This window comes from Convolutriloba macropyga, chromosome 10 (genome assembly GCF_964194025.1).
Source record: "Convolutriloba macropyga chromosome 10, txConMacr16.3, whole genome shotgun sequence".
Classification (NCBI taxonomy): Eukaryota; Metazoa; Xenacoelomorpha; order Acoela; family Convolutidae; genus Convolutriloba; species Convolutriloba macropyga.
Window position 1 is genome coordinate 10,731,262 of NC_134477.1, and position 143,420 is coordinate 10,874,681.

Here is a 143,420-nt window from a genome sequence, read left to right on the forward strand (position 1 = left end):
GGAAAAAAGTTAGTTTTTCGTACGGAAATTTGCGAATTTCGCGAATAACGAATTTTAAAAATAGGTCTTTTTCGCATGGTCAAAAACTTTATGAAATTGAACAAAACTTGGTATGGAGTATCTCTTGTGTGTCTAAAGTGTAGAACAAAAAGAATTTTTGCTATAGCTTGCGTGGGAAAAAGTTAGTTTTTCATACGGAAATATCGACTTTTTCGCTTATTATTAGCGTATTCTATTTTCAAAAATATAGAAGTTTCATTGGGTCAAGTAGTTGTCCAAATCGAACCATACTCGGTATGGAGTATCTCATGTGTGTCTTAAGTGTAGAACGAAAAGAATTTTTGCTATAGCTTGCGTAGGAAAAAAGTTAATTTTTCGTACGGAAATTTGCGATCTTCGCGAATAACGAATTTTAAAAATAGGTATTTTTCGCATGGTCAAAAACTTTATGAAATTGAACCAAACTTGGTATGGAGTATCTCATGTGTGTCTAAAGTGTAGAACAAAAAGAATTTTTGCTATAGCTTGCGTAGGAAAAAAGTTAGTTTTTCGTACGGAAATTTGCTAATTTTGCGAATAACGAATTTTAAAAACAGGTCTTTTTCGCATGGTCAAAAACTTTATGAAATTGAACCAAACTTGGTATGGAGTATCTCATGTGTGTTTAAAGTGTAGAACAAAAAGAATTTTTGCTATAGCTTGCGTAGGAAAAAAGTTAGTTTTTCATACGGAAATATCGACTTTTTCGCTTATTATTAGCGTATTCTATTTTCAAAAATATATAAGTTTCATTGGGTCAAGGAGTTGTCCAAATCGAACCATACTCGGTGTGAAGTATCTCATGTGTGTCTAAAGTGTAGAACAAAAAGAATTTTTGCTATAGCTTGCAAAGGAAAAAAGTTAGTTTTTCGTACGGAAATTTGCTAATTTCACGAATAACGAATTTTAAAAATAGGTCTTTTTTTACCATGGTCAAAAACTTTATGAAATTGAACCAAACTTGCTATGGAGTATCTCATGTGTGTCTAAAGTGTAGAACTAAAAGAATTTTTGCTATAGCTTGCGTAGGAAAAAAGTTAGTTTTTCGTACGGAAATTTGCGAATTTCGCGAATAACGAATTTTAAAAAAAGGGCTTTTTCGCATGGTCAAAAACTTTATGAAATTGAACCAAACTTGGTATGGAGTATCTCTTGTGTGTCTAAAGTGTAGAACAAAAAGAATTTTTGCTATAGCTTGCGTAGGAAAAAAGTTAGTTTTTCATACGGAAATATCGACTTTTTCGCTTATTATTAGCGTATTCTATTTTCAAAAATATAGAAGTTTCATTGGGTCAACGAGTTGTCCAAATCAAACCATACTCGGTATGGAGTATCTCATGTGTGTCTAAAGTGCAGAACAAAAAGAATTTTTGCTATAGCTTGCGTAGGAAAAAAGTTAGTTTTTCGTACGGAAATTTGCTAATTTTGCGAATAACGAATTTTAAAAATAGGTCTTTTCGCATGGTCAAAAACTTTATGAAATTGAACCAAACTTGGTATGGAGTATCTCATGTGTGTCTAAAGTGTAGAACAAAAAGAATTTTTGCTATAGCTTGCGTAAGAAAAAGTTAGTTTTTCATACGGAAATATCGAATTTTTCGCTTATTATTCGCGTATTCTATTTTCAAAAATATATAAGTTTCATTGGGTCAAGGAGTTGTCCAAATCGAACCATACTCGGTATGAAGTATCCCATGTGTGTCTAAAGTGTAGAACAAAAAGAATTTTTGCTATAGCTTGCAAAGGAAAAAAGTTAATTTTTCGTACGGAAATTTGCTAATTTCGCGAATAACGAATTTTAAAAATAGGTCTTTTTCGCATGGTCAAAAACTTTATGAAATTGAACCAAACTTGCTATGGAGTATCTCATGTGTGTCTAAAGTGTAGAACAAAAAGAATTTTTGCTATAGCTTGCGTAGGAAAAAAGTTAGTTTTTCGTACGGAAATTTGCGAATTTCGCGGATAACGAATTTTAAAAAAAGGGCTTTTTCGCATGGTCAAAAACTTTATGAAATTGAACCAAACTTGGTATGGAGTATCTCTTATGTGTCTAAAGTGTAGAACAAAAAGAATTTTTGCTATAGCTTGCGTGGGAAAAAGTTAGTTTTTCATACGGAAATATCGACTTTTTCGCTTATTATTCGCGTATTCTATTTTCAAAAATATAGAAGTTTCATTGGGTCAAGTAGTTGTCCAAATCAAACCATACTCGGAATGGAGTATCTCATGTGTGTCTAAAGTGTAGAACGAAAAGAATTTTTGCTATAGCTTGCGTAGGAAAAAAGTTAATTTTTTGTGCGGAAATTTGCGAACTTCGCGAATAACGAATTTTAAAAATAGGTCTTTTTCGCATGGTCAAAAACTTTATGAAATTGAACCAAACTTGGTATGGAGTATCTCATGTGTGTCTAAAGTGTAGAACAAAAAGAATTTTTGCTATAGCTTGCGTAGGAAAAAAGTTAGTTTTTCGTACGCAAATTTGCTAATTTTGCGAATAACGAATTTTAAAAATAGGTCTTTTTCGCTTGGTCAAAAACTTTTTGAAATTGAACCAAACTTGGTATGGAGTATCTCATGTGTGTCTAAAGTGTAGAACAAAAAGAATTTTTGCTATAGCTTGCGTAGGAAAAAGTTAGTTTCTCATACGGAAATATCGACTTTTTCGCTTATTATTCGCGTATTCTATTTTCAAAAATATATAAGTTTCATTGGGTCAAGGAGTTGTCCAAATCGAACCATACTCGGTATGAAGTATCTCATGTGTGTCTAAAGTGTAGAACAAAAAGAATTTTTGCTATAGCTTGCAAAGGAAAAAAGTTAGTTTTTCGTACGGAAATTTGCTAATTTCGCGAATAACGAATTTTAAAAATAGGTCTTTTTCGCATGGTCAAAAACTTTATGAAATTGAACCAAACTTGCAATGGAGAGTCTCATGTGTGCCTAAAGTGTAGAACAAAAAGAATTTTTGCTATAGCTTGCGTAGGAAAAAAGTTAGTTTTTCATACGGAAATATCGACTTTTTCGCTTATTATTCGCGTATTCTATTTTCAAAAATATAGAAGTTTCATTGGGTCAAGGAGTTGTCCAAATCAAACCATACTCGGTATGGAGTATCTCATGTGTGTCTAAAGTGTAGAACAAAAAGAATTTTTGCTATAGCTTGCGTAAGAAAAAAGTTAGTTTTTCGTACGGAAATTTGCGAATTTCGCGAATAACGAATTTTAAAAATAGGTCTTTTTCGCATGGTCAAAAACTTTATGCAATTGAAACAAACTTGGTATGGAGTATCTCATGTGTGTCTAAAGTGTAGAACAAAAAGAATTTTTGCTATAGCTTGCGTAGGAAAAAAGTTAGTTTTTCATACGGAAATATCGACTTTTTCGCTTATTATTCGCGTATTCTATTTTCAAAAATATAGAAGTTTCATTGGGTCAAGGAGTTGTCCAAATCAAACCATACTCGGTATGGAGTATCTCATGTGTGTCTAAAGTGTAGAACAAAAAGAATTTTTGCTATAGCTTGCGTAAGAAAAAAGTTAGTTTTTCGTACGGAAATTTGCGAATTTCGCGAATAACGAATTTTAAAAATAGGTCTTTTTCGCGTGGTCAAAAACTTTATGAAATTGAACCAAACTTGATATGGAGTATTTCATGTGTGTCTAAAGTGTAGAACAAAAAGAATTTTTGCTATAGCTTGCGTAGGAAAAAAGTTAGTTTTTCGTACGCAAATTTGCTAATTTTGCGAATAACGAATTTTAAAAATAGGTCTTTTTCGCTTGGTCAAAAACTTTTTGAAATTGAACCAAACTTGGTATGGAGTATCTCATGTGTGTCTAAAGTGTAGAACAAAAAGAATTTTTGCTATAGCTTGCGTAGGAAAAAGTTAGTTTCTCATACGGAAATATCGACTTTTTCGCTTATTATTCGCGTATTCTATTTTCAAAAATATATAAGTTTCATTGGGTCAAGGAGTTGTCCAAATCGAACCATACTCGGTATGAAGTATCTCATGTGTGTCTAAAGTGTAGAACAAAAAGAATTTTTGCTATAGCTTGCAAAGGAAAAAAGTTAGTTTTTCGTACGGAAATTTGCTAATTTCGCGAATAACGAATTTTAAAAATAGTTCTTTTTCGCATGGTCAAAAACTTTATGAAATTGAACCAAACTTGCAATGGAGAGTCTCATGTGTGCCTAAAGTGTAGAACAAAAAGAATTTTTGCTATAGCTTGCGTAGGAAAAAAGTTAGTTTTTCATACGGAAATATCGACTTTTTCGCTTATTATTCGCGTATTCTATTTTCAAAAATATAGAAGTTTCATTGGGTCAAGGAGTTGTCCAAATCAAACCATACTCGGTATGGAGTATCTCATGTGTGTCTAAAGTGTAGAACAAAAAGAATTTTTGCTATAGCTTGCGTAAGAAAAAAGTTAGTTTTTCGTACGGAAATTTGCGAATTTCGCGAATAACGAATTTTAAAAATAGGTCTTTTTCGCATGGTCAAAAACTTTATGCAATTGAAACAAACTTGGTATGGAGTATCTCATGTGTGTCTAAAGTGTAGAACAAAAAGAATTTTTGCTATAGCTTGCGTAGGAAAAAAGTTAGTTTTTCATACGGAAATATCGACTTTTTCGCTTATTATTCGCGTATTCTATTTTCAAAAATATAGAAGTTTCATTGGGTCAAGGAGTTGTCCAAATCAAACCATACTCGGTATGGAGTATCTCATGTGTGTCTAAAGTGTAGAACAAAAAGAATTTTTGCTATAGCTTGCGTAAGAAAAAAGTTAGTTTTTCGTACGGAAATTTGCGAATTTCGCGAATAACGAATTTTAAAAATAGGTCTTTTTCGCATGGTCAAAAACTTTATGCAATTGAAACAAACTTGGTATGGAGTATCTCATGTGTGTCTAAAGTGTAGAACAAAAAGAATTTTTGCTATAGCTTGCGTGGGAAAAAAGTTAGTTTTTCATACGGAAATTTGCGAATTTCGCGAATAACGAATTTTAAAAATAGGTCTTTTTCGCATGGTCAAAAACTTTATGCAATTGAAACAAACTTGGTATGGAGTATCTCATGTGTGTCTAAAGTGTAGAACAAAAAGAATTTTTGCTATAGCTTGCGTGGGAAAAAAGTTAGTTTTTCATACGGAAATATCGACTTTTTCGCTTATTATTCGCATATTCTATTTTCAAAAATATAGAAGTTTCATTGGGTCAAGGAGTTGTCCAAATCGAACCATACTCGGTATGGAGTATCTAATGTGTGTCTAAAGTGTAGAACAAAAAGAATTTTTGCTATAGCTTGCGTAAGAAAAAAGTTAGTTTTTCGTACGGAAATTTGCGAATTTCGCGAATAACGAATTTTAAAAATAGGTCTTTTTCGCATGGTCAAAAACTTTATGCAATTGAAACAAACTTGGTATGGAGTATCTCATGTGTGTCTAAAGTGTAGAACAAAAAGAATTTTTGCTATAGCTTGCGTAGGAAAAAAGTTAGTTTTTCATACGGAAATATCGACTTTTTCGCTTATTATTCGCGTATTCTATTTTCAAAAATATAGAAGTTTCATTGGGTCAAGGAGTTGTCCAAATCAAACCATACTCGGTATGGAGTATCTCATGTGTGTCTAAAGTGTAGAACAAAAAGAATTTTTGCTATAGCTTGCGTAAGAAAAAAGTTAGTTTTTCGTACGGAAATTTGCGAATTTCGCGAATAACGAATTTTAAAAATAGGTCTTTTTCGCATGGTCAAAAACTTTATGCAATTGAAACAAACTTGGTATGGAGTATCTCATGTGTGTCTAAAGTGTAGAACAAAAAGAATTTTTGCTATAGCTTGCGTGGGAAAAAAGTTAGTTTTTCATACGGAAATATCGACTTTTTCGCTTATTATTCGCATATTCTATTTTCAAAAATATAGAAGTTTCATTGGGTCAAGGAGTTGTCCAAATCGAACCATACTCGGTATGGAGTATCTCATGTGTGTCTAAAGTGTAGAACGAAAAGAATTTTTGCTATAGCTTGCGTAGGAAAAAAGTTAATTTTTCGTACGGAAATTTGCGAACTTCGCGGATAACGAATTTTAAAAATAGGTCTTTTTCGCATGGTCAAAAATTTTATGAAATTGAACCAAACTTGGTATGGAGTATCTCATGTGTGTCTAAAGTGTAGAACAAAAAAAATTTGCTATAGCTTGCGTAGGAAAAAAGTTAGTTTTTCATACGGAAATATCGACTTTTTCGCTTATTATTAGCGTATTCTATTTTCAAAGATATAGAAGTTTCATTGGGTCAAAGAGTTGTCCAAATCGAACCATACTCGGTATGAAGTATCTAATGTGTGTCTAAAGTGTAGAACAAAAAGAATTTTTGCTATAGCTTGCGTAGGAAGAAAGTTAGTTTTTCGTACGGAAATTTGCGAATTTCGCGAATAACGAATTTTAAAAATAGGTCTTTTTCGCATGGTCAAAAACTTTATGCAATTGAAACAAACTTGGTATGGAGTATCTCATGTGTGTCTAAAGTGTAGAACAAAAAGAATTTTTGCTATAGCTTGCGTGGGAAAAAAGTTAGTTTTTCATACGGAAATATCGACTTTTTCGCTTATTATTCGCATATTCTATTTTCAAAAATATAGAAGTTTCATTGGGTCAAGGAGTTGTCCAAATCGAACCATACTCGGTATGGAGTATCTCATGTGTGTCTAAAGTGTAGAACAAAAAGAATTTTTGCTATAGCTTGCGTAGGAAAAAAGTTAATTTTTCGTACGGAAATTTGCGAACTTCGCGGATAACGAATTTTAAAAACAGGTCTTTTTCGCATGGTCAAAAATTTTATGAAATTGAACCAAACTTGGTATGGAGTATCTCATGTGTGTCTAAAGTGTAGAACAAAAAAAATTTTGCTATAGCTTGCGTAGGAAAAAAGTTAGTTTTTCATACGGAAATATCGACTTTTTCGCTTATTATTAGCGTATTCTATTTTCAAAGATATAGAAGTTTCATTGGGTCAAAGAGTTGTCCAAATCGAACCATACTCGGTATGAAGTATCTCATGTGTGTCTAAAGTGTAGAACAAAAAGAATTTTTGCTATAGCTTGCGTAGGAAAAAAGTTAGTTTTTCGTACGGAAATTTGCTAATTTCGCGAATAACGAATTTTAAAAATAGGTCTTTTTCGCATGGTCAAAAACTTTATGAAATTGAACCAAACTTGGCATGGAGTATCTCATGTGTGTCTAAAGTGTAGAACAAAAAGAATTTTCGCTATAGCTTGCGTAGAAAAAAGTTAGTTTTTCATACGGAAATATCGCTTTTTTCGCTTATTATTAGCGTATTCTATTTTCAAAAATATAGAAGTTTCATTGGGTCAAGGAGTTGTCCAAATCGAACCATACTCGGTATGAAGTATCTCAAGTGTTTCTAAAGTGTAGAACAAAAAGACTTTTTGCTATAGCTTGCGTAGGAAAAAATTAGTTTTTCGTACGGAAATTTGCTAATTTCGCGAATAACGAATTTTAAAAATAGGTCTTTTTCGCATGGTCAAAAATTTTATGAAATTGAACCAAACTTGGTATGGAGTATCTCATGTGTGTCTAAAGTGTAGAACAAAAAAAATTTTGCTATAGCTTGCGTAGGAAAAAAGTTACTTTTTCATACGGAAATATCGCTTTTTTCGCTTATTATTAGCGTATTCTATTTTCAAAAATATAGAAGTTTCATTGGGTCAAGGAGTTGTCCAAATCAAACCATACTCGGTATGAAGTATCTCATGTGTGTCTAAAGTGTAGAACAAAAAGAATTTTTGCTATAGCTTGCGTAGGAAAAAAGTTAGTTTTTCGTACGGAAATTTGCTAATTTCGCGAATAACGAATTTTAAAAATAGGTCTTTTTCGCATGGTCAAAAATTTAATGAAATTGAACCAAACTTGGTATGGAGTATCTCATGTGTGTCTAAAGTGTAGAACAAAAAGAATTTTTGCTATAGCTTGCTTAGGAAAAAAGTTAGTTTTTCATACGGAAATATCGACTTTTTCGCTTATTAATCGCGTATTCTATTTTCAAAAATATAGAAGTTTCATTGGGTCAAGGAGTTGTCCAAATCAAACCATACTCGGTATGGAGTATCTCATGTTTGTCTGAAGTGTAGAACGAAAAGCATTTTTGCTATAGCTTGCGTAGGAAAAAATTAATTTTTCGTACGGAAATTTGCGAACTTCGCGAATAACGAATTTTAAAAATAGGTCTTTTTTGTATGGTCAAAAACTTCATGAAATTGAACCAAACTTGGTATGGAGTATTCCCAGTGTACCTAGAGTGTAAGGCAAAAAGAATATTCGATGTAGCTGGTATTGGTGCAGAAGTTATGTGTTTTAAGTGTTGCTTGGTTTTTTTTTTAAAAATCATAAATATAGACTTAAAAATGGGTGGGACGCCTTTCGAGCGTCAAGATTTTTCGGTGCTCTCCCCACCTCCTCCCCTCGTTTTCTCGCCCGTGTTTTCGTCTCGCATTCTTTCGCTCGTGTCTCGCGTTCTCTCGCTCGCCTCTAGCTCGTCTCGCGTTCTCTCGCGTTGTCTCGCTCGTCTCTCGCGTTGTCTCGCTCGTCTCTCGCGTTGTCTCGCTCGTCTCTCGATTCGGTCTTTTGGTTTGAGTCTATGATGTGTGTTTATGATGTATGATTTGTTTATGTTGACTTTAGTTTTTTTGAATGAGTGTCAAAAAAAAGTCAAAAAGTCTTATTAGAGGTTCATTTTATTCTTAATACTCATAGATAGACACCTTGAATTTTGCTCACAATAGCAAAAAAAGCACTGTCTCCTATTAGTATAAAGATGTTCATGTACCTCACGTAAAAAAGACTTTATGCGGATATGTGGACTCGTGGAACACTCTGGCGTCTTCATCTTCAATGGGCATGTACAAGCATAAAAGTTTAGTTTTTTAGTCTGGACATATGCAACTTTGAACGCACGATAGTCTGGACATAGGCTTTTTTAAACGCACGATAGTCTGATCATGAACGCACGAAAATTCTTCGTGCGTTCATGATCAGACTATCGTGCGTTCAAAACGGCCTATGACCAGACTATCGTGCGTTCAAAGTTACATATGTCCAGACTATCGTGCGTTCAAAATTGCATATGTCCAGACTATCGTGCGTTCAAAATTTCATATGTCCAGACTATCGTGCGTTCAAAATTGCATATGTCCAGACTATCGTGCGTTCAAAATTGCATATGTCCAGACTATCGTGCGTTCAAAATTGCATATGTCCAGACTATCGTGCGTTCAAAATTGCATATGTCCAGACTATCGTGCGTTCAGAATGGCATATGTCCAGACTATCGTGCGTTCAAAATTGCATATGTCCAGACTATCGTGCGTTCAAAATTGCATATGTCCAGACTATCCTGCGTTCAAAATTGCATATGTCCAGACTATCGTGCGTTCATTTTTTTCCAGACCGTGTAATTTTGAACGCACGACGCCACCATGTGCGTTCAATTCGGATACTTTTTTTGGAAATAGGTAAAAACATGTCCAAAATGGTTCTTTCAGTTCAATTTTTTAATTTCATCGCCGATTATGGTTGAAGTAGACTATTGTACTATTGTACTAAAATTGACGACTTGATGACCAAAACAATTTTCGGTGATCGGAAATGTTCGGATACTTTTTTTGGAAATAGGTAAAATCTAGTCCAAAATGGTTTCGGTCAGTCCAATTTTTTCAAAATCATCACCAAGTATGGCTAAAATGGAGCATACCCACCAAAAGTGAGCAGAATTGGACAAAAAATGACAATTTGGTCACCAAAACAATGCTCAGTGATCGAAAAAGTTTAGATTTTTTTTGGAAATAGGTAAGAACTTGTTCAAAACGGTTCGCTCAGTCCAATTTTTTAGTCTCATCGCGTTTATGCTATAGCTAAAAAGGAGCCTACCCACCACAAATGAGCACAATTGGACCAAAATTGACGATTTGGTGTCCAAAACAATGTTCGGTGATCGAAAATGTTAAGCCTGATCGAGCGCGGATAATTTTGGGAAATAGGTAAAAACATGTCCAAAATGGTTCGTTCAGTTCAATTTTTAATTTCATTGCCAATTATGGCTAAAATAGAGCATACTAATCAAAAATGAGCACTATTGTACTAAAATTGACGACTTGATGACCAAAACAATTTTCGTTGATCGGAAATGTTCGAATACTTTTTTTGGAAATAGGTAAAAACTAGTCCAAAATGGTTCGGTCAGTCCAATTTTTTAATCTCATTGCCATTTATAGCTAAAAAAGAGCCTACCCACTAAAATGAGCACAATTGGACTGAAATTGACGATTTGGTGTCCAAAACAATGTTCGGTGATCGAAAAAGTTAAGCCTCATCGAGCGCGGATACTTTTTTGGAAATAATTGAAAAATTGTGCAAAATAGTTCGCTCAGTCCCATTTTTTTCTATTCATCCCCAATAATGGCTAAAGTGGAGCCTGCCCACCAAAAATAAGCACAATTGGACTAAAATTTACGGTTTGGTCACCAAAACAATGTTCGGTGATCGAAAAATTTCGGATACTTTTTTTGGAAATAGGTAAGAACTTGTTCAAAACGGTTCGCTCAGTCCAATTTTTTAGTCTCATCGCGTTTATGCTATAGCTAAAAAGGAGCCTACCCACCAAAAATGAGCACAATTGGACCAAAATTGACGATTTGGTGTCCAAAACAATGTTCGGTGATCGAAAATGTTAAGCCTGATCGAGCGCGGATAATTTTGGGAAATAGGTAAAAACATGTCCAAAGTGGTTCGTTCAGTTCAATTTTTAATTTCATTGCCAATTATGGCTAAAATAGAGCATACTAATCAAAAATGAGCACTATTGTACTAAAATTGACGACTTGATGACCAAAACAATTTTCGTTGATCGGAAATGTTCGAATACTTTTTTTGGAAATAGGTAAAAACTAGTCCAAAATGGTTCGGTCAGTCCAATTTTTTAATCTCATTGCCATTTATAGCTAAAAAAGAGCCTACCCACTAAAATGAGCACAATTGGACTGAAATTGACGATTTGGTGTCCAAAACAATGTTCGGTGATCGAAAAAGTTAAGCCTCATCGAGCGCGGATACTTTTTTGGAAATAATTGAAAAATTGTGCAAAATAGTTCGCTCAGTCCCATTTTTTTCTATTCATCCCCAATAATGGCTAAAGTGGAGCCTGCCCACCAAAAATAAGCACAATTGGACTAAAATTTACGGTTTGGTCACCAAAACAATGTTCGGTGATCGAAAAATTTCGGATACTTTTTTAGGAAATAGGTAATAACTTGTCCAAAACGGATCGCTCAGTCCAATTTTTTCATTTCATTGCCACTTATAGCTAACAAGGAGCATAGCCACCAAAAATGAGCACAATTGGACTAAAATTGACGATTTGGTGTCAAAACAATATCGGTGATCGAAAAAGTTAAGACTCATCGAGCGCGGATACTTTTTTGGAAATAATTGAAAACTTGTCCAAAATAGTTCGCTGAGTCCAATTTTTTTAGTTCATCCCCAATAATGGCTAAAGTGGAGCCTGCACACTAGAAATGAGCAGAATTGGACTAAAATTGACGATTTGGTCACCAAAACAATGTTTAGTGATCGAAAAAGTTCGGATACTTTTTTTGGAAATAGGTAAGAACTTGTCCAAAACGGTTCGCTCAGTCCAATTTTTTAATCTCATTACCATTTGTAGCTAAAAAAACCTACCCACCAAAAATGAGCACAATTGGACTAAAATTAACGATTTGGTGTCCAAAGCAATGTTCGGTGATAGAAAAAGTTAAGACTCATCGAGCGCGGATACTTTTTGGAAACAATTGAAAACTTGTCCAAAATAGTTCGCTCAGTCCAATTTTTTCATTTCATCCCCCATAATGGCCAAAGTGGAGCCTGTCCAACAAAAATGAGCACAATTGGACTAAAATTGACGATTCGGTCACCAAAACAATGTTCGGTGATGGAAAAAGTTCGGATACTTTTTTCGGAAATAGGTAAGAACTTGTCCAAAACGGTTCGCTCGGTCCAATTTTTTCATTTCATAGCCAATTATAGCTATAATAGAGCATAGCCACGAAAAATGAGCACAATTCGACTAAAATTGACGATTTGGTGTCAAAACAATATCGGTGATCGAAAAAGTTAAGACTCATCGAGCGCGGATACTTTTTTGGAAATAATTGAAAACTTGTCCAAAATAGTTCGCTCAGTCCACTTTTTTTCTATTCACCCCCAATAATGGCTAAAGTGGAGCCTACCCACTAAAAATGAGCACAATTGGACTAAAATTCACGATTTGGTGTCCAAAACAATGTTCGGTGATCGAAAAAGTTAAGCCTCATCGAGCGCGGATACTTTTTTTTGGAAATAATTGAAAAATTGTCCAAAAAAGTTCGCTCAGTCCAATTTTTTTCTATTCATCCCCAAAAATGGCTAAAGTGGAGCCTGTACACCAAAAATGAGCACAATTGGACTAAAATTGACGATTTGGTCACCAAAACAATGTTCGGTGATCGAAAAAGTTCGGATACTTTTTTCGGAAATAAGTAATAACTTGTCCAAAACGGTTCGCTCAGTCCAATTTTTTCATTTCATAGCCAATTTTAGCTAAATAGGAGCATAGTCACCAAAAAAGAGCACAATTGGACTAAAATTGACGATTTGGTGTCAAAACAATATCGGTGATCGAAAAAGTTAAGACTCATCGAGCGCGGATACTTTTTTGGAAATAATTGAAAACTTGTCCAAAATAGTTCGCTCAGTCCAAGTTTTTATTTCATCCCCAATAATGGCTAAAGTGGAGCCTGCACACCAGAAATGAGCAGAGTTGGACTAAAATTGACGATTTGGTCACCAAAACAATGTTCGGTGATCGAGAAAGTTCGGACACTTTTTTCGGAAATAGATAAGAACTTGTCCAAAACGGTTCTTTCGGTCCAATTTTTTCAATTCATAGCCAATTTTAGCTAAAAAAGAGCATAGCCACCAAAAATGAGCACAATTGGACTAAAATTGACGATTTGGTGTCAAAACAATATCGGTGATCGAAAAAGTTAAGACTCATCGAGCGCGGATACTTTTTTTGAAATAATTGAAAACTTGTCCAAAATAGTTCGTTCAGTCCATTTTTTTATTTAATCCACAATAATGGCAAAAGTGGAGCCTGCACACCAAAAATGAGCAGTTTAGACAAAAATTGACGATTTGGTCACCAAAACAATGTTCGGTGATCGAAAAAGTTCAGATACTTTTTCCGGAAATAGGTAAGAACTTGTCCAAAACGGTTCTTTCGGTCCAATTTTTTCAATTCATAGCCAATTGTAGCTAAAAAACAGCATAGCCACCAAAAATAAGCACAATTGGACTAAAATTGACGATTTGGTGTCAAAACAATGTTCGGTGATCGAAAAATTAAGCCTCATCGAGCGCGGATACTTTTTTGGAAATAATTGAAAACTTGTCCAAAACGGTTCGCTCGGTCCAATTTATTTCATAGCCAACTATAGCTAAAAAGGAGCATAGCCACCAAAAATGAGCACAATTGGACTAAAATTGACGATTTGGTGTCCAAAACAATGGTCGGTGATCGAAAAAGTTAAGCCTCATCGAGCGCGGATACTTTTTTGGGAATAATTGAAAACTTGTCCAAAATAGTTCGCTCAATGCAATTTTTTTATTTAATCCGCACTAATGGCTAAAGTGGAGCCTGCACACCAAAAATGAGCAGAATTGGACTAAAATTGCCGATTTGGTCACCAAAACAATGTTCGGTGATCGAAAAAGTTCGGATACTTTTTTTGGAAATAGGTAAGAACTTGTCCAAAACGGTTCTTTCGGTCTAATTTTTTCAATTCATAGCCAATTATAGCTAAAAAAGAGCATAGCCACCAAAAATGAGCACAATTGGACTAAAATTGACGATTTGGTGTCAAAACAATGTTCGGTGATCGAAAAATTAAGCCTCATCGAGCGCGGATACTTTTTTGGAAATAATTGAAAACTTGTCCAAAACGGTTCGCTCGGTCCAATTTATTTCATAGCCAACTATAGCTAAAAAGGAGCATAGCCACCAAAAATGAGCACAATTGGACTAAAATTGACGATTTGTGTCCAAAACAATGTTCGGTGATCGAAAAAGTTAAGCCTCATCGAGCGCGGATACTTTTTTGGGAATAATTGAAAACTTGTCCAAAATAGTTCGCTCAATGCAATTTTTTTATTTAATCCGCACTAATGGCTAAAGTGGAGCCTGCACACCAAAAATGAGCAGAATTGGACTAAAATTGACGATTTGGTCACCAAAACAATGTTCGGTGATCGAAAAAGTTCGGATACTTTTTTCGGAAATAGGTAAGAACTTGTCCGAAACGGTTCGCTCAGTTCAATTTTTTAATCTCATTGCCATTTATAGCTAAAAAAGAGCCTACTCACCAAAAATGAGCACAATTGCACTAAAATTGACGATTTGGTGTCCAAAACAATGTTCGGTGATCGAAAAAGTTAAGCCTCATCGAGCGCGGATACTTTTTTTGGAAATAAATGAAAACTTGTCCAAAAAAGTCCGCTCAGTCCAATTTTTTTATTTAATCCCCATTGATGGCTAAAGTGGAGCCTGCACACCAAAAATGAGCAGAGTTGGACTAAAATTGACGATTTGGTCACCAAAACAATGTTCGGTGATCGAAAAAGTTCGGATAATTTCTTCGGAAATAGTTAAGAACTTGTCCAAAACGGTTCGCTCAGTCCAATTTTTTCATTTCATAGCCAATTATAGCTAAAAAGGAGCATAGCCACTAAAAATGAGCACAATTGGACTAAAATTGACGATTTGGTGTCAAAACAATGTTCGGTGATCGAAAAAGTTAAGCCTCATCGAGCGCGGATACTTTTTTGGAAATAATTGAAAACTTGTCCAAAAAAGTTCGCTCAGTCCAATTTTTTTTATTTAATCCCCAATAATGGCTAAAGTGGAGCCTGCACACCAAAAATGTGCAGAATTGGACTATAATTGACGATTTGGTCACCAAAACAATGTTCGGTGACCGAAAAAGTTCGGATACTTTTTTGGAAATAGGTGAAAACTTGTCCGAAATGGTTCGTTTAGTCCAATGTTTTTAATTCATACCCAATTATGGCTAAAGTGGAGCCTGTCCACGAAAAATGAGCACAATTGGACTACAATTGACGATTTGGTCACCAAAACAATGTTCGGTGATCGAAAAAATTCGGATACTTTTTTTGGAAATAGGTAAGAACTTGTCCAAAACGGTTCGCTCAGTCCAATTTTTTAATCTCAACGCCAATTATAGCTAAAAAGGAGCATAGCCACTAAAAATGAGCACAATTGGACTAAAATTGACGATTTGGTGTCAAAACAATGTTCGGTGATCGAAAAAGTTAAGCCTCATCGAGCGCGGATACTTTTTTGGAAATTATTGAAAACTTGTCCAAAATAGTTCGCTCAGTCCAAATTTTTTTATTTAATCCCCAATAATGGCTAAAGTGGAGCCTGCACACCAAAAATGAGCAGAATTGGACTAAAATTTACGATTTGGTCACCAAAACAATGTTCGTTGATCGAAAAAGTTCGGGTACTTTTTAGGAAATTGGTAAAAACTTGTCCAAAATGATTCGTTTAGTCCAATGTTTTTACTTCATCCCCAATAATGGCTAAAGTGAAGCCTGTCCAACAAAAATAAGCACAATTGGACTAAAATTGACGATTTGGTCACCAAAACAATGTTCGGTGATCGAAAAATTTCGGATACTTTTTTCGGAAATAGGTAATAACTTGTCCAAAACGGATCGCTCAGTCCAATTTTTTCATTTCATAGCCAATTATAGCTAACAAGGAGCATAGCCACCAAAAATGAGCACAATTGGACTAAAATTGACGATTTGGTGTCAAAACAATATCGGTGATCGAAAAAGTTAAGACTCATCGAGCGCGGATTTTTTGGAAATAATTGAAAACTTGTCCAAAATAGTTCGCTCAGTCCAATTTTTTTATTTCATCCCCAATAATGGCTAAAGTGGAGCCTGCAAACTAAAAATGAGCAGAATTGGACTAAAATTGACGATTTGGTCACCAAAACAATGTTTGGTGATCGAAAAAGTTCGGATACTTTTTTTGGAAATAGGTAAGAACTTGTCCAAAACGGTTCGCTCAGTCCAATTTTTTAATCTCATTACCATTTGTAGCTAAAAAAAACTTACCCACCAAAAATGAGCACAATTGGACTAAAATTAACGATTTGGTGTCCAAAGCAATGTTCGGTGATAGAAAAAGTTAAGACTCATCGAGCGCGGATACTTTTTGGAAATAATTGAAAACTTGTCCAAAATAGTTCGCTCAGTCCAATTTTTTTCATTTCATCCCCCATAATGGCCAAAGTGGAGCCTGTCCAAAAAAAATGAGCACAATTGGACTAAAATTGACGATTCGGTCACCAAAACAATGTTCGGTGTTGGAAAAAGTTCGGATACTTTTTTCGGAAATAAGTAATAACTTGTCCAAAACGGTTCGCTCAGTCCAATTTTTTCATTTCATAGCCAATTTTAGCTAAAAAGGAGCATAGTCACCAAAAATGAGCACAATTGGACTAAAATTGACGATTTGGTCACCAAAACAATGTTTGGTGATCGAAAAAGTTCGGATACTTTTTTTGGAAATAGGTAAGAACTTGTCCAAAACGGTTCGCTCAGTTCAATTTTTTAATCTCATTGCCATTTATAGCTAAAAAAGAGCCTACTCACCAAAAATGAGCACAATTGCACTAAAATTGACGATTTGGTGTCCAAAGCAATGTTCGGTGATAGAAAAAGTTAAGACTCATCGAGCGCGGATACTTTTTGGAAATAATTGAAAACTTGTCCAAAATAGTTCGCTCAGTCCAATTTTTTTCTATTCATCCCCAAAAATGGCTAAAGTGGAGCCTGTACACCAAAAATGAGCACAATTGGACTAAAATTGACGATTTGGTCACCAAAACAATGTTCGGTGATCGAAAAAGTTCGGATACTTTTTTCGGAAATAAGTAATAACTTGTCCAAAACGGTTCGATCAGTCCAATTTTTCCATTTCATAGCCAATTTTAGCTAAAAAGGAGCATAGTCACCAAAAATGAGCACAATTGGACTAAAATTGACGATTTGGTGTCATAACAATATCGGTGATCGAAAAAGTTAAGACTCATCGAGAGCGGATACTTTTTTGGAAATAATTGAAAACTTGTCCAAAATAGTTCGCTCAGTTCAAATTTTTATTTCATCCCCAATAATGGCTAAAGTGGAGCCTGCACACCAGAAATGAGCAGAATTGGACTAAAATTGACGATTTGGTCACCAAAACAATGTTCGGTGATCGAAAAAGTTCGGACACTTTTTTCGGAAATAGGTAAGAACTTGTCCAAAACGGTTCTTTCGGTCCAATTTTTTCAATTCATAACACTTTATAGCTAAAAAAGAGCATAGCCACTAAAAATGAGCACAATTGGACTAAAATTGACGATTTGGTGTCAAAACAATGTTCGGTGATCGAAAAAGTTAAGCCTCATCGAGCGCGGATACTTTTTTGGAAATTATTGAAAACTTGTCCAAATTAGTTCGCTCAGTCCAATTTTTTTTATTTAATCCCCAATAATGGCTAAAGTGGAGCCTGCACACCAAAAATGAGCAGAATTGGACTAAAATTTACGATTTGGTCACCAGAACAATGTTCGTTGATCGAAAAAGTTCGGCTACTTTTTAGCAAATTGGTAAAAACTTGTCCAAAATGATTCGTTTAGTCCAATATTTTTACTTCATCCCCAATAATGACTAAAGTGGAGCCTGTCCACCAAAAATAAGCACAATTGGACTAAAATTGACGATTTGGTCACCAAAACAATGTTCGGTGATCGAAAAATTTCGGATACTTTTTTCGGAAATAGGTAATAACTTGTCCAAAACGGATCGCTCAGTCCAATTTTTTCATTTCATAGCCAATTATAGCTAACAAGGAGCATAGCCACCAAAAATGAGCACAATTGGACTAAAATTGACGATTTGGTGTCAAAACAATATCGGTGATCGAAAAAGTTAAGACTCATCGAGCGCGGATACTTTTTTGGAAATAATTGAAAACTTGTCCAAAATAGTTCGCTCAGTCCAATTTTTTTATTTCATCCCCAATAATGGCTAAAGTGGAGCCTGCACACCAGAAATGAGCAGAATTGGACTAAAATTGACGATTTGGTGTCCAAAACAATGTTCGGTGATCGAAAAAGTTAAGCCTCATCGAGCGCGGATACTTTTTTGGAAATAATTGAAAAATTGTCCAAAATAGTTCGCTCAGTCCAATTTTTTTCTATTCATCCCCAATAATGGCTAAAGTGGAGCCTGTACACCAAAAATGAGCACAATTGGACTAAAATTGACGATTTGGTCACCAAAACAATGTTCGGTGATCGAAAAAGTTCGGACACTTTTTTCGGAAATAGGTAAGAACTTGTCCAAAACGGTTCTTTCGGTCCAATTTTTTCAATTCATAGCCAATTATAGCTAAAAAAGAGCATAGCCACCAAAAATGAGCACAATTGGACTAAAATTGACGATTTGGTGTCAAAACAATATCGGTGATCGAAAAAGTTAAGACTCATCGAGCGCGGATACTTTTTTGGAAATAATTGAAAACTTGTCCAAAATAGTTCGTTCAGTCCATTTTTTTTATTTAATCCACAATAATGGCTAAAGTGGAGCCTGCACACTAAAAATGAGCAGAATTAGACAAAAATTGACGATTTGGTCACCAAAACAATGTTCGGTGATCGAAAAAGTTCAGATACTTTTTTCGGAAATAGGTAAGAACTTGTCCAAAACGGTTCTTTCGGTCCAATTTTTTCAATTCATAGCCAATTATAGCTAAAAAAGAGCATAGCTACCAAAAATGAGCACAATTGGACTAAAATTGACGATTTGGTGTCAAAACAATGTTCGGTGATCGAAAAATTAAGCCTCATCGAGCGCGGATACTTTTTTGGAAATAATTGAAAACTTGTCCAAAACGGTTCGCTCGGTCCAATTTATTTCATAGCCAACTATAGCTAAAAAGGAGCATAGCCACCAAAAATGAGCACAATTGGACTAAAATTGACGATTTGGTGTCCAAAACAATGTTCGGTGATCGAAAAAGTTAAGCCTCATCGAGCGCGGATACTTTTTGGGAATAATTGAAAACTTGTCCAAAATAGTTCGCTCAATGCAATTTTTTTATTTAATCCGCACTAATGGCTAAAGTGGAGCCTGCACACCAAAAATGAGCAGAATTGGACTAAAATTGACAATTTGGTCACCAAAACAATGTTCGGTGATCGAAAAAGTTCGGATACTTTTTTCGGAAATAGGTAAGAACTTGTCCGAAACGGTTCGTTCAGTTCAATTTTTTAATCTCATTGCCATTTATAGCTAAAAAAGAGCCTACTCACCAAAAATGAGCACAATTGCGCTAAAATTGACGATTTGGTGTCCAAAACAATGTTCGGTGATCGAAACAGTTAAGCCTCATCGAGCGCGGATACTTTTTTTGGAAATAAATGAAAACTTGTCCAAAATAGTTCGCTCAGTCCAATTTTTTTACTTAATCCCCATTGATGGCTAAAGTGGAGCCTGCACACCAAAAATGAGCAGAGTTGGACTAAAAATGACGATTTGGTCACAAAACAATGTTCGGTGATCGAAAAAGTTCGGATAATTTCTTCGGAAATAGTTAAGAACTTGTCCAAAACGGTTCGCTCAGTCCAATTTTTTCATTTCATAGCCAATTATAGCTAAAAAGGAGCATAGCCACTATAAATGAGCACAATTGGACTAAAATTGACGATTTGGTGTCAAAACAATGTTCGGTGACCGAAAAAGTTAAGCCTCATCGAGCGCGGATACTTTTTTGGAAATTATTGAAAACTTGTCCAAAATAGTTCGCTCAGTCCAATTTTTTTTATTTAATCCCCAATAATGGCTAATGTGGAGCATGCACACCAAAAATGAGCAGAATTGGACTAAAATTTACGATTTGGTCACCAAAACAATGTTCGTTGATCGAAAAAGTTCGGGTACTTTTTAGGAAATTGGTAAAAACTTGTCCAAAATGATTCGTTTAGTCCAATGTTTTTACTTCATACCCAAAGATGGCTAAAGTGGAGCCTGTCCACTAAAAATGAGCAAAATTGGACTAAAATTGACGATTTGGTCACCAAAACAATGTTAGTTGATCGAAAAAGCTCGGAAAATTTTTTGTGTTTAGGTAAGAACTTGTCCAAAATGGTTCGCTCAGTCCAATTTTTTAATGGAATTGCCAATTAAAGCTAAAAAGAAGCATACCCACCAAAACTGAGCACAATTGGATTTAAATTGACGATTTGGTGTCCAAAACAATGTTCGGTGATCGAAAAAGTTAAGCCTCATCGAACGCGGATACTTTTTTGGAAATAGGTAAAAACATGTCCAAAATGGTTCGTTCAGTTCAATTTTTTAATCTCAACGCCAATTATAGCTAAAAAAGAGCATAGCCACTAAAAATGAGCAGAATTGGACTAAAATTGACGATTTGGTCACCAAAACAATGTTCGGTGATCGAAAAAATTCGGATACTTTTTTTGGAAATAGGTAAGAACTTGTCCAAAACGGTTCGCTCAGTCCAATTTTTTAATCTCAACGCCAATTATAGCTAAAAAGGAGCATAGCCACTAAAAATGAGCACAATTGGACTAAAATTGACGATTTGGTGTCAAAACAATGTTCGGTGATCGAAAAAGTTAAGCCTCATCGAGCGCGGATACTTTTTTGGAAATTATTGAAAACTTGTCCAAAATAGTTCGCTCAGTCCAATTTTTTTCTATTCATCCCCAAAAATGGCTAAAGTGGAGCCTGTACACCAAAAATGAGCACAATTGGACTAAAATTTACGATTTGGTCACCAAAACAATGTTCGTTGACCGAAAAAGTTCGGGTACTTTTTAGGAAATTGGTAAAAACTTGTCCAAAATGATTCGTTTAGTCCAATGTTTTTACTTCATACCCAAAGATGGCTAAAGTGGAGCCTGTCCACTAAAAATGAGCAAAATTGGACTAAAATTGACGATTTGGTCAGCAAAACAATGTTAGTTGATCGAAAAAGTTCGGAAAATTTTTTGTGTTTAGGTATGAACTTGTCCAAAATGGTTCGCTCAGTCCAATTTTTTAGTGGAATTGCCAATTAAAGCTAAAAAGAAGCATACCCACCAAAACTGAGCACAATTGGATTTAAATTGACGATTTGGTGTCCAAAACAATGTTCGGTGATCGAAAAAGTTAAGCCTCATCGAACGCGGATACTTTTTTTGGAAATAGGTAAAAACATGTCCAAAATGGTTCGTTCAGTTCAATTTTTTAATTTCATCGCCGATTATGGCTAAGGTAGAGCATACTCATCAAAAATGAGCACTATTGGACTAAAATTGACTACTTGATGACCAAAACAATATTCGGTGATCGGAAATGTTCGGATACTTTTTTTGGAAATAAGTAAAAACTAGTCCAAAATGGTTCGGTCAGTCCAATTTTTTAAAATCATCACCAATTATGGCTAAAATGGAGCATACCCACCACTTTTTAGCTCATTTTAACGTTGACCCCTCAACTCAGGCAACCCTGACTTCAAAATGAAGTGCGGGTGGACTGAAAATTTTCATAAACCAATAAGGTATCCTGCAACCAAACTGGATAGCCGAAATTTGAAGATTTAAAAAATCTCACTGATTGCTATTGTGTCACTTTAAGCTTCTTGTTTTGATGGTTATGGTAATTCCTTTCAAGCAAAATACGCGAAATTTATTTTTAAATCATTAAATACGCGGTGCGAATCCAAATATTACATAGTATCTAATTGGTTTGAGTACTGGTAGGAGTCGCATGAAACACGACCAAGCAAAAGAAAAAATGGTTCTTAATAAGTATTTATTATGAACAACTGAACACATGCTCCTTGAGACAGCGTAAGAGCGACTAGTTTAAGAACAACGAGTAGCGTTTGCAGGGAAAAAGGCTATTATAGTTTAATTGAAGAGCAACTTAATAAAACAATTTTTACTGTGGCGGCTGAGCTTACTAACTCAATTACCAAATTGAATAGCGCTTCAATGCCATTTCAAGCCTCAAAGCTAGAATAGCATGACCAGCAAAATTTAATGCTATATTCTATCGAAGCTAAAAGGATTTGTTCACTTTGTTCAACATTTTTATTTAGCAACTATTATTAGTACAGAATCGTCAATCATGAAGTTAAACTATAACTCAAACTAGAACTACCTCAACCACCAGCAAAACCATACTACGACCAGAGCAGCCGTTACATTTGGTCCACCGACCCGGACAGTGGAAGTCAAACTGCTGTCCAATCTGATGAAGAGAGTGCCGAAGGCACCCCTCAAAGAAAATCAAACGATTCAACAACGCAACACCAGTGAGGCAGAGCGAAAGGTGCGAGTGCATTTCACAAAACACGTTAAAGATTTGACCTCGCTTAAAAGGAAAGAGCAAAGCAAAAGGCAACCAGGCAATCCAAGCACAACCAGCAGAGACGAGCTTCAATCAACAGCTCAAAGGTACGACAAGAAGTTCCAAGATTTATTGGAAGAAGTCAATACTAAAACAGAGATTGGCTACAAAATAATTGAAGATTCAGATCGACCCAACAAACTAAAGGTCATCTACCAACAGACTAATAACCTTCTAGAGGAAGAAATACCCAAGCAACTGCAGCGTCGAAGCTCGCTTGTGCCCTATCGAGCTAAATTCGTTGGAGAGCATCTGAAAGAAGCAAGGAAGTGCAAAGCAAGTTTGGACTATCATTGGCTTGCATATATAAGCAAAGGCATGCAACCGGCAATGAATGAAGAACAAAGCAACGCAACCCAAGCAGCGAACGACAACGAGAGTAATAACAACTACCTAACGGACAACCCAGTCGCTCAAACAGTGCAAAATGGAGCAGCAGCAAGTGGCCAAGAGACAAAGAATGTTTCGGAAACATCTTCAGCAAAGCAAGGACGCGAGAAAGGATGAATAAATTCGATGTTGAATTCGAAACCAAGATGCAACTAGAACAATCACGGTTTGAGCGGAGGAAGCTAGAGGTGGAAATGCAAATGAAGGAACTGGAAACCAAGCACCAACTACTGGAGGAAGAGCGCGAGCTAGAGCGCAAAGTCACAAGAACAGCATTAGAGAACGATGATGGTCGTTCCCAATCAACCAGTGCTCGAGACGAATCACCCTTCAACTGGACCCCCAAGAAGAGAGATGTCTTTGACTGGGCCAGAAGGATCGACAACCTTCTAACACCAGATCGATTAACAGCTCGCTTCGAAGAAACCCCTGAAGTGAATAGGCACAGTCACTTCTCACGATATCGCAGTTCACGAGACCGGTTCTCAATTGTTGAAGACTGAGACGTTTCTCCAGGGCTGGTCTACTACAATACAACAGTGGGTACGCAGGTAGTAGTAGCCTACCAAAGCTGAAGTTGAACAACTTTGATAGAAACCCCCTCGAATGGCCGGAGTGGTCTAGTATGTTCATTGCTACAGTGGATCAACGACCAATACCAGACTCAGAGAAGATGAGCCATCTGAAGACTCTACTGACAGGCAAGGCAAGGTCAGCAATCTCAGGAGTAGGCTATTCTGAACAGTTCTATGGTGCTGCATGGAGTATTCTGGAGAGGAAATTTGGAAGGCCTCATGTGATCATTGATACACAGCTGGAGAGTCTTGGCAAAGCAAGTCAGGTGAAACCTCACGACTCAACAGGTCTGATCAGTTTCTCAGTTTTTGTTTTGAACTTTTTGAATGTGCTCAAAGAGTACAAGCAGATTGGTGATCTGCAATCGAGCTCGACACTGTATATGGCAGTAGATAAATTACCCCAAGTTCTCAAAGAAAAGTGGTGGTTCTATGTTGATGATAAAGATGAAGATTGGCCTGATCTAATTATTTTTGAAAAGTGGCTATCTAGGATAGAATTCGTGCAGGAAGGTTTTTCAGCTTTCAAGGCAGAGCGAAGAGCAGAAGGCCGAAGAAGCACAAATAGAGACAAACGGTTCTCGAAAACATCGAACTTCAGAGCAAGCTCGAACGTGAAAGAAACGAAGCAAACGCAAATTGATCACTGTCCGCTAGCTGATGGCACTCCTAAAACATGGAACTGTCCACTATTCAAGAACATGAGTGTGAATGATCGGTACTCAGCAGTGAGGAAGCAACGCTTATGTTACGGATGTCTAGGTAAAGGACATGCAATCAAAGATTGTAAAGTCAATGCGTGCAGCATCAATGGATGCCTCAAGAAGCACAACCGATTGCTACACTAAGAAAAACAAATGGACAGGGGCAATCACGCAGTCAACGTAAGCGCTGCAACAATCAACCAGAGTAACGAAGTTACTAGCTTTCTTCAGATAGTTCCTGTCTCAATACAGAGCGGTGGCAACAGGCTGAACACATACGCTTTCCTCGATAGTGGACCAACGGTTTCATTCATCGACTAAGTGTGCAAGAGAAGTTATGGGCCCAAGGCACCGATTTGACGCTCAACATAGCTGGCATACACGGAACGAAGGATCTGAAGACAGAAAAGGTTCCTCTCAAAATAAAGGGACTACATTCAAAGGTGCATTCAATCGAAGCGTTTGCACACCCGTCAATCTCCTTGGGAAACAGGCACTACAACTACAACAAGCTGAAGCAAAGCTTCAACCACTTGAGTGTTTTACCAAACAAAAGCTTCAACTTGATGGAAGTTGGCATCATGCTTGGCCAAGATGCTTATGAGCTACAACCCCCATTGGACTATAAGATAGGAACACGAAGTGAACCTTTCGCCGTTCTAACAGAGCTAGGATGGGTGGTCAGTGGACCAGTGGACCCATGACTGGCAAAAAAAGACAAAGTATTTGTCATTTCGCCTTCACCGAAGATGTGAAAGTGGCTGATAAAATCCAAACCTGGTGGGACATAGAAACCTATGCTTCCAAAATCAACGTCGTCAGTCAGTCAAAGAAGGAACTGCCGGCAAAAAAGATGCTAGAGAGTACGACGAAGATTACAGGCGAGCGGTACGAAGTGGGAATGCTGTGGAGTGAACCAGAGCCGAACCTACCGAACAACTACAGCTCAGCCTTGGGTCAGCTTTAGTCACTGGAGCGAAGATTCCAAATGTACCCAAACCTGAAGAGTTCGTATCAACAGTCAATTGATACAGATGTAGAAAAAGGATTCGTAAAGATATTGGGCGAGTCCGAAGTGAAAGGTACCTTTGGGAAGGAAAGGTATTTGCCACACCATCCAGTGCTAAATCCGAACAAGCCTGGCAAAGTAAGACGCGTTTGCAATGCTGCATCAAAGTACAAAGAAGTATGCCTTAATGATAAGCTACTAGCAGGACCTGATCTTCTATATGGGTTGATTGCAACAAAATTCAGACTCCGTGAAGGACCAATAGCCCTAACAGCTGACATTGAATTGATGTTTCTACAAGTACAATTTCTCGAACAGGATACAAGTTGCTTGAGGGCCTTATGGCGTCCAAGAACTAACGAACCTGTTCAGATATACAAATATCAGCGTCACGTATTTGGAGCTAAGAGTTCTCCAAATTGTGGAAACTATGCTCTCAAGCGAGTGGGACTGGACAACGAAAAGGAGTATGCAATTGCAGCAAAGGCAATACAAAACAACTTCTACATGGACGATTTCATCAAATCAGTAGAAACCCCTCAAGAAGCAAATGAAGTCTTCAATCAATTACAACCTCTTCTCTCACAACATGGATTCGAATTGTAGATAAGTGGATAAGCAACAATGATGCAGTTACCAAAGCAATTCCAGAAGGCTTGAAGTCAATCAGCAATACGAAGCAAGTCGAAGTGGAACCCAATACGGAGGGATCCTCAGTGCTAGGACTACAATGGACCATTACTGATGACAATCTTCAAGTATGCAGAGGTACAAACAAGGAAATTGAAGCACCTATAAACCAAAGAAAGATCTTGTCATTGGTATCTTCAGTATTCGACCCGATCGGATTGTTTGCTCCTTTCAATTTTCACATGAGACGACTTCTGAAGAACATGTGGACTAAGAATGGACAACATTGGTACAACGAAGTGAAGCCTAGTGAAGAAGAAGAATTCCTGAGATGGAAAGAACATTTTTCAATAATGGCTGAAACAAGCATCGATAGAAGGTACTTCAGCAGGGGACAAGGGGGAGGGATAAAACCGATTTTCATGTGTTTGCTGAAGCATCTGAAGACACGATGTGCGCAGTGGCCTATCTACGTTCACAACCAAAGGAATACTCAGATGACTTAGCATTTGTCATTGGAAAATGCAGAGTGGCACCGATGAGGCATCTTCCAAAACCGCGATTGGAATTGCAAGCGGCAGTCATGGCAGTGAGGTTGAAAGAACAGATAGTCAACGAACATGAAATGAAGATAAATAGTTGCAGTTTTTGGTCACACTCAACTACAGTATTGCACTGGATACACAGTTCCCATCTTAAACAGCAAGTGCTTGTGGCCAATCGAGTGACTGAAATACTAGATACAACTGATGTTTTACAGTGGAAACATGTGAGCGGTATCAACAACCCAGCGGACATTGGCACCAGAGCAATCAACATTGAGGAACTCAAGAGAAGTGAGTGGCTCACTGGGCCGGCCTGGTTAAAGCGACCAGAAAGTGAATGGCCAGAGCAAGTGAACCTAATCTTTGCTTCAGATGAAGAGATTAAACACTCATTAGTCTTCATGATACAGGCTGAAGCAAAGAAAGCTGTTATTCAGTGGGAACGATTCAGTAACTTTAACAGACTAGTGAGCACAGTAGCATTTGTACAGCGATAATTGAACAAACACAAACCAGCAACACTCGTAGTCAGCATTGAAGAAACAGAAAAAGCAAAAGCAACAATCTTCAAGTTACTACAGCAAAAACAATTTGGTGAAGAGATGAAATCTCTCAAAGCCGGAAAGGAATTTCCAAAAAGCAGCAAAATCCTACAATTCTCACCATTCCTAGATGAAAAAGGATTTTTTTCGAGCCAAAGGCAGAATAAGCAAAAGTCAGTTGGACTTCAGTGCAAAGCATCCAATTTTGCTACATTGGAAACATCATGCGGTTGAAATATTCATGCGAAACGAACACAAGAACAATCAACAGGAAGGCACTGAGCATGTAAGAAACATTGTTCAGCAGAAGATGTGGATCCTAGGCATACGGAACGCCTTAAGATCAATCAAGAACAAGTGCGTTACCTGCAGAAAAAGCAGAGCACAAAATATAGCACCAGTAATGGCAGACCTACCCGAAGAGCGGTTAGATGCTTCAACAATCTTCACAAATGTTGGAGATGACTACTTTGGCACTTTCATTGTGAAGATTGGGCGCAGAAACGAAAAGCGATGGTGTTGTCTCTTTACTTGTCTAACTATGAGAGCGGTGCATATAGAAGTAGTACCCAAGTTGGACACAGATAGTTGTCTCAATGCAATAATGAGATTTATTGCACGAAGAGGCAAACCGAATGCAATCATCAGCGACAACGGGACAAACTTTGTTGGAGCTGAAAGAGAGTTTGCAGATTACGTTGCGGCATGGAACAAAGAAGGGATCGAAAAACATCTAATTCAACGAGGAATCAGATGAAAATTCAATCCACCCGCAGCACCTCATTTTAGAGGAGTATGGGAACGGTTGGTGAAAAGTTGCAAGAAAGCAATGTATGCAGTGTTGGGGAACAGATCAGTCACGGAGGACGTCCTCTCAACTACGATGTGTATTGTAGAGCAGACATTGAACGCAAGACCGTTGACTCCAGTCAGTTCAGATGTTAATGAATTAGAAGCATTGACCCTCAATCACTTCTTGCTTGGCATCAGGAACGTTTGCTTACCCTACCTACCATGCGCAGAAAAATTTGTTGATCATCGAGAACTATTTTGACAGACCCAAGCCTATGCAAATCTAATATGGGACAAATTTTGTAAAGAATATCTAACAAATCTGAATTATCGACAAAAATGTTGATCTACGTCGAACGAAATCCTTAAATATGGCGATCTCGTTTGGTTGATTGAAAACAGCAATAAGCGTGGATATTACAACTTAGATCGAGTTTCGGAGACCATTGATGAGTCTGACGGTGTGATTCGATCAGCGATAATTCGAACGAACAACGGAATGTACAAGAGACCAGTAGTGAAGCTCGCCCCAGTACTACCTGGAACAGATGTTTTCGCGATAGAAAACAGGGCCGGTGATGTGGCGGCTGAGCTTACTAACTCAATTACCAAATTGAGTAGCGCTTCAATGCCATTTCAAGCCTCAAAGCTAGAATAGCATGACAAGCAAAATTTAATGCTATATTCTATCGAAGCCAAACGGATTTGTTCACTTTGTTCAACATTTTTATTTAGCATCTATTACTAGTACACAATCGTCATTCATGAAGTTAAACTATAACCCAAACTCGAACTACCTCAACCACCAGCAAAACAATACTACGATTTAACAGTATTGCATCAGATTCCTTGCGATTGGATTGCGAATCAACCTGTTATTGATACAGAATATTCGACAAAACTTCTCTATTGTTAACAAATTTCCCATGACATCAATTTTTCACTGAAAAAGTGGCGTTATGAAAAAGCGTTCAAATTCTATCGACACTATTATCTACAACCAATCAACAGTTGAATTTGACATGTAAACATACGTGACTAGCAGCATAAAAAGAGATTGAAAAACTACCAAAAATCAGAAGAAATCTGCAATTTTGGTTATATTAAACTGACATACAGTGCGTATTGAAGCACACTTTCTTAAACGGTAAACTACTTGTTATCGTGTCTTGTTTCTGTAGATCATATCAGTGATTGTGCAGTTTTAACTTTACTTTGACTTGTGAAAAGAGAATTAACTTTGATATTCTCAAAACTTTCTTTCTGAGGAACGAATTTCCTAAGTAAGAGAAACTTTGTGCAAAGCACATAATCAGTTGCTGTTACAGGTTTTAACGAAGCCTACTCTAGTTCAAAATTGGTGTTATTGAAACCAATAGAGATTAGTTATTGAAACCAATAGCAGGTTGAAACTTTGCATAGTTATAGCCAAGTTATGAAGCCACACTTTTTAGGAATGGAAGTTCCTATATTCGGTTTATAACTTGATTTATTAACAAAGTTCAAGCAAAATTTGATTGTTTCAATTTGATCTATTTTGTTATTCTGAGAGAAACAAGTTGGTTATACAGCAAAGCTGAGCAGTTAGTTACTCAGGCTAATTGAACCACAAGTAATGCAACGGTAATATACAGTATAGCGGATAAAACAGTTCACAAAATTAACTGCAAAAACACAATATCCGGACAGGTTTGAAGCCGCTGAAACGAACTGGGCGTTGTAAAGTTTTCCTTGACTTTGATAGGAGAGCAGCCGTTACATTTACAAAGTAATTAATTGCCACAGAAATTTAGAAAAAACAACGAACTATTGTTTTTTGTCCAGTCAATTTCAATTGCGAAGACAATTTTTTGTCGAGTTTATTTTTCTCATAAAAATAACATTACCAAACATTTCTAGCCTCTTTTTAACGCAACAAATGGGCTTTTAATACTTGTTTCATTTTTCGTTACGTTTGAGCTTGATTTCTGTTTAAACGTATAGTGAATTTTTGATGATTTGACCGTCATTCTTTTTTAGTGTTTAAATGTGTTTTAAGTATGTAAAGTAAAACGTAAAGTAAATTAATCGAACCGGGGGATATCTTAATTAAAGAAATATTCTTCTTTTTTATCATATCCGCTGGTAATAAGTATATCTGCTGGTAAAATACATGAAATTATTTAAAACAATTTATTAGAACAAGTTTCTTTTTTAAAATGTAGGTTTTCTAAACTTGATTCTCGACATCACAATCTTGTTGATTCTTTTTGTGCTCATATTCAGACTAACTCTGTCTATTATCCGTACATATAGGATTCATGCATCCAGTGGAGATATAGAACCTGCCATTCGTTTAGTTGTAATGGGTCCTGCATTGACAATATCTTTCTTTGACTAATTCTTGGCTGTGTACTGGGCATTTACGGCGCGACTAATAAGTGTTTCGTCTTTTTTCGGTGAGGGTTCAAATGACAATCTTGATTGATAAGAATGCTCCTAAATTACGTTTTTCGTGTTCTGCCTTTTAGAGCGTTGTCTACTGCTGTGAGCAATGTCTTCTAAACCTTAGTAGAATTGAGGGACATTGGGGCGTCTCTTCGACGTAATGCGTTGAAACTGTTATCTCACGATATTTGAGCTGCCATTTTTTTGTTGATGTTGTGTTGGTGTAGCTGCAAAAATGTCTCTACTTTGGGCGGTTCGGTTAAACTTAAGTTCATTTACGTTTAAGTTTCTTAATACGCCGGGAAAATTTAACCTTTGTTTACTTCTTAGATAGTACTGGTTTTTTTGTGTTTACAACCAAGTGGGCAAAAATTGGTCTGCACTTGATCCAAAATTTGCAAGGTCGAGGCTCCCTTATTAATATTTTTTTGGAGGATCCCTTATTGTTGAAATGGTTGCAAAAACCATAGCGACAGCCGAACAGAGTACCAAATCTTCATATAGAACATAAAAACTCATTTTTAATTGTTTTTTTTTGGCTTGCAGTTTGCGTGCTAGTTTTGACTTGGAGTGATAACTTGCTCCATGAAATTGGATCGAATTTTTTGGGATGAATGATGAATCGCGATTTACCATCTACTTTACAATTGTTAGTAACAATCTCATTGCCAGACATTTCCAGCTGTTTCATTTAAATGTGCTTATATAATGGTGATTTTAATTTTTTTGTTTTTAATTTTGATTTCAGTTCAAATCAAAAACGAATATATGGGGATTTGTCATTAATTGTTGTTGCTGCTATACATATCTCCTTTACTCAGAAAAAACAAGTCTAATCATCTATTTGATGAGGAATCAATGAAATTAGTGAGAGATTCTAATGTGGACCTCAATTTACCCTTCAAAAACTTATTTGTTTTTGAGCACTCTAATTCACTTTTTTGCATCTCAATTTTCAAAAAATTGAGTTCGTTACTATGTAGGGTATCATTTGGAAGCTAAATTGTTGACTTTATTTTCCTCTTGCAAGACAATTAATATCATACAGATTTTTGACATCAGAGAAATTTTCTGAGATGCCAAACCAAATAATGCTCAATTACAAGAGCCAGAAATGCGTTTAACACTGCCTGAAGTATTGAAGGGCTAAATTGAAGAAAAATGAAGGCTCGACGAGCTTTTATAACTTTACAATTGAGTTTCAATGCAAATGATAATGCCATTTCAAACTACCAGCAATCCTTGATAGTTTTCCTTTTCACCAGATTGACGCTATGGTTTTTCATCTTGATCTTTAGTTTTCTGTGTTTGTTATTCATGGAGTGTGCGGAGCTGAATTTTGAAGCATTGAAACTCAATTTGTTCTCATGCAGCAAAGCCGGAAATAGACCATTGTCTGCTCGATAATTCATAAAAAGATCTTTGTCGGCGCAACACAAGCTGGTATTATCCGCAAAATTGAAAACAATTACAGAAAAGCGTCATTGTAGAGTCACTGTAGATCAAACCCAACAGCACACTAGGGGAGAATTGAGCTTTGAAACAAACCGCTGATCCATAGAGAACGAAAACTTCCACAATAAGACAGAAATGCTATATATTCTGCAAGTGTACATCTGCTGGAAAAATTATCTCAAAAAGTACACTCGCAAAGATACCAAGGTTACTTCACCAGTATAGATATTACACGAGGGAAAAATGTACAGGGTGAACTGTTTGTAATTGTGACCAACTCAGCAAATAAATGGTTGAATAAAACCAATTCAACAAATAAATAAAAACAACTTAATAAATGGTGTCCTTTAAAATTTGAATGCTGTAAGGGCCTTGTACTGGAGATTTCAAATTGGAAGGTTTTAGAGGAAAACCTTGTATGTTTCACATGGGATATCATATCTTCAAAACTGCACCCATAAGCCACCTTCTGGTAGCCGACTCAAAAACCCGTGAATTATATTTTGGGACTTCTCTCTCCCAGGTGGCCAAATTTAACACTTCCACATAATTATCCCAGTCAAAGGTAAATAAAAATTTTTAAATAATCTGAAAAAGCTAGCTGATTGTTTCACAACTGTAGATTGTTGTTATTGAAACAGCTATATTAAAAGCTTTCGTAACCGGAAAACTAGAGATCAAATACACCGTAACTACGAAGGAATCAACAATCTGGAAAAATCACTGAAATACAACGTCCTTTACAAATTGTACGTTATTGAATTACGAAAGAAAGGAAACGGTCGAACGATTGAGTGCCATTGTTGGAAATCTCCTACTCGATGCAAAAAAATTTGATGAATGAAACTTGTGGCTCGTAGTGTTCTGATTGGGACGAATTTAGTAACAATATTACACGTGATACATTTTACTCTTATTGTTAACAGAAGTTTGGTTCTACAACAAGTTCACACTTGGCTACGAAAAAAAATCAGAGAAAAGAAACCACTTGTCTACAAACATTGGATTAGTTTACATCCATGGATCTCCGGTCATACTCTGAAAAGCAAAAAAGGTACAGTAACTCATGCAATATAGATTGAGATGGAATATTTTTGAAGTTTTAGTTGCTGTTTATGATTTTTTTTTTTCAATTAAAATCTGTATTAAGGGAAATTTTAGTAGCTTTTCAGTTTTTCCTTTGCAGTTTATTTGGAAAGCATGCTTGAAATCTTGGATTAACTATTGCTACAAAGCAACCCCATTAGCCGTTTAGCTTTGATTTAAGCTGACGGTTTCAGAAAATTTTCATCTGAGATTTTAAGTGCAGATGATCCTTTTTGCTCTCTGGATGCTACAAGAAAAATTACCTGCAATTTATAGCCAAGGTCCGTTATAATCGACGTTGATCAGTAGGCTCTACTATGCTTCCCTTGACATTTAGGAGGCTGATTTTGCCGTAAATCAGTCCCATTATTGTTTGTGTGCATTTCTTGAGAAAATTTTTTTGTTGAAATTGACAAACTCGTAGGATGTCATTTCTGTGATAATCAAATTGGCAACCGAAAGACCTTTGGGCAACCTATGACAGGGTGAACAAAAATTTTTTTACAATTACGGAGTCAAAGAAGTAAAGGTCTTATTTTTTGACGTTAAGTAAGCTTTTCACACTGTACTGCATAACATTCTGATACAAATCTTTTCGACATCGTGGCTGGAGGAAAATAAATTGAGCTAGTATTGTCGTATCTAGCGAACCGGAAACAATATGTGATAATCAACAACGAAGCATCTGGTTTGCTAGAATTTCGGTCCTCAGGGTTCAAAGCTCTGCACTCTTTTCTTCTACATTTTCATCAATGCTTTGCTTGAATAAATAACTGATTTTAATTGTCTTGCTATTGCTGATGATTTAATATTAAAGTGTGAAAAGTTATGTAATATAGAAGCTACGACTTCAAGTTTGGCTTTCTGGTGTAGATAAACAATTTAAGAGACTCATTGGTTGACGAAAATTTATGCTGATTTGTTGCCATCTTTGAAAATGGGACTTGTTTGACCAATTTACAAAATTTGGGAAAGCGTTCCTTGTTGATTATTGATCATAATAACAATGCGGTCAGCTATGCAAGAAATCCACTAAAAATAACAACACTAAAAATTCAATTTCATCTGGTCAATTAGACTTCTGGATATTAGGATCATTGATGAATTTTTCGACTTTAGTGGAATCTACTTTTATAAAATTCAGAGCTTTTTTGCACCAAATGTTGGAGTTCAGGCTTTATGATTTAAGACATTTGAAAAAGAGAGTTAAGACCCTCAGCAAGGAAGTTTATTGAATGATGAAAAAAAATTTTCCTATTTTGCTAAATTGTCGGCTTTCAGAAATTTCAGATTCATAATTTGAGAGGTCAGAATCCGAAATTTTAGTCTGAAACTGAGATCAGATTTTGCATCACATTTTGCAGTTTTCTATGACTTGATCAGATGGAATGTGGCTCTGAGATCCATGGTTGTAAACTAGCCCAATTTTTGTAGACAGTTTGTATTTTTTCTCTTACTTTTTTCCTAGCGATGTGTAACTTTGTCGTAGAAACATTTCAACTTTGCTATAGAGGTAACAGATAAAAAGTTATCTTGAAGTGTTGTTATTAAAAACTTATCAATCATAGCCCAATGAAGTAATTGTTTCACTCATCGGATGTTTGTTGCATCAACTAGAATATTTTTATGTTTTCATTGAAAATTAGGAAAAATAGGGAAAAACTGAAGGAACCCAAAATGCAATTTCTTGTACCATGGCAGTCAATCGTTCAACCTTTTCCTTTCCTTCGTAATTCTACAACGTACAATTTGTAAATGAAATTGTCTTTCAGTAAGTTTTTCAGGTTGTTGATTCCGTTTTAATTAGGATGTACTGGATCCATTGTTTTTCAGTATCAAAAATTTTTAGGATAACTGCTTCAGCAAAATCCAGAGAGAAAGAATTGAACTCAAAGCTTTTCTGTTACACTAATTTTCAAGGTAAAAAACAAAGTAAATCAGTTACATGTTCAAGCAAATGCTTGATGAAAATGCTGAAGAAAACAAAGCAGAAGGTTGAACCCAGTTGGACGCCACTGCTCACTTCTAGCAAACCAGATACTTCATTTTTGATTTTCAAATATTGTTTCTGGTTTGCCAGGTACGACGAAGTTAGCTAATTTATTTTCCTTCAACGCCGATGTTGTAAAGATTTGTATCAGAATGTTATGCTGTACAGTGTGAAAAGCTTTCAAAAAGTAAAAAAAACGCTAACGTTTTAAACAATTAAAGAGAGTCATGGGTCGATATAAATTAATATAGATTTGTTTCCATCTTTGAAAAAGGGGCTGACTGTACGGCAAAATCAGCCTCTTAAATGTCAAGGGAAGCATAGTAGAGCCTACTGATCAACGTCGATTATAAGGGACCTTGGCTATAAATTGCAGGTAATTTTTCTTGTAGCATCCAGAGAGCAAAAAGGATCATCTGCACTTAAATTCTCAGATAAAAATTTTCTGAAACTGTCAGCTTAAATCAAAGCTAAACGGCTAATGGGGTTGCCTTGTAGCAATAGTTAAACCAAGATTGCAAGCATGCTTTTCAAATAAATTGCAGACGAAAAACTGAAAAGCTACTAAAAATTCCCTTAATGCAGATTTTTATTGAAAAAAAAAATCATAAACAGCAACTACAGCAACTAAAACTTCAAAAATATTCCATCTCAATCTATATTGAAATGCATGAGTTACTGTACCTTTTTTTGCTTTGAAAGAAGATAAAAATGACATCAAATTATTGAACCTAGAGCTTGTCAAGAAGGTAGTACCCGTCACCATATCCAAAGAAAACTACACATAAACAAAAATGAATAAAATGAATTTACGAATATTTCGAGCCAACAAATATTCTGTTCAATCAAGTGCGGCAAATGCATAGAAAATAATACTTCTGCTATGATATCATATACATTATCCTGTACCTTATGCGCTTTCCCTCTCTCTCTCTCTCTCTCTCTCTCTCTCTCTCTAATTATAAACTTATTAAATAGATAGTAAAAATTGATATAAACCTTTACTTTCTAAATATTAACTTTAGAAGCGCATATAAACAAACCATTACTATCTATATATTACGTTATAGGTGAATATCCTTATCGAATAGATAGTATATGTTGAAATAAACCGCCTAGTGTGAAAGACCTTCTAATTTGGATAGAAGGGTTTTAGTCACAAGCGTTTTGAAACATGAGAATTCACGTCTTCAAGGATTCTCCTAAAACAAATTGCTTTTGGCAGGTTCTAAAGTGAACTTCATCTTTAGTAACTTCTTCTTTAGTAACTGCAACATCTCATCTCTTCTGGGAGCTTTTATTCACGGTCGGTACAGCGGCACTCCAATTCAATTTTGATGCAGATATATTGTGTTATGTGCCTGGGGAAAGGACGTGTCAACGGCTACAGCCCTTCGAGAGTTAGTGTAAACATAGTAGCTACGAGAGTCAACAACCCAGCGTCAGCCCTACAATCAGACTCAGACTATGATCGTCGTTTCATGTTAGGTATAGATCCTCGCTTCTCCCTTAGGCTATAAAACACAAGATCACAAGCTGCGATGACATATGCTGTAAATTTCTTCGTAGAGCATAAAGCCAGAAGCAGTGCTTGGTGCTTTTGTTATCCATCAAACACTATCTACTGCTAAGCGCATATCTCGGAAGCAGATAACGCGCATCTTAACCAAACAACTCTAAACGAACTTCACTCGATTCTGATAAAAATGAGTATTGGACAAAGATTTCTCAAACGACGTACCAGCCAAATGGCTAGGGATGTCAACCTACTTTCCTACTTGTAGTGTTTGTTTCTTTCGCCGGGCACCAGGTCATATCTCATTAAGTTTTTTTGCCATTTAAGTCACAGAAAGGAAAAAAACTGGCAATTGTGTTTTTCAATGGGTGATTCTTTTGGCTAACTTTATTTTACCTACCGACAGATTCTCATGTGGGAAAAACTGAACACGCACCTTTCTAAATCCAGAACAAAAATTTTTGCAACAAAATATACAGAACGAACCTATTTCAAATTTAGTCGAAAATACTGAGCGACAACAAATCATGAGTAACAATAAATTGTGGGCAATTTAAAAAGCAAAATTTGCATAACAAAAAATGAAAAATTGATAACAGAGCTGCAGTTTTTTAAATATTCGTTGCACAGAATGCATGCACTTCACAAAAAGATGCAAAAGTGTGACACAGGAAGCGATATTTTGTATATGCTCAATTATAATTAGAAATAAAGCTTTTCTGTACAGATAGCTTCTGTCAACTTCAAGGGAAAATATTTAGTACTGGATCGAATTTTTATAGCTCGAAATGAAAAGGCTGTTATCTCTGAATTCAACACAGAGATTGATGCAATCAAAACCGAGGTTCAGAATAATAACCAGGCCAAGAAAACCCAGTTGTGTGAATTAAAAGAAGCCATTAATGAACAATCTGCAGCAGCCCCTGCAGATCGAAAATAGTACGAAGGCAAGCGCAGAAAAAAAAGAATTAAACGTTATCAGTCCGACGATGTTCGACTGCGTGATTTCCCAGAACTTTTATATAACAAAAGTCGGGTTTCGTAGAGCTTGACCTCAAAGAAGTGAAAGCAATAGCAAAGAACTTGAAGCTTACTTGCACTGTCACTGATCTTAAAAATTGGGAAAATTGCTGTTGGAAAAACCAAAATCGCAACATACAAGTTAAATTAGTCAATGAATGATTTTGCTATGTCTTCTCGGAAAAAAGGCTACAAAACCCATATTCATCAGCAGAAATATAAACACCAAATATCAACGAAGGTCCTGTTGGCACTTTTTGGCTGCCTTGTCAGGAATGTGAAATAGTAACACTTCAACTCAATAATATGAGTGGTGATCTCAATTTTGGGAGTGAAAATTAAGCAGGTATCATATCAAATGACAAATATGAAAACGACATATTTGAAAATTATCAGAGCATTAACCAAAATGCTAAACAAGAAAAAAGCGAAAAGCAAATTGATATCTTTCTTAAGACGAATTGATATCTTTCTTCATCATTATCGGCAAAAAGGAAAACAAAAGTTCAAGAGGTCATACAGCTCGGAAAATCAGGCCAATATAGTATCATTGAAAAATTAAACCAAATGCGCACTACAACCAATGAGATAAAAATATTTTTTAATAAAGTAAACTAGCAACAGCTAAAAATTTCAATTTCAGGGAATCCATTCCGGTCGTTTTGAGTAACGTTGACAAGCTAGTTAAAGAGTGGTATCAACAACTTGAAAAATGGTAGACAACAATGTGCTGAAAACCATATCACATAGATTTAAGCCTCTATGGCTAAAAAGCAAGACATATCATCTCAAGAAGGAACTCTCAACTCTAAATAGACAAATCACAAAAAGATCAAGTCTGGCAAACTAAATAAAAATTAGGAAAAGGAAACACTATTTGCGTAAAGCTCTAGAAACAGAGCAATTGGAATTCTTAGAAGGACTTTCCAAGAAAGAATATTTTCCGACTTCCAGAAACACAAGAATAGCAGATTCCAAATAAATGATGTGTTGCAAAGACCGAACAAAAACAATGATGAACAAACTTCTAAGATATTCTGTGAATTCTTTGAAAACAGTTTTACAATAATCGACAAAAATCAAGAGAGTGCTACCAAACTGAAACCCAAAGTCTTCAGTAAGGTCGTGTTTGATTCAATAAGGCAATAACATAAATCGAACAAGTCCTCGAACAAGTAGACGCAAACAATGCAAATGCAAGTCAAACAAGTCGAATGCTAATCTTTCTTACCAAGCTCTATAACTACTATGACGGCAAAGAGAACGAACTGTGCTTGTTTTTCTTTGATTATAAGATAGCGTTTGACAGTTTTCCTTATAGGCCGCTGGAACAAAAGTTACACGGAATTGTCATTGGAGGAAATTTTCATATAATACTTTCAAGTTACTTGTCAAACAGAAAGCAAAATGTAAATGTTAACGACGACAGCTCAAACAAAACGAAGTAACAAGCAGAGTGCACCCAAGAACGGCTACTTGGGCCTTGCTTTTTTTTATCTATGCTATTGATCTGCCGCAACAAGTAAAACAGTGTGAATCACTTGGCTTAGCTAACGATTATAAACATTTGACAACCGAACCAGCAAAGCTCGAAGCCCATATTGACAAACTCAGCTAAATGAGAACAAATGTTACCTTTTACCAATAAAAAAAACAACTATAATCATATGCTCAAAGGCAAATAACTCGAGTCAAAAATTGAACAGAAAGAAAGGTGTGGTAAAACTCAACTGAAAATCTAACTGAAAATTGGTGCACAAAAGTCTGGAGAACGTACCATTTCCTGAAATGAAACGTCTTTCATGTCCAAAGTAAATGTTAAATGCATATTCAAGCTATGTTGTAATAAGCTTCGTTTTCCATGTCTAGTGTGCAAACAGAACTGAAATGAAGGAACTTGAAAAAGTTCAGCGCCCAGCTACAAATTTGGATTTTGATTGATTGCAACATTATTTGTAAGACCAAACAGAAAAAGCTCTGGATCTTGCCACTTTCAATTTTTTTCAAACTTTTTCACGTCCTTATACTCTCATATCTCAAAAGGAAATTTTACATCGTTCTACGGAAGTTATTTATATCAATAAGGAAGTGGTAAGAATTGGTTGAAAAACGCACAGAATTTGCTGGTCAACGGCCAAAAGAGCTCAACGACTGATATAGTTGTGTGGCATGATGAAATCAGCAACAGCATCTCAAGCCACAAATCGAATAGCTACAGACCAATTAGTGTTCAGGAGCAAATAAACTACTTAACCACGAATGAAAACAGGTTTAAAGCGCTGGTATAATGTCAGCGCATTCGAAACCGTGATATTCTCAAAGATTTGTTAAGCACTATGATACTGGTTAGGAGGGTAACAAAGCACCTGATACCGAAAAGGAAAGAGAAAACATAGCTGGGAGACTACAGTGTGTGAACCAGCACGCGAGATCAAATCACTGGACATTGTTCTGCAGCACCAAGGAAACCTGGAAGCTCTCTTCAAAAAGTAAATGGGAGGAACCTCGGAAAACGACAGAAGAAGGCGAGAGCAAGACTGGTAAGACTGGTAGACATAGCAAAGAACGAAAGTGCAGCTCCTGAACAATGGGTCTTCATTGTCCCCTGTCTGTGAGCGAGCTTCCGTGATGTGCGAATATCTGAAACAACCATGGCTCAGATACATTCTCAGGCACAACAACTGACTAAAACAATTCCTAAACTATGTCAAATCCTCAAATAAACTAATAAACGGTAAATATCGATTAGATTTTTTTGAGAAACTGTAATAATAAGGATATCAATCCGGATTTTTTGAAGTTACGAATTCGCAAAAACGTCTTTTTCAGAACAAGTTGCGCACAGCTTTCAACCTTTGCAATTAACGAATGTAATAGGTTGTGCGGAACAAGGTCGTAAATTGTTTGAGGAAAAACTTGGGGAGGTTAGCGACATTTTAAAGAAAGAGATAAAAAAGAATTTTTAGCGTCAATTGTTTACAGCAAGAGAATGGAAATGAGAGATCATTCCAAATTGTTTAGTAAGAGATTTAATGACAAGTTAGCGAAGCTGTCTGAGAAAAAGGACAGGTTTTTGTGGAATAAATCTCATATTAATGTTGTTACATTGGACGGAGTTGAACTGCCAAAATTTGTCCTGGACGTCTTATCATTAGGTCCAAAGCATCCAGTCAGGGAAAAAACAATTGAAGTGCACTTACCTGCGGATTTAGACAGAATATTTCGTCAGTTTAAGTGAGAACAACACTAATGGTGAAAAAATATGTGAAAAAGAATCGTCTGCCAAATGGTACGCCAAGAAAATAGGTGAGACACCAATGGATAGGCAAGTTTAAAAGATGATTTTTTAATGATCAAATACTACTAGCTGTACCATTTGATAAACGTTGCGGTGTTTGTGTAATGGAACAGACAACATACTTGAATAACCAAAATGAAATCCTCAGTGCAAGTCAGTTTGACGTTCGTAATGGAGAAAGTGAAGTTTTAAAATTAAAAACGGAGAAATTGATAAATAGCAGTTTGTATCAGTTAATATCACAGGCTGGGGACAACTGGATTGCAACTGTCCAGGTTTTATGGACTATTAGGTACGTAAAAGCGGTATGTCGCTCCGGTTTGTTCTGCCATTGCCCGGTAGCAGTTGGAGAAATTCAAAAAATTTCTCTCTCCCTTTATCGAGAGGTTACCTGGTGCAAAAATTGAGACTAACTCCAAAGTTGCCAGAGCCGCTTTAGAGGATACCAAATTAGATTAAGATTTGCTATTTTGATCTCTCGATTTTAAAAGCTCGTACACCAATGTACCGGTTGATGAAGCAATTGAAAATGGGTTCAAAGAACTGTACTCCAGTGGCGAGGTTCGTGAGGTTCCGAGGTCAGTTATGAAGAGTCTTTCGAGACTAGGCGTAACAAATGTTCATTTTGAGTTTAATGACAAGTGGTACACACGATCGGACGATTTAGCAATGGGCGCTTCGCCGGCTGTAATTTTGGCAAATTTGTGGATGAAATCCTTGCAGAAACCAAATGAGGGAAGGGAGAACAAAACTCCTTACGCAAAGGTAAAATGCATTTATTGTATCCAACGCGTTTCTTTCTTAGGCAAAGGTGTCGAAAGCGAATCATGCAAAACCTGGACCCGGAGTATAAGAACATACAAGAAATTGTAAGTATCTGTTCCTATTGGGCGGAAAAGGGTGCGAAAGAGGACACACAGGATTGAAAATATTCAAGAGGTATGTGGATGACATAGTGTGAAATGTCAAAGTGTGAAATTGTCAGTGAATACTCTAGATTTTTTATTAGTATGCAATTTCTCTTTACGAAAACTTACGATACACTCTTGAGACACTAAACGGTAGTGGAGACCTGGCGTTCCTAGATCTAAACATAAACTTAAACGAAGGCAGGAAAGCTAGCTGTCTTGTGTATCAAAAATCACCGTTACAACATAAAGAAAAGTGTGATTCAAGGGGCTGTGCACAGGATTTTAATGCGACCAGTGAGTGGCAATACTTCGATGCTGCATTTAAGAAAAATCAAGAGATCGGGACTGAAAATCAATATCCGACTGAGTGCTCATCCAATATTGATAATGAGACGTTGGATAAAAAAATCACGGAAAAAAGTTACAACAAAAACCCCACAAAAATGAAAAAAAATTGAAAAGTTAAGAATCTTATTAAAAAGTAGCTTAAACCGAGTTTTTTTTTCAATGCAAGGGAAACAGCTTTCAAAATTTTGCAAGTTGACTGAAAAATTGTGTGATCTTCAAATCATTTTCACAACGAGAAAACTAAAAACTTGATTGCGCAAACTCAAATCATCTATTGATAAGAATCTGAAACCCCATGTGGTATTTAAAGTTACATGTAATGGATGCAGTTCCATCTATTTCGGTCAAACCAGCCGACATGTTATCACTAGAATTTTCAAAATAAAGGTTCCCCTGTGGGACAAAACGTTTTTGAATGGTGTGGTACAGCGCATAATTTTGGGGTCTTTCCCATTATAGCCCCCCCCCCGCTTAGTGGTCAGAAAACCTATAGCCCCCCCCCATCATGGCATTTATACCATAATGGGGGCTATAATTTCATGGGGGGGGCTATAATGGGAAAGACCCTAATTTTGAATGGGAGATTCTAGATGCATGTCGCGGGGTTGAAAAACTAATGACAAAAAAAAGCGATCTAATACAAAAAGCTGAAACCGCAATTAAATACGCGCGTTGAGTACCGGGCGCGGGAATTGACATTGAAGTATTAGTTGAAATACAAAAAGTTTGACTTTTGATATTCAAAAATTTTTCTGGTACATGTTAATTCGCAATTTCGTCAACCCCAACAATTAAAAAATAGCAATAGGAAGAGATAGGAATGAAACTAAAAATCCCTTTTCAGTAATAGAAAGCATTGTACCCGGGATTATAAAAAACTCCGGAATAAAGATTCAATTAATTTTAGTGTAATAAGTGTAAAAAAAATGTAAATGTGATTTTAACTGTAAATAATTAACTGTAAATTAAAGTTGCAGATATCTTGGTATTCAAATTGACAGGAATCTTAGTTTTGAGGAGCAGCTGAATAAAACCTTGAAAAAGATGGCTCATGCTATAAGATCAATTTACCTTATAAGACAAGTTCTCCTGAACGCGCGCATTCTTCTTTTAAAATCACTTGTGCTTTCGCACTTATCATTTTCGGCAATCTTTTTTCAAAATTTATCTGCAAAAATCCTAAAACGCCTTAACCGACAGATTAACTGGGGTATAAAGGTGTGATTTCTACGCAAAAAGTATGACAAAGCGAGAGATCTGCTAATCCAGACAAAAACCCTACCAGCTGAGCTAATAATAGCAAAAATGGCGCTAATAAAATTTTATTGTGAAATCGCTAGGCCAGAAAATTCTGAAAATTGTCACGGGTATCTGAGTCTTCATCAAAATACTCGAACAAAACAATTCAAAGTTAGACAAAATGCCGAAACAATCTTTGGAATGAATTCGATTGTTTGTCAATGCGTACAAAAATGGAATAAGTTACCACATTGGCTTCGGTTGGCAAAAAATGGAAACGTTTTTAAGAAAACGGTGAATGATTTCTTGCTCTCACAACATGAAAAAATTCCTTTGAATAGTAACGTAGGAGCTTTTAAAAGTTATTTTTATTTTTAGGAAGAAAACAATCGAAAAAAAATTTTAAAATAATAATAATAATGATATAGACTTTAGAGTAAACTCAGGGGTTCTTTAGACCCATATCAATTCAATCAGTCACAGTTTGAGTAGTTTTAAGTCGTTTCTGTACAGAACAATTACCAATAGGACATCCACATCTGATATGCCAAGTGCAAGAAGTCAGTTCGTTGTAGTATTCCAGAAAATATACCGAGTAGATGTCTGATAGTCGGGTTTTCAGAGTTTCTGTGTCGTGAAATAAGTCAATACTGGTACTAAGCAGGTTTGCAAGGGTTGATGCCCTATACCAAAAGTCCGCCTTTTGCCGAGTCTTGAGATTTTCATTTGCATTAATTTTGAGAGTTTTAGTAGACGATCTGGTTCGCGAATCTGAGAACGATATGTACTTCTGCCAGTTGATATCTACTTTTCCCGTAACAATGGAAGAGAGGAGTAGTAGATCATGTGATTCTTTAAGAAAATTGTTGATGTTTATTATATTATTTTGTTTGAATGATTTGAAATATTTTTTTTTCAGGTATATTTAACCGTATGGTTATAATTTTAATTTACTTGTTGCAAAAAAAAATAATTTCAAAAAATCATTTTCACTTGTGAAAAGCGTGGAGGGGGTGGGGGCAAACGGAAGAGATCAGATTTAAGAATTATTTGTCTATAGTCAAGATTGTCTTCAAGATTATCCTTTCAGGGTTGTCTGGTCTGTTAAAATTAATTTAATAATGACCCGAAAAGATGCTAAGGTCCAAGTAATTGGTTCAGTTAGCGATGGGGCCACCCAGGAAGATCAAAACAACCAGTCATATGTGAGCTCAGCCCTTCTTGACTCCATGCTGCCCAGAGGAGATGATGGTTCTGGTGGAAATGTATCTCGACAGACTAACAGGAGCTTGGTGTTTTTGGTGTGGGATATCATTCGTTTGTTTTCGAGCATTGCAGCAAATCTTTGCAGATTTGATAGTGTTTCTGTTTTATTTTGTGGGAGTCTGTCTTGTAACTAAAAAAAAAATGCGGATCTTTTCGGTTTGTACCACCCCCCCCCCCCCCCCCCCCCAGTACGTTATGCGCCCCCCAGTTACAGAGCACGTGTCATTACATAGTAAATCATTATGTAAAAATATTGCACGTGCGTCGGGGGGGGGGGGGGGGGGGTGCAAATAATATGCGCCCACTTAGCTGGGGGGCACAAACGGAAAAGATCCGAAAATGCTTCGCTTTACAACGCCACCAGCTGAGGGATCATGATGCTAAAAACCCTCTTAATCATTTGGCTATCCTATGATATCCATTTTTGTTAATATTACTAAGTGCCTTCCAAGATTGTCACGGGTACGTTGTTGCTGTGCTATAACATCGAGGTAACGCGATAGTTCCAAACGGTAATTAAAATTTGGAGATGCAAGATTTGTCACTCAAAAACTATTAGGCCCCACTCAAGCACGTGCATTTTTAATTGCTCTCAAACGATATTGTTGCCATTTTTAATTTCTCTTTTGTTGCTACGCTTCACCTTCACTCAGTGAGACATACTATAGCTCTATAACAATGAAACTACTGTTTAGTTACCCCGATGATTTCCACGAAATATCCAAGAAATTTCCTCATGAAAACGAAAACTGATGATGTTTCCAAAAACCTGACAATGGTTTACTGGAATGAAATTATACTAAACACCGAGAATGGACGTCCTTAAACTTCCAACGAAACCTTTCAACAGGGCTTAATAAATTAAAATTTAAAAAAATGAACAGCAGAAAGATCTGGTCTCAATTATAAGATCTGACTTGATGAGCTCTGGGCGGCATGATCTTGCGACAATCTCATTTGCCTCTATCGTTATATCAAGAACTACATTTAATCGTCCTACTCGATACAGTTGCCCGGAAAAATTTATTGCCGGAAATCTACACCCGAACCTACCTATTCTTGCAATTGGGGACTTGAACCTGTCCGAGGTCGACTGGAATGACTTATCAAGTCCAAGCTCATACGAGATGGAATTTGCTGAAAACTTCGTGGAATTCAATTTGATCCAACTGGTCAACTTCAAAACAACCTCCTCCAAGATTCTTGATCTTTGCCTGTCGTCTCAGCCTGAACAGATAACTTCCATTAATGAGGTCTGCCAGAATACACCTTTCTCCTCAGATCATAAACCAATATCAATGAAACTCAATTGTGATTGCAGAATCACGTCGCGAAAACCACAAAAGTCATACAATTTCAGCAAAGCAGACGAAGTAGGACTTGCCCAATCGATACAGAAGAATCCTTTCAAACCTTAGTGCTGGACCAATCCTACCTTAATGATCTAACTGTGGCTTGAGTGGCCTTCATCATTCCTTAAAGAATTTGTTCCTATCAAGACGAGAGATAGAAAGAGTCTTGCACCCTGGGTCTCTCCTATGTCTTCAAATCTGATTTAAAAAATGCTTACAATGGAAAAAAGAAAACCTGATCAGATCTCAAAGATACAGCAGATGAGAAATTCTCCAAAACGTGCAGTTGGAGCAGGATCTCAGTGTGTATGAAGGTAGGATTTTTGCACAGAGATCAACCGACAAAATTTTTCAACACCTGAGAAAAGTGAGAGGAAATGTAACACATCCACCTGTTCTTCGAAATGAAGTCTCGGAGGCAAAAACTCTGGCCGACAAAGCCAATTTGCTGAATATCTACTTCAGATCTGTTCACTTGCCCACAACTACTTATGGCATTCTAAAAGACCCTCTCAAATATCACGAAGACGGGGATTTCAATACTAGCGAAAACTATGTTCTTAGTATTCTAATCAATCGAGACATCAAAAAACAACTGGTGACGATAACATTCCCAATTGTATCCTGAAGTCTCAGGTGGACAGCCTAGCAAAATCACTGTCTTTTATTTTGAGAAAAGCAAAAGAAACTGGCATCTATCCAGATCAATGGAAAATGTCTAAAGTTGTACCGATATTGAAAAAAGAAAATCGAAGTCTGGTCATCAACTATCGACCTGTCGCACTCCTTCCTTGTGCAAGCAAAATCTTAGAAAGATGCTTGTTTGAATAACTGTGGTCTATCATATCATCCCAGTTAACGAATGCTCAATTCGGATTTCGGAAAGGTAGATCGTGCATATTGCTACTCTTGGTCTCTTTAAGATCTATTTACCAAGGAATCGATAGTAGAAAGGCAACTCACATTTTATTTCTTGACCTGGAAAAAGTTTGGTCTGAGCGACCGTTGGCAATGTGTTACCATTGAAGACTGTTCATCATCACTACTGGAAGTAACAAGCGGTGTCCCTTAGGGCTCCCTTGTGGGACCTCTTCTTCTTGGTATACATAAACAGTTTGCCGGAATATCTTACTCTAACTCAGGCAGCCTGCTTCATCCCCGCCGATGACACTAAACTTTTGGCCTCGATACAGTTGCCCGGAAAAATTTATTGCCGGAAATCTACACCCGAACCTACCTATTCTTGCAATGGGGGACTTGAACCTGTCCGAGGTCGACTGGAATGACTTATCAAGTCCAAGCTCATACGAGATGGAATTTGCTGAAAACTTCGTGGAATTCAATTTGATCCAACTGGTCAACTTCAAAACAACCTCCTCCAAGATTCTTGATCTTTGCCTGTCGTCTCAGCCTGAACAGATAACTTCCATTAATGAGGTCTGCCAGAATACACCTTTCTCCTCAGATCATAAACCAATATCAATGAAACTCAATTGTGATTGCAGAATCACGTCGCAAAAACCACAAAAGTCATACAATTTCAGCAAAGCAGACGAAGTAGGACTTGCCCAATCGATACAGAAGAATCCTTTCAAACCTTAGTGCTGGACCAATCCTTCCTTAATGATCTCACTGTGGCTTGAGTGGCCTTCATCATTCCTTAAAGAATTTGTTCCTATCAAGACGAGAGATAGAAAGAGTCTTGCACCCTGGGTCTCTCCTATTTCTTCAAATCTGATTTAAAAAAATGCATACAATGGAAAAAAGAAAACCTGATCAGATCTCAAAGATACAGCAGATGAGAAATTCTCCAAAAGGTGCAATTGGAGCAGGATCTCAGTCTTTATGAAGGTAGGATTTTTGCACAGAGATCAACCGACAAAATTTTTCAACACCTGAGAAAAGTGAGAGGAAATGTAACACATCCACCTGTTCTTCGAAATGAAGTCTCGGAGGCAAAAACTCCAGCCGAAAAAGCCAATTTGCTTAATATCTACTTCAGATCTGTTTACTTGCCCACAACTACTTATGACATTCCAAAAGACCCTCTCAAATATCACGAAGACGGGGATTTCAATACTAGCGAAAACTATGTTCTTAGTATTCTAATCAATCTAGACATCAAAAAACAACTGGTGACGATAACATTCCCAATTGTATCCTGAAGTCTCAGGTGGACAGCCTAGCAAAATCACTGTCTTTTATTTTCAGAAAAGCAAAAGAAACTGGCATCTATCCAGATCAATGGAAATGTCTAAAGTTGTACCGATATTGAAAAAAGAAAATCGAAGTCTGGTCATCAACTATCGACCTGTCGCACTCCTTCCTTGTGCAAGCAAAATCTTAGAAAGATGCTTGTTTGAATAACTGTGGTCTATCATATCACCCCAGTTAACGAATGCTCAATTCGGATTTCGGAAAGGTAGATCGTGCATATTGCTACTCTTGGTCTCTTTAAGATCTATTTACCAAGGAATCGATAGTAGAAAGGCAACTCACATTTTATTTCTTGACCTGGAAAAAGTTTGGTCTGAGCGACCGTTGGCAATGTGTTACCATTGAAGACTGTTCATCATCACTACTGGAAGTAACAAGCGGTGTCCCTTAGGGGGCTCCCTTATGGGACCTCTTCTTCTTGGTATACATAAACAGTTTGCCGGAATATCTTACTCTAAATCAGGCAGCCTGCTTCATCCCCGCTGATGAGACTAAACTTTTGGCCTCGATACAGTTGCCCGGAAAAATTTATTGCCGGAAATCTACACCCGAACCTACCTATTCTTGCAATGGGGGACTTGAACCTGTCCGAGGTCGACTGGAATGACTTATCAAGTCCAAGCTCATACGAGATGGAATTTGCTGAAAACTTCGTGGAATTCAATTTGATCCAACTGGTCAACTTCAAAACAACCTCCTCCAAGATTCTTGATCTTTGCCTGTCGTCTCAGCCTGAACAGATAACTTCCATTAATGAGGTCTGCCAGAATACACCTTTCTCCTCAGATCATAAACCAATATCAATGAAACTCAATTGTGATTGCAGAATCACGTCGCAAAAACCACAAAAGTCATACAATTTCAGCAAAGCAGACGAAGAAGGACTTGCCCAATCGATACAGAAGAATCCTTTCAAACCTTAGTGCTGGACCAATCCTTCCTTAATGATCTCACTGTGGCTTGAGTGGCCTTCATCATTCCTTAAAGAATTTGTTCCTATCAAGACGAGAAATAGAAAGAGTCTTGCACCCTGGGTCTCTCCTATGTCTTCAAATCTGATTTAAAAAATGCTTACAATGGAAAAAAGAAAACCTGATCAGATCTCAAAGATACAGCAGATGAGAAATTCTCCAAAACGTCCAATTGGAGCAGGATCTCAGTGTGTATGAAGGTAGGATTTTTGCACAGATATCAACCGACAAAATTTTTCAACACCTGAGAAAAGTGAGAGGAAATGTAACACATCCACCTGTTCTTCGAAATGAAGTCTCGGAGGCAAAAACTCCAGCCGAAAAAGCCAATTTGCTTAATATCTACTTCAGATCTGTTTACTTGCCCACAACTACTTATGACATTCCAAAAGACCCTCTCAAGTATCACGAAGACGGGGATTTCAATACTAGCGAAAACTATGTTCTTAGTATTCTAATCAATCTAGACATCAAAAAACAACTGGTGACGATAACATTCCCAATTGTATCCTGAAGTCTCAGGTGGACAGCCTAGCAAAATCACTGTCTTTTATTTTCAGAAAAGCAAAAGACTGGCATCTATCCAGATCAATGGAAAATGTCTAAAGTTGTACCGATATTGAAAAAAGAAAATCGAAGTCTGGTCATCAACTATCGACCTGTCGCACTCCTTCCTTGTGCAAGCAAAATCTTAGAAAGATGCTTGTTTGAATAACTGTGGTCTATCATATCACCCCAGTTAACGAATGCTCAATTCGGATTTCGGAAAGGTAGATCGTGCATATTGCTACTCTTGGTCTCTTTAAGATCTATTTACCAAGGAATCGATAGTAGAAAGGCAACTCACATTTTATTTCTTGACCTGGAAAAAGTTTGGTCTGAGCGACCGTTGGCAATGTGTTACCATTGAAGACTGTTCATCATCACTACTGGAAGTAACAAGCGGTGTCCCTTAGGGGGCTCCCTTGTGGGACCTCTTCTTCTTGGTATACATAAACAGTTTGCCGGAATATCTTACTCTAAATCAGGCAGCTTGCTTCATCCCCGCTGATGATACTAAACTTTTGGCCTCGATACAGTTGCCCGGAAAAATTTATTGCCGGAAATCTACACCCGAACCTACCTATTCTTGCAATGGGGGACTTGAACCTGTCCGAGGTCGACTGGAATGACTTATCAAGTCCAAGCTCATACGAGATGGAATTTGCTGAAAACTTCGTGGAATTCAATTTGATCCAACTGGTCAACTTCAAAACAACCTCCTCCAAGATTCTTGATCTTTGCCTGTCGTCTCAGCCTGAACAGATAACTTCCATTAATGAGGTCTGCCAGAATACACCTTTCTCCTCAGATCATAAACCAATATCAATGAAACTCAATTGTGATTGCAGAATCACGTCGCAAAAACCACAAAAGTCATACAATTTCAGCAAAGCAGACGAAGAAGGACTTGCCCAATCGATACAGAAGAATCCTTTCAAACCTTAGTGCTGGACCAATCCTTCCTTAATGATCTCACTGTGGCTTGAGTGGCCTTCATCATTCCTTAAAGAATTTGTTCCTATCAAGACGAGAGATAGAAAGAGTCTTGCACCCTGGGTCTCTCCTATGTCTTCAAATCTGATTAAAAAAATGCATACAATGGAAAAAAGAAAACCTGATCAGATCTCAAAGATACAGCAGATGAGAAATTCTCCAAAACGTGCAATTGGAGCAGGATCTCAGTGTTTATGAAGGTAGGATTTTTGCACAGAGATCAACCGACAAAATTTTTCAACACCTGAGAAAAGTGAGAGCAAATGTAACACATCCACCTGTTCTTCGAAATGAAGTCTCGGAGGCAAAAACTCTGGCCGACAAAGCCAATTTGCTGAATATCTACTTCAGATCTGTTTACTTGCCCACAACTACTTATGACATTCTAAAAGACCCTCTCAAATATCACGAAGACGGGGATTTCAATACTAGCGAAAACTATGTTCTTAGTATTCTAATCAATCGAGACATCAAAAAACAACTGGTGACGATAACATTCCCAATTGTATCCTGAAGTCTCAGGTGGACAACCTAGCAAAATCACTGTCTTTTATTTTGAGAAAAGCAAAAGAAACTGGCATCTATCCAGATCAATGGAAAATGTCTAAAGTTGTACCGATATTGAAAGAAAATCGAAGTCTGGTCATCAACTATCGACCTGTCGCACTCCTTCCTTGTGCAAGAAAAATCTTAGAAAGATGCTTGTTTGAATAACTGTGGTCTATCATATCACCCCAGTTAACGAATGCTCAATTCGGATTTCGGAAAGGTAGATCGTGCATATTGCTACTCTTGGTCTCTTTAAGATCTATTTACCAAGGAATCGATAGTAGAAAGGCAACTCACATTTTATTTCTTGACCTGGAAGAAGTTTAGCCTGAGCGAACGTTGGCAATGTGTTACCATTGAAGACTGTTCATCATCACTACTGGAAGTAACAAGCGGTGTCCCTTAGGGCTCCCTTGTGGGACCTCTTCTTCTTGGTATACATAAACAGTTTGCCGGAATATCTTACTCTAACTCAGGCAGCCTGCTTCATCCTCGCTGATGACACTAAACTTCTGGCCTCAGACTCAAATTTACTAACAATTTTTATCTGAATTGGAAAACTGGGCAAGCTACAAAGAGATGATATTCCATGCAGAAAAGCGGACGATTATCATTTTCTATGGTGATTGTCCCCAATATATCCTAAATGGTGCAAGTGTTGAAATCGTTTCCGCTCACAAAGACCTGGGTCTCACCATGACACATAATCTAAACTGGTCCCTTCATATCTCGACACGACTTCAAAAAGCCTACAATACATTTTTCTTTGCCAGAAGTAATGTCTCTGGAGCAATCTGTGAAATCGGAAGCTGGATCGATACAAAAGTACTATTCTCAACACTTTATGTTTTGCTTCACCTTGCTGGTTTGGATCCAGGGGAGACATGAGGAAGATTGAACAGCTACAGCGCCGAGATACCAAATGGGTTTTGTCTAGGAAATCCGATTATAGGGAACGATTAATATTTCTTAATCTCCTGCCAATTCCAATGTACATTCAAGTACTTGACGTCTTCACGCTGGTAAAGATGTGCAGCGGCGGCTGACATTGACGCACAATTCGCTTTCAAACTTGGAAGAGCGAGTTCTCGTGACTGCAAAATTATCCCACACTGAATATCCTAGTACTGAGCTTCAATACCAAGAATTATTTGTGAGAACTTCCCGTCTCATAAAACATTTACCAGCAGTTAATGTTACCCAGCCTTTGGGTCTCAAGCCAAAGCTCCTGTCGGACATTTTTCCATGAAAACTATCCAGAGAATAACCTGTGCTCTTTGCGCTATTCATGTGGATGCTCCATATGTTTTACCTGACTTCTGTAAGAGGGATATTGAATCCCGTCAACTTTTTTTGTAAATTCATATTATTATTATTATTTTGATTATTATTTTTATTATTAATATTATTATTATTATTTTATTATTATTATTATCGATTGACATAATTAGTTCTTGCTCATCGATATGGAAGCTTACGAGACCAGACTAATACAAATACAACTTAGAAAACTTTTCTTTCAATTGTGAAATTGAAGGAAAAGTTTTCTGTGATTTCTCAAATGCCGGATAAGACAGATTGTTTAATGTTTCTCTGAAGTAGTCATATGCAGCTGGCAAATCTTCTGTGACTGTAGTCACCTTATTAACAAATAAAATGCTTTGGCTATTTTCAAAAAGAAACTCCTAAGTAGACGCTGAAAATCCTGTTGAACATTTTTTTTGAACAGGTGAAATCAAATCTATGAGCCTAGAGGTTCTTCTTGGTAATTCAAAAGTTGTCTTTTGAACATTTTTTCTTGACATTAAAAATGAATTTTGGGGTCTTTCACATTTTACTATAGATCTCAACAAAACGAATAAGCCCCTATATATCTCAACAAAATGACATTGATGCTATTTTTTGCCTTCTATCAGTTTTCGCTAATCAATAAATTCTCCGTGCTGGTGATTAACTCACCCGGTATAGATTGGGACGTATACCGATCAAATGATGCTTATGAAGACTGTTTTGTAAACAGACTTATCGACGCTAATTTCAAGCAATGTATCAGTTTTAACACCACCAAGTCATCCTGTTTAGACTTAGTACTAGCCAATGATTCAAGTTTGATAACTTCAATCTGTAGATTAGACAATTTAGAAGAAAACTCTGACCATTTCCCGGTACAAATCAAAATAACTGGTACATCAAGAGAGCCTCAAAAGAAACAAGTGGTATACTATAGCTATTGCAATTGTGACTTTGGTTACCTAAATGAGCTCAGTACGAACAATCCCTTTGGCCCCTACTATTACAGCAGCATAGATAAAAACAGATTTGTGGTACGAATGGATCTTTCGTCTGATAGAAAAAACTATGCCTAGAAGTACTCGATGGAGACAAGAACTTCCGCCGTGGGTGATCACACAAAATTAAACAAATTGAGGACAAATGCGTAAATCGAAACGTTGCGTGAATTTCTCTCCTCACCGAGCCACCCAACTAATAGAACTGGAAAAGCATTGTGCTAACCTGCAAGAAAGGTACCGACAAGAATACGAAAAAGAACTAATTTCAAGCAAAAACAGCTAGAATATTCAAATATTTGAAAAGTTTCCAAAAAAGTTTCCAAATTCCCACCGAAAAATTATGCATCTTGATTGGAATTCTGTTGCACAAAACAGCAAAAAAGGCAGAATTTTTCAACACTTATTTCTCATCAGTAATTACTGATGAAAGCTATGAACAGATTGATGCTCCACCTCTTCTGGAAGCTGGTGGACATAAAATAAACTTTACCGAGAGCTCGAAATGCTGGTTGTCACAAAAAGTAGAGGCGCTGATGGCATTCCCCCAATTCTGCTTACGAAAACTGTAAAAACTGTCTCCAAATCGATTAACAGTCTGTTCAACAATATTGGAACGTTACATAAAGTTCCCGGTTCATGGAAGAACGGTTTGGTCTCGCCAATCTTCAAAGATGGTAACAAAAGTGAGGTGAAAAATTATAGACCTGTCACACTGCTCAACATCATGTTTTTGAGATGTTTGTTTTGAAGTTTTTCTCAGAACATTTTTTGAGCAGCATTACATCCTGTTAATTTGGTTTTGTACCGGGCAGGTCTGTAATCCTGCAGCTTATCATGAATCTGTCAATTATCTTTGAGAATCTTAGTGCATAAGAAGAGTTCTGTTTCCTACTTATGTTTGATTTTTCTAAGGCCTTTGACAAAATAAAGCTTTCAGTTTTGATGAAGTTAGCAAGCATGAATATACCACGAAGACTCTTTTCACTTATTAAAGATTATCTGCCTGGCAGAACACAAAGCGTAAATGTTGTCGGCTAACAATCTGAGAAACGTCTGGTCTCTTGCGGAGTTCCTCAAGGCTCTGTATTGGGACCTATCTTTTTCCTGATCTACATTAACGACCTGCCAAAAGTAGTCTTTTTTGTCTCTGGCACTCTTGTTTTCAGATAATTTAAAACTAATCCATTGTTCCAAAAATGACAGTCTAGACAAGCTGCAAGTTGACCTTAACAACCTCCACATTTAGAGTGTCCAAAACTGCCTTCTTTTCAATTCCAAACAGTGCTCTATTACACAATTTGCTTTCTGGAGACGTCTCTAGGAGGTTGTACACTCTCAGAAAATAATTTGATCCAAGAGAAGAGAGTCGTTAAAGGTCTTGGGCTAACTATAGTCGACACCCTAAATTGGTTGGAAAATGTGCGGAATCGAATAGCGAAAGCAATGAAGGCGTTTTATCTCTTTCGACGAAACACCAGCTGCCAAAGTTCCAAGAAAACAAAGTTTTACTTATATGAGCTATTGTAAGCCCGACATTAATCTTTGCATCTGAATGCTGTGAGTTAAAGAGGAACGAGTATCAATTTTTAGAGCGGTTTAATAAAAAGGTCATGAAATGGATGACAAATAGAAATTGATTCAAAGAAGCTATTGTTCAAAGCAATATACTGCGACCACTCTAAAGTCCTAAAAGACTGTTCTACTTTTTGGCAGCGTATTGTCAGGAAAGTACGATGTTGACTTGCGCAACTATTACGTTATTTAATGGGCCGGAAGTAGATCTAGGGTTATACTGCCAGAGGTTGGATACGAAGCGCAGAGACTCAATTTTTGGTATAGAACTGGATTTCGGGTGAACATCCTCCAAAGCAAAGTGAACTTTTTTGATAACATTAACTTGAAAGGAAGACTTCTAGAATTGATGTGGAAATTTTTCAATAAAAACTGGGCTGAGAATAACCTCTGTTGTTGGATCCTTTTGTGCCTGTGGCAAAACTGTCTTTCTAATTATATGATATAATTCCGGGACTTATACTCCCCGTGAAATTTTCACAAAGCCATAATAATAATAATACCCCCCCCCCCCGCCCGCCTACTGGTCGGATAACCTATAGCCCCCAATCATGGTAAATATACCACAATGGGGGGCTATAATGGGAAAGACCCAAAATTTGTCCGCAAATGAAGTTTGTCCGCTCAGGATTTGAAATCTTAGTTCTCTCACTATTGAAATTCTCCGTTTAAGCTGTGGTCGCTTATGAATTCTGTAAAAAATATGAGCAAAACCTGTTAAGCTTCCAAATATTCAAAAAAATTGTCTTGCCACTCTTGACTTAAGCTCCTGTTTGAAGACGGTCAACTAAAGCGAGAACGAAGAGAATGTCTGCATTAGCGCCACTTATCTTGATTATATTGGCAATGCTTGCCGTTGTAATTTTGTTAGTTCTAGGTATGTGAGTATTCTGCGTGAAAAATTGTATGCTGCCCCTTTTGAGCATTTGTTAACTTTACTTGCGAGGCGGCTATCTTGTTATCTATCTTGTACCCATGGTTAGTAGTTTTATGTGCAAGCACAACTTTTTTTCACAGTATTTCAGGTCTTTATATTTTTTGATCGCACCAATGAAGATTGATTATTACTATATATAGCTTAAGTAAGGCAGATTTCTTTAGCTACATACGTAGCTTAGCTCTCGATGAGACCAGCTTCTGACGCAATCAGATCAGAAACATTTAATTTTGAGACATAGTGACCTAAGTAAATTCTATCAAATAGCGAATTTCATAAATTCCGAAATTTTATAAAATTTATTTAAGTTATAAAGTCTACTCTATTTTGACCGGATGTAGTTAAAGCACCTGAATATTGTACCTTGCTATAATGAGTTCAAAAGCCTCCTTTGGGGTAGACAGGGTAGATTCATTTTTTTTACAATAGCTGCGGGGCCTCTGCATGCAAAATGTACAGCTTACTACGAAGTTGCAGGAAAGTGTAACCCAATTAAAGAAAAACTGAACTCGACCTTGATAGAATTCTCCAAACTGTGCACAGATGACACACTCGAGAAGTGCAAATACATGCCTTTCAAAGCGTAAGTCGATCAAACGTTCAGAAAAAAAAACTAACAATTGTTTCCATCCTCACTTCTTGAACTGTGAGAAAATGCTTAGTTATTTTCCTGGTCGGATTTAAACTGAAGCTAACTTGTTCAGTTTTAGGCAGTTCAAAGGTATGGAACACTATAAAAGATTAGATTTTCGTTGAACACAATTTTTCCTGTTTATTTGCTCTCAAACGAAGTTTGTTGCAATTATATTAGTCCTGTTGGTCTTTTTAATGCGATTTTTTTGCTTGACCGATTTTTCGTCTGGCCCATTTTACTTTTCGTTCTCACAAACGGGATAAACGGGTAGCGCCCAATGGGCATTAAGTTATCGTAGAGCTTTTCAGCTCACTAGTATCAAAGTATGCGATTCACAGAAACTGTTTTGGAGACTTATATTTATTTATGGTGTGAAGGGCGGTTCTTAATGGTTGACCCCCCCCCCCACTGCGCTGGCCTCACAATCCTTCAATAAAGCTTAAGCTACCTCACTAAACTGTAGCTAGCTACTGACGAAGCCAGCCGGTCGTTTGAGAGCAATTCGCTCCGACGTTTGTTGGTAATGTTTTTTCTGGAAATTGTCCTATCTTCGCAAGATCTGCTGAAAATTTTGATTTTTGGAGTCAAATTCGTTTCGGTCATGCCGCTCCAGTGGATAAAAGCTAAGTTTTGCGGTTTTGCATACCTCTTTTCAAGCAGTGTTTAGAAATACAGTTTCGAATTATGGCAAGATTCACATGGTGCAGTTTGACTTTTAAAATTATCGACGTCTTGAACTGATTTTTTTGAGAATTTGTTTTTATAACCATTATTTGGTGATCCAATTACTAGTTTTTTCGGGTCTTATTCTGCTATGCTTTTTTACAATTCAAAGATTTGAATTGTGTTTAGGTGCTCCTGTTTACAACTCGAAGTGGAGTATTGGAGAAGTGTCTTATTTTTTAATCAGTTTTGAGAATAATTTTTGCATCAGGAAATGAAATCAGTGAAATAAATTGAAGTGATTTGTGTGCTGAACAAAATTGAGGAGTGCAGCAAAAGATTCGCCTTTTCGTTAATGCCGCTGTTTTCGAGAGATCCAGAAAATTCTGTAAGCGAGCAAATCTTTTTTGTTTACATGCAGTTTTTGTAAAGCGGGTAATTTTTGGATAAGATTATGACTCTGTAATAATTTTGTGGTCTTTTATGGTAGTTTGAAGGTTTCTGCTAGTTAATAGGTTTTTTTGCTAATTTTGATGTTTTCAAGATCCTGCTGATTTTTGGTAAATTGTAGTCATTTTTCGCCTATTATTTGTTTTTACTGAAAATATGCTTACTAATTATGGATCTTTTAGATACTTAGTGGTTACATTTTTGTTGGTATGAAATATTTTGTCGAGAAATATAACATAAAAAATTGAGAAATTTGAAACTTTGTTTTATTTTTTTACAATTAATTGTTTTTTTCTATAATCTGAATTAATTTCTTAGCTTATTTTGACTTGTCTTTTGTTTCGCGAGCACTATAATGCTATATTTGCTAGGCGGAACTTTACTTTGGCTTTTTCCGTGTAATAAAGAAAGTTCTTTTTTAGTTCGTATTTTTGGTGCAAGCTGTTTTTAGGAGCTAATTTTTCCATGAATTGACTGGAGTGGTTGTTTTTTGTTTCCTTCGAGTCGTTTCCGGAATTCTTGCCGCTATGTTTTTTTAAGATCTGTTCACAAATTTTCATTATTTTTTAAGTCAAATGAAGTGATTTGGTCACACCAAAACAGGAAATAGAGCGAAAAAGCTAGTGTTTTTTGGGAGGTGAATTTATTCACTCTAAAGTAGAGTGGGAAAACCGTGTTTGAACAAAAATTCGCTTTTGATTTTGGTTTTTGTTCACATGCGGCAACTTGACTTCGATTTTTACTGTTTTTTCGATTTCTGTGATCGAATTTTCCAGATGGTTTCTCCCAATGCAGTTTTTATCCATTCTAGGTCTATGTTTTGTCAATGAAAGTTTTTGAATTGTGGGCCAGGGTTTGTCCGGCTATGTTTTCTTTAATTTCGTTCTTTCAAAGCAGCGTTTTTCAATTTATGTTCATTCCATTCAATAATTTGCCATCTAACATTTACTGCACTTTCAAAATTATTGCCTTTTTGGGAAGAGTAGAAGTCCCTTTCGAAATGGATGCAGGGGAAAGTGTTTCAACGCTGCTTGTGACAAACTTTTGATTTGAACTAAAGTTTTTGCAACTCAAGTCGGTATGGGCAGTGCATTCAAAAATGCAAAGATGTTGGGTTTTAGTTTGTAACACTGGTTTCGAATTCTTCTATGCTTTTCGTAGATAGAGTTTGAAAAATAGAAGTGAATTACTGTACGAGGGTATAACAGAAGCTTGAAGACCGCAGCAATGTCCACAGCATTCGTTATATCGGCTTGTACATATCGTATTAGCTGCAGTAATACAGAGCTTTGCTATCATGCTGATCTCCAGAGACATAGTCGATTTTGCTAGCGATTTAAATTTGATCTATCCCCCCCCCCCCCCCCCCGTGTTTTTATGACCCACACTTAACAAATTATATGTTGTCATATAGCATTTTACTATGTAAAAAAACAGCGCGTGGTCTTCGAGGTGCGTAAAAGTTATTTGGCAGCTAAGCTGGCGGGAACACAATAGACAACTAAGCTGGGGGAGCAGAATATGATAAGATCTGTTATTCGCGATAACAAATACTGATTCCGTTTTTGAGTGAAACTAAACCTAAACTGTAAAAACAACCATTTGAAATTGCGAATTAACTTTTAATTGTATGAAAGAGTGGAGGAAACAATTTGTTATTTAGAGAGAATGATGAGGTCAAGTTCTACGCTTTGGATCAAGAGAGAGGTTTGAAACATTGTTTGGAGTTCTCTTTTACCAATGAGAATAAAGTGTGTTCCGTAAAGACATTCTCAAAAGGCAATTGTTTAACTTTCATCTAGGTTGTCGACCAATCGTATGTACTCGTTACCAAGTTTTCTTTTCAATAGAAAAGGTTTACCATGTTATGTGGAACAGAAAATTTTGTATAAAAATTTTTCCTAGATATTATTCTGAAACGAATGTTAATGTATATACATAATACATGCTATGTTTACGAGCAGTTAACTCTCGCCCTCACCCAGATTTGTTTTATTTTTGGCCTCTCGACAATAATAGTCTCAAGTTCTTTTTTCATTTTCATTGTTTAAACTTCTGCAATTTTCGCTTTTGCTATTGAATAGTTGAAACAATCATAGGATAGGTTAATGTGTTGAATAGGTAATTATGACCGGGAATTTATCGGATTTCAGTGTCGAATATAGAATACACAAAATAGACCTTTTAGAGTGGAGGGTAATAGATGAAAGCTTAAATGTTTGATTTTCCTTAATGAAATTTCAAAAGAAATCTTCAAATTAACTTGGAGTAGACCTTAGTTTTAATCCGATGACAGCAGTTGCCTTTGCAGTGTGTATATTCAACATCATGTCTGACAAGGGGATGAACTTATGCTTTATTCAAGATATGATGAAGGCTCTCACCACAGGCAACAAATCTATCAGCATTATACGTGTATACACTCCTATTCCCTGTCATACATCCGTCAACACATGGCTAAGCTCTAAGATTCCCGATGAAGGTTCAGGATCTTTGGAGTTTGTGATCACCGTTATGCACAACCCCCCCCCCCCCCCTGTGTCATTACATTGGAAAATATGCCATTACATAGTATATCATTTACTAATGCTGCTTGTCCGCTTTGGGGTTGCAATATGCACCCACGAAACTGATGGGTGGCATAAAGAAACAAGATAATATTTTCATAATTTCAATTTTTTCTTTATCCAATCCTGCGACGATTTCAGCAGTTGCATAACGATGGCCTGAGACTGCATTAGCGATTAAACTAAGAAGCTGGCCACTTTTCTTGCCACCGTTAGGATTTAATGGGTTTAACAACCGTGCGGCTCTACTCACTCAATTTAGTTTCATTTGCTTTCAAATGACGTTTGAAGCAATAATTGTAAACATGTGTGTCTTTTTACGAATCGAGTAATAGAATAATGGTAAACTACAGGTTTCGTTGATGAAGTGAACTTTGACTTCGTTGGCTCCAATTTTCGATCGTTGACTCTTGTTTAATTGCTGCCAAACGAAGTTTGCATCTATAATATGAGTCCTGCTGGTCTTCTTAATAGCCGCGAAGCGAAAGCTGAGGCTATTATTGGCCTTCTCTTGGTTTTTTTTACAATTCAAAGAATTTGAATTGTATTGGGGCGCTGTCTTTTTTTAAGACCTGTTTACACATTTTCATGTTTTTTGAAGTCAAATTCGAGTAGTGATTTTGGTCACGCAGAAACAGGAAGTGGAGCGAAAAAGCGAGTGGTTTTGCGGCGTGAAATTCTTTCACTCTAATTTTAAAGTAGAGTGAGAAAATGGTGTTTGAACAAAAATTCGCTTTCTCGCTAGTGGTTTTTTGTTCACATGCGGCATTTTCACTTTAATTTTTTTTGTTTTTTCGCTTTTTGTGAATCGAATTTTTTCTAAGTAGTTTTCCCAATCGATTTTTAATTCATTCTAAGCCTAGTTTTTTAATTGAATCAAGTTTCTCTTTCTCGCTAGCGGTTTTTTGTGTACATGCGCATTTTGACATTGTTTTTCAGTTTTTTAATTAGTTTTGATCTGATTTTTTTTTGGAAATGGTTTTTCCAATTCACCCATAGTCTGTTCTAGGTCTATTTATTGTTTAGTCAATGAAAATTTTTTGAATTGTACGTCAAGACTTGTCCTGCTATGTTTTTATTTTGTCAAGATTTCTTACGACCATATGACGTCACAATCACTTCAAATCTGCTTTTTGTTCATTAGTTCATGCAGCGCCCGAAGGGCTTTAAGTTGCTGACCAGTTCTCTTAGAGACTTACGCCTTGCTAGTCTCTAATTATCCTATTCCCGGAAACTTTTGTGTAGACATGGTATGGAGGGCTGTTCTTTAGATTTTGACCCAATCTACCTGTGAGCAATTCCCCGACTTCAGTTGGTTGCTTTACAACATTGGACTATAACCGTAGCTTAGTTTTAATGTATATTGATAAGGAGCTGATGGTAAAATTCAAGGCAAAAAATCTTTTTGAAGGTAATACGTTAATTTAAAATTTTTGACCTCTCAAAATTACGCCCTCTTCCCCCGAACTCCCTTCACCTTACCGGCACCCACCGGTAACACCTACCCCTCCCCCTCTCCAAGCCCCTTCACACTTCTGACCCCAACCTGTAAACCCTACTCCCCAACACCCCCTCATGTGCCGATAAATTTTTGCACGCATTAAAAGTTGTCTATGCCCTGCCTGTCGTTCGAGAGAAATTGGTCCGATTTTAGTCGGTTCATGTTTTATGCGCTTTTGTGAATACAAATCAGCTTTCGATCTAATATGCTCGTTAATATAACGAATTGTTGGTGCGTATATCTAGGCCTAAAGGTGATAATGGTATATAATTATAAGTATTAGAAGTGTTCCTCAAATTTTTAACTGAGATTTATGTGAAGCTGGTTATAGTATTAAAGTTTGCGCACCTTTGCAATAAAGTTTAATTGTTTAAAAGCTGGTTCGTTAAATTAGGAACGTTTCAGCTGGGAATAGGCTAGTGTGTCATGTAAAGGGCGTAACTGCGGAACAACATTGTAAAGGCATGAATGACGGCGATTGTGGAAAAGGAATCAACAAAACGTCAAAATGAAGTCAAATTTTCTGATCCGCCTTATGGAACAGAAAAGATCCACAAGTTAACAGAAGTTCAGGCAAAATTTTAGTCTCTACTTTTGTTTTTATCATGTAGTCGAGTTGCTTACCTTCGTTATGTATGATTTTCGTTAGCCTTTGCTATAAATTGATCTGTGAAAGTTATTTTTTTATTGTAGCGGACCGGCAGGTAAAGTTAATGGGGTCTGCTGTGTAAGATTGTGGGGCGTTTGATCGTTTAGCAACATGAACATTGTTTGAAAATCTCGATTATAAAGATAGACTTCGGGTATTTTTTTTTAAAAATTGTTTGAATTTTTATATAAATGTAAACAATTTCTCTCGCTGTAATGGTGAGATCATAAAGCTTACAATTAGAGCTGGACTTGCTCTCTAGCACCTTCAGCGCTCTCGGAAATGATTAAATCAAGAAATTTATGTTCTGTTTTGAAATTTGTGGCCTCAAAGATGGGGATGAAATGGGAATTTCTTCGACTGTTTGTGGTTCAGTTATGTCAAGGTTTTGTCCGGGAGGAATAAAGGTTGGTTGATCCAGTTTCGTGCGCTGAAGTATATTTGTAATTTTGAAGTTCTGATCGAAGAAGTTCAACCGCTAATTGTAATAGCAATAAGATGGGACAAAAGAAGATTTTGCAGAAAGTGAAGAAATGAAGCTGTTCAGCCCACCCAATAATGTCGCTTCTGAAGCCATCGGTTGATTTTTTTCACCTATGTCCAGCTGCAACACCTGAGAGCATTACGAACATGTTCAAAATGAGTTAAACGTCGATGATAACCCTGATCCACTAGTTTGATAGTAAAAAAATATGGGAAATAGTATACGCAGAAAGCTTCAAAACACGAATAATTTAGTCGACTCTTGAAACTATAGCAGCGCAATGTCTTCATGACAGTGTGGATGATGTTTTAATACTTTTTTGTTGCAGTTTGGCATCAGCTGAAGTCACACTTGAGAAAATCAGTACGAAAAAATAATAAACCACTATCGCGAACGCATGGAACAACATTGACCGATAATTAGAATATTAATCATTTCATGTCAAAAATGCAAAAATGGTGCTGGAACTGCAACGAGCCCCAAGCATAGTCGGCAATGGGACAGCAAAAATAGCGAATTTGATTGTGAAAATTCTTCTTGTGCCATGTCAATAGACATTGGCGATCACGAGTTTTCTCCTGTGCACTCTTTCAAACACTTCAAACGTCGACTCGGAGCCCAAACCCATCTCTGGATTTGATTCATCAGCATTTGTCTCTGCCTTCCAAGAGTTTGTTTCCTAATTATTTTGCCTGTCATCACCAAATGTCCTAGCTCTTATCTTCTCATGATATGTCCGAAAAACTTCTTGGCGATTCGGTAGCTATCGTAGAAACAGTCTGTGTCTGATCGTTTTATTAAAGACTTCAATGTTGGCTTCCCAGGAACCACATTTCCGCTGCCTCAACTTTCGCTGTGTCAGCTTTTGTAAGCGTCCATGGTTCCGAGCCATACAGAAGGAATAACTACAGAAGGAAAAAATACGATTGAAAAAACGTAGCAACAGAGAGCACGATAACGGAGTGGGAAAGCCATCTTGATGTCGCATTGAATTCTTTTCTCGCTCTTGAAGGCTTGTTTAGAAAAAATGATTCGAGTGGGAATCTCTTTAGTGCTTCATCCATCCAAAGTCATAATTGATCCTAGATATTTAAAGAAATTAACCTCCTCGACTTGGGCACCATCAATAGACTTCGAAGTTGTCATCACTCCTGCCGTCTCTGGATATTTTCATGATTTTAGTTTTCTTTGTTTTTTCTATTTAAAATTTCTTGCAGTTGTCATTGACTGAATATACGATACTTTGTAAATCTTCCTGGCAGCTCACTATCAAGATGGTGTCATTTAAAAAATGGCTGTTGACAATAGTTTGGAATAGTTGAGTTTATGCTGCTGAGCCAGCAGAGAACAGCAAGCTCTTTTAAGTAGACAATGGACGCTTCTGGATTACGAGACATGTTTGGCCAAGATTATTTGAGCACTAGCGACAAAGATATTAGAGTAGGATGGGAACCATTAAAATTTGAAATTAAAATTTAAAATTAGAATAACAGAAAAATTGGACATTGTCTTCAATTCAATTTAAATTGCTCCAACACAAAAGCATCAGAGAACAACATAAACGTGTCCACACGCTGTTCTAGTGTTGCCAAGTTTTGACTCACGATGAACATAATTATTCTTAAACATTTCAATTGTGGAAGTGAGACAAAATACTTGAAGTTGAGTAATTAGCCGAAAAACTAGTTAAAAACAAAGAACGCGAGTTTTAAAATGTTCCAATTTATAAACAAAATGAGCACGGCTATTGGGTCATTTGGTTAGTAAGCTGGCATGGACCTGATATGAGATAAAATGTTGAAACTGGAATGTTTTTTTAATGGAACTTTCCAGCATGGTTTGCTATTCTCAAAGCTTTTCCTGTAGCTCCACACATGTGACTACTAACGGCAGAATGTCACTAGTTACGACCACGCGAACGGCTAGCAACGGATCGAGGACAGAGAAATCATATATGTCCAGCCAAGACCCGAGGATGTTAATGCTGATGATTAACTTCTTTGTAACTGAGCTAATTTTACCGCCATATGTGATTCGTGATTTCTCTTCCCAAAATTGTTGTAAGCTGATATAACCGGAAATAACATGAGTGTTTTGAGCGAAACTACGCATGAGAAACATTCAATTGAAACTTAAAGTAACACAAAGGGACAGATTCAAAGACAGATAACCCAATTTCCGAGAGAGCTAAGCGTTATCAGCAGGTTTATCAGGGGGCACCAGAAAAGATTTTAGCTGAAGTTTGGCGTAAGTTTTTCTAGAGCCTGCCTTGATTTAAGTTTTATGCGTGCGCAACGGCCGTTGAAATGACCTACTGTTTTATATACCATCGGAAATCGGCCACTAATCTATTTCGAAACGCTTCCTGACTTGAATTAACGTATAACTTGAAATAAAACTTAAGATCAGATACATCAAATTTCTGAATGGGCGAGAACCTATGCTTTTCGAACAACTGTTTCACAGGTCCTCCTCGTTTTGGCATAAAACAAACGCAACGTAATTTTGTTGTAATTTTTCAGCGGAATGAGTGTGATCTTACAACGGCAGAAGAAAAGATACTGATAATTAAATTTAGCTGGCTCAGGACATTTGATTAATAAACGTGAAGAGAGCTATCAAAAGGGATTTAAGGGTAGTGGAAAAGGACTTAAGGGTAGTGGAAAAGGAATTTAAGGGTATTGGAAAAGGAATTTAAGGGTAGTGAAAAAGGATTTAAGGTTAGTGGAAAAGGATTTAAGGGTAGTCATCAAACAAGAGTTTGGCTTTTGTTAAGCTATGTTCGCTATCGTTTTTTCTCGGCGTTGTACCATTTAAAGCCCAGCGTTGCTTAAGGCAGATTGTTCAATAGGACTAACGTAATCTAAACTAGTCTATTTTGAGAAACGAATATAACGGTGTCTATCAGGTCAACCGTTGTTTTGAGTTCTTAACAATCTACAAGTACCAATATGAATTTTCGACTGGGTTGAAAAGACAAATACATTTTGTTCCGAGTGCCTCTTCTTAGTGAAATCTGAAGACGCTTTATTGTGGTTTCTGATTTTTCCTCTATCACCATGGGATCGAGAGAGTTTTTAGAAGAAGGTAGCTTCCTCTATTAAATTTTTGAGCAAATTGCTCGAAGAAAGTTAAGCAATGGCAAATCAGATATCGAAAGCCAGACGTCTAGTTTTCTTGAAAGAATTTGCAGCAGAACTATTTGGTACCGTCATAACCAACTATGATATAAACAATATTTTTTTTTTGTGGCCAGAGTTTTATCATGAACAAGAAGTAGTTTTTACGCAATTTTTGTGTGAAATTCATAATCATTGAGCCAAAAATGAGCTATTTTCTTGCGAAAATTGTCTAAAATTATACAGCGAAGGCTATTTTGTTATTGCTAGGACAATTTATTCTTCCGCTATTTCTGATCGAACTTTATTATTTCAATAACCGCAAAGCGATAGCTGAGGCTATTATTGGACTTCTCTTGATTTTTTATTTCATCAAGATTTTTGTTACGGCCAGATGACGTCACAATCACTTCAAATCTGCTTTTTGTTCATTCGTTCATGCAATTCCAACTGAATTGCGTGCGTGACGTCATTTTTAACTTTTAGTGGACAGTGTGTTTTTGTTCATTCACATGATTAAATTTTGGTTCCACGTGACTGACCTCTCTCAAAAAAATTTTCTAACTCTGAAATTGATTTTTCTGGAAGATAAGCTCAAGTGTGTGCGTGTCACTCTAATGGAAGGGTATTTCACTGCAATTAATAGAAGTGGCAATACGTTAAACAGACTCTTAATCAAAATGTAACATCTCAGCCTTTAAATAAAAAAAAAGTTTGAAACTGCAGATCTACGAAGATATTGCGGTTATTTTCTAGCAGTCTTCCAGCTATGTTATCAGACTAGAATGTTGAAGGTGGGAATTATGTTTTTGAGTCACTGCGAGTTGTTACACGACAAATGTTAACTACAGTCCTGCGGAGGTATTTGATTGCCTCAAATAGACCAGACTCTTGCTTAGTTTTGTATTGAATCGCCTTTATTGCTTAGCTGTGGTGAAAACTAGTGTCAAAAAAATTTTGCTCTCTAGGTGTGTTTTAAGACAGTTATGCCTCGATAGCCAACGCTTATTTTTCAAGGTACTTATCATCTTGCTATATATTCTTGTACAGTTCAAGCATGTTTTGCTGTTACAACTTTGTCTCATTTCTTCATACCAATTGTTTTCTATGTATTAATCAATCATACGTTGTAATGCTAGTCTTTATCGTTAGACTGTTCTACGGCGTTGGCTTTCTAGATTTATGAAACTTGCAAATATTGACCCATCAAAATTGTGTTGGTATTGATTGAGGAACTTTGCTGTATTGGTGTTACTTTAATTCGCGTAATAGAGAGAAAGAGAATTCGTTAATACAATTCGCGATTTGTCGATCGGAGTACCAAATATGGTCGTTAATATATTCATTATCTATGCTTGGCCTCTATTCTTTTTGCATCTAAATTGGCCTTAATTTTTGCACAGTAATTGGTTTTTCGACAAAAGTTTGCACCAAAGTTACCTTAAATTCAAATTAACCTTAAATTCAAATCCAAATAATCCAAATTCAGTTACTTATTTTTATGTAACGGGATTTCCTTCTATGGTCTTGTTAGATTAATTTTCAGTCAGTTCTTGCAGTCGAAAAATATAAATAAACGATGAAAATATCGGTGATTTACATTACGCCCTTTTTGATGGGGTGATTTGGTCTGTTCTTATTTTTAACTGCAATCAATAGTTTTTCTTATTTTGTCAGGCTGTTTCTTGACACCAATTGTGAGTAACAGCCGGCTAGTATTACACAGTTAATTGTGTTCTGCAGATTACGTTGTTTTCTCAACTTTAGCTATGATTCATAAGTTAACTGACCAGTCCGGCTGAATTTGATTATTTGTTGGTCTGCGCTGATTATTTGCTGATTATTTGAATTGGACGCTTTATCTGCGCTCCGTTTTCTCCCACACTTGGTAAAGTATATTAATTCAAGGCTCATGTCCTTGAAAACGGCTGTTGTAAATAATCGTTTGGGAAATACTGGGAAAGGAAAGCAGACAGAAACTGATTGATTATAAACAACAATTGTTCGAAACAATTCGTGTTTTGTCTGGCACTGCCTTTAAGAAAAATCTAGATCTTATCGACTAATAGATTTGTGCTGGTTTCATTCTAGTGAAATCAGTCTATCCTTAACCAAAGGTGTTTCGAATTGATTCAGCTACTTGCTAGTCGGCATGATGGCAAAAATTTTGATTTTTATGTGCAAAATTATAGCCCTGTGGCGAAATATTTGCGGCCCTAAAATTAGGTTCGGGAATAATAAATGAACAGTCACTCTTGCTTTTCAGCTTTACTAATAGAGCACGTAATTACGAGGTTTATATTTTGAAAAAATTGGATTCCAAAAATGTTTTTGCTGAAATAATGACATCTGACCTAATCCGTGCACAAATATGCTATCATTGCATGGTAACATCTGTTTGTTGACATTTCACGATAAAAGTTACATTTGTAGCTCGCTCTGAGCAAATTTTATATACAGTTTGAAATAGTTGTGAACGATAGGAAGCTTTCGGAATCGCTTAACAATGTTATTTTGTGAATCGAGAATTGAGATGAGAGTTAATTGCTCTCAAACAAAGCTTGTACCAATGTCATGCTGGTCTTTTCAATGGCATTTTTTGCTTGAACAATTTTTGCCTCCTACTTTGACGATTCGAGAGTGACCCTCACGCTCAAATTATTTCGCTGTAGTTCGCTTAAAAGCACAAATCAAGGTTAGTTTCATTTTAATTTTTAGTAGGTGTCTTTAATAAGCTCTAATTATAAACCATTATAAATTACTCTAATTGTAATCATTATAAAGCACATAGTGAATTATTCTTCTTCCCTCGCTGAACTGATGACCCCTGCTTGTCTTTAGAGCAAACTGATCGACCGAAGTCTGCTATGTTTAGTCAAATGTTTGCTCACTTTTTTATCCAGGTGATGGCGACTATCATTACACGAAACAGTTTGCAGTGAAAGATGAAGGAATTTAGGTGTTGAATTATGAATTACTATAATTGTAATCATTATAAACCTCTTAGTGAATAATTCCTCTGCCCTCGCTTAACGGATGACTCCCGTTTGTCTTTTGAGCAAAATGAACGACCGAAGTCTGTTATGTTTTGTCAACTCGTCAAATGTTTACTCACTTTTTTATACAGGTAATGGCTACTATCATTACACGAAACAGGTTGCAGTGAAAGATGAAGGGATTTAGTGTTGAATTTTGAATTACTATAATTGTAATCATTATAAACCTCTTAATGAATAATTCCTCTTCCCTCGCTTAACTGATGACTCCCGTTTGTCTTTTGAGCAAAATGAACGACCGAAGTCTGTTATGTTTCGTCAACCCGTCAAATGTTTACTCACTTTTTTATCCATGTGATGACGACTATCGTTACACGAAACAGGTTGCAGTGAAAGATGAAGGGATTTAGGTGTTGAATTATGAATTACTATAATTGTAATCATTATAAACCTCTTAGTGAATAATTCCTCTTCCCTCGCTTAACTGATGACTCACGTTTGTCTTTTGAGCAAAATGAACGACCGAAGTCTGCTATGTTTCGTCAACCCGTCAAACGTTTGCGCTCTTTTTTATCCATGTGATGACGACTATCGTTACACGAAACAGGTTGCAGTGAAAGATGAAGGGATTTAGGTGTTGAATTATGAATTACTATAATTGTAATCATTATAAACCTCTTAGTGAATAATTCCTCTTCCCTCGCTTAACTGATGACTCCCGTTTGTCTTTTGAGCAAAATGAACGACCGAAGTCTGTTATGTTTTGTCAACTCGTCAAATGTTTACTCACTTTTTTATCCATGTGATGACGACTATCGTTACACGAAACAGGTTGCAGTGAAAGATGAAGTGGTTTAGGTGTTGAATTATGAATTTTTATAATTGTAATCATTTTAAACCTCTTAGTGAATAATTCCTCTTCCCTCGCTTAACTGATGACTCCCGTTTGTCTTTTGAGCAAAATGAACGACCGAAGTCTGTTATGTTTTGTCAACTCGTCAAATGTTTACTCACTTTTTTATCCATGTGATGACGACTATCGTTACACGAAACAGGTTGCAGTGAAAGATGAAGTGGTTTAGGTGTTGAATTATGAATTACTATAATTGTAATCATTATAAACCTCTTGGTGAATAATTCCTCTTCCCTCGCTTAACTGATGACTCCCGTTTGTCTTTTGAGCAAAATGAACGACCGAAGTCTTATGTTTTGTCAACTCGTCAAATGTTTACTCACTTTTTTATCCATGTGATGACGACTATCGTTACACGAAACAGGTTGCAGTGAAAGATGAAGGGATTTAGGTGTTGAATTATGAATTACTATAATTGTAATCATTATAAACCTCTTAGTGAATAATTCCTCTACCCTCGCTTAACTGATGACTCACGTTTGTCTTTTGAGCAAAATGAACGACCGAAGTCTGCTATGTTTCGTCAACCGGTCAAACGTTTGCGCTCTTTTTTATCCATGTGATGACGACTATCGTTACACGAAACAGATTGCAGTGAAAGATGAAGTGGTTTAGGTGTCTCATGCGTGTCTCTTCTTAACGCTGTGCTTCAGTATTCAAAAAATATCTTTTTCAGCTAGATCTTCAGGTCGACCATTTTTGAAGCAAAATTTGTGTAAAACTAAAACCCTGAGAATTATAGTTTAGGTCAATTAACTTGTTAAATACTTTGATATCAGCGGATATCCTCCCTGAAAAAAATCAACCATTTGTCTCCTGGAAAGCTGACTGCTCTTGCTCATCGCTTCCGTGATAATTTCCTGTTGAAGAATAGTGAACTCACAAATTACCGCATGTATACGGAGCAATGTACGAATCTTTGCCAAAGTTCTACACGTATTTTTGAGGTCCCTTGTCTGCTTGCTGGCAGGTATGCAAAATAGTTGTTTTTCTTGTGCAAAAACTTGACCTTCTGAAACCTAGTTTTCGAGATATAGCCAAATTTGAGATTTTTAAAAGTAACTTTTCTACTGAAAAAATTTATTGGGTGCCACTATGATAAGTATTGAAGTTGAAACTGCAGAAAAAGTTAAGTTAATTTTTGCTCTTAGTTCTTGCAGATCATGACCCAGAGTGGATGTAGGCCTTAGGCCTTAGTGTCCTCTCTAGGTTAGATAATTACTATACCTTTTCTTCTGTTGCTGCTTAATTGTTTCCTAGCGAAATAAATTCTTTCATTTTTGAATTTATTTAGAAAAATTATCTCTGATAACTAGAAAAAAGATGTAGTTTGTTTGCTGTACCTCAAATTGTTGACGTTTATCAGAGTTTGTAATTGTTGACTTTTGATCAGTCTTGTTTGCAAAAACGAATTTCTTGGTACTGGATCCTGTTGATATCAGTAATATTAATTTCAATTACAAGTTTTTAGTATTTGCTTTAATAAATCCACTGTTTCCTGCTTTCTCTGCTGCTGCATTGAGTTTCAGAACTGTATCGTTTCTGGTCCATCAGCTCTTATGCGTTGTGATTGTAAATTGAAGATGAAAAAGGTAAAACTGTACAATTCAACGAGCTACATTTTATGGGGTGGGATGTTTTTTTTTTCAAGTTAAGTTCTTGTGGTGGTAATTAATTCGTCTTTGATCTTGGTTCTGTCCTCTGGTTCTTCATTTTCAGAAAACGTGGGCAATCTGTCAAAGTGCTGTTTTTCAATTCAGTCAGAACAACAAACGTGCCACTGTTATCATTTGCAGAAATGTTAACGACGACAACTCTATTCAAAATGTTTTCCTCGAGTACCTTATTGCGGACATTTTTGGCGGCAGCGGTGGTGGTGTAGTGTGTGTGTATGTGTGTGTGTGTGTGTGTGTGTGTATGTGTGTGTGCTGTTGTGTGTTGTTCTGTGTTTTTGTGTGATTTTGTAAGGGGGCGGTGTGTCGTGTGTAATTGGGTGTGAGGTGAAGTCTTTGGTGCGGTGGCATGGTGCTGTTTTCTAGCGGTATTGTGTGATCTCGTGGTTCTGTGATTTTTTTCGGGTGGAATCTGAATTTCGTTAACTTTAACATTTTCTTATCTTTCTAATTTGGTTGTAGAAAGAAAAGGCTGCTGTATGTATTGTTCCATATGTATTCACACTGTCGGTATAAGTAGAGCTATAAAAGTTTACAAATTTTCTTCATCCAAAAGCGTTATCCAGTTTCATTGCAACATTTAGAGTCAATGTTCTTCAAAACCGATTTTCTAGTGACTCTGTAATGGTAACATGGGATCTCCCGGGATCGCTTGAGGTAGAGCAGAATAATAGTAATTGTAATTTTACGGGTTATTAATATCAGAATGCTGTACCGTGATCTATTTGTGGTACTTTTTGGTCTGCTTGCGCATCCATTAAAAACGAATTTGCCCCCTCATTTCGTTCTGTAAGTAATTCATGCCTGGTAATTGACTGAATTTTTAAATTGAAAGCAGGTCTCAATTTCGATTACCCGAGTTTCCGTTATCGATAGCCTTTTTAAGGGCTAATGAGTAACGGAAATGATTCTATTGTGTTTTATCACCATTCGGTCTAGACTTTTTGCTAATTTAGTAAGAGAATTCAGTTCGTTCGGTTGCTTTACTCCTGTTCAGGTCCGAATTCTTCTATGTTTCTTTGGTCTTTGTTCTGTAAAGTTTCAGCGAAAATCTTCAGTGCTTTAGAAAGATTGAGAAGTTTCGGTGCATATTATAATTCAACTTTGCCGGTGAGATAAAACTAAATGTCGTTTTGGCGTCTGAATTATGGATAACGATTTCCGTGCTCAGTTTTAAATTGGATTTAAATTCACAGAGCAGGAACTTCTTAACAACTTGCTTGACAGAAGACAGCTTCTCCAGTTTTTTGCGGTTGCGTCTGCAGTTTTTTGAAAGCAAATGATTTCCGTCATCTTAAATTAGCGCATCATTAACTGTTTCTATGACTGAACTGTTGTCTATGGATTTTGATGATTATAATTATGATGGTATTGATGAATAGTATTCTTTCAGATAGTATTTAGAATTCTTTATAATGTTTTCGCTGTTGTTAAGTGTTCTTTCAGACAGTAAATATGGTTTCTATTGTTCATTCTTGTTGTTTACGTGAATTCTTTTTCAGATAGTTGTTGATCTTAGGAGGCAGAAAGGGATGGGTGATATAAGCGATGATGAGAAAAGACAGTTAGTTCACCAGCTGTTACTTCAGACCCCACCTGGTGAATTCAACGCCACTTTCAATGACGTCAGGTCAGTCTGTCTATTTTCCTCTTTAGAGAAAAGACTTTAACCCCTAACCTCAAATGGCAATTCCTGGGAATTGTTTCCCATTTGCTCCTCGGTGTATTCGATTCCTGTCGTTCCTAGTCAATTCTGGCTCTAGTTTTGATCAATAAAAAAACATTGAATTCTATTCTAGCTCAGGGCTGGCCCTGATACGTTTTTAAAGTTCTATCACTTTTGAAGTCAAATTGCAGTGGTGATTTTGGTCACGCCGAAACGAAGTGGAGCAAAAAAGAAACTGTTAGTTCGGGGGGGGGGGGGGCGGTGAAACACTTTTTCTCCTCTGTATATAAAGACAATGTATAACTCATTGTTCCATATTTAAGGATCCTTATAATTGAATACTTTAATCGTAGTGGCGGCTCTTACAACTCGTATCAGGCGTTGTAAAATATTAATGAAGAAACATGAATTATTTTTTTCACTTTGAGTACAAAATTAGGACAGAAAAAGGGGCAAACGAGTTTTATTTATTTAAAAAAAATGTTCCCACCTTCACTATTAATGTCATTGTTTAAGTTCTAAATCCAAAAATGATAACAATGAAACGATACCGACTATTGCATAAAAATAATTGGAGAAAAGTGTCAAAATCACATCCATTGAATCCTAGATACCATAGTTCATTTTTAATAGTCAAACTCCAAACCTCTATATCGAACCTTTTTCTATAGCTGACATTCGTGTCCCTGTTCTGCAGTGTGTTATTTCGTGATCGTTTAATAATCGTCGCTTATTTAGAATGCTAGTGGACAACGACTCTATAATGAAACAGTGCGGCAGGACTTACATGGACTACTGGCTAGAACAGCAGACCCCTGTTAGTGTGGGGAGCAAGGGAGAGGGGGGAGGAGGGGAGAAGGTGGCTCTGTGTAGAGAAGCCAGACAGAGTGACGGATCATTTTTAGCACCAGGTACATATATGGAATTGTATCATTGATATTCTGAGTATCATAAAATTGGCAGATTAACGAAAAAGAGTGGCTGTCTGCCCTTGCGGACCTTTATTTAGAAACCGTAGCTAAAAGGTTGAAAAAGGCACAAATAATGAGTTGTTGAGGCTGTTGTAATTACTTAACTTTTCTAAAAAACTTAATTTAATAAATAAGAGAACAGGAAGCTTGGGTTATAGATTCAAATACCAAAAGCATCTGTCCCTTTTTGTTCTCTGTGTTATTGAATTTTGAAAATCTGTTTTATTATAAAACTTAAAAATCTCATCAAAGATTGAAAATTAGAAGCTATAATTTCTTGCGGTTTTTGACATAGTTTTTGTGATTCGGAAAAAAGTCGCAGATAAAATGCTATCGAAGTGGATGAACGATCTTGAACTTCTAAACAGTTCACGTCTAAATTTATTTCAGCCACCAAGAAATTGTTCACATTTGATCCCATGCGACAGGAAGCAACAGTTGTGGGAGATTTCACAGGTACCCCAGTGCACGAGAACTATCGAAAGGCAGTCGCTGACAAACTACGTGACTACATACACAACCATTACCCAGATGGAGTCGAAACTGTTCTAGCCAGAACGAATCCAGACACAAATTCACCCGAGCTGATAATTGTCATCGAATCGCATTCGTTCATGCAAAAAAATTACTACACAGCCAATTGGCGTGAGCTATGGACTGTGACTATTGACCAATCAGCGAGCAGTGCACTAATGAAGGGCACCGTGAAAGTTCAGGTGCACTATTACGAAGAGGGTAATGTGCAGAAAGTGTCCAAAAAGGATATGGAGTCCAGCCTTAAATTTACCTCAGAGCAAAGTCTAGCCGAAGAGGTGAGTTTTCGATTTTATAGTCAACCCTGTCCCCCACGCAGTATGTTCCTATAGCCATATAATATAGCTTAACCGACAGAACTATATAGAGCAAAGTAGTTTAAGCAATTCCCTATTATTTGAAATTGCCTTATAATGTGAAATAGCACGTGCGTGGCTTGGTGGCAAAAATAAAACCTTCTTGAACGCCGACCTGTAGTATCATTTTCTAAAATAGTTATTAGTAGCCACGATGCAGACGCGAGGCTATTATAAGTCTCATTTTTTATAGGGCTTTTTTCCGAAACGGGAAATCACGTCACGGTTTTTCAATTTAATTGAAGGTTGTCTACGGGTAGCTTTTAAAAATAAATTTTTATTCTAAAGTTTAAGACATCAAAGGAAAGTTTCTCAAGAAGATCATTATCTTGATTAGTTTCTTAGCTCTTATTTCCTTTATTGGTCTTATTTCATTTATTGTCTCATAGACTACAGTCTATCGAAGCTATTTTCTGACGCTCTGCAAGCTATGTTTCCTAACCCAGCCTCGATTGTGAAGAGTTCTCTAGTTAACGTAAAGTGTCCAAATTGACTAACGAAGTATCGACGTTGATAGAGAGATCCGTAACTTAGAGTCCGGCGTGAGCACAACGAGTTACTATGCCGGTTTCAAAAGTGCCTAAAGAATATTCTTTTCTGCTGAGACTTCAGTAAGTTACGAACGTTCTGCGTTTCACCTTAGAGTAGAAAATGACCTTCGCGCTATGTTAGCCTTAATATTGCAGTGGCTTTTGACACTTGATTATTTACTCCAGTTATCCATGCTTTTGAATTTCGCTTCGATTTGAAAATAGAATGCTAAGTTTCTTCAACAGTTAGCTATCTGGGCGATAACAAACGGTTATGATCAAAGATAGTTTTCCTACGGCAGAGACTATGACAACGAGTTCAGGGTTTTCTTTGGTCCCCTCCTTTTTAGCTGTTACCTAATACCGCTTGAAGTCATTTGAACGTTTGATTGTAAGCTATCGTTGATTGTAAGCTATCGTTATCTTATGGCAACGATAACGTTATCTATTTTGTCTTCAACAAAGATAGGACACAGGATGTTTTCAATTCCATGTCACACCTCTATCATTTCTATTGCCATTCATTATCGATTTCAATTCCCAAGTTGTGATATTTTTCAAAAAAAATTTAGTGCAGCGTTCATTAAAATTGCAAATGTTTTTGAGTTTTCTTTGAAAATAATTCCATAGCGCAGTTCCTGAGTCCAAAGTCAAGTTTTGCTCTGTGTTCATACCGGAGTCTTCCATGCATGTTGTAACAGCTGCGATAACTTCGTTTAACTTGCTAAGCTTTTTGTTTTGAACATGTGACTTCACGCTTACTTTAAATCAGTTTATGCTGCTTGGGCCGTCCAGGTCTTAGACTGAGTTTTGCTGTTGGCCTCAATTTTCATTTCAATTAGAGTTTGTTCTTCGTTCATGCGGATGAATTGTTGGTTATATGAGTTGCCTCCGTCTCACAATTACTCCCCAAAACTGTTCTTCCATTAAATTGAGGAAATCACGTCACGGTTTTTCAATTTAATTGAAGGTTGTCTACGGGTAGCTTTTAAAAATAAATTTTTATTCTAAAGTTTAAGACATCAAAGGAAAGTTTCTCAAGAAGATCATTATCTTGATTAGTTTCTTAGCTCTTATTTCCTTTATTGGTCTTATTTCATTTATTGTCTCATAGACTACAGTCTATCGAAGCTATTTTCTGACGCTCTGCAAGCTATGTTTCCTAACCCAGCCTCGATTGTGAAGAGTTCTCTAGTTAACGTAAAGTGTCCAAATTGACTAACGAAGTATCGACGTTGATAGAGAGATCCGTAACTTAGAGTCCGGCGTGAGCACAACGAGTTACTATGCCGGTTTCAAAAGTGCCTAAAGAATATTCTTTTCTGCTGAGACTTCAGTAAGTTACGAACGTTCTGCGTTTCACCTTAGAGTAGAAAATGACCTTCGCGCTATTTTAGCCTTAATATTGCAGTGGCTTTTGACACTTGATTATGTACTCCAGTTATCCATGCTTTTGAATTTCGCTTCGATTTGAAAATAGAATGCTATGTTTCTTCAACAGTTAGCTATCTGGGCGATAACAAACGGTTATGATCAAAGATAGTTTTCCTACGGCAGAGACTATGACAACGAGTTCAGGGTTTTCTTTGGTCCCCTCCTTTTTAGCTGTTACCTAATACCGCTTGAAGTCATTTGAACGGTTGATTGTACGCTATCGTTGATTGTAAGCTATCGTTATCTTATGGCAACGATAGTCTTATCTATTTTGTCTTCAACAAAGATAGGACACAGGATGTTTTCAATTCCATGTCACACCTCTATCATTTCTATTGCCATTCATTATCGATTTCAATTCCCAAGTTGTGATACGTTTCAAAAAAAATTTAGTGCAGCGTTCATTAAAATTGCAAATGTTTTTGAGTTTTCTTTGAAAATAATTCCATAGCGCAGTTCCTGAGTCCAAAGTCAAGTTTTGCTCTGTGTTCATACCGGAGTCTTCCATGCATGTTGTAACAGCTGCGATAACTTTGTTTAACTTGCTAAGCTTTTTGTTTTGAACATGTGACTTCACGCTTACTTTAAATCAGTTTATGCTGCTTCGGCCGTCCAGGTCTTAGACTGAGTTTTGCTGTTGGCCTCAATTTTCATTTCAATTAGAGTTTGTTCTTCGTTCATGCGGATGAGTTGTTGGTTATATGAGTTGCCTCCGTCTCACAATTACTCCCCAAAACTGTTCTTCCATTAAATTGAGGAAATCACGTCACGGCTTTTCAATTTAATTGAAGGTTGTCTACGGGTAGCTTTTAAAAATAAATTTTTATTCTAAAGTTTAAGACATCAAAGGAAAGTTTCTCAAGAAGATCATTATCTTGATTAGTTTCTTAGCTCTTATTTCCTTTATTGGTCTTATTTCATTTATTGTCTCATAGACTACAGTCTATCGAAGCTATTTTCTGACGCTCTGAAGCTATGTTTCCTAACCCAGCCTCGATTGTGAAGAGTTCTCTAGTTAACGTAAAGTGTCCAAATTGACTAACGAAGTATCGACGTTGATAGAGAGATCCGTAACTTAGAGTCCGGCGTGAGCACAACGAGTTACTATGCCGGTTCCAAAAGTGCCTAAAGAATATTCTTTTCTGCTGAGACTTCAGTAAGTTACGAACGTTCTGCGTTTCACCTTAGAGTAGAAAATGACCTTCGCGCTATTTTAGCCTTAATATTGCAGTGGCTTTTGACACTTGATTATTTACTCCAGTTATCCATGCTTTTGAATTTCGCTTCGATTTGAAAATAGAATGCTATGTTTCTTCAACAGTTAGCTATCTGGGCGATAACAAACGGTTATGATCAAAGATAGTTTTCCTACGGCAGAGACTATGACAACGAGTTCAGGGTTTTCTTTGGTCCCCTCCTTTTTAGCTGTTACCTAATACCGCTTGAAGTCATTTGAACGTTTGATTGTAAGCTATCGTTGATTGTAAGCTATCGTTATCTTATGGCAACGATAACGTTATCTATTTTGTCTTCAACAAAGATAGGACACAGGATGTTTTCAATTCCATGTCACACCTCTATCATTTCTATTGCCATTCATTATCGATTTCAATTCCCAAGTTGTGATATTTTTCAAAAAAAATTTAGTGCAGCGTTCATTAAAATTGCAAATGTTTTTGAGTTTTCTTTGAAAATAATTCCATAGCACAGTTCCTGAGTCCAAAGTCAAGTTTTGCTCTGTGTTCATACCGGAGTCTTCCATGCATGTTGTAACAGCTGCGATAACTTCGTTTAACTTGCTAAGCTTTTTGTTTTGAACATGTGACTTCACGCTTACTTTAAATCAGTTTATGCTGCTTCGGCCGTCCAGGTCTTAGACTGAGTTTTGCTGTTGGCCTCAATTTTCATTTCAATTAGAGTTTGTTCTTCGTTCATGCGGATGAGTTGTTGGTTATATGAGTTGCCTCCGTCTCACAATTACTCCCCAAAACTGTTCTTCCATTAAATTGAGGAAATCACGTCACGGTTTTTCAATTTAATTGAAGGTTGTCTACGGGTAGCTTTTAAAAATAAATTTTTATTCTAAAGTTTAAGACATCAAAGGAAAGTTTCTCAAGAAGATCATTATCTTGATTAGTTTCTTAGCTCTTATTTCCTTTATTGGTCTTATTTCATTTATTGTCTCATAGACTACAGTCTATCGAAGCTATTTTCTGACGCTCTGAAGCTATGTTTCCTAACCCAGCCTCGATTGTGAAGAGTTCTCTAGTTAACGTAAAGTGTCCAAATTGACTAACGAAGTATCGACGTTGATAGAGAGATCCGTAACTTAGAGTCCGGCGTGAGCACAACGAGTTACTATGCCGGTTCCAAAAGTGCCTAAAGAATATTCTTTTCTGCTGAGACTTCAGTAAGTTACGAACGTTCTGCGTTTCACCTTAGAGTAGAAAATGACCTTCGCGCTATTTTAGCCTTAATATTGCAGTGGCTTTTGACACTTGATTATTTACTCCAGTTATCCATGCTTTTGAATTTCGCTTCGATTTGAAAATAGAATGCTATGTTTCTTCAACAGTTAGCTATCTGGGCGATAACAAACGGTTATGATCAAAGATAGTTTTCCTACGGCAGAGACTATGACAACGAGTTCAGGGTTTTCTTTGGTCCCCTCCTTTTTAGCTGTTACCTAATACCGCTTGAAGTCATTTGAACGTTTGATTGTAAGCTATCGTTGATTGTAAGCTATCGTTATCTTATGGCAACGATAACGTTATCTATTTTGTCTTCAACAAAGATAGGACACAGGATGTTTTCAATTCCATGTCACACCTCTATCATTTCTATTGCCATTCATTATCGATTTCAATTCCCAAGTTGTGATATTTTTCAAAAAAAATTTAGTGCAGCGTTCATTAAAATTGCAAATGTTTTTGAGTTTTCTTTGAAAATAATTCCATAGCGCAGTTCCTGAGTCCAAAGTCAAGTTTTGCTCTGTGTTCATACCGGAGTCTTCCATGCATGTTGTAACAGCTGCGATAACTTCGTTTAACTTGCTAAGCTTTTTGTTTTGAACATGTGACTTCACGCTTACTTTAAATCAGTTTATGCTGCTTCGGCCGTCCAGTTCTTAGACTGAGTTTTGCTGTTGGCCTCAATTTTCATTTCAATTAGAGTTTGTTCTTCGTTCATGTGGATGAATTGTTGGTTATATGAGTTGCCTCCGTCTCACAATTACTCCCCAAAACTGTTCTTCCATTAAATTGAGGAAATCACGTCACGGTTTTTCAATTTAATTGAAGGTTGTCTACGGGTAGCTTTTAAAAATAAATTTTTATTCTAAAGTTTAAGACATCAAAGGAAAGTTTCTCAAGAAGATCATTATCTTGATTAGTTTCTTAGCTCTTATTTCCTTTATTGGTCTTATTTCATTTATTGTCTCATAGACTACAGTCTATCGAAGCTATTTTCTGACGCTCTGCAAGCTATGTTTCCTAACCCAGCCTCGATTGTGAAGAGTTCTCTAGTTAACGTAAAGTGTCCAAATTGACTAACGAAGTATCGACGTTGATAGAGAGATCCGTAACTTAGAGTCCGGCGTGAGCACAACGAGTTACTATGCCGGTTTCAAAAGTGCCTAAAGAATATTCTTTTCTGCTGAGACTTCAGTAAGTTACGAACGTTCTGCGTTTCACCTTAGAGTAGAAAATGACCTTCGCGCTATTTTAGCCTTAATATTGCAGTGGCTTTTGACACTTGATTATGTACTCCAGTTATCCATGCTTTTGAATTTCGCTTCGATTTGAAAATAGAATGCTATGTTTCTTCAACAGTTAGCTATCTGGGCGATAACAAACGGTTATGATCAAAGATAGTTTTCCTACGGCAGAGACTATGACAACGAGTTCAGGGTTTTCTTTGGTCCCCTCCTTTTTAGCTGTTACCTAATACCGCTTGAAGTCATTTGAACGTTTGATTGTACGCTATCGTTGATTGTAAGCTATCGTTATCTTATGGCAACGATAGTCTTATCTATTTTGTCTTCAACAAAGATAGGACACAGGATGTTTTCAATTCCATGTCACACCTCTATCATTTCTATTGCCATTCATTATCGATTTCAATTCCCAAGTTGTGATACGTTTCAAAAAAAATTTAGTGCAGCGTTCATTAAAATTTGAGTTTTCATTGAAAATAATTCCATAGCACAGTTCCTGAGTCCAAAGTCAAGTGTTGCTTTGTGTTCATACCGGAGTCTTCCATGCATGTTGTTTTTTTTTTAAAAAAAACTTGTGTTTGCACTTTTGAATTTTGATGTCTAATTTAGATAGTGATTTTATTAATTGCCTAAAAAGAGTGGAGTAGAAAAACCAGCAGTTCTCCTGTAGTCTAGATATTATTTTCGCAAATATTTGTGAAATTTGTATTCATGGCTTGTCCTATGTTTTTAAGGGCAGTGTAATGAAGTTGAGCGAAGCCCTTATTTGGGTCTTAACCGATGGTTTTTGGTTTTTTTATAGACAAAATTCTTCCAAAAATGCTCTTCTTTCAGAGATGGGTGGACCATTTTTGTGGTCACGTGGCTGAGAAGCATACTGATAGCTGTCAGATCATTCTAAAATTTTCCTCGTTTCAATTTCCAGGCAAATTGCTTTTAAGTCTGTTTTATAAGCATATCAAACCCAATGGTCGAGGAACCGAATTGTATTCTCTCAGTGAAAAGATATTTTGAGAACACGTTTCCTGGAAAACCAGCAGCAATGTCGATTCATTTAGTGCCTGAAAATAAAAAATTTTTAACTAAAAATTTTAACATCAACTTTAAAAAACAGCAACCCTACAGCAAGGAAAATTTTTTAAGAGAATGCAATTGTTTTCTCAAACACATTCAACTCTTTTTATAGAAATTACGGATAATTTGAGGTAGGGGCACCACAAACTGATGCGATGGTCTGAAATAACCCTAGGATTTCTGCTGTGCACCATTTCATTTGAATTAAATGAATCATTTAGGTTGTGAAATCTCTGGAACAGATGACCAGTTCCTACCAGAGGTCAATTATCGACATGTACGAGCGGTTCCAAACCAGCACATTCAAGAGTCTGAGGCGGGCACTGCCTGTGACACATTCCAAAATGAACTGGGAGCAAATTGCCAGCTACAAGATTGGAGCGGAACTTGGAAAGGCCGATTAAGGAGTACAGTGTTTTGATTGATCAGGTGCCCATCCAAAACCTGAGCAATGGCAATTCAGATGGAAAAGATGTATAGTTGTTCACCTTTGTGAAATAGAACCGGAATGATAATCAAATCATTAGTGCACTTAAAGAGTTCGATTCCACTCACTGTTTCTATCCTCCATCATCATCAGAGTCGTGATTGAGTTTTTTTTCAGTTTCTGTTTTGAAGAGTTGTCATAATTTTGTTGATGTCTGTTCTATCATCCGTGCAAGATAGAATAACTTATTTGAGGGGAGATTTTATCAGAGGTAGTGGAGATTAAGCGCCGGCTTGAGACATTTTATAATAAATCCTGAGACGTTTTGAGAAACATTAAGAACTCTAGCACGGATGGTATTGAATCGAAATAGCAAGAAAGGAGGTTTAATTATGTAAAGACTATCAATTGATTTTGGTACTGCCTTGCGACTCAGAAATTACTAAAGATTCACAAGATGAGATCTGAGCATTATTTCGGCGAAAATTTTATTCGGCAAGAATCATTTTGTGATATTGTTGAAATGGCTTTCCCATTATCCCAGCATTGCCCCCCCCCCCCATAAACCTGCAGCTTATTGGGCTGCCTCAGTCATCTGGAAAAGTTACAAAGCTCGAGTTCGAGATGCGTTTTTCGGAATCTGTAGGTCCAATATTGCTCAGGTATCAGTCTTGAGAATACACTATCGCATTGGCTTCCCAAATTAAGTGGAAAAATGTCTTCAAGAAATACATCAATCTGTGCTTGTGTAGATTCGTGCTGCCCAATACAATTCAATACTGTTTGCCTGAGAGCATGTGACTAAAATTATGTAATTGATGATTTTCAAGATGCTTTTGTTAATTTTTCGCTCTTCTCTGCGCCACTTTCTCTCTCTTGGAAATGTGTACCAATTATATTTATTAATGTATAAAATGGATTTTAAATCGGGTATTGCCTACTTTTGCTACCACTGAAATAGAATATACAAATATTTTTTCAATTTGTTGTCTTACAATTTTTTGTTTTCAATTAACGAAGTTTGATATACGCCACCTGTTATCTTAGAACTTGAGAAAGGATTATAAGAGAGTGAGGTTCAATCGATTCACAATAAGCTCATTCATATTTAATCAGGTCATTACGAAAACTGATTTTTATCAAAATTGTTCTTCCTGTGAAACATTTTTAACAAACTTTGGAACGTTTTGTAATCCCCGTTCCAGCGATGATAAATTATCTCCCCTATTTTCAACAAAGAGAGTCCAACAAAGTGAGAAAAATTTGTCCGGCGTCAGTTGGTCGTGATTTTTATATCTACAAAATTGGCAGTTGGAGAGAAATTAAATAAATCTGTTTTTGATTATCGGCATTTGGTTTTTAGATTACTAGCTACCTGATCAAACGGAGCGTTTATTAGTAGCCGCGAAGCGATAGCGGCTATTATTGGGGACATCGTGGTTTTGTTACAATTGAAAGAATTTGAATTGTATTGGGGCGCTGTGTACAATTGCTCTTGAACAAAGTTCATAGCAATTATTGTAAACGTGTATCTTTTTTGATGCAACATTTTCGCTTGATGGTTTTGACTTTTCGAGTGACTTTTACGCCCTTGACTTTTTGCGCTTCGCGTGATCTAAATTTCTCTCTCAATCACAATTTCAAGCAGCTGCACTCAATTGAATGCAATTTAATACTAAAAGTGCGCCGAAGCTGGTGCCATTTTTCACTTTAAATCTTAATAGTGGTATATTTTAACCTCTGATGTGGTTATTTCAAGCCCACTATTGAGGTCTATTTGAAGTGCTATATAGGCCCCCTCCCCCTCCCCCCAACTGAAGCAGACTGCAATTGATTAGAGCTCCCACTAGTCGTTCGAGAGCAATTCTTCCGACGTTTAGTCGGTTATGTTTTTTTAAAGATGTTTTCACACATTTTTCAATGACTTGGATTTTTCAAAACGGGATAAACAGGTAAAGCCCACCGGTTTTAGAGACCCAAAGTGGGCTTTAGTAGTGCTTAGATTGGTGCAGCTGCTGGGATGGCCTTAAATAAAGGTTTAAAGGTAATTTAAGGTTAAAAGGATTTTCTTATTAATTGCCGTCGTCAGCCTCTCAAGCGGCTATTATTTAGGCGATGTCCTTTTTTTAATTCGCTCACTCACGGTTACAACTGAATGGATTTAAGTTTCTTTCATGCATTGAATTACGCAATATAGTGAATACCGTCAAAGTCAGAAGAGCAAAATCAAAAGAGACGGGATAAACCGATAATGCACGGTCAGTAAGTCATTGAGAGTGAGGTTATCCAAGTTCATTAGAGTGTTTGCTAGCTGATATCATTGATAAGCTTATTAGCTCTCAGTTTAGAAGCTGAATTAAGTGCAGTTTTAGAATCTAACTGAAACTGCACATAAAATTGGAACACTCTTTGACACTGAAAAAAAAACAGAAAAAATTCAGTGAATTTGTCTGTTCTTTTTTCTTGTTCCGTTTCAATACCGATGTGCATCAAGCGAGTTAACAGCGGCTATTTTCGGCAATCTGCCGGCTATGTTTAGTCTTATCTCGAAGTTTTTAAACGTTGATGAGAGTCTTTTGCGTGACAAAATTACTTTTCATGACCATTTTTTGAGCTATATGTTTTGGTACTACCAACACAAACACGCAAAAAGATACTAATTTTTCCAATTTTTTTTCAAGTTTAGAAAAAGTTTGTCATTTTTTCCAGCCTCAGGGACAGGGAATCACCTTTAAAGTTTGATAATTGAGCCCTGCATAGTTTTTAGTAACAATGGAGTAGTTCTCAAGATTTTAGTGTCTCGAATTTTTGCTTTTTCTGATAAAATCTGCTATCTTATCAGGTTATCCTAATTTGTTTGGCCAATTTTTGATTTTTGTCCATTCTCAGGTGCCAGAAAACTATTCCAAGTTTTGATAAAAAGTTACTACATGGTGGTTAATGTCAATGAAATTGTTATTTTGTAATTTTAAAGTTTTTTGAAAATATTTGTCTTTTATTCAGTTTTTCTTGCCTCAGTAACCAGGTATCCTCCTCCAGGGGATGATAGTTTAATAGTATGTTATTTCATTTTTGCTAGAGAAATGGAATGGTTTTCAACATTTTAATAGAGCGAATTTCTATTTTCTGAAATTTGATTTTTTCTAGAATTATTGCGTATAGATCTTTGAGCCAATGTATTTTTTAAGGCTTAGAATTGGGTTACTTGATAGCCTCTAGAGACACGGAAATGATTCTGAAGATATTAATGTCATTGTTTTCGTGAACATTTCATTAAATATTGCTATTTCATTTTTTAAAAGACTGTCATTTTCTGAGTTAATCGATCTTCAAGGGCCAATGAATTTTTTCAGGTTTTGCAGATATAATCCTTAACAGATTTCAGTGAAAAAAATTGGTTTTAAACGTATTTTTGATATAGTTATATTTAAGGGGATTAAATTTTGGCTTCGGGGTAAAAGCTTAAAGATTTTTGTCAATGAGTATTTTTGACAAAAATCTTGAAGCCTTTAGAGATGATTTTGTTTGTGTTTAGTTTGATTGTTTTAGTTTCTCATCTTTTTGAGATGATTTTGTTTGTATTTTGGCTGGCATTTTTCAATTAATCTTCATCGATAATTTTTACGACCTGACTTCTTGGAATTGACTTTTGCAATGACTTCAGTTACTTCTGCTGACTAGCAGTTAAAATTTGTGTATGTGATTTCATTTCTTCCTTTGGGTCAATTGCGTGACTTACCTCACTAAAAAATGGCCTCTGAACTCACTTATGGAACTTTAAATTTTATGAACATTTTTTTAGTTAAAGATCAATAGTGCCAAACTTATATGCCCTAATTCTTGAGTTTTTGATTTCGAATATCAATTTTGAAGCCCCTCTTTTAGGGTTTTTTTCCTCTTAGACCGTAAGTGTCATAAAATTGACAGTCCGAATCCAACCCAAAAAGTCTAGTGGTCTATTGAAGGACTGGTGGTCGATCTGTCTATCTTATTTCTTTTGTTTCATTTCATGGAAGGCCACAAGCAACTGTCACGGCTATTTTCCGGCAAGCTGCCGGCTATGTTAAATTATTCAGGGCCTGTTTGTCTTTTTAATGCAATGTATTGTCCGAGAGGTTTGACATTATGTGAAAACAAATGAGTATAAGCCAGTAGAATCGGAGGGTATTTTATCAAAGTTAAGATTTATAAGATTTCAGATATAGAGTGTAAGTTACTTGGTACGCCGAACCTACTACGAAGGTGTACGTTGATGTTGTAAGGTGCTGTTTTGGGAGTCACGCCTTTTTTCTAGTGTTTTTGGATTTTCTATTTGAATAGTAATTGATGGTACTTTTGAAAATCTGATTGAAAAAGTTTTCTGTTTGAGCTTCTGCCTACTAAGACTCGTCAGCAAAACAATTATTAGCATAAAAAAATTTTTGACGAGTGATATTTTGAATGCTGCAGGTGTGTAAAAGTCTGGCAGGCTACTATGTTTTTTATTTCGCTTTACCTTTGATCTCGCTTTTTGTTTTAAGTAAGTATGGATTTTCATGTTTAACTCCTGACTTACTTCACCCGCTGTTTCAACTGAATGGATATTAAACTCTTTCAATCATTGAGTTGAACACGGTCAAAGTCAAAAGAGCAAAACCAATAACGGGTTAAACCGATAAAGATCGGTCATTGAGACAGTGCATTAGGTTATCAAAGTTCATCAAAACTGTTGCTACCTGGTATTGGTATTAAGCTAAAAAATGTCTACAGTTTAGAAGCTGCCTTGTCTAAATCTAGAATCTAAGAATCTAACCAAATTTGGACCCCAAATTAGAGCTCTTTAACATTTAGAAAAATTCTGTCAATTTCTTTCTTTCTGTTGCGATCTAGATTTGCATCGAGCGGGTCAACGGCGACTATTTTCCGACAATTTGCCGGCTGTTTTGCTTTTCACTTTTCTGTTTCAATAAAGAATTTTGAATGTTGTTTTGTTTGGCATAAATATTTGTGGGGTTAAAACTATCGGTAAAATTTTACCCAATTTTTCTCCAGTTGATTAATTGATGTGAATTTGTCTCGACTGTCGGGAGTTTTTGGCAAGTTCTCCATTTTTTTTTACTTCTTAATCTACCTGTTCTCCATTAAGGACCTTTAAGCAGTCTAGCATGTGCTGTGGCATCCTTTGAAAGCCCCCTAGGTTTTCGTTTAAGTGTAAGAGTAGAATGAGATTTAAAGCAAAGAATGTAATAAAAATTTTCAATATCTGACTTGATAACTTTTTGCAAATCCCAGATTTAGATGACATCCCAGATTTAGATGACATCCCAGATTTAGATGCTTTTAGAAACTTCAGGATAATCAAGGAGTTATGAGAACGAGGAAAATTTGTATTGGAATTGTTGTTGTTACACATTATATACGCCAAAGAGAAAAGGGGTAATTGCCTTAGAATAATCTTGAGTGTAATGTTTTGTTTTTTAGGCTATTATATTTAGTCGATTCTCTGAATGATTTTTGTCACTATCGTGGATATACATACTAGCATGATCCGAGCTGTTTTATGAGTTTCATCATTTTTTTGTTACTCTCGTATTGTATAACTGAAACAATCAGTTTTATAACAATATTTGGATTTTTTGCGCCCTTCAACTTAGTGGGAGCATTTTATTTGCTCCCACAGACGGAAATGTCTTATTTGAAAATAATAATTTAATATGTAACTGCACGTGCTCTGTAACTGGGGTTGCATAACGTACTGCGGGGGCAGAAACGCAAAAGATCCCAAATTTTAAACGCTTCAAGTTTTTATAGTGTATTGTTAAACGCTTTTATAGTGTATTGTTAATTTTCAGGCGTTGTTTTCCTTTTTCATTTTTAGGCATTGTTTTCGTTTTGTAATGCTAGAAGGGGTTTCAGAGGAACTGAAGCTTTTAGAAAACGTTCTTCAGAGAACCATTTGTCACCAAGTGTTGATTTGAACGGAGTTTGTTGGCAACGGTTAATGATAATTATTGTAATTGTGTGTCATTTCATGCAAAATTTTGGCTCCACCAGTTGTGCACATTTGTTCTAAGACTTTGGTCGCTATCGGGTGACTTTTTAACGCCTAATGAAAAGGTTTGCTGTTCACATAAAGTCGATTTTAAGCGATTAAGTAGCAAAGCTTGGATAGCTTAGTGGTTAAGGTGTCTGCCTGCCGTTCGAAAACGCAAGGGTTCGAGATTCTCTCGGGGCAATTTTTTTGCACCCAAAAAAATCTCATCTCTGTCCCTCTAAATGCGGATAAAGCTGTGAAGCCTCTTATCTCAGCTAAATTGCTCCGGCTGTCTGCCGTTTGAGGACAATTCGTCCGACGTTAGTCTGTTTGTTTCTTCAAAAGCTATGTTGCTAATTGAATCCTTTGGTGGTTGCGTTGCGAATGTGGGCAGCGATAAGCTCCAGCTACATCAAAATTTGTTTCTCATCTATTTCTCATTCTTGATTTTTTTTGTTAGTGTTTGGGCCCTTTCCTTTTCCTGTGGTCAGCGAAAGTCTAACGGTTTTAGTTTTCACCATTGAAATGTTTATTTTATTGTTCCGACCCCACTTGTGGGGGGGGGGGAGGAACTATATACTCAAATGGGTTTTTTTTGTTCAGTCAATTTTGGCCGATCGATATATTCATCGCAGAGAAATGTGAGTGGTATCATTAAAAAGCTCGTCCAGCGTAGAATACAAAATTAAAAAGATTTTTTTGATTTTCGTTTTTTTTGAGGAGTTATCAAGGATTGAATTTTTCTGTGAACAACGGGATATTTGTTCACTTTTAGTGTGATTTTTCTTCAAATTAAGATATTTTCTATAAAAATAGTATTTCAAACTTAAATTTCTTGCCAACAAATGAACCAATTTCGTGTTCCTAATAGACTAAAGGCGATAAAAAAAACTAGTTCTGGTCTCATAGGGAGCTTCAATATCAAAAAAATTGGAAATTTTTTGAGAGCTGTTTTTTTATAAAACTTTTCTACTTTTTTGCTTTTTTAAGTCATCTAAAGACAAGTCACTTTTCATATCGATGTTCCGTTAATCAAAAACCTCCTTTACAGTCAAATGGAGCCGATTAAACAAAAAAATCGTTTTCAAGGAATTGCTCATGTTATTTTTAAATTCGACTCTGAGTTTTCGTAATTTTAATTGAAATTTTGAATTTCTTTTTGAATTTCTTCTTGAATCTTATTGCATGGATTCATTGACTAACAGTGCAATATGTTCCGTAATGAGATTTAAGTGAACATATCTAGTGCTTTGAGTGGACAGCTAATGGCTGTAAAGACTTTAAAAATAATTTTTCGAAAATTTTTTCGAACATTAATCAATCAAAAACTTATTATCGTGAACTGTAAGTCAGTCTCTGTGATGACAGCACCCTCTTCCCTACTACTGTAACCAAATTTGGTCTAGCTGGCGGTTTTATCTTCTAGCCTTTATCAATATGACTTCAATGACACAAGATTTCAAAAAGCTTTAAATTTTTTTGGAGATTTCCTTTTTATTGGTTACTTTTGAAATCTTATCACATTATCCTATTGACAGCTCCTATTGGCTTCAAGAAGACGTTCAGTGGATCACAGATAAAATTTTCGGAGAAAAGTTTATGGTTTCAAATGGCTTCGACCTTTTCTTCTCGCACTTCTCTACCTTATTTTTGGTTTTTGCCTGATTTTAATGTTGTTTTCATAGTCATAAGACTTGTTGCGATTTCTTATTGATCACCTATGCATGGCAATCACCCCCTTACTCCTATTTAACATTAACCAATCTTAAAATTTTGGTGAACTGTTAGTCACTCTCAATATTGACGAAACCCTCTTGCTTTCTACAGAAATTAAAATAAATTTCGTTGGCGTTTTATCTTCTAACTATTGATTATATGACTTCAATAACACAAGAATTCAAAATTTAAAAAAATTGGATATTTTTGTATTATTGGTTACTTTTGAACTCTTATCACATTATCCAATTATTATACACGCTATCCAGATATTATTCTAATCCCATTGGCTGAGAAAAGACATTCAGTGGATCACAGATAAAGCTTTCAGAGAAAAGCTAATGGTTTAAATGGCTTCGAAATTTTCTTCTCGCACTTTTCTACTGAATTTTGGTTTTCGCATGTTTTTCTTGTTGTTTTCATGGTCTTAAAACCTATTGTGATCTCTTATGGATTATCTATGCATGACAAACATATTTTTCCTGCCATGGTGTTATTTCTGAGTGTAGTTATTGACCTCCGTTAAAAGCTTTTGAGTTTAATGGCTGTAAAGACTTTAAAAAACGGTTTTCAAAAATTGTTTTTGAACATTAACCGATCCTAAACATTTTGTTCGTGGACTGTTAGCCAGTCTTAGTACTTACAAGATCCCTTTTCAATTCTAGTGCAGCCAAAAATACTCTGGTTAGTGGTTTTATCTTCTACCTATTAGTTTTAAAACTTCAATGCCACTAGTTTTCAATTTTTTTTTAGTTTTCGGGCTTTTTTAAATTTGGATCCCATTGAAATCATCACCTTATCCTAATACTGATAGTTCCCTTTCGTTTAGGGAAGACGTTCAACGGATCATGTATAAAGTGTTCAGAGAAGAACTTATGATTTAAATTGCTTCGACACTTTCTTCTGGCACTTTTCTAATCTACTTTTGGTTGTTGCCTGTCTTTGTTGTTGTTTTCTTCTTCAATAACATGTTGTAAGGTTTTATTGACCAAATATGAATGGCCAATAAATTTGTTGTCCCATGGAGGCTTAATTTAGCGTATTCAGTGGATTCCGTTGAAAGCTAATGAAACTAATGGCGTTGATACTACGAGTTTTCTCAAAAGTTTCGTGGTACTATCTTTTTTTTTCATATTTTACTGTTTGAAACTATATTGATAAAAAAGAGGAATTCCTTTACTGTTGAAAAATTAATTGAACATAGAAAATTTTTTAGTGAAAAGTTCATTTTTTATTGCCTTTGACACTTTTCTCGCTCAATTTTTTTCTTGAAATTGCTGTTTTTGCCTGTTTTTGATCTTTAGGTAGCCGTAAATTGCTGACAAGTCTCTTAGGCTTATAACTGCGGATTGAATTAATGATATTACCCGAATCAATTAGTCAGTTTATAGCCTTTAGTCTTAAAGTTTATGATATACATTTTCAAACTTTTTTCAAACTTTTCAGATTTCGTTGTTCTTTTCGTCAAATTGTGACTTATTTTCATCAATGAGAGGTCACATCCAATTTCTTGTATTCCAAGAAATAACATATCTACTGATATTATTTGTCACCCATGCTTTGTTTGTTGGACAATATGCGTTTTTATAAACGTTTTTTGAGTGGTCATTTTTGCGCTTCTTTTTCTCTTCTTTCAGAACAATCGCGTAGTAACAGACCCCAATGGTTTACAAATGTGTCACAAATAAAATTATCTAATCTCTCAATATAATTCCTGCAGCTGAATTAGTAGATGTAAGAATTGAATTAAAAATACATAATATTCAGATAATAGCTAATGATTTTAATGGTAGCAATAGTTTGTGTTTTCGCAAATCATTTCTAATTTTTTAGGCTTTTCTTTAGTTCGTTTCTAAGGCTTAAACTACCTAAAGACAAGGTCTTTGTGTTTTGTAGTAACTTTTTAGTAATTTATCCTGGATTAATTAGTTAAAAGCTAAAGATTTTTAAGACTTTTGAAATGTCTTGGTTTAAAAAATGTTGATTATTTTTTGAATTTCGCCTCATTGATCGTAACATAGTCCCATTAAGAAAACTTTCCATCCGCTGTTTAGTTAGGACTAATTGATATTGAGTAGTTAAGGTTTTATCTGACTGCATTTTGCATTTTGACGTTGTTACTATGTGCTTTTAAATTTAGATATTCAGTTTTTGCCGTGAAGTTTTTGTTTTTGCTATTTTTTTGTTTTGTTTTTGTCTCGTAGTCTCTTTAAGGTCAGATCTCAGTGGCGCTGTGCTAAGGCATGGCATTATGTAATTCAATTAGTAGATAGGTTGTGTAACGATTTTTTGAAACTCAAGCATCTATTTTTGTTATCTCTTCATTTGGTTGACAATTAAGTCAAAAATGTAGATGAGCTCGGGTCGGAACATCATGTGCGACCGCACATTAACGAGCCGCCTTGTATTATTTGATTGATACTGCTTAACAATAATGGTTGATTTAGGAAAACAAGTAGGAAATGTGATTTGCCGAAATCATTTCATTCAAAGAATTATTTTTATTTTTACTTATCTCATCAAAACTTGAAGCTCAAACAAAGTTTAATAAAATCTGTTGCTTATATAAAAGCGATTGTGAGCGAAAGAGAATCAAAGTCATTGTAACTAAGTGGGTAAGATGTGAGACGGGATTGCTGGAGTTCCGAGGTTCAAACCAGTGTGGGCTTGTTGTTTTGAGCCCGTAAAACATTTTTAAGCTAGAGCCCCTATAAACTAAATTGTCCCACCTGCCGCTCGACGCTGGCCTGGTTATGCTTAAGACTTGTTTTGCGATTGGTATTTTCCCGTTTAAATGAGGAAATCAGGCGCGATTTATAGGTAGTAATGGTTAATAAAACAACTTTGGCGGCATACAAATTTTCCTATTAACAGTAAATTCTGACATCTTAAGTAAGCGTGATATGTTATATTAGGTTTACACTCGTAGAAAAGATGTACGGTGACTTTGAAGGTTACTTTAAATTTCTTCATTTAACTGCTGATGCTACTTGGAGTCATTTTAAATAATATTAACTGAAATTGTCTGTGTTTTTATTATGCTGTTTTTACGAACCTTAGAAGGCTCTCAATTATGTTTTTGACAGTTTTCGTTTCAATTGATGAACTGCTTTTGTGCATGCAAAACCAAGATTTTAATTTGATTTTGTGTCAAAGAATAGTTATACCATGCGTTGAAAATGACAGATATAATTTGTGCTTAATGTGAACGGTTTTAAGTGACAATTATATTAAAACTTTCTGGTCATCTGTTTGCCCTCAATGTAAAGTACCGCCCGTTACATGACGACAGTTGTCGTAATGGCTGCGTTAAATAACTTAAAATAGCTATACTTGCCTAGAGGCAAAGAATTAACGATTATCAACGGATCCTAGCTTTCCACGAAAACATTTCTTCCTTAAAACCTCCGAAGTTCTGGTCCCTATTAGATTTACTTTGTTATCTTTTGATCCGAGTTCCGAAAAGCATTTCTGAGCAAACTTGCGTGTGCTTTTTCTTCGCTCGAATATTATGGTTGGTAGGTGTACAAAATATAAATTATGACTGGTCATATTCTAACGGGTGGAAAGGGAACAGCTCTGTATTTTCTGCAACCTTAGCCAACGTACCTAGAATCGCCAAGCATAAACGTCGTTCAATTTGATTAAACTGCATGGACGAATCTATTACTACTAAGGCGCTATTTTAATATGTTAAAAGATCAATACCCTCAATATGAGCTATAAAAAAATCTGTCGGTGTATCTGACATGCTGGGTAGGAAAATCAAACACTGATGTAGTAGGGGCACATAATAGGGAAACGATTTAGTTGTAAATTTGGACCTGAGATCTCATTAAGTCGGTCTCAGTCAAGAATATTTTAGAGGGATGTTGCATTAAAAAACATTTGACCATTTGACGGCAAAGAGGAATAAGATCAGAAGACTTTTGGAATGTCAATCGTACCAGTTGGTTCCGATGCGGAGCTGTTGCAGAGGATTCAACTGGACTCCTACGTTGACGTGTTCTACGCTCCTATGAAAAAATGGTAAGTGCGATTGCTTGGAATTGTAACAGTGATGTCTTCCGTGTCTAATGGTTGTTCCAAGTCGAAGGATAGTCACGTGAAGAAGGATTCCAAATAAAAGCCAGTTGATCATCAGATTTGAAAGCACTGGCTGAACAGCTCGATTAAAAAGCTATCTTTAAAAGCTATCACTTCGTTCAATGATTTAAACGGCATTAGTGAGTTTGTTATCCCCAAAAAACAACTGCAGATCGTTTAAAAATTTAGTTTATGTGAATTTAAATATGTTGTTGACGTGAACGCGGTCTGTCTAATGCCACTCATTGCTGTTTTCAGACGCTGATTTGGATTTTTTTTAAAATTGGCGTGTTTTTCATTTGACCTCTTGTGAAAGATGTGTTTGTACGAAATAGTGTGTAGCTACAATGGTAAGCGCGCCGAAATTGATTTAATTTTTCAAATAGAACTTTTGTTGAAAAATTAGCTCTAATAAAAGCAATTCCCTGCTGGAGCAGTTTTAATTGACCTCCCGCTTCTATTTTGAGGCAGTTTGTCCAACATAAGTCAGTTAAGTTTATGAGTATTGTCATAATTCCCTTCATGGTAGCGAACTTTTTTGCGACTACTATTCTATTCAATGTTTGCTCCTGTATGATTTACCAGGATCGAAAAAAAATTGGCCCAGTACGAATTGAAATCTGAAGCTCTGTTATAGTCAAGTATTTAATTTGGAGCCATAAGTTACCTAATTTGTGAGATTTTGGTTACCATTGCTCTAGAAAAGCTGGGCTAAATGGACGTATATCAAAAGTAGTACCCCCGTTACACCACCCCTGAAGTTTCTATAGTGCCTCGCATTTTTTTTAATAGCACCTCTTCAAATTCGTTACTTGAATAGCACCTGTTTTCATATTTGTTCCACGTTATAGCCTAGCAAGATGTCGATTCTGAAACACATCACGACTTTTTGTTGGGCTGCTTCTTTGGCCGTATCGATTTGAGAATCGACATCTTACGGGGCTATAACGTGGTAAGGACCGTTCTGTGGAAACGCAATTGTCTTTTATGCCAGTTCTAGCTAATTCTACGTTCTATATCTCAACTTCAATATAGCTTTTGATAGCGTACCACATCACATAAAATCTGAAAATGGAGTAAATGGAGAACAAACAGCAATATGTTAGAACCAATAGCTCTTCAAACTTTCTTACTTGCACTTCTGTTGTTCGTAATTACTTAGTCTTAACCGAAGTCTGTTGCAATTGTGTTATTCCTGCTAGTTAAAGGTTCGAAGAGGAATATTGGTTTTCTATAGGTTTTAAGACTCGACGGGGAATAATGGTATTGTACAGGTTTCTTTAAGATGAAGCAAGTTTGTTCATGACTTGAAGTTTCTATCTTTTCGGACATTGACTTCTGTTTGAGAACGTTTACTTCTTTTTTCAAACATTAGACTTCGACAATAGCTGGTTACTAATATATAGTAATTATCAGCTGCAGGCATGTATTGAAGATCGAAAAGTCATTTTAAATTTTTCTTGCCATTACAGTCCGCCCTCCCTATCAAAACTACAGACCCCTTCCCCACCACCTAATAACACCTCCTACAACCTAAGAGTGCTGTTCGACTCCTCGAGTCGTTTCAGATATTGGACTGGCTATAATTTTTTCATGAACTTTGTCTTCTTTTTTCAAATAGATTGACCGCTGCTTAGAATATTGACATCTGTTCAGCACATTTACCTCCCGGCCTAACTACAGCTCCCCCAACTTACTCAACGCCGCTTCCTTCTAACGAAAAACTTGTGTCCGCATCTTTTTGATAGTTCCGATTTAGAAAAGTTTAGTTAAGAGTTTATTTTGCCCGGCTCTTCAAGATTTTTTATGATGTTTTTACTACCACCAGCACCACCCAGATCAAATCTCGAGTTGAAATTCTGGAGATGATCTTAAAGTTGCTTCCTTGGCGTTGATTCTGTATAGAAAACAGTCATGCCCTGTGTTTTAGGTTTCCAGCAAAGGTGCTCAAAATTGACTGCAATAAATGCCAAATATTTGTACATTACAAAGGATGGAAAGCACGATTTGACGAATGGCTACGTGTGGACTCCAATGTGCGGATGCCACCTGGTCAAGGATCAGACATTCCTGTGAGCAACCAGTCGGAAGTTATAGACGTTGCAAGCATTGGCGGCTTGGGTCAGAAAACTCTGAGTAAAAGACAATCAACGGTTAGTTTTTGATCGTTCTAAGTTTTCACGGGTGTAAATGGAAACAGTTCCAAAGTCTTAAATTAATTTTCTGTGGCTTACTTCAACGTTTTTGAATCGAAGTAGCATGACAGTCAGTTTTCGATCAAGACATTAAGCAAATTTACTACTCGTAGTTGCTCCCCTTCATCGGAGAACATCATTTCATATGACTCGTCTTTTTGAGAGGTCAGACGTTGGCCTGAAATTATAATTCATCAAAAGAATCTCTAGGAGACAAGGCGACTCGGTAATGTGCGATCGCACATAAGGTTCCGACCCCGCTCATCCACAATTTTGGCTTGATTGTCTACCAAATGAGGAACATAGAAAAACCCAAAAATTCAAGTATTTTAAAAAAAAATGGTGTATGAACGAAAAGAAAGTCTCCAAAGCAAATAACCGTGGTGGAGTAAAAATGGCGCATTAGATTGATGAGATGTGCAAATATTAAGAAAGCGAGTCAAGACGAACAGCAAAATCAAACAACAGCAACAACAAAAATTAATTACATCAAAAACTTCATGCCCGTTTTAAAAAACAAAACTTAATAACAAAGTCAAAATACCGTCAGATAAAACTGATATTAAACAAAATAACTTGTATTTCACCAGAAAAGATAAGGGAGTACTCAATAAAAAAGGCTTGGTAAAAATCGGACAATAAAAAACAAAAACAGTAAAATTGAAAAATTCGCTTATTTTTTTTAAACAATTAATTTCGAAATAATGAAAACCATTAGAAATCGAAAAAAAAATCCCATGGGTGTACGATTACCAAAATTTCCATAGAAGGAATTAAGAGCTGCCGGTATTCAATTTTTTACGCGGTTACAAAAAAGAACCAATAGACAACAAACAAAAATCAAATAAAACTTGGCAGAAAACGCTTTCGAAACCGTAAAGCCATACTATGGCCATCAAAATGTGTTCAATTGCACTTTCTGCAACCACCGATAGTGTATTATGTGAGCTCTCATTAATTAAACTAGTTAACAAGTAGACAAAATTGGAAAACAAAATGCAAAATAAGTTATAATTTAATTTTCCAAAAAAATTTTTCCAAAGACATGAACGTCATTAATTACAGAATAAAAAAATTAATTAGGTTCTTATGTTCTTCCAAAGGAAACCCATAAGAATTGCAATTATCCAGAATATGTCTTATGTCTACAAAACGAACGTCAAACATGACAAAAATCAAAGATTGCTTTACTTTTTTTCGTGTCGAAGCTAGTAAAGTCAACGAATTCTTTAAAAACATTAGATTGTTCGACACTAATCTCCTCTTGAAACATTCCTTTGACAACAATAATGTCATATTTGGCCTGTATTTAACGAGACTAGATAACGACCAGACAATAAAAGGAACAAAATTGCGAAGTTAAAAAGTGTTTTTTTTTATTTTGAAAACAATTGTTTTCAGAGTCATGAAAGCTATCGGCTATCTACTAAAATCAGAATATCGTCTCATCTATTCTTCCATGAAAAGGCAATGAAAAGGTGTCATTGTACAGTAAAATTTCATACCACTAAAAAGACAAAGTAAAAACGGCAGTAAAAGACAATTTAAAAAAATCAATTAAATTTTTCGAGAAAGTAATGTCGAAGCCGTTAAAATCATAATCTATATCTTCAAGCATTTTAATAATATCAATTGTGTCTTATTTTGAAAGCCAATAATGTGATATATGAACTGTCAATAACGTGATAATTTGACAAAACTAGAAAACGTGAAAATTGGGCAATTACCTAAAAATTAAGAAAATTTGTAATCTAGTTGTATCAAAGCCAGTAGCCATAACTCAAGGCGTAAAACCGCAATAAGGATTGAGTTTTTTCAATAGAAAGAAGAAGCTTTCTTTCATTGCGGACAATAAGCTACAAGTTGACCAAAGAAACAGAAAATTAGAGGCTAAGTTTCAATAAGTCATTATTTAATTGAAAATCAAATACTTTTAAAAGTCAAAACGACCATAAGCTTTCAAGTAATCAACTAGATACAATAATGTACAATAATGGACATAACCCAATTGGAACTATCATTAGTGAGCTTTTATTGAAATGATCCATTATTTAATTATTGTAGAAGAGATCGAATTTTTCATCGAGTTTTTTAAAAAAGACCGACTGTTTACAATCCGAATTATTTTTGGATTATACCAGCTCAAGATTGGTCCAAAACTAGCCCTGCTAATGCTGTTTGTTCTTTAAGAACACTTGATTATTCGAATGATATAGATATTGACTTTTTGTTAGTTAAAAAAAATCAAAAATAGATGCTGCGTGTTTGATAATCAACGAATAAATTTAGCAAAAAACGGCCAAGTTTTATTACAGAGCACTCTCAACGGAAATTGAAGTAACAAAAGCCACCTTTTGAGTCTACAAAAATTGTGCTAGTGGTGTGTGGGTCTGTAATTCCTGTAAATTTAATCAAAATGGACTAAAGAAACTGATTTCGTGCTGTTTTTGAAGAAAGTCTTAATTTTGAAATATTTAGCCAGAATTTTTGACAAAAAAATAAAAAGAGCCTACAGTATTTTCTCCTGATTTTTTTGTTTTTACAAATAAAAATCAACAACACTTTAAAAAAAATCAACAAATTTTAGCAAAATTGGCGAATTTTTATTCAAAAATTCCGGAAAAAGTGAATAAAATCTCGCCGGAATTCACACTATTTTCTCAAAATTTAAACCTCGATAACTCCCTGTAAAAATCGAAATTAAAAAAAATCTTTTTAGTTCCATATTCTACGCTGGACAAGCTTTCTAATGATACTAGTCTCAACTCTCTACGATGAATATATCGATCGGCGGAAATTGACAACAAAAAAAACCCCGTTTGAGTATATAGTTCCTTCTCCCTCAAGAGGGGTCGGAACAATTAGTTAGTGGATAGTTATCCTACCCTTTTTACTGTGTAGAAAGCCATCAATTGATTGTGTACATATTATTTGGGATTCCTGTGAATCATTTTAACAATAAGGGTATAGGATGTTGTGAGAGGATCAAGATGAAACAATCTCAATCCGAATCTCAAAATTAATTGTGCTTTTTTAAATTGATTGTGTTTTTTTCTGCAGCCAGTCAAAAGGATGGAACACAAGTTTCAAGTACGTTCAATATATTTTGTCTGGTTTTATATCGGTAAGTTATGACGGAGTTTGCCATTATCTTATGCCATTATCAAAATGCTTGCCATTATCTTATGTACTACGTATGTGTTTATGTTCACTGTAGTTAGTTGGTCCTTTTCTCATTATTCTTGCGGGTCAAAAATTTTTGTAGCCATACAAGGAGAACATTTGTATAGGTTACGTGACCTGAAGTCACTGAAAAAATCTGGCTTTCGTCGAAAACCGCGTAGCAGTTTTCAAAGTAGATTGCAATTTCGAAGTGACTTTGAGTCACTTATCCATGTTTGAAAACACACTTGCAAGTTTTAAAATGTGGAATCTCTTCAATCCCAGATCTTGCTCTATACAGTTCAATATCTCAAACTTGGAGGTTTGTGTTTCAAGCAAATTTAAAATGGCTCCTAAAGTTACGTCAGAAATTCTGGATTACGTCTCGAAGCGCTGAGTGGTTGTCGATTAATGCCAGAGTTTCTCAGTGACGTCATCAGAATCCTGTAATCTATGCATGAGACACTGATTTTACCATGCAGATTTTAAAATGTGACATTACCTAGCAGAACAGTCAAAAAGTTCTTAAAAACTTAAAACAATAATTAAAAAGTTTAATTGGTCACAAAATTACATAATAGAGTTAAGTTTGGGTTACAAAAAGTTGAAAGAGTTTCTAAAACCAAAGAGGCTTTCAAAATCTTAAGCATTGAAAAACTTCACCTTTACGAATTCAGCAAGTTGCTAGCTAAAATTTTAAAGGACTGGGTTGAATATTTTCCGAATGACAGTACAGTGACTGAGACTGAAATAGAAAATTTTTTTGAAGAAGAAGAAGAAGATTTATTTATCCATCTCATACGTATTAACAATACACTAGCAAAATCAACAATATTTACAGATGGAAGGGACAAACAACGAGTCACTGTGAACTTCTTTTCAGTTTGCTCAGGCGATAGATCAAGAATTCAAGAAGTAAATTTTACACAGCGTATATAGTACAGACGGAAAATTATTAATTAACAACAAATATTACTAAATTAGCAGCAACCTGGTATAATGCTAGAATCATTGAATCAAGCTCAGCAGCAATTTTAACACCTTTACATTCTTAGTATCAAAATGGTAAGTAACGAAAGGATAAACTTAATGATTAGAGTAGATTGACTTCCTTAATCTTTAAAAAGCATTTGAGTCATAAATTAAAATGCGCAACATGACCCCCAGCATAACGACATCGTCAGCATTCCTAAAACGCCTAGCAAATGCATCGTCAGCATTCTTAAAACCTTTACATGCTTAGTATCCAAAGGTTAAAAGAGGAAGGGATAAACCAAAAGATTGGTGTAATTTACCTTACTTAATCTATTATAAAAAAAATTGAATTTAAATTTAAAACAGGCAGCACAATACCCAGATAAAAGCTCTTGAAACCACGTCACAGCAGGGGAACTAGTCTTTCGCGCAAATAAATACAAAACATTTGGCGCTTTGGGTGAATTTGGGAACAGAAGTAAAAACCACTGTGCCGGGAAGACATCTCTATGAGCTGCTTTGGGCCCCAGGCAGTGATCAACTACTTCGTGTCCCAAAAAAAGCGATCAATACTTAAGTAATTAACTGGTCCGATGCTTGTTGATCTCCGAGAAGAGCTCCTGCTAAGTCACACTACAAACTAAATACGAATTTAGATAGTTCATTGTTACAGACGAGGTACGAATTTTTGAGCTGATGACAGAAGTCTGTTACTTTCTGGACAGAATTTAGATCAAGATCAGATGGAATTATGCCTATTGTTTTTAACTTATTGTACAATTTAGAGGCCCGTAATTTTATTGAGAAACGCTCAAGTTTGTTTCGACACTTTGGTTGAGCTATTAGATTTGATTTTGACAATCTCGTTGTGACTTTTGAATAGTTATAGGAAAACATGTCATTACAAAAAGATTCACTGTGGAGTACATTCAAAGCTCTTAAAACAAATTTTAGTAACTCATAAAGGTGCAATTTGTAAACTGAAAGAATTGAGTGATTGACGAAAATATCTTCACATGTATCGCTTTTCCTTCTGAAGTAGATGAACTTCAAGATCTTTTTTTGCAAAGTGAAGATAGGTAGCAGTGATGTATAACTGCAACATGCATAAACAAGGACACCGTATTGAACAATGGGATTGATGCACGTTTTTTAGTAATCAATTAATTGAGCCCTAGGAACAAAATGTCTCAGTTTAGACACAAGACCGGACTGTTTGCTTAATTTTTCTCTTACGGATTGTATATGACTAAGGAAGGATAATTTCGAGTCAATGGTAACACCTAGATATTTACATACTGGTTTATTTTCAATGAAAGCAGAGTTTAGAGAGAATCTTTGCTCCGAATCGCTTTTCTTTTTATTAGTTCGTATATTCATTTGAATTGTTTTTGATACATTCACTACTAATTTGTTGGAATCCAGAGAATCAAAATATTTTGCTAAAAGTTTAGAAAAAGGACACACAAAAACGATTGGTAGCGAGAGTGCTCAAATTTTTAGTTTTTTGACGAAGTTGATTTTTCTATATTGAAATTATTTATCACACTGTGAATAAGAAATAATAGCATGAGGTTAGGGATAATTACCCACAGGGTAATAATTTTTTCGATCGCTTTTGTTGGGACTAAAAAATATCATCTCGGTTTGTTCTCTTATTTAGTGTTCTCAAGGGACCTCAGTCGACAGATTTCGGCCGAATCAAATCTCCATTAAGAGCTGTATGTACTAATGTAATATACTATTTATACAGCGTTTGAAAATTCAACTATAATCTATTCTAAATTATATGTTATGCTATTTAAAGCTCAAATGGCCAAAACTAGTTTTAAAAATGCCAGAATTAAGAGTGTTCTGATTTAGTTGCTCTCTAGGATTTTCCATCGTCCGCTGTCAATTCAAATATGGATGTTTCTGAATACAAAAGTGGCCAGATGTTATTGGGACAGTGGAAAGATGGCTACAAGTATGTCTGTTTCATCCAGGCACCAACTGACAAAGGTCAGTACAAATTTCGAAACATCTTCATTTGATGGTTTAGATCAAAATTTAAATTAATTCCTTAGTTGGACATCTTTTTATGGAATCTTAGTTAATCGCGAAGTTATAATCAGTTCAAATCATTAACAGATCAAATCTTTATTTCGACACATCTTGAAATTGCAACCCACACCATTCGGTTTTCGTTGCTGCAGTATAATCATCATGACCAGCCTGATCTTGTAGTTAATTTCAGTCACCCCTAAGGTGGTGAGTTTTTGCTGAATCTTTTTTGGCTCAACCAACCTCTTCTTCGGCTATGGGAACCATTATTAATGGAGAAACATGAATTAGTTTGTTCACACTGTTAGCAATTTTGTTCAAGGGGGAGGCAACAGTCCGATGGTTCCTTTCTTTCTCATACGGAAATGTCTTGTCATGAATGAAAAAAATTCTACCGTTATGCTTAGTTAAAAGTATCAAAATCATCATTAATATTTTTTCGGTTTTGCGAATACGAATAAGATAAACTACCGTTAAAATCAATTACAAGAGCAAAAGTACTGGAATCAAACAGCGTGAAAGGATTGTGTTTATAGGCCAATCTTAAGTTGGATGATTAACAATTTGTTGATGATGGCTGTAACTGACGTGAGAGATTATTGATATTTTCCAGGCTCGTATCATGTGAAGTTCTACGATGGGTCCAAGGGAACTGTAGCAGCCAGCAAACTTAGCCCCGTGACCGATATCGCACTTAAAGAGGTAGGTATTCATTAAAAGTTCGCAAATTGAAATTTTCTTTATTATGTAATTAGTCTGTTAGTCGACGAAAAACCTAGAAGTTTGTTGACGTAGAAAGCTTTTTATCAGCGGGCTTAAGATACGACTGATGAAATCGTGTTTTGTTGAAACTAAGATGTTGGGTATGTTTTATGCTCGTTTAGTACGAACAATGGAAGTGGGAAGAGGAACAAATCGTGGAGTACAAGAAGAAGACTGGGAAAAGAGTGAAGACATATGGGGAGTTGGTCCAGATACTGAAACAGAAAAATCAACAGTTACCTGCTTCTGCAATCACACAGCAAGTGACGTCATTGGACCTCAGTGCAAGTAAGCAGCATTACGATATCTTATGCCAATTGAAAAGAAATCCGGCGTTAATTTTTTAATAGCAGCACAGCGATAGCTGGGGCTATTATTGGCCTTCTCTTGGTTTTTTTTACATTTCAAAGAGTTTGAATTGTATTGGGGTGCTGTCTTTTTTTAAGATCTGTTCACACATTTTCCTGATTTTTGAAGTCAAATTGAAGTAGTGATTTTGGTCACGCCGAAACAGGAAGTTGAGCGAAAAAGCGAGTGGTTTGTGGCGTGAAATTTTCTTACTCTAATTTTAAAATAGAGTGAGAAATCGGTGTTTGAGCAAAAGTTCGCTTTCTCGCTGGTGGTTTTTTGTTCACATACGGCAATTTCACTTTGATTTTTACTGTTTTTTTCCATTTTTTGGATAGGATTTTTTTCCAAATGCTTTTCCCAATCCACTCATAGTTCTTTCTAGGCCTAGTTTTTTGTTTGAACCAAATTTTTCTTTCTCGCTAATGATTTTTGTTCACATGCGGCATTTTGACATTATTTTCAGTTTCTTTTAATTTTTTATCTTATTTTTTGGAAATGGTTTTCCCAATTCACTCATTGTCCGTTCAAGGTCTACTTTTGTTTCGTAAATGAAAATTCTGAATTGTACGTCAGGACTTGTCCTGTTATGTTTTTTTGTTTTTTTTTTATTTTTAAGATCTGTTCTCACATTTTCATGATTTTTGAAATCAAATTGGAGTAGTGATTTTGGTCACGCCGAAACATGAAGTGGAGCAAAAAAGAAAGTGGTTTTTGCGGCGTGGATTTTTTTCACTCTGATTTTAAAGTAGAGTGAGAAAACGGTGTTTGAACAAAAATTTGCTTTCTCGCTACAATTTCTGCTGTTCACATGCGGCAATTCCACTTTAATTTTTACTGTTTTTTCAATTTTTTTGGATGGGATTTTTTTACTAATGGTTTTTCCAATCCCTTCTTAGTTCATTATGTGCCTAGTTTTTGTGAACCAAAATTCTCTTTCTCGCTAGGGGTCTTTTTTTTCACATGCGGCATTTTAACATAGATTTTCAGTTTTTAATATTTTTTCGGTCTGATTTTTTGAAATACTTTTTCCAATTCATTCATAGCCGTTATTGGTCTAGTATTTTGTTTAGTCAATGAAAATTCTTTGAATTGTACGTCAGGACTTGTCCTGCCATGTTTTTTTTTATTTCGTCGTCAAGATTTTTGTTACGACCATATGACGTCACAACCACTTCAAATCTGCTTTTTGTTCATTCGTTGATGCAATTTCAACTGAAGTGAGTGCGTGACGTCCTTTACCACTCTAAGGGGAGCGAGTTTTTTTGTTCAATCGCGTGATTAAGTTTTTGGTCACACGTGACTTACCGCACTCAAAAATGACTTCAGTTAGAAATTGACTTGTCTTACTTTAATTCAAAGAAATAAGGTCAAGTGAATGTGTGTTACTCTGAATGAAGGTTATTTGAGAGCAGCTAATATAGGCAGCAATAACTCATACATATTCTCAATCAAAATATAACATCCCATCGTTCCATGAAAAGAGTAATTTTTTGGTCTGGTTTTTGCTGTTTTTTTAGACTGCAGATCTACAAAGCTATTGCTGCTATTTTCTGGCAACCGGACAGCTTTTTTTTAATTCTCAGAAATTATAAGAGTAAAAAATAATTTGCGAGCGTATTTCTGAAGTCAAATTTGAAACATTTGGAAAATTTCTGCTTAAATGAAATTTTTCTTGCGGGAACGCAATCAAGATGACTTTGCAAGTAAGATATCGCCGTTTTAGGCAACAGAACAGCAAATTATCAGAATAGCTCTCGTAACTGTAGATTTTTTCTAGTAGAAAATTTACAAACAATTTAAACATTCGGCGAAGTCTGAACGGTTTATGATATAAATTTGTTAATTGAAAGAGCTAACTTATTTGATAATCTGGAAAATAGAATTTTTAAAAAATGTTTGAAGATGTCAATGAAAATTTTGACAAGGTGATTGATGGCGAGGATTTTAATAATGCTTTCATATTTTTGATAATTTGTTGCGAGAAAGCTTAAATAATTTTGTCCGATGACGAAAATCGCGAAAATTAGCATTTATAGAAAACCCAAATGGATTGAGAATCACGTCACGAACTTGAAATGGAAGTTAAAGGCAATAAGGCTAACGAAGAATAGGAACGTGATGAAAATGACCAAGAGAAGCTTGATTTGTTCCTAAAAGTTTGGAAATCCTTCTGAAGGCCAGGAAGAATTGTGAAGAAACACTTTATTTGAATAAATTCAAATCGGGCATTGGAGTCTCAAGACAAAAATACACTTTATAACTCAAGACAACATGCAAACTTTTTGCGAGATTATTGAAATAAGTAGATCTAAAATAGAACGACTACTTCTTGATCATTATTTGCAGGCGAATACTGATGAAAAAATTGCAATAGCTGTAACATTCGATCATCATGTCCCCCAAATATATCGAAGCGGTTAAGTTAAACTATTTTGCCAGTGAAAACTCAAGATTTGCTAAATATATGGCAACCAATCCACCTTTATACTGAATCAGAGATTTACGAATTAGTTACGTTCGTTGCTTTCTTTCATTAAAAAAATCTGTCAACACATTAAACCATGATCTTGAACCAAATATTTTGAGAAAATGGCTACAAGTGATTGAAATCATACCTGGCCATTAGATTGAAGCGCGTTGAATCAAATGGTTGTTCCTTTGACTTTAAGGGTATTGATGGTTTTACAAACTAAGAATTATTTGAGCATATATATGGCTTTAAACTTTATTTCATTACCGACTTTGACCATATTTGTGGTAACTGATTTTTCTTCTAGCAGCTTGAAGAAGGTGAAAAATTGCTCATAATTTAAGAACCCTTTATTCGCCATTGCTTTTTTTGAGAGACTTGTTTTCATTCATATTTAATATTTTTTCCTAGCAATCTCTGTTGAACCTGTGGCCCAATTGGACTGTTATATATCGTTTAGCCTCGAACAGTTGCTTGGCATTCTGTTTGGGCCATTTAGATGTATGCTGCCCTTAGTAGCCGCACATGACGCTGCCAAACTTTTTAAAATTGGGATTACAAAAACAGCGAGAATATTCGTTTAAATGTTTTTGCTGGTTTTCTGCACTTTTGCTTATCAGGTCAACGACAACCTCCTGATTCGTTTTTGTTTATTTCAAATTTAGCTACTTTTTGATGCTACCTCTTATGGTCTCTAATCAATTTTTGGATTTGTTGAGTTCATCTGATTTTATCTGAAGAGTGTTCATCGGATCGAAATAGGTTTTTTGGGTGCGTTATTTTGTTGAAATTTTACAAAGAGTTTATGAGAAAATAGGACAGGTTTAGGGCCCCGAATAATTAATTGGCAGGGGAATACTTAAGTGTACTTCATCTCAATATTCTGATTACGATCAATTTTTTTGTTAAGAAAATTGTAAATATGTTCTGCCGAAACTAGTAGTTACTCCCCTTTTATTCGAATTTATGACTCCCCATTTCTGAGAGAGTTTAGAAGTCGGCACTAAACATTCAAAAAGGTAGTGAAAAAGGAAACATAGTTTGATACCTTAAATCATGAAAGTTCTTAGTATGTGCGAAGTAGCGATTTTTTTATAGTCTCAAATGTCTTTACGTACTTCTAAACTAAGACTTATTTTAGCATATATATGGCTTTAAGCTTCATTTCATTAGCGAATTTGACTATATTTGTGTTAGATGATTTTTCTTCTAGCAGCTTGAAAAAGGTGACAATTTTGCTCTTAATTTATGAAACATTTGTTTTCATTCATATTTAATGTTTTCCTGGTGATCTCTATTGAACCTGTGGCCCAATTGAACTGTTATATACCCTTTAGCCTCGAAACGTTGCTTGACGTTCTATTTAGGCCATTTGATATAAACAAAAACGAATCAGGATTCGTTTATTTGATTCGTTTTTGTTTATTTGATTCGTTTTTGTTTATTTGATTCGTTTTTGTTAATTTCATCAGGAGCTAAATTTGAAATAAACAAAAACGAATCGGGAGGTGGTTGTTGACCTGAAAAGTAAAAGTGCAGAAACCCAGCAAAAATATTGAAAAAGAAACAAATATTCCGGCTGTTTTTGTAATTCTATGCGGCTACTGTGGGCAGCAATTTGAAATAAAAAACGAATCAAATAAACATAAACGAATGCTGCCCACAGTAGCCGCATAGGAAGCTGCCAAAATTTTTAAAATTGCTATTACAAAAACAGCCAGAATAATTGTTTATTCAATATTTTTGCTGGGTTTCTGCACTTTTAATTTTCAGGTCAACGACCACCTCCCGATTCGTTTTTGTTTATTTCAAATTTAGCTACGGTTTTTGCTACGTCTTATGGTGTTTAATCAATTTTTGCATTTGTTCAGTTTGTTTCATCGCATTTTATATCTGAAAAATGTTTTATCTGATTGAAAAAGTGTTTTTTGGTTGCGTCAAGTTTCCAAGTTTTACAGTTCATGAGAAAATAGGACAGATTTAGGGCTCCTATCCTTCTTCTTTCCGAATATCAATTTGGCTAACGGTTTTTATTTTGTTTTGTGATATAAATGTTAAATTATTCTTCATATTGATGAATCTCTGCAGACAGATGATTTCTGTCCACTTTTCCAGGTTCCGTTGGAGGTCAGTCATCAACTGGTCTTGCGTCCACATTGAACGTCAACTTTAACCAGGACTCAGAAGACGGAAAATACGTATGCGAGGAAGCGAATTGTGGCAAGAAGTTCAGAAAGTTAACCTTGTTAATTCATCACACTAAACACTACCACAAGGATTCAACTTTGGTTGCTGACGAGAGTGTGTCCAAGTCCTGTTCGGCTGATGTACTGGCTGGTAAATTGAAGGAAGAGAGATCGGTTGGCGAAATAGCTGTGAAGAAAAGAGTTCACAGAGCTCAGGAAGGTAACTTGCATCATAGATTCCTCTAAAATTTTTAGATTAATTGTAAGGACAGTCGGATGTTTGTGTTATGCCCCATTACGTTATGCACGCCCCACTTAGAGCACGTCTCATAGTAAATCATTATATAAAACTATAGCACGTGCGTGTGGGGGTGCAAATAATATGCACCCACTAACTAAGCTTGGGGGGATCCGAGGCAGTCGCACCTCTTGTGGCTGCGCAAATTTTTTTTCACGGAATTGAAAAAGAAACAATTTTTCTGTCTTTTTAAAACTCAGTAAGTGAGTAGGTAATGTATGTTTTAGATCAACGAAAATCCAGTACAGGTACATCATCTTTGCCAAACAGTCCAGTCAAGATACCATCCTCCTCGACAGAATTCAAGATACCCTCTCCCTCAAAGATGCACAAGTTCAAACCTACGTCTCAGAAAATGTCCAAGGGCAAAAAGAAGTCTTTTCGGTCCTCGTTTGCAGCTGCTTTTCAATTGGCAACTACTACTCTAAGTGAGTAAAAAGAAATGTTCTGAAGCAGAATATGAAGTTCTTGCTTTCTGAGAGTTATTCTTTTAATTTCAGTAAATTGTGTTTATCGTTCCATAATTGATCTTTACCAATAGCGGAACATTTATATACGAGTCTGGCTTTCTTCACCTGACCAAATGTTAAATTCAGTCATATGCATCCCAGAGAAATAATGTAGCCAGGTGTAGAAGCTGACTAGATAACTTTGATTTTTTTCTAGAAAAAAAACTCTTGAGATCACAAAAAAGATCTTGATGAAACGATGATATTGATTGTTGGGGGATACTTGTTGAACTATGACAAGTTTTACATCAGAAATCGTTTCTCGCAGACCTTTAATAGCTATAACACAAAATAAGGCATGTCAATGAATTACCTAAAAAGGTAAGTACAAGAAAATAAGTTTTTGACAAAATTGCTACTTTTTTGACCTGGTGAAAACCAGATTTTTTACTTCAACAGGAAAACTAGCATTGCAATTCAAGTTTGCTTCTGAAAATTTATGCGTAGTGACCCTGACCCGGCTTGCCTCATTGTGATTCAACGAGCTAAAACCAAAGCCAACCCCTCACCTGGCATTCGAGTACAATCGTTCCGATAGTAGTCGGTTATGTTTTTTATAGCAACTATTTCGGTGTTAATGTTATTATTTTCGTTTTCATCAGGAGTTCCACTTAATGACTCACTTTTGGAGAACGATCTGCTTTTACCAGAAATTTACTTATCTTTTTAATAGCTGCAAAGTCATAGCCCACACATGAATTGGACCTATAAAGCCCGTGATTTTACGGCGTAAAACTGTTGCTACAATTTTAAAGTTGAGTGAGAAAATGGTGTTTAAACCAAAAATCGCTTTCTCGCTGGTCGTTTTTTTGTTCACATGCGGCAATTAGACTTTAATTTCTACTTTTTCCATTTTTTTAAGTGTGTTTTCCGAGCCCATTCTAATCATTTCTAGGTTTAATGTTTTTGTAGCTGCGAAGCTGTAAGCTGCGTGGAGCTATATTGCGGTGCTATTATTTTTTTTTGTTTCGTCTGATGCTCTTTTTCGTTTTACATTTGTTCACACAGCAAGGCTGAAAAAGTCAAAATTTTTGAATGACTTCTTGTTCTTACTAACGGCATTTGCGCGGGTGACGTCATTTCTCACTCGCTCTAGCAAGTGCTTTTTGCGTGATTCTATTTTGATCATAAGTGACTTACCTCACTCAATAAAATGACTTTTGCACTTTAAAACTTAAGTTTAAATCGAACTTAAGTTTAAGGTCAAAGGAACTCATATGTGCAGTAGAGGCCCCTAATTAAAGACTTCTGCAGAATGAATTTTAACAAGCTTTATTAATAGCCGCCCTCATCTTAGCCGGCTATTATAGCGCTCCTATTTTTTTTACTTCGTCGAATAAAAAAGTGTTTCGCTTTACCTCATTTTGCCGCTTTTTCAACATTTTGCATGATATCTTTTTGACTTCTCTAGGCTAGTTTCTCTCTTCTCTCATTCTGCGAAAAGTGATTGCTCAGCAGTTGCTCAGCAAAAGCAATTCAAAATAAACAGAGTCAGTATAAAAAATTGAAGTCCAGAAGTAGAAACGGGATAAACCCATAAAGCCCAATTTTAGATGCCCACTATTTGAACGTCGTTCCTATAAGTCTTAGTTACCAGCTCTAATGCTTATTGTTATTGATAGTAGCCCCTGTAGCCTCTCTCTAAGAAGTACGTTATGTTCAACTACGAAATACCATGAAAATAAATCGGACTTAAAAAATGTTTTTGTACAAAAATTTTTTTTTCAATATCTATTCTTTCAATCCCAATCATGCTTATTGGAATCAACGGCGGCTATTTTCCGGCGATCTGCCGGGTATGTTTATTTTAGCGGTGAGTGTTTTCCTAGCTTTTTGAGCGGCGTCAATTTTTTTTCAATTTGGATCTGTTTCTATATTATAGGGCACGCAAGTCTATTCTTTCGCAGTTATTCCGGCATACTAGCGCCCATGTTGCTTGATAACCGCCGTCAGCCTCTCGACGGCTATTATTTAGGCGCTCTCCTTTTTGAATTCGCATAACCTTTTAATGACGTTTTTCCTTTTACATAAGTCACGATTTTCACGCTTGACTTCTGACTTGCCTCACTCACTGTTTCAACTGAGTACATTTTAAATTCCTTCACGCAATGATTTTTGCAATTTAGTGAATACGGTCACAGTCAAAAAAGCAAAATCAAAAGATCAAAAGAAACAGGATGAGCATATAAAGCCCGGTCATAGTGCATTAGGTTATCAAAGTTCATTAAAGTAATTGCTAGCTGGCATTAGTATTATGCTTAATAGCGTTCAGTCTAGAAGCTGAAATATTGTAGTTTTAGAGTCTAACGGAATATGCAGAATTTTTGCACCAAATACCAACTAAAAATGTTTGACACTTAGAAAAATTCTGTCAATTTCTATCTCTTATTTTATTTTTCTGTTGCAATCCCAATGTGCGTCAACGGCGGCCTTTTTCCGGCAATTTGCCGGCTATGTTAGTCAGTGAAAATTCTTTGAATTATAGTTCTGGTCTTTTCCCTGCTCTGTTCTCTTAATTCGTCAAGATGTTTTTTCCGACCATATGGCGTCACGATCACTTCAAATCTGCGTTTTGTTTATTCATTCTTGCAATTTTGACTGAATTGCGTGCGTGACGTGATTTTTCACTAGTGTCTCTAATGAGTTGATTAAGTTTTTGGTCACACGTGACTTCTCACTCTCAAAATGAATTTTCTTTATTTTAATACAAGAAGATAAGGTCAACTGAATGTGTTTCAATCTAATTGAAGGTTATTAGATAGCAGCTAATAGAAACAGCAATACTTTATACAGATTCTTGATCAAAATATAATATCTCAGCATTTAATAAGCAGACATTCTTTTCCGGTCTGGTTTGAGACTGGTCTGGTTCTTTTCCGGTGTGGGTATTCTTTTTATCTTTGCTCTGACTGTTTTCTTTCTGCTTACCCTTTCAATTTCTCGTCGACGAATGAAACATTATAAACTGGTAAAGCCCAAAGGAATTATCGAGATGCAGTAGTATCTGAAATGTACTATGCTTAATACTGGGAAGGCGTAATCTCAAGATATAAAGAGTGGTTTTTAAAGGTTATATGTTAAGCAAAAACCCTCGATTTATCTTTAGAAAGCAGTGTGAGTGACGCGACTTCATCAGCTGATGACGAAATGGAAGTATCTACGAATGGACAACGCAAAAACAAAGTGGTAGTAGCAGGTGGGATGACCACATATGATAAAGAAGACGAAGGAGAGAGTGATGTGTTTGTAGTGGAAGGTCAAGGCAACAATTCAAATTCAATTGCTCATAGTAGTACCATAAAAGGTAAGCTATATTTTTTATTATAGCTGCGAAGCTGTAAGCTGAGCGTAGCTATATTGCGGTGCTCTTGGTTTTTTACAATTCAAAGAATTTGAATTGTATTGGGGCGCTGTCTTTTTTTTTTTAAGATCTGTTCACACATTTTCATGATTTTTGAAGTCAAATTGGAGTAGTGATTTTGGTCACGCCGAAACAGGAAATGGAGCGAAAAAGCGAGTGGTTTTGCGGCGTGAATTTTTTTCGCTCTAATTTTAAAGTAGAGTGCGAAAATGGTGTTTGAACAAAAATTCGGTTTCTCGGTATTGTTTTTTGTTCACATGCGGCAATTTCACTCTGATTTTTACTGTTTTTTCGATTTTTTGGATCGGATTTTTTTCTAAATGGTTTTCCCAATCCATTCACAGCTCATTCTAGGCCTAGTTTTTTTGTTTGAATTAAATTTTCATTTCTCGCTAGTGGTTTTTTTGTTCACATGCGGCATTTTGACATTGATTTTTTGTTTTTTTTTTCTTATTTTTTGATTTGATTTTTTCAAAATGGTTTTCTCAATTCACTCATAGTCCATTCTAGGTCTAGTTTTTCTGTTTAGTCAATGAAAATTCTGAATTGTACGTCAGGACTTGTCCTGCTATGTTTTTTTGTTTCGTCGTCTGACGCTTTATTTTCGTTTTACATTTGTTCTAGAACATTCTGTCTCGTCACTGCTTAAATGGCTTTTTCGCGCTTGATTTCACGCTTTCTGCGTGACCTAAATTGCGGTTATTCAGAAACAGAATCTGTTCCTAAAACAAAGTTGATTGTAAGAAAACAGATTGTATGGTCCGACAGCCGAGTGGTTAAGGCGACTGGCTGTTAATCCGGAGATCGCCGGTTCGAGACGCGACAGGGGAACTTTTTTTGCACCCAAAAACAACCTCCTTTGAAATAAACTTGTAAGTTTTATAGGCGGCGGCGATAACTATTATCAACTCACTTCTGTATCTTTTTCCATCTGTATTTTACGGCACGCAAGTCTATTTCGCAGCTATTCCGGCAATCTGCCGGCTATGTTTTCATTAGTTTTTGATCCTTGCTCAGGCTAAATTCTTTTTTGACAAATATCTGGTCTGTTAATCATGTCATCAAGATAGTAACCATTGCAGTTTCCAAAGCTCTATACATGCAATTATGACTCCGGCAGAATTTTTGAGTTAAAAAGGGGGTTTAAAGTTGAAAAGGCGGAGGCTAGAGAGGAAAATTTTCTTTCAACTGCTTCAGACGGTCACCAAAGTGATGGCAACCAACTACCAAGTAGCGATAGCAGCACAGATGACACAATGGCAGCAGAAAATAATGCAGACGATGACTCACAGTCGTTAAGTTCAATGCGATTCAAGTCTTCGAGATCCAAACTGAACCCGCAACCCAAACAAACTTCCCAATCCAAGTCAAAATTTCCATTCACTGCAAACAGTATTGCTGGAAAATTGACGTGCAATTTATGCGGTGGAAGTTTTGCTTCCAAGAAATCGTATGATAAGCATTTGTCAATACACGGCTTGACCCCTGAATCGGCCACTAATGAAATAATTTCGGAAATTAAAAGTACCCCAACTAGCCCTGTGAAATTCGCCAGTCCAGCTAAAACTCCAGCTAAATCGAAACTGAGTAAGGAGCCGAAGTTTCAAACACGCACCTCAGTTTCGGATAGTACGAAGTCATTCACATGTCCAGTTTGCTCACAGAAATTTACGACAGAAGATGCGTTGAAAAATCACCAGAAAGTGAGGTTGCATCAAGTTAAAGAGGAAACTGATTTGATAGAGTTTAGTGTTGAACAACCTTCAGAAATTTCTGCCGATGTGATGAACCAGGAATCGAAGCTAAGCGGGACGCCTCAAAAGTCAGACTTTGAGGTTTCCTTCTTGCCAGAGTCTTTACCAAACATGGCATTCAAAAAGTCATCAAGTTATGCTTCAAGAGAGGGCAAGTTAAAACGTAAGAAAGCTTTAGTTGAAACTTTGAAAAGGCCGAAATTAGCGAAGTTGATGAAAACTGATGTCGATGTCCACCAGAATGAACCGTCGGTAAAAATTGATGAAAATGTTCAACCAATTTCTCACACTCAAACTATAGAGGTCAAAAAGTCAGAACCAGAAGTATTGGATGATAATTTTGTACCTGTTTTTCTCGATCCGCCAAGTTCGGCGGACGAAAGTAATGAATCCATCACGGCCGATCCGCCTATTCCGCCCGTGAATTCCACCAAGCCAACGGGGCGGAATAGGTTGAAACCTCTAATGTGTCCTCATTCCGGCTGCAGTCAGTCTTTCAGAAAAGAAGCCTTCTTGAATTTGCACGTTAAACACTTTCATTCGAGTAAAAAGAAAAAGTCGGCTGCAGCTGTTGAGACTCGAAAAGCTGTGACGTTCAAAAAATCAACTGTTCCAAAAATTAAAAATAGTTCATTAGGAGGTCGGAAAAAAGGATCACAGTCAAGCAAGTTTGCTTCGCAAGACCAAAGAAAGCCCAATCAGGAAAATCGACCTTCTAATGTAACAGCTAAATTGTTGCCACCAAGCGGTCTCACGGACTTTAAACTTAAAACTCCTGTTAAACAAAATTACAATGAAATTCTGAATGAAAGCATTTCACTGCCGACTCAACCGTCGCCTTTAACAAGCGATGATGATTTAGATACATCAATGAGTTTCAATAAAGTTTCGGTTCGCGATTCGCCCCTCAAAGATGGACTTAAAAAGATTCTGACTTTTAGTCGTTCATCCGCAGATAGCGAATCGAATAATGAATCTGCGAATTCGTCACCTAGTAAAAGTCGCAAGCGGGCACATATCGACGATTCGGATATGTCGGACGCCTCCGGGGAGTCCGAGGGGTGGTCTGGAGAAGTTATTCGCTGCGTTTGTGACGATTCGGATATCTTTGGAACCATGGTCCAGTGTAACTTTTGCGACTCCTGGCTCCATGGCGAATGTTTGGGAGTTACCGAAGCTACCTTACCTGATACTTATGAATGTCCGTATTGCGAGGCTAAAAAACGGGTCAGGAAGTCGAGAAAGTTGATCGATGACTCAAAAGGTCTTGAATTGCCCAATACTCACATAGGAAGCTCTGAAGATGCAAGTACCGCTGTTGAGGACATTTTCAAGAAAGAAACGGATCCCTGGATAGCGGTTACTGATCAATTCGCTCGAGATTTTCACCATTTGCAAGATATGATCAGGACTCTGGAAGTTCTGAACTCGATTATGAAAAATCCTGGCCACCCTGAGTATCCACAGTTGGTTTTAAGGTTCCAGCATGTTTTGCAAACGTTTAACAGCGATGAAAGTAAGTTAGAGCACTGTGATTTGGATCCTGGTGTTATCAAATTGCTGGTAGAGTTAGGAGAACCAGCTTCTAGAACGACTTCACCTGTTGACTTTGAAGAATCACCGAACGAAAGTCGCGACAATGCGAATTCCAGTAACAGTCGTGACGAGAACGAACAACTTGAGAATGAAGTTAAACAGAACGTCAGTGACATGGAAGTAGAAAATGTTGGAAGTAATTTCCAAGACCGAGATCCCCCAGGTTCGAGTGAAATGAACCGTGACCAGTCGGTGGATTCTGGAGTTGGACCAAGCCATGATCTGGACGATGTGGATCTCAAGTGTGTATTTTGCTTTAAATTGCTATAAGTTAAAATTTTTCAACTGTTTGAGTAGATATTTTTGGTTCCGGTTTCTCTTTACCTTTGTTAATTGTAAATGAGGATTCGTAAGAGAGCACGATGCCGTTCGTGAAAATGTTATGCTTGTATGGAGGGATATCAAAGCTACGTGCCTATTAAGGAGGGTGAGGTGGATGGGGTTGAAATTAACAGATCAGTTTGGATCCTAATTTTTTTATTGTTAAATTAATGCGAAAGTTCAAACTGATTAAAGATTTAATCAATTTTTTTCAGCTCGTCTCTTGAAATAGACGAAGAAGATTCACTAGACAGCAAGCCAGTGTTGTGCGACCCTAGCAAAGACCCTGATGAAACTAGACGCCCAATAAATACTTGGATTTCACCTCAGAAAATGCGAGTTGGGAAATACAAGTCATCCTACAGTGGAATTGATAATGACGATGTGAATGATGATAGTCGTGGTACGAGTCAACAGGTGTCGACAAAACAAGAACAACGACATAATGAAATAGATTTGAATCAATCGCTTTCGTTGTCATCGTACAAATCAAATATTGAGGTTTGTTAGAATTTTTGTCACCTTACCCCCCCCCCCCACCACCACCACCACGACCGTAAAAATGCACGGGAATGACAAACGGCTCGGTATGATTTTTTAAAAATAAGTTATCATAAACCGAGGATAAAATGGTAATAGCAATTTTAAACTTGTGTCAAACTAATTTAATGTAGTCATCAAATGGAAGATGTTCGATTGGCCAAAAGCTAAAACTTGTTGATACGAATTTCTTGGAATGTTCTCCATTTTTGCGTCAAAATTTGTTTTAGCTGCTCTATTCAATGCACAAGTACGAAGCCCTGGAGCAGAACCCACTAACCTCAACCCAAGTAGAGAGCACCCTAGCCGGTGAATCCCTACAACTGACCAACTTAAAAACCGCAAATAGCAGTCGAGCTGCCATTGTTACAGACGAAAACTTAAAACCGATTTCTGCAACTCAAGAACCAAATGTGAACAATGACATGAAAATCACAATACCGACTAAAATTTCCCAACCAAAAGTGGAGATACCGCGCAATGAGACCACGAAGGGCAGTGTGAAGAGGAAATTTAACTCCTCAAAGCCTCCCAGGAATATTGTGGAAATGGTGGACAGGCTGATATTCCAGCTGGAAATGAGGATGGACTATTTGGAACAGGTGTTTGAACGTAAGTCTTTCTCGTTTCATAAGTTCGAAATTTTAAGTTTTATGTCATCGATTTTCTACAGACTGTTTTATGTGGAAAATTCAACATAATTGCATTTTGAGGTAACTTAAAAATCTAGTTGCAGTTTTTTCCGAAAAAGTGTCCAGATTTTCTAGATAGAAGATAAAAAGGCAGCGTAAACTTTAATTTTAGAGAGTTTCGAGAAGTGCTTAGGGTAAAAAAAACTGTTGCTTATAGAATTGGAGTCTAATTACGAACAGAGTTCAAACAGTTCACTGTCGCAACTAACAGAAATTTGTCTGCAATCACAGACAACATCAACCTCAAATCAGCTGTTTGACAAAAATTTGGCTGCTAACTTCAACATCAGTTGTGACAAAATGACCGAACGCAGAATGAGAGATTTAGCCAGCCAGTTTTACCTCATGAAAGAAATTGGCAAAACTACAAGAACTTAGACAAAATTAGTTTGATTTGCTTTACTGATAGTAAATAGCCCGATATTTGGGTCTGTTAAGTGCAATTAAATTATGATTATTGATAACTTTTCAAGAGTCATTGGTTAACCGTGTGTAATCATGTTGGGACAATTTTTTGCGGGGGGGGGGGGGGGGGTGGTAGAAATCAGAAATTACCCAAAGCCAAAATGCGCCAAGATTCAATTACCCACACTGTAGTTGAAATTACTTTAAAACTATTTTGCATAATGAGTCATATCTGATGTGCAGTCTATAATCTGTCAATCGACTGCTGTGAAACTATATAAACTGCACTGAACTGAATGCGGCGCTATCAAAAGCTTTACTATCAGTCACACGAGAAAAAATAGTTGCAGGTCGTAGAACTTCAAGCATGGTACCCTTCTTGTTCAATTCAATTTCATCTGCAGTTTATGTTAAATTGTGGGCACATCCTTGCTTTTAATTCCTCTAACTTTTATTAGGCGTTATTAGGGTCCTATTAGGTTATTATGTATTCGCCCTTCGTCCACTCGAGTTAAAGTTCTGTGTTGCCCGGCTCGCATATGGACACATTTTCCCCTTATATTAGTCATATTGTCAATACTAACTCCTTCGTGCAATGAAAAGCAGCTTTCGGCAATTAAAAATAGCCAGCCTTGTCTTTATATTGCTTGGTCTGATGTTTAATTGCCCTCGAACGAAGTATCGAGGGCAATTATTGTAAACGTGTTGGTCTGATGCAAAATTGTCGCTTGACTGTTTTGACTTTTAGAAAGACTTACGGAATTGACTTTTGCGTTTTGCAGGGTCTCAAATTCTCTCTCAATCACAATTGTCAGCAGGTGCACTTAAGTCGTGACAGTTCTAAAAGTCATGAAAAAGGCGCCAAAATTGGCACTTAAAATTTTTCAACAAATTTTTATAATGTTACGTAATGACCTCCCATAACATCATTTGAAGACCGCCTTAGAAAATTTACTTACTTCCCCCACGCCGATTGAAGCAGGCTGCAATGGATTCGAGCTCACTTTAGTCGTTCGAAAGCAGTTCTTCCGAAATTAGTCGGTTAATTCGGTATTCAAAATGCATGTTTTGAATACCTTCAGCTGAATTGTGGATGGCAACAGTTCTTAATATAGGAGTCACGATGTTTGACTTTAAAATTTTTTGTTTAGAAACAGCAATGATTCAGATTTGCGTAGCCTGACAACTGTGCGCAAATATGTCAACTTTAGGAACCCCAACTTAAATTAAACATTGGTTCTTGATGATCAGCCTGCGTTTTTAAAGTCCTTGGTGCAGCAGGATTAAAATCAAAGGGCCCGGAGATCAAAAGTTAAATATTTTACATTTTTGCTAAAGGACAACGGTTTGGCAATAAAATAATTCTGGAAACCTTAAAATTTTTGTGCAGTATTCACTGTTCCGATGTCAATAGAAGTACTACAAAACAGCGGCAAACTGGGAAAAAAGATTCATTGTACTAAGTTATTTGACCATTTTGTGCATTTCATTTGTGATACAAAACTTCTAGTACCTCCCAAAAATTGAAAACTAAATCACTGGAGACGGTTATTGTGGAAAGTTCGGAAACATAGCTCGCCTATAACATAACAAGGCGACCCGGTAATGTGCGATCGCACAAAAGGTTCCGACCGCGCTCATCCACAATTTTGGCTTGATTGTCTACCAAATGAGGAACATAGAAAACTCAAAAATTCAAGTATTTTAAAAAAAAATTGGTGTATAAACGAAAAGAAAGTCTCCAAAGCAAATAACTGTCGTGGAGTAAAAATGGCGAATTAGATTGATGAGATGTGCAAATATTAAGAAAGCGAGTCGAGACGAACAGCAAAATCAAACAGCAGCAACAACAAAAATTAATTACATCAAAAACTTCATGTCCGTTTTAAAAAACAAAACTTAATAACAAAGTCAAAATACCGTCAGATAAAACTGATATTAAATAAAATAAGTTGTAATTCAACTGAAAAGATCAGGGAGTCGTCAATAAAAAGGCTTGGTAACAATTAGACAATAAAGAACACAAACAGTAAAGTTGAGAAATTCGCTAATTTTTTAAACAATTAATTTTGAAATAATTAGTACCATTAAAAATCAAATAAAATATCCCATAGGTGTACGATTATCGATGTTTCCATAGAAGGATTTAAGAGCTGCCGGTATTCAATTTTTTACGCGGTTACAAAAAGAACATATAGACAACAAACAAAAAATCAAATAAAACTTGGCAGAAAAGGCTTTCTAAACCGTAAAGCCATACTATGGCCATCAAAAAGTGTTCAATTGCACTTTCTGCAACCACCGATAATGTATTATGTGACCTCTCATTAATGAAGCAAGGTAACAAGTAGACAAATATGGAACACAAAATGCAAAAATAAGTTACAATTTAAATTTTTTTCGAAAAACAAAATTTCCAAAGACATGAACGCCATTATTTACAGAAAAAAACTAATTAGGTTCTTATATCCTTCCAAAAGAAGCCCAGAAGAATTGCAATTATCCAGAATAGGTCTTATGTCTACAAAAAGAGCGTCAAACATGACAAAAATCAAACATTAATTTACTTTTTTTTTCGTGTCGAAGCCAGTAAAGTAAATGAATTCTTTAAAAACATTAGATTGTGTGACAGTAATCCCCTTTTGAAACCTTCCATTGATAACAATAATATCAAAATTGGCCTGGAATTAACGTGACTAGATAACAACCAGACAACAAAAAGAACAAAATTGCGAAGTTAAAAAGTGTTTTTTTTTTCAAATTGGAAAACGATTGTTTTCAGAGTCATGAAAGCTATCAGCTATCCACTAAAATCAGAATTTCGTCTCATCTGTTCTTCCATGAACAAGCAATGAAACCGGGTTATTGTACAGTAAAATTTCATGGGACTAAAAAGAGAAAATAAAAACGGCAGTTAAAGACAATTTAAAAAAATCAATTAAATTCTTCAAGAAAGTAGTGTCAAAACCGTTAAAATCATAATCTGTATCTTCAAGCATTTTAATTATATCAATTGTGTCTTATTTTGAAATCCAATAATGTGATATTTGAACTGTCAATAACGTGATAATGTGACAAAACCAGAAAACGTGAAAAATGGGCAAATAACTAAAAATTAAGAAAATTTGAAATCAAGTTGTATCAAAGCCAGTAGCCATAACTTAAGGCGTAAAACCGCAATAAAGATTGAATTTGATTTCAATAGAAAGAAGAAGCCTTCTTTCATTGCGGACAATAAGCTACAAGTTGACCATAGAAAGAGAAAAAAAGAGGCAAATGTTCAAAAAGTCATTATTTATTTGAGAATCAAATACTTTCAAAAGTCAAAACGACCATAAGCTTTCAAGTAATCAACTAGATACAATAATGTGGAGCTAATTAGAAGCCAAATTGGAACTATCATTAGTGAGCTTTTTTGAAATGTCCTGTTACTTAATTATTGTACAAGAGATCGAATTTTTTTTATAATAAAGACCGACTGTTTACAATCAGAAATATTTTTGGTTTAAACCAGTCCAAGATTGATCCAAAACTAGCCCTGCTAATGCTGTTTGTTCTTTAAGAACATTTAATTTTTTGATTGTTATAGATATTGATTTTTTGTTAGTTAAAAAATCAAAAATAGATGCTGCGTTTTTGATAATCAACAAAAAAATTGAGCAAAAAACGGCGAAGTTTTAATTACAGAGCACTCTCAACAGAATTTGATGTAAAAAAGCCCCCTTTTGAGTCTACAAAAATTTTGTTAGTGGTGTTTGGGTCTGTAATTTCTGTAAATTTAATCAAAATGGACTAAAGGAACTTATTTCGTGCTGCTTTTGAAGGAGTCTTAATTTTGAAATATTTAGCCAGAATTTTTAACAAAAAAATAATAAAAATAGCCTACAAAATTCTTTTTTTGTTTTTACAAATAAAAATCAACAAAACTTTCAAAAAAAATAACAAATTTTAGCAAAATTGGCGAAGTTTTATTCAAAAATTCCGGAAAAAGTGAATAAAATCTCGCCGGAATTCACACTTTTTTCTAAAAATTTAAACCTCGATAACTCCCTGTAAATAACCTTGTAAAAATCTTTTTAATTCCATATTCTACACTGGACAAGCTTTCTAATGATACCAGTCTCAACTCTCTACGATTAATATATCGATCGGCCAAAATTGACTGAACAAAAAAAACCGTTTGAGTACATAGTTCCTTCCCCCTCAAGAGGGGTCGGAACAACTATACGAGATTGTTAATTTCTTCCCTTATGAATTTGTGATGTTTGATTAGCGATGATCAAAATTAAACGCTCGAACGTTTGCAGAGACCGCGCACTCCTCAATGCATGCCCAATTTTTGAGATTATGCCTAATTACAATTTTCGCCCAATATAAAAAAAAATCAAAGTTGTCTTTGATCACAATTTTTGTCCGATATTTTAGTATCGAGGAACACAGGAAAATTTGGGTTTATTGAAAACAGTTTTTCAGCAGACACTTGTTTGAGCGCTGAGATTGTGTTTACAAACTTTCAGATTCTTTTACAGCTGTATGCTGAGATAAACTAGATTTCGTCGATCTGGGTTTCATTTTACAATTCAAAGAGTTTTTCTGTATTGGGGTGCTTTTTATTACGACTCAAAAAAGAGTGTTGGGGAAGTGTTGTTTCAAATCAACTTTTTCGAGTAAATTTTGTATCAGGGAATGAAAGGCGCACACAAATTTGAAGTGCTTTGATTGCTGAGCAAAATTAGAGTGGAGCAAAAAAAGTGCTTTTTTGTTCATTCCGCTGTTTTTGAGGGAGCGAGAAATTGATGTGCAAAAAATATTCGCTGAACGAGCAAATTATTTAATTTCAAGAGCTAGTTTTTCAATCGTTTTTATTTTAACTGAGGTCTTCTGCTTAGAAAGTTTTTCAATACATTAAGGCTATACTGTTGGCGTTGTGTCAGAAGCGTAAAAAGTTTTGAAGATATTAATGAGTTTTAGGCTATTTTAGAGGTTTTCAGATTTTTGTGGAAGTTTGAGCATTTCTTTATCAATTGTTCTTGTTTAATTCTTTTTTAGTCATTTAGAGAAATACCTATTGCTCATGGACATTTTCAAATAGCAAATGATTGCAATTTTGCAGGTTTCAGGCAGTTTTTTTGTTGAAAGTAGGACAAAAAATTGAGAATCATAAAACTGATTTTTTTTCTATTTTTTTTGTTCTCTTTAGTTTCTTAGAACTGGAGTATTCATAGCACCTAGTGGTTCCGCAGTACAGTTTTTTTTGTATTTTATTTTCAGTTCCATGATAGAAAATTTGTTGTTTTATATTACATTGTACAAAAACCTAATTGAATTTTTCTTTTATTTTTGTTGTTTGACCTGCTGAGCTTTTTTCTGTTTTCTCCAAAAAAGTCTCTTAGATGATAGTTATGTGAACGGCTAGGTGTTTGGCAAAGATGTGTCTTGAGTTGTTTCCGGAGATCTTCCTGCTATAAATTTACGTTTACGTGTTTAATTTTTATCAAATTTGTTTGCACATTTTCTTGATTTTTGAAGTCAAATTGAAGTGACGTGCACACCGAATAAAGAAGTCGAAAAAAAGAAGCAAGAAACATAGCGGTGTAAAGTTTTATCTTTCTAACTTAAACTTGTGTGAGAAAATGGTCTTTGAAAAATTTCGATCTGTCACGGGTTGTTTTTTTTCCACATGCAGAAGTTTTTTGCGAGTCATTTTTGTATCTTCTACGACTTCTAGCAGTTTTGACGCAAAAAAGTCGCATAAGCAAAACAATGCAGAAAATTTTTATACGAAATCTGAGTGGTAAACAAAACTTCAAAATGTCTCAATTATGGCATGATTTCAAAAGTAGTTGAAATATGGCAAAATTTCAGAAATAACTCAAATTGTTTTTTTTCCAAATTACTTTGCTGGAGTTTTTCAACTGTACCTTGAGAAATGTTCACACATATTTTTCTTACCACAATGACGAAAAATATCTCTGCTATTTTTTGAAATCTGTTTGAATTTTTCAATGATTTTCGATGTCAAGTGACCCCAAATTTGGATATTTGGCTTGGGTCAAGTATCAAAGTTTGATAATTGAATAGAGTAGAAGCAGTGAAGAGAATCAAAAAGCTAGAAATAGTTTTTCGCATGGCTTGTTAAGAGCAGCGATAACTCGGAATTCGAAACTTAGGAAGATTTTTTTTCATTTGCTACAATAAATTTTGTTTTTGAACACATAATTTTTGTGATTAATGAGAGAATACCTATTTTTAATGAATATCTTGCCCATTTTCAAGAGTATCGAAATAAATTATAATGTTTTGTAGACTTTCTCTTAGACTCTTTGTGAAGAACTTTTGTTTTTTACAAAAATGGCTTTTTTTCTTAAAGGCTTATTTTGCACTTTTTAATAATACCTGGCTTAGAAACAAAATTTAAATTTTTGTAGCTTTTATTCTTATATACAACGAATCCTGTGGTTTTTCAATTCAATTTTTTTGCCTCGATAATATGAATCTAATTGGAGCTTATTATCACGCTAAACCTAGCATTCTGTTTCGTCCTTCTAATCACAATTTTGAACACGAAAAACAAAAATTTTGGTTTTGATATGTTCTTTCTAAAGAAGCTTTCAATGTGTAATGCCTGGTTTTAAAAGTTTGTAACTGAAAAAGATTGAATTCGCAATCGCTGTTATTGATCTGTATAACTTTAAGAATTGTATTACAAAAAATGAAATGCTTTGTGAGATGTTTTTGTCTCAAAAAAATTTTCATGTCAAAAGATTGTTAAAATATTTTAAATAATATATCTCATCAGGCTAATGTTTTTTGACCGGGCTTAATTACAGCTTACATGAAGGTGCGTAATCTAATTTGCCTAATTGTTTCGGAATTCAAATGCAAGCATCAACGGCGTTCTTCTTAGTTTTGGTTCGAATCTCACAATTTGTGAAATTATTTGCGTGAATCAAATTACTCGCTCACTCAATATTTTAGGCAGCTGTACTCAAGTCACGGCAATTTATTACTAAAAGTCGAAAGAAAAACGCGCCGTGTTGTTTTTTCTATTTTTATTTCCCATATACAACCTACACACAAATAAAACTAATACACGAATAAACTATTTCACCTATCTTCCTCATCCTTAAGCTATCCTCTGCGTCCGCCATAGTTAATTTTATTATTGTCATTTGAGAAGCAAGGGAAAAAGTTAAATTTTTCAAAAGCATGCCTAGAAGAATATTGGGGAAAAACAGATCTTTTCTTTTTGTGCCACCCCCCCCAGCTTAATGGGTGCATATTATCTGCAACCCCAAGACTCACTTGGCATGTTTTAACACAATATTTACCGTGTAATGACACGTGCTTTGTGAATGGGATGAGCATAACGTACTGGGTGCAGAAGCAGAGAAGAAACAAAAAAAAAACATTTACTTTTTCTGTTTCACTTTGATGTTTGTTTTGGGTCTGGTTTTCATTGTACTTCTCCTCGAGTGTTTTCCTGTCCTCTACTGGTAACATTTTTCATGCAAAATTTTTGGTTTACCTTTTGAGTAATTTTAGTCACGTTTCAACTCTTGCGTTTGCGTTGTCTAAAATTGTTTTCTCTTTCGATATTCAAACGAAGAAGGTGCGTCAAAGTCGTTTTCGTTCGTTTCATGTCAAATCTAATTAGTTGCATAAATAAATTGCACAAACCAATTTGCTTGCCCACTCAAAATCTAAAGGAGCTATGCTCAAGTGGCTTTGGTTTATTTCTAAAATTTACATGAAGAACCCACCGGCTTTTTTGCAATTTTTCTCAATTTCGTTTTTCATTAGTGGCCTATATAATAAACTTACTAGACCTACTGTCCTTCTTTTACCCCTTCCACCCTCGGGCTCAAGCAGGCTACAACAAAATTGTACCCATGTCTGTTGTTCGAGAGCAATTCTTCCGGTATTATACTGTTATTTTTAAATAGCAATTAATTTAAATACCAATTTTGAGTAACATAATTCCCTGAGCTTAATTTTTGGAATTTAAAATTTTACATTTATCATGAATTGTAAACCAATGTGAATATCTAATACTGCTGATGTTGATAAACAAATTCTCAAAATTTCTATGCGTTTGATGTAGAGTACGATTAGGTTTTTGTGCTCTCGTAGGAACTTCTAATCAAATTTTTGTTTCTGTCTTTTGTACAGTCTGATAGAGATCCAGACACTGTAATTCAAGTTCAGTCTTTTTGTTTAAGCTCAAATGTGGTCTAATTAGAGTCGGTTTGATCTCGATCTTCAGCTTGATAGCGGTGAAGTTTTGAGGGTTAACAAGAAAAAATGAGTCTTGAAACTTCTTCTCTTTTAAAGTTTACTTCTCCATATACAACCTACACACCAATACAAGAATATAACTTATGCACTAATATAATACACCTTCACCTATACTCCTCGTCCTCCTCCTTCTATCCTCCCCCTCCGCCATTATTATTCTTGTTTTTGCTATATTGAGAAGCAAGAGAAAAGGTTAACTTTTTAAAAACAAACCTGGTATAGTATTGGCCTAAAAACATTTGATTTTTTCTGTTTCACTTTGATGTTTTTTTGGGCTTGGTGTTCTTTGCACTACTACTCTTCTACCGGCTAAACTTTTTTCAAGGTAATTTTAGCTTGAATCTTTTGAGTGGGTTTAATTAGTTACTTTTTAACGTAGTCTGAATTGCCTTTTCGCTTAGTGTTTTCTACTTATTAACAGGAGATATCCGGATTACAATGAATTGCTAAGTTGCACACGTGGATAAAACAAAAAAACCCGCAAATTTTACAAATCAAAACAAATCAGAAGTCATCAATCAATCAAATCAAATTAAGGAAATCAAGCTTGTGCTTGAACACTCCGGGCCGCGTGCATGAGGGTAAAACTGAATACTCTTCTTGTATTTTACAATTTAAGATTTCGACAATCAAGTTTACATGATTCTTTTGCTGATATGTAATTTCAACATTGTTTGGAATGTCGAAGCTGTCAAGATGATCTGTTGTCATAATTGAGGGCATTTTTGGCTTTCTGTGTGTGTGTATGTGTAAATTAGTTGTACACTCTTCCGGGGCGACACATATACACCGGCTATATGTAGGTGAAAGTTGGTGATCATACGTTTGCATCGACGTTTTAATTTGATGCGTGGTGGTTGGAATATTGTGTTGTTGAATGACAAGGATATGTGAAAGTAGTTATTAGGCTTCATGGGGGCTGTGAAAGTTTAAGTTTAATCGGAGATCGTTGGCAGTATATACTGTAAACTCTGTTGATGTGAAGGTGTATACTCCGTCGATCTGAAGGCTGTTGACAAAATTATGTAGGTTGAATTCCGGAGACGTTAGCTTTTGTCGAACTGGCATATAAGGGCAAAAATAACAAACACTTGATGATGACTGTTGTCGGTGAGGGCAAAGAAACACTTTGAGCTGGATTCCGCGTAGTTTTAGGGAAGTTAAGGACTTAGGGAAGGGGAAGTTAAAATTCTCTTTTCGTTTTGCAGTTTCACAGCGTTGTTGACTTCTTCATGTATCATCGATTGTTTGAGTTTGTGTAGAGTTGAATATTTGATACGCTAACTTTGGATACGATGATTATCGAAATATAAAAACCAGTATGTCCTTTGAAATTTAAACTTTAATGGTTTCAAGTATTGTGTAAAACTTTAGCTAATTTGACTGCTGGTCTGTTCAGCACTCCAGTTGATGTCTTGATTTCGAAGGATAGTGCTCGTCCGTCCAATCCATTATGGCATTTCGCAATTCGACCCATTGGCCAAATACCTCTCGGGGTGAACTCATGCAATAACCAGACTAAATCGCCTTCTTTCAACTATTCTGATTCTGTTCTCCACTTTGGTCGGCTAATAAGATCTGATGTGTACTCCTTTTGCAAACGTTTCCAAAATTGATCCAGTGATGTTTGTGTGTAAGAGAACTCCTTTTTACTAAATGTTCGGCTGGTTGATGTCAACTCTGCTAAAGAGCTGTAAGGGCGTCCTAATAAGGAATGATTAGGGGTTAGTGCTTCTTCATCGTTTGTGTCTGAGGAGACATATGTAGTTGGTCTGGAGTTGAGAAGTCCTTCAGTCTCGGCTACAATTGTCTGGAAAACTTCGGCTTTCAATTGTTGGCTGCCTAAAATTATAAGCAAAGTGCGTTTGGCAGACTGAATTGGCCTTTCCCATATCCCGTTGAAGTGAGGGGCTAGAGGTGGATTCTTTTTCCATGTAATATTTTGCTGCTGTAACTGGGACATGATGTATTCGTTGTCAATACTGATTTTGCTCAGATCCAACATCTTTTTTGCGGATGTGAAGTTTGATCCATTGTCAGAAATGATTAGTTCGGGATACCCTCGTCGCGATACAAATCTTCTTATGGCTAGTAGGCAACTATCTGTGTCCAATGTCTGACAAACCTCCAGATGCACAGCTCTAGTGACAAGACAGGTGAAAAGACATACATATTGTTTTTCCAATTTGCGATTTCGGTGCTCGACGTAAAACGGTCCGAAAAAGTCTAAGCCAACATTTAGAAAAGGATATTGTTTTTCTGCTTCTGCGAATCGGAAACTGGGGAGGTCGGCCATGAGTAGGGTAATATTTTGTGCTCTCCATCGTCGGCAAATGAAGCATGTTTTTCTTAGTTGTTTCAAAAATCGTCTTAGTCCTATAATAATGAAATCTTGCTGCAGGTGTGCTCGGACAAACTCTGTTCCAAGATGTCTACAGTCGTTGTGGGTTTTTTCAATTATTTGTTTAGTAATACTATTCTTACTGTCAAGTATATTTGGATGTTTTTGGCTGTAGGGAATTTTAGCGTGCTTTAATCTGCCTCTTGCTCGTATTAAACCATCTTTGTCCAGGAAGTGGGTGAATTGCAATAACTTGTCCCGCTTGTCTAGTTCTTTTCCTCGTTCAAGGTATCTTATGCTATCAGAAAAAGTTTTATGCTGTGATTGTCTTAATAGTTGGCGTCCTGCGTCTTCATAACTGTTGGTGACTGGTCGCCTTCGGAAGATATTGACTGCTTTCATTACTGTTTCGGTTCGTCACATAAGTTTATTCCAACTAGAGAAATCATCGGTGTCAATAACTGTGTTTGAAGTTTCTGTACCTAAAAAGTTTCTTGCTGTAAATTGCTGGTCTCTTTGGAAATTTGGAACGGGATTTTCTAGGAGAAATTTTGGCGCTGACAGCCATTTTTCTTTCAAGTCTGTTAAAGAAAGTCCTCATGTTCCGTGATCTGCAGGGTTGATTTTACCGGGCACAAAATTCCATTGTTCTGTCTTAGAGTTTGCTAAAATTTTTGCAATTCTATTCGCCACAAAAACTTTTTGGTGTTTTGTTGATTTAATCCAACCTAATGTGGCCATACTGTTAGTCCAGAATTGAATTTTGTCAAAGAGTGCTGTCATTTCGCTTCGAACAAAAGAAGCAAGTTCAGCTCCCATAGCTGCTTCTTCTAGTTCTAACTTCGGGATGGTTGTTGTTTTAATGGGTGCAACTCTTGCTTTGCTAACAACATATTGAGTTGTTATTTCTTCTGCGCTGCTTGATCTGATGTATATTGTCGTTGCTATTGCTGTACTTGATGCATCGCAAAATATGTGAAGTTCATGCTTAGCATCTGGGTTGGGGATCAGACATCTGCTAATTGAAATTTCTGGCATCTGCTCATATTCGTTGAACCATTGCTGTAAGCCGTGTTGGAACTCTCTTGGAATTTGATTATTCCAGTTGTTACCTTGTTTCACTATTGATTGAAAAATGCATCGTACTCTAAATGAAAACGGCGTGATGATTCCAAGGGGACCGAACAATGATGCGGCGAGTGACAGCAATTGACGTTGTTGCATGCTTTTGACATCCAGTTTTAATTCTGGTCTTTTGAAGATAAAAATATCTTCCTTGGCATTCCACGTTTGTCCTAAAATACGTTGCTCTATCGCTTTGTCTGCATTTTCTCTAGTTATTTTCATGACGGTGTTTTGGTTGTTACTAAAAAATCTTGTAAGCTTAAAGTCACTTTTCTGTAACGTGTCCTTTACTTCTGTTGCTGTGATTGCTGCGGTTTCGGTTGTCTTAAAACTTTGAAGGTAATCATCCATGTAGAAATTGTTTCTTATCGCTGAGTAGGCTTCAGGATTACTTAATTTGTTATCTTCTGCACATCTGTAGAGTATGTATATTGCACATGAAGGGGAACAAAATGCACCGAATATTAGTCTCTTGTACTTGAAAATTTTTTCTTCTCCATCTTTGTTCCACAAAACTCTGAGTGCGTCTTGGTCTTCTGTTCTTATGGCAACTTGCATGAACATCGCTTCGATATCGCCAGTTACTGCAATCTTGTACTGCCAAAATCTGAGAAGAAGTCCAACAAGGCTGCATAGTAGATCTGGTCCGGTCAAAAGAGCTTTGTTAAGTGAATGTCCATTGTATACCGAAGCTGCATTTGTGACTAGTCTTTATTTTTTTTCTTTTTATATTCGATGGGGTGGTCTGGAAGATACCAAAGTTGTGATTTCATAAAGTTGAGTTGACGTTGTGTCTTTTCAAAAAATCCTTTTTCAATGTCTGCTTCGATGGTTTGCTTGTAACGAAAAAATGGTATGGTTCCTGTTGAAGTCGGTTTTCAAGTGACTGTAATTGTGCTTTGGCAAAAAAGTAGTTGTTTGGTAGCTTAGTGTCATCTTTGCAAGGTTATCCGATCTCATAAAGGGAACCGTTGTGGCATGTCGTCATTTTTAGTGTTTCAAGAGCTTTCCTGTCATCTGCTGTCAGTGTCTTTTTCCGCTCACTAAATTTTTTCCCTCCATTGTCCAAAACATTTGAAGCATGTCGTTCTCTATATCCTGTTCCGGGTTTTTTATTCTTTTGTAAAGCGTGATGTTGTAATTGATTTCTTGTTTATTACTGTTTGGATTGTATTTCTGTGCTACTGGTCCCGTTACGGTCCAACCAAGCTGTGTCAAGACTCCGTATGGGGTTCCTGGTGGTCCTGTTGTGAATTTGAGTGGTACCGTTGCAATGAAGGCATCCGCTCCGATTAAAACTCCTATTCTGTTGTCTCGTATTTTAGGGAAAATTATGTTATTAAGATGATCGTAGTCGGCGCAGATAGAGTTCAACATCTCAACGGGTACATTCGGCATTTGAAAGTCAGATGCTGACGTGGCGTACACAGGTAGATTGAAAAGAGGTCGAGTGCTGTTGAGTGATCCAATTCCCAGAAGAAATTCAGTAGATGTTATGATGTGTTCTCCGTAAAGTGAAGAAATTGGTACTGCAATGTGATCTGTGTTTTTTATTCCGAGTGCTTTTGCCATTGAGTTTGTTATTTGTGTGCTGTCGCTCCCGCTATCCAAAAGAGCATATGTTTCTATTGATACGTCTTCTGTGTATAGGATAACCGGAATTGCTTGAAGTTGAACTTGAGGTCGTATCCACGAACTGATTTGGTTGTTGCTGCATGTGTGATTTTGTGGTCGTGGGTTGCTGTTGTTGCTGTTAAAGTTTTGTTGCCTTTGGCTTTGATTTTGTGTGTCTGTTTGATTATGAGAATTTCCGGCGTTCTGTTGTTGTGAATTTGTATTTGCCATGAAGTTGTTCGGATTGTTATTATTTCTATTGAAGGTGCTTCCATTGTTGTTGTTGAGATTGTAATTCCGATTGAAACGATTAGTGTTATTGTTTTGTCCAAAAGCATTACGTGTGTTGTTGTTATGATTGTAACCAACCACTCTTCCATAGTTGAAACCATGTGGTTGAAACTGTGATCTGTTTGTGGTTATCTGTGTTTGGTATCCGTTGTTTTGTTGACCACGATTGTTGTGATAATTGTTTGCAGAATGGTTTTCAACCTGGTTGTTTGTTTGTTGTTGATGTTGTTGCTGTTGGTTCCTTTGCTGTTGTTGAGTTGGTGAAAATGTCTGTGAACTGTTGAAGTTGTTTCTGTGAATTGTTGAGTGATGAAATCCGTTGCAGTTTTCGATGCGACATCGGTAATGACTGTTACACTGTCCTTTTGGGTGTTCGGTGAGGCATTTTTTGTGTAAATTTTCAGTTGTCTTACTGTTTGTTGTCTTTCGTTAACATCTTTATTGAGAAATTGGTTGCATTTTCCTAAGTTGTGACTGTATCCACATAGGGGGCATTTTTTGTTACTTTGCTGTTGGAATAGTCTGTTTGATCTTCTAGATTAAGTGTTTTTTTGATTGGTTGGTCTTTGTGATGTTGACAAATCTTCGCAAGCTTCTGCGTAATTATCAATCCAGTCCTTAAAATGTATTAAATTAGGTTGAAAAATAGCCCGTCTAAGTACGTATTCGTTCCATCTGATTATCATCGTTGGTGCAAGTTTATCTTTTGCAATCTTAAGGACAGCTGAGGATTGAAGATCGGATGTGAAATTGTGAAGTATGAACGTTTGAACCATTTGTCGTCTAAGAAACGCTGCAAAAGATACAAAACTTTCGGGGGGTATGATGGACGGTCTGGGCCAGTGTTCCAACTTATCAAGGTAAGCTGCTGTAACATGCTGTGGTTTACCGAGTCGTTTTTTTTTAATTCTTGCATTGCTTCATTATAAAACTCTCCGTTGTATGAGTATCCGATGATGCTATCTTTGGCTCTGTCTGTGAGGGCATTTTGAAGATATGTCATCCTTTGGGCATCTGTCAGTGTTAAATTGTCCTGTATTGTGGCTTTGAAAAAACTAAACTAGTCGTGCCATCTCAATGGATCTCCGCTGAAGGATTTGAGTTGAGTTCTTGGAAGATTGATGCTGGATGTGACAAGTTGTTGTGCTTGTCGTGGTAAAAAATTGTTTTCTGTTGTCTGTGTATGTTGAATCTGTCTGGTTGTTGGTCAGTTCTGTTGATGTAATTTGGTAGTCTTTAGTCTTGTGCGTTGGGATTAAAGTTGCAAAGATTGTTGTTCGTTTCTGGGATTAGGTTGTTGACGGCTTTTCTGCTCAATTCTCTTTCATTTGATTGGTTACTTCTAATAAAGTTGTTCGCATCTAGATAGAAATCGATGCTTTGAAGACATCGTTCTTGATTTTGAATATGTTCAGGAATATTTGAAGAACTTTGACCTTGAGTCTCCTGAAATTGGGTATTTGTTGAGGCGAGGTTCGCATCATGGATCTTGTCTATTTTTCTTTCTATATTTCTGGCTTGTTGTCTCTTTGGCTGCAGTTCATAATGCATTTGGTTGCTTCTTTGTCTGATGTTGTCTTTTTGCTGATGATCGTCGCTTTCACCGTCTGTTCATTGTAGATCATTACTGTTGTAGTCTGTTGTCTGTTGATTCCTTCTGTGTAGGGGCGTGTTATTATTTGATTGTTTCCTGTTAAAAGGATGTAAGTTTTGTTGTCTTGATTGTTGCTGATGTGGCTGTGTTTTCTTTTGTGTTCCGCGTTGGTCTCTGATATTAGTGACAAATGTCTGATTTGAACTGCAATCAGATTCAGTACTTACATCTGATTGGTGTCTTTTTTGAATCCTTTTAGCGTGTTTATAAGATTTGGGTTTGTGGTTTGATGTAGCGGTACCAACATCGCGTCTTATGGTAACTGGTCCTATGTTTCGCTCTTTGTAGTTAACTTCAATTGCTTCTCGGGATTTTGTCAAGTCCTCATCGTCATTGCTTTTTCTTTGCTCTGCTCTTATATGATAGTCACCATTATTGTTTGGAGAACTCGCTATCATCTTTGACGAAGTGCATTCTGTGTTTGACTCATCATTCAGCTGTAATGCTATCTCGCGGATTTGTATGAAGTTGGTTTTTGGATCGGTGTGGCTCTGTTTTTGACTGTACCCAAAATGTCTCAGAGGAAATTCAATGTGAGAATTCGGGTTACACTGGTTGTTACTGTCTTGGTTGTCGGAGTCCCTTCCTTCCATTGACGTTGTATCGGAATGTGTAGCGCTCCCTATCAATTGGTTACTTTGTTTTCTGTCATCGTCATTTTTTTCCATGTTGGAGGTTTCTGCTGCTTTGTTGTTGTTTTTCTAAAGCGGGGAGAGTAGGTACTTTATCTGTGCTGCTCTCTGCTTTTGATTTGTTTCTCAAACTGTATGTCTTTGGTTTATGGGATGTTGAGGGTTCGTCCTTTTGAATTTTTCTTTGATGTGGTTGTGCTCTTCTTTGGCGCTCTGGCAAATGGCTGTCGGAGTCTGTAGTAACTTCTCTTGAATGGTCTTTGCAATATTTTTTCCACTTCAAGATAACTAGACTTCATTCTGCTGATCTCTCCAATATTTCTTTCAATTCAATTTGTGTGAGGTTGTATTTGAATAGGTCGTCGCAGAGTTTGTCTAACTGCAGTTTTTGTTGAGAAAGAGACTCATAGGACAAATTAATGCCCTCTAAATTTTCCTCTTGAATCATTGCCTCAAGATAGTCGACATTGACTGTCCATTCTGCTTCTCTCCTCTGCAGCTGTTCTTGTATAACCTTTTTCTTATTATTGGCGCTGGGCATATTTATACAGGTGAATTTTGCAACATTTTTGAACTTGGTTCTTGTTTGATGTATCAGTTTGTCAGTTTTGCTTTTTGTTAAGTTTTTTGGTAACTGCTGAATAAATCAAGTATTATCAAAAGCAACTTCAATGGACACGCGTAAGAGTATTCAATTTGTTTGCTGCTGTAAAACAGCTGCTCTAGACGCTTGTTTTGTTGTCCTGTTAATGTGTTGAAGGTGTTATTGTTCTGGGGCAGGACGATATGATTGCTTTTATACAAAAGCTACAGATTTAAGTGTTTTACCTTTTCGATACAAAACTCCTTTGTTCTGAAATTTGAGCAAAAAAGCAGTCAGACCTGGTTTTTTTAATGAAGTGAAGTGTGTTGTGGTCTGATTTATCTTTTAACCTAAACTTTTTTGGGTCTGTTGAGTTTTGCAGATAGTCAGAGAACGTCAAATTGTTTTACAGAAAAATAATATCAAAATCTGTTTGTTATAGCCGTTTTTGCTGACCGTTATTCTTGGACGTTTTAATCTTTTCTGCAACGAGCAACCTAACTCCGAAGTTTTTTTTCTTTAACGTGCCCTCTGAAGTAGAAAGCGTTTGACTGTAATTGTTGTGTTCTTTCTTGCTTTACATTCTTTTTGAATCAAAAAATCGGAAACTTGATAATTACCTACGATAAAAACAAATTGTGGGTGTTCTTCTATTTTTTTAATGTGTGTGTATGTGTATGAACACTATCTATTCCAGAATTGAAAACAATGTACCCGCTTCCTGAGAACTAAAGAACGTTATTTAACGCTAATCTCACCTAGGAATATGGAATATTCTGTTGCAAAACGAAAAAGTGCAAAGCTTGTTTTTGTTTTTTTAAACAGGGGCGTGGACAAAGTTTTCTTATATTAGATAATAGGTATATAAATATGATATTAGTATATAAATATGATCTTAGTAGGTATTTTATAGGTATGCAATTATATAAATGTTACTTCAGATGAAGACCCTTTGATTTCTTTTTGTTAACTTTGTTCTTCGTTAGAATTTGAAAATGAAATTAGGACTATTTGGTTGCTGAGAGACAATCTTCTGTAGACGTCATTTCTTGTGACACATTTTTGTACTTGTCTATTTTCCTTTCTTTCTTCTTTTTTTTCAACTCTCTATCTTCTTTATTCTGGTTTTCGTTATTGTCGCTAAGTGACGGCTCCTTTCTAAAGGGTTCTAAAATACAGCAAACATTTTGAATTATAGGAACAATGGAAATAGTATTGAGAAATTTTTTTTTAAGTACTCCCTGATTTTGTTAACTTTTTTTCAGTGTTTCAATTTCAGAAGTTTGGTTGCTTTCAATGTGTTTTTCGTTAAAAAGGGTCACCAATGTTTACTACTTATTAACAAGAGATTTCCAGATTACAATGAATTGCTAAGTTCACACGTAGGTAAGTGCACACGTAGGTAAAACATAAAACCCGCAAATTTCACAAATCAAAACAAATCAGAAGTCATCAATCAATCAAAACAAATTAAATCAAGCTTGTGCCTAAAAACATTTGATTTTTTCTGTTTTACTTTGATGTTTTTTTGGGCTTGGTGCTCTTTGCACTACTACTCTTCTACCGACTAAACTTTTTTCAAGGTAATTTTAGCTTGAATCTTTTGAGTGGGTTTATTTAGTTACTTTTTAACGTAGTCTGAATTGCCTTTTCGCTTAGAACTCAAACGAAGAGTGGGTCAATGGCGTCCTCTATCATTTCACTTCCATTTTCATTAGTTGCCTAAATAAATTGCGCAAACTAAATTGCTCGTGCGCTCAAAATTTTTTTTGAGCGGCCGTACTCAATTGGGTGCAGTTTATTACCCGGAACTGACTCTCAGTGTAATTCAGCACTGTAGAAGTGTAAATCAACAGCACCCCGAACTGAATCAAGAATAAAGAACTGTAAAAGTTGCATTCCGACTGACCAGAAATGTAGCCGACTTCTGATCACCTGGCCAGTCTTCAATGCCAATGACCCCTGTTCTGGACAGAGGTCAGAGCCGACTGCAATCAAGATGCTGAGAACAGCTCTTAGTCTCTGCTAGCTATCTACAGTATGTACTACTGAAAACAAAATGCACATGCAAAGCGAGCTAAAACAGACTGAGCATCGTCGATAACAGTGAAAACTAAAATTTTGAATATCACTCATGTTCGGTGAACTTCAAAATGACGCTGCCCTGATCACATCGTTTTACTCCTAAATCAACTTTTTACACCCCCCCCCCCCCCCCGCGCTAACAACTTTCTACATTTGCTCTATTTTGGGACTTTGAATTTACAACTCAGCGCCTTATTCCCTCTGCCCGTTTCAAGATGGAGCAGTTAAAAACGAGTTATAAATGGTTTATGATTAAGGCCGCAGTAAACGCATTGTTGCTCCCGCCATATCAGTTAACGTTTCACCGCCCCCGCACGACAGTTAACGCTTTACCACCACGTGTTCCTCCTGACACGTGCGAAAGTCCTCGCCAACTTCGGGCCGAACTTTCGTGCTGTTAGTGGAGCCGGGTTCACCACAAGTATGCTGTAGGCAACTGTTTAGACTGTAATGGAGGATGTCGCCTGCTGAACTGTACGGTTTACCAGTGAATACCTCAGAGATACCCAAACAAAGCCTTGTTTTAGGCAATTGCTTTATTGAAAGGTTAGTTGGGTGCGGAAAGAGATAGAGAGGAAGGTATTGGGCAGTACGGGGGGGGGGGGTTGAATAAAGAGATGGAGAGCCGAATAAATGGAGTGGGGGCGTAGAGTGAATAACGAGATAAAGAGGAACAGATAGAGTGAGAGGCGTTGGGTGGGAGGGTGTGTGGGTGGGTATGTAGAGTTAAAAAAAAAGATGGAGAGGAAGGCATCGGGCAGTGCGGGGGTGGGTAAATAATGAGATGGAGACGAGCAAATCAGGAAGTGCGAGAAGGCACTCCCCGTCCCGTTAGTTAACTTTTTAAATCCCCCAGCAATTAGCGCTGACCAGTTTCCTGGCATTCGGCAGTTAGCGCTGGCCAGTTTACAGACAGTCGGCAATTACCGCTGGCCAGTTACCGGGGCATAATGCAATTAAAGCATGCTCAGCTGAAGACAAGTTTAATGAGTCACGGTAAACAAAAAGCACAGACCACAAGTTCTATTAATTGACACGAACAAAAATATAATCAGATAAAATAACATTCTTGTTTCCAATGGCTCAGCACTGAAATGCTATGACAACCAGTTCCGGGTACTAAAAGTATCAAATTCGGCTGGACTGCTACAGATCTCACAATACGGGATCTCTTTATGTATGCCAGTCAAACTTGACAAAAGATATAACAAATCGAAGGCAAAGATATATGCCTAAGACCTGTTTGTGCTATAAGTCTCAATTTAAAATAGTTGGGGGCTGAAAGTAAATATAGAATTACAGCTTACTAATTACCAGTTACGTTGTGGTGAAATAGAGATGAGCTGCAAGGCGATTGTTCAGTGGGGTAGTTCTTCAGTTTTGACGGGAAAAGAAATTTATAAAGTTGAATCTGGAAATATTTGTTTAAGTTTTTAAACAATGTTGTTCGATTATTTTCTTGTTGAACATTTCAGTTATTTCTCGAAAAAATGAAAGCAGTTGTCTGCTGCTGGCATCCGGAAGTTGTTTCTGTCTCTCTAATTTTATTCCGTCCCACTTCGCTGAGAGAAACAATAAATCCCTCTCAGCTCCGTTTGGGCCGATAGGGAGCGAATCACAAACTCAAGTTCATAGTGAGGTGCTTCTTAATTTTCCTATTGGCCGAGAAGGCAAGAGAGTTAACTCTTTTTTTATCTCACGGAAAAATTATTGAAACTCCAAAAAATAATAAAGATCTAAAAAGCTGAGAGCATCAATTATTGATTTCGTAGGCGCCTGTTTTCTGTTTTCCCCCTCTTCTAAAACCGCAACAATTATGGTTTTCTTGGGGGCTTTTTATGAGACTCTATTGTCTTCTCCCCTGAAGCAATCTGCTTCATCTTTATTGAACTTGGGGGGAAAAGATCTGCATTGCAACTGTCAAAAGCAGAAGTATTTTAAATCAAAAGAAACTGTGGTTTTACAGGCCTCCTGCGTTCAACAACGTTCATTTTCTATCCTGGATATAAGCGGGGAGATCCAGGCCTAAAGTTGTGTTATTTAAATAAGTCGAACTGAGTTTTTTAAATACTTGTGGTGGTAGTCTTAACAAGCGTTATTTTATTTAGCACGCGGCGAAAGAATGGTTAATTAGTGCCTAAATACGTTCGCTCTAATGCGGGATTAATTATCCGTTCATTTGTAACGGCTCTCGTAATACTACAAAAGTCAGAAAAGTGCGCCGAAATTGGTGTAATTTCTTCCATTTTGTTTTTAGTGGCCTTTTTAATGACCCTAGTAGACCTACTTCTTCTTTCTTACCCCTCCGACCGCAGGGCTGAAGCAGGCTACAATAAAATCACGCCCTTGTCAGTCATTCTAAAGCAATTCTTCCAGGATTAGTCAGTTATTTTTAAATATAGCTATTAGTCAATATTTCAACCAGATTCAGCTTACAATTAAAGACTACTGAACGATAAATTAATACGAACAATTCTTAGCCCAAAAATAGGTACAGTTCAAGAAGAACTTATAAATACCAATTTAGAGTAGCCTCCTAATTCCTTGGGCTTCAATCTTCAATTTTGGAATTGTCAAATTTATCGTGAATTGTATACTATTGTTTATAACAAAACCTGTTTATGGTTAGAAAGTAAGATGAGCTTTGAGATCTGGTAAACATTTCTGATCTGAATTCTTGATATGTTTACAAAATAGTTCAGCTATCATATACAGTTTTGTCTATAAAACATTTAACAAGGAATTTTTGTTCACTTTGGCTATGGTTTAACTCAAACTCACAAAATGAGCAAAATCCTTGTTTAGTTTTGTTGATTAATGACGTATTGCATCTAATTCAAGCCTCTTATTAAACCAAATAGCAACAAAGAATTTTGGGCTGAGATTTTTACATCAAGCAAACGTCGCAATTACATTTCGAAACTTGTCAAATAAAATAATTTTAGCAAATTTAGAATACAATTCTATTAATTTTGGCGCATATTCCATTTCTAAGTATTAGCTCCTACTTTTCAGAAGTGATTCTGCCATTGATTTTGAGTTAATTTTAGTCTGGTTTGGTTTTTATACTCGAATGGTTTCAGTTTATTGGGCACAAATTATACAATAACAATTTTTTGTTATAACCAGTTAGTTAAAAGGAACCAGCCAAAATGCCCGGTATGGATGATATGTTATCAAGGTCAAACACGTACAACGCGTTGACCTCTACCACTGAAATATCGGCCAGGTTAGAAGCAATCAGACGAAAATATTCCTTGACTCGAAGAATTTTAACAGCCGTTATATTGTCATTACTAAACATCGTCAATTTTTTCGACCGGTCAATTTACGGTGTCGTGTTACCTCAAATTAAACAGAGTTTTGAAATAACAAATTCAGAAGCGGGTCTGGTTCAAACTGTTTATGTTGTTTCCATTATCGTAGCCGCCCCCTTAGCCGGGGTCATAGGCAGGAAATTTAGCAGAAAATGGGCAATTATTCTGGGTTCTGTAGCGTGGTGTGCTGCTGTAGTTTGCGGTCCTCTGTTCAGCGAGGGAAATTTTGGAGTTTTCTGCGCTATCAGATGTTGTGCCGGACTAGGGGAGAGTTTTCTCGGAACTCTGGGTTAGAAGACCCAATTCTGTTCTGAATATAGTTGAGATCTCTTTCTATTACCCACCAGCCCCCCACCCCCCCCCCCCCCAGCTTATAGGGCATATAACTTTTACCCCCCCCCCCCAATTGCACGTGCTATATAAAAATACAACATTTTTAGGTGGCAGGAAAAAAATCCGGAACATATTAGATCCTACATTTCAAATTATCCAAGCTTTGATTTGATAATTATAGGGGCAACTCATTTATTATCGATGGTTTTAGAATTCTAAAACAAAAGATCTTTTTGGTCTTAAGCAAGCCAAAAATCTGTGCATATAGAGATAAAACTGTCGGAAACAAATTTATCTCAGACAAAGTCATCTAGGCTTGTCCAACAAAAACAGACCAACGCAAAAAAATGAAACAGCACCATTAAGCAACATCAATGGCACTAAACACTCAAAGAGCAATGCATCTGAATTAGGATTTAGCTGCTCTCAAAATGTACTCAAATTTTGAAGACTGTTCAGAAGCGAAGCCTCATTTAAAAAGTAGGTAACAAATACGTTTTGACTCCCTGTGTTGTTTTTCCTTCTGATAAAAGTTGTTTCTGACATCAATTGCAAACCAGGATTTCAGTATTAAAAATTTCTAGGGGCTATATTCTGTCTTTGAAATCTTTCTTAGCAAAAAAAATTTCTGGGCTGATATAACCGGGGATTGTTTTTCTTTCTGATAAAAGTTGTTTCTGACATCAATTTGACGCCGGGATTTTAGTAATAAAAACGCCTAGGGGCTACTTTTTGTCGTTGAAATCTTTCTTACCAAACAAAAATCTGTTGTGATTTAACCGTGGATAGACTCTTAAAGGTGACTACTGACATCTCAGGCAATTGTTTCGTGGTGACTTAAAGAAACTGGCACTAAAGCTCTGGTGGTATTTGCGATCCAGGAAATCCTCCAATTTGGTGTTACCTGAAACCAAGAAAATTTTCTCGTTTGAGCTTTTTCTTGGAACTGGCACGTTCTTGATAACTGCGAACTATTTCTGATTCCTGATTTTAAAACCACTTTGCATGCAGAACCTTTTCAGTGTTAAACACGTCACTTCTATGCTGAAAAATTTCATTTTCTCCTGATGCCAAAAAATCATCTTTTGTCTGGTTGGCGTAGAATCTTGGCGTTTCTTAATTTTGTCTTGATGCTGTTTTGAGGGGCTGCGGACTTTTTCGTTGTCTCTAATCAAAAACTTTGTTTTCTAATGTTTCTACCATAATTTTTTTCTGTAATTACGTCCGGATTCTTTTTGCCGAAAAGTATGTTCACGTAAAAAACATACTCTAGGCTTTTCCATGATTGCATTAGGGCTGTTATTGGATTGCTATTTTCTAGACAGCAAAAGCGAGATAGTTTTGCATTGTAATTTGACGGTAATTTACGTGATGAAATCATGTATCCTGAGATTGCAATGTCATTAGCAAGAAAAGGCAAAACTCAAATTGACATCTTTTTACTAACTTACTAACTGTGTTGTTTTTGAGGATATAATTGAACTTTCCGATATAAACAAGAGCGCAGCTCTTAAAATCGTTCTTTTCTTTGATCAAAATCTTATATTTTGCACGACAGCTATGAGCCAACAATGTTTGAAAATTTGATGGAGACATACAGTTATAAAATTACAATATGTTTCCGCAAAATTTTTATAGTGCCCATATTGAGCAAGAACAAAGCTGTGAAACTACAATTGGCGTGTTTCACAACATTTTGATTAGAGTGAGCTTTTGTCTCTGGATTAACAGTTTTGTATTAATGCACCACAAAAAAGAAATGTTCGGCCATTGACTTACAAAATCAAAGTGAGCAACGAATGTTCCATACTCTTCCATACGGTAAATAATCCAAATTAATAGAATTATTCAACAGCCGGAAATAGTGCAATAAAAAGTGCAGAACGTTCAACCCATGATTTTATATAGATAGGGTTCGAAACGTTTAATTGAAAAAGTAATATTAAAAAACAATATTTACATTATTGCTTGCAAATATTGATGAAAAAGGGCAGTAGCAAAAATTGGAGCCAAGAATCAGACAAAAAGTTTCATCGACACTCTCCTATCTTTAAAAAACAAATCAGCAACATTTTTTTAAAACAATTTTGAAAATATTTTTAGCAAAAATTTCGGAAATTGTGAAAAAAACAACAGAAATCCGTCTATTATTCACACAATTCCTTAACTCGTTAACTCCTTGAAGACATCAAAAATAAAAAAAAAATCTTTTTTAATCGCTATTCTACGATGTATGTGCTTTTTAATGGCCAAAATAGACTGAACAAAAAACACATTTGAGTATATAATTGCTCTCCGATAAAGTGGGTGGGAACAGTTAAAGGTCTTATTCGTCTTAAGCAAGCCAAAAATCTGTGCATATAGAGAGAAACTATCGGAAACAAATTAATCGCCAAAAATGTCATATCGACTTGTCCAACAAAAACAGATCAACGTGAGAAAGGAACAGCACCATTAAATTAAATTGGATTTTTGTCCGTTTATACCCCGCCCCGTGCATTATGTGCACCCCCAGTTACAAAGCTTGTGCCATTACATAGCAAATATACTTAGGTAAAAATATGATATTTGCGTCTGGGGGGCAAATAATATGGACTCGCTATGCTGGAGGGGGCACAAACAAAAAATATCGGCAAAATCAACGGCACTAAATAGTCAAAGAGCGTTAAGTGTATATTATGGTGTAGCTGCTATCAAATAGCGATCAAATTTCTAAAGGCTGTTCAGAAAAGTCTTTAATCACTGAAAACGAATTCTAAAGCCTGATTTTTAGCGCCAACCCGTATGCAGACCTTTTTTGTTATAAACATGTCGCTTCGATTTTGAAAAACCGCATCTTTTTTGGAGATTGGTAACAGCTTCTTTGACTCATATCCAACAGTTTTTTCTGTTTTACACCAAAAACTTTTTCTGTAATTACGGCGGGATTTTCTATTTCGCCAAAAAGTATGTTTAAGTACGGAACATTTCTCTTGATTTCTACAATGAATCTAACAGGGTTGTCATTTCGTGTAGTGTTCTAGACCAACAAAAGCAAGCTAATTTTCTTTTGTAATTTGGTTGTAATATACATGATCAAATCATGTACCTATAGGCTGCAAACAAATCCGCAAAAAAATTAAAGTCAATATAAAATCTAATTTACTTGCTGTGTTGTAATTTCTGGGACAACTCTCAACTGTTAGAATTTGTCTTTATTGTAAAATAAAGGCGTCAAAAGTTCTTGCTTTTGTTAACAATGGCAACTTTCAACACGAACAAAAGCGTAGCTCTTGAAATAGTGTTATCGTTTCTTCAAAGACCTCGTACAACCCGGGTGTCAAACTTGAAACTTTAATGGAAACATTTTTCTTTGAAAGTAGAGTTTTGTGGTCATATTGATCAAGAACAAAACTGTGACAACGCAGGTGGGCTTGTTTTACTAAAATTGATTAGATTTAGCTCCTGACCTGACCAATTTTGTATTAAATCGCATTGCAAAGAAAACAACGTGTTCAGTCATTGACTCAGAAATTCAAAGTGAATTATAAATTTTCCTTACTAT

General features: G+C 36.2%; 4 protein-coding genes across 5 annotated transcripts in view; all 4 read left to right on the top strand.

Moving 5' to 3' along the window:
* The first annotated feature begins 35,750 nt into the window (after positions 1-35,750).
* Positions 35,751-82,441, top strand: LOC142348282 (F-actin-capping protein subunit alpha-2-like). The gene is made up of 5 exons (XM_075399577.1): positions 35,751-35,765; positions 72,962-73,091; positions 73,866-74,038; positions 74,489-74,910; positions 81,963-82,441. Exons 2-5 carry the CDS (start codon positions 72,994-72,996, stop codon positions 82,143-82,145), a joined length of 876 nt encoding a protein of 291 aa, XP_075255692.1. The 5' UTR covers positions 35,751-35,765; positions 72,962-72,993; the 3' UTR covers positions 82,146-82,441.
* LOC142348280 (uncharacterized) lies at positions 44,109-59,414 on the top strand. The gene is made up of 4 exons (XM_075399576.1): positions 44,109-44,407; positions 55,653-55,752; positions 56,242-56,395; positions 59,223-59,414. Exons 1-4 carry the CDS (start codon positions 44,243-44,245, stop codon positions 59,359-59,361), a joined length of 558 nt encoding a protein of 185 aa, XP_075255691.1. The 5' UTR covers positions 44,109-44,242; the 3' UTR covers positions 59,362-59,414.
* An 11,319-nt stretch (positions 82,442-93,760) lies between the features above and the next one.
* On the top strand, positions 93,761-117,662 carry LOC142348549 (uncharacterized). 2 transcript variants are annotated; one of them, XM_075399930.1, is made up of 13 exons: positions 93,761-93,926; positions 95,914-96,136; positions 99,239-99,268; positions 102,190-102,316; positions 102,972-103,060; positions 103,243-103,408; positions 108,057-108,347; positions 108,653-108,853; positions 112,041-112,238; positions 113,493-115,887; positions 116,182-116,467; positions 116,737-117,118; positions 117,356-117,662. In XM_075399930.1, exons 1-13 carry the CDS (start codon positions 93,832-93,834, stop codon positions 117,574-117,576), a joined length of 4,704 nt encoding a protein of 1,567 aa, XP_075256045.1. In that variant the 5' UTR covers positions 93,761-93,831; the 3' UTR covers positions 117,577-117,662. The 2 variants fall into 2 exon arrangements, with proteins under 2 accessions (XP_075256045.1, XP_075256046.1); XM_075399931.1 differs by lacking the exon at positions 99,239-99,268.
* Positions 117,663-138,980: 21,318 nt separating this feature from the next.
* The window catches only part of LOC142348550 (protein spinster homolog 3-like), a 67,237-nt gene continuing 62,797 nt past the window's right edge, over positions 138,981-143,420 (top strand). The window contains exon 1 of the mRNA XM_075399933.1: positions 138,981-139,832. Within this exon, the coding sequence (XP_075256048.1) occupies positions 139,379-139,832 (454 nt within the window). The 5' untranslated portion in view covers positions 138,981-139,378. The remainder of the gene's footprint in view (positions 139,833-143,420) is intronic.

What these genes read in the sequence shown, in the direction of transcription:
- LOC142348280 (XM_075399576.1), top strand. Translation starts at nt 44,243, where the DNA reads ATGACCCGAAAAGATGCTAAGGTCCAAGTAATTGGTTCAGTTAGCGAT. An exon ending in TATCTCGACAGACTAACAGG is followed by an intron (nt 44,408 to 55,652) that starts AGCTTGGTGTTT and finishes GCTCCTGTTTGA; the next exon opens with AGACGGTCAACTAAAGCGAG. An exon ending in TGTAATTTTGTTAGTTCTAG is followed by an intron (nt 55,753 to 56,241) that starts GTATGTGAGTAT and finishes TTTTTACAATAG; the next exon opens with CTGCGGGGCCTCTGCATGCA.
- LOC142348282 (XM_075399577.1), top strand. Translation starts at nt 72,994, where the DNA reads ATGGGTGATATAAGCGATGATGAGAAAAGACAGTTAGTTCACCAGCTG. An exon ending in GCCACTTTCAATGACGTCAG is followed by an intron (nt 73,092 to 73,865) that starts GTCAGTCTGTCT and finishes TCGCTTATTTAG; the next exon opens with AATGCTAGTGGACAACGACT. An exon ending in CGGATCATTTTTAGCACCAG is followed by an intron (nt 74,039 to 74,488) that starts GTACATATATGG and finishes AATTTATTTCAG; the next exon opens with CCACCAAGAAATTGTTCACA.
- LOC142348549 (XM_075399930.1), top strand. Translation starts at nt 93,832, where the DNA reads ATGTCAATCGTACCAGTTGGTTCCGATGCGGAGCTGTTGCAGAGGATT. An exon ending in GGATGGAACACAAGTTTCAA is followed by an intron (nt 99,269 to 102,189) that starts GTACGTTCAATA and finishes GTTGCTCTCTAG; the next exon opens with GATTTTCCATCGTCCGCTGT. An exon ending in TCATAGTAGTACCATAAAAG is followed by an intron (nt 112,239 to 113,492) that starts GTAAGCTATATT and finishes CAACTGCTTCAG; the next exon opens with ACGGTCACCAAAGTGATGGC.